General features: G+C 38.2%; 8 protein-coding genes across 10 annotated transcripts; 4 read left to right on the forward strand and 4 right to left on the reverse strand.

Annotated features, from left to right (window-relative positions):
- Positions 1–12,070: 12,070 nt before the first annotated feature.
- LOC137725043 (uncharacterized) lies at positions 12,071–15,838 on the reverse strand. The gene is made up of 4 exons (XM_068463651.1): positions 15,724–15,838; positions 12,906–13,137; positions 12,663–12,748; positions 12,071–12,537 (listed from the first exon to the last, which is right to left on the reverse strand). Exons 1-4 carry the CDS (start codon positions 15,836–15,838, stop codon positions 12,071–12,073), a joined length of 900 nt encoding a protein of 299 aa, XP_068319752.1.
- A 501-nt stretch (positions 15,839–16,339) lies between these two features.
- Positions 16,340–27,731, reverse strand: LOC137726850 (probable DNA helicase MCM9). Its single transcript, XM_068465807.1, has 20 exons — positions 27,480–27,731; positions 27,300–27,402; positions 27,104–27,203; positions 26,851–26,989; positions 26,380–26,446; positions 25,817–25,991; positions 24,007–24,106; positions 23,594–23,691; positions 23,390–23,455; positions 23,105–23,197; positions 22,425–22,541; positions 21,891–21,963; positions 20,790–20,856; positions 19,774–19,855; positions 19,318–19,439; positions 19,147–19,214; positions 18,247–18,356; positions 18,109–18,156; positions 17,872–18,024; positions 16,340–16,563 (listed from the first exon to the last, which is right to left on the reverse strand). Exons 1-20 carry the CDS (start codon positions 27,614–27,616, stop codon positions 16,487–16,489), a joined length of 1,995 nt encoding a protein of 664 aa, XP_068321908.1. The 5' UTR covers positions 27,617–27,731; the 3' UTR covers positions 16,340–16,486.
- Positions 27,732–35,168: 7,437 nt separating this feature from the next.
- Positions 35,169–38,044, forward strand: LOC137725559 (uncharacterized). Its single transcript, XM_068464285.1, has 6 exons — positions 35,169–35,514; positions 35,633–35,728; positions 36,960–37,000; positions 37,335–37,452; positions 37,558–37,638; positions 37,771–38,044. Exons 1-6 carry the CDS (start codon positions 35,311–35,313, stop codon positions 37,825–37,827), a joined length of 597 nt encoding a protein of 198 aa, XP_068320386.1. The 5' UTR covers positions 35,169–35,310; the 3' UTR covers positions 37,828–38,044.
- Positions 38,045–39,512: 1,468 nt separating this feature from the next.
- Positions 39,513–42,977, forward strand: LOC137727142 (uncharacterized protein At4g38062-like). 2 transcript variants are annotated; one of them, XM_068466080.1, is made up of 2 exons: positions 39,513–42,373; positions 42,724–42,977. In XM_068466080.1, the coding sequence occupies exon 1, from the start codon at positions 39,513–39,515 to the stop codon at positions 42,327–42,329; it is 2,817 nt and encodes a 938-aa protein (XP_068322181.1). In that variant the 3' UTR covers positions 42,330–42,373; positions 42,724–42,977. The 2 variants fall into 2 exon arrangements, with proteins under 2 accessions (XP_068322181.1, XP_068322182.1); XM_068466081.1 differs by having other exon boundaries at positions 42,729–42,740.
- A 942-nt stretch (positions 42,978–43,919) lies between these two features.
- Positions 43,920–46,372, reverse strand: LOC137726259 (uncharacterized). The gene is made up of 4 exons (XM_068465159.1): positions 46,216–46,372; positions 45,285–45,456; positions 45,037–45,153; positions 43,920–44,312 (listed from the first exon to the last, which is right to left on the reverse strand). The coding sequence occupies exons 1-4, from the start codon at positions 46,323–46,325 to the stop codon at positions 44,133–44,135; spliced, it is 579 nt and encodes a 192-aa protein (XP_068321260.1). The 5' UTR covers positions 46,326–46,372; the 3' UTR covers positions 43,920–44,132.
- An 11,027-nt stretch (positions 46,373–57,399) lies between these two features.
- On the forward strand, positions 57,400–59,840 carry LOC137725334 (uncharacterized). Its single transcript, XM_068463981.1, has one exon. The coding sequence runs from the start codon at positions 57,762–57,764 to the stop codon at positions 59,598–59,600; it is 1,839 nt and encodes a 612-aa protein (XP_068320082.1). The 5' UTR covers positions 57,400–57,761; the 3' UTR covers positions 59,601–59,840.
- Positions 59,841–64,230: 4,390 nt separating this feature from the next.
- On the forward strand, positions 64,231–68,222 carry LOC137726998 (beta carbonic anhydrase 5, chloroplastic-like). 2 transcript variants are annotated; one of them, XM_068465953.1, is made up of 10 exons: positions 64,231–64,519; positions 64,609–64,676; positions 65,210–65,264; positions 65,376–65,545; positions 65,627–65,675; positions 65,852–65,965; positions 66,105–66,158; positions 66,420–66,502; positions 66,632–66,737; positions 67,137–68,222. In XM_068465953.1, the coding sequence occupies exons 1-10, from the start codon at positions 64,448–64,450 to the stop codon at positions 67,338–67,340; spliced, it is 975 nt and encodes a 324-aa protein (XP_068322054.1). In that variant the 5' UTR covers positions 64,231–64,447; the 3' UTR covers positions 67,341–68,222. The 2 variants fall into 2 exon arrangements, with proteins under 2 accessions (XP_068322054.1, XP_068322053.1); XM_068465952.1 differs by lacking the exon at positions 65,210–65,264 and having other exon boundaries at positions 65,378–65,545.
- Positions 68,223–76,827: 8,605 nt separating this feature from the next.
- Positions 76,828–77,226, reverse strand: LOC137725044 (uncharacterized). Its single transcript, XM_068463652.1, has one exon. It carries the CDS (start codon positions 77,224–77,226, stop codon positions 76,828–76,830), a length of 399 nt encoding a protein of 132 aa, XP_068319753.1.
- Between the last annotated feature and the right edge of the window lie 29,490 nt (positions 77,227–106,716).

The raw sequence follows: 106,716 nt of genomic DNA on the forward strand, positions 1-106,716 counted from the left end.
GCAAGGCAACATCAAATTGTCCGGACAGGAGCTGACTGATGTAGAGAAGGTGTTAAGAGTGCCTAAGGAAGATAGACATTTGGGCAAGCTACGACCTTTGTTTCAAAAGTAAGGTTTCCAGCCCCTAGTGTCGGAGTGCCAGAGACGAGATAGTAAGTTGTATCCTTCATTTCGCCCCCTTTTTCTTTTACAAAGTTGCGTTCTTTACTTTGATTTTTCTTGTTCAGTGGAGAAAGTGAGCAAGAAATGGGGGACTAGCACCAAGAAAGGGAAAGCACCCATGTTAGTTCCCGTAAATGACATTTTGTTTCACGAGGGAGCTCGTAAACATCGGGTGAGGCCAACCCCTAGACCTAAGTCGCAAGAGGAGGTCCTCAAGATTATTGCCTCAAAGAGAGCTGAAGTTGAGGCTATTAGGTGTGCTGCTGCCATAGTTGCAAGGGAGGAGAGACGACTGTTGCCTCTTCTTCCTACCATCGATCCCATCTTTCCTCCAACCATAGAGTCTACTGACCAAGAAGGTGGCCCTAGCTTCAGCCGTAAGAGGAAGTATAAGGAAGATGTTGGCAGCATCCTTTGGAAAGATTTAAAGGTTGTCATGCAGCCAAGTAGTTTTAGGTATGTCAATAATTGCCTAGCAGGACGTCGATCCACTGTTGATGAGTTTGCTAGCCGCTAGATGAAAATGAATCAGATCGCAACCAGATGATAAGGCTATCTTCTTATGTAAGTGTTATTTTGTCATTTCTTTATTTTCTTCCCTCTTTTTCTTGGTAATGATGATCATCTTGTCATGTAGGTTATGACTGAGCATGACGACAGATTACAAGAGGTCGAGCGGTACAAGGCAAAGTTTAAAGAGAATTACCAGCTTGTGAATGATGCCAAAAAAACGAGCAAAGCTTTGGCTGAGGCCATCTGCCTCAAAGATCAACACTTTGAGAGTTTGAAAAGCCGAAATGGTGAGAACGTAAGGCTCAAGAAACAATTGGAGGGGACTAGGAAACAGTTGAAGACAACTATCCTCGAAGTTTCAAAGGTTAAAGGGGAGTTACATAGTGCCTTGGTTGAAGTTTCTGAGCTAAAGAGGAGTATCCCAACTGAGAGGGACGCTGCCGTGTAGGAGTTCTTAGGTTCCCAAGCCTTTCACGATGCTTTTAAACCTCATTGCATCCGGGCGGCTAATTTTGAGAAAAGGAAATTGATGGCCATCCTTGAGCGTTACGATAATGGAAGCATTATTCGAAAGTACCGTGATGAGATGGATGAGTAATGACAAAGAGGTGAAGCCTTCATCCTCGCAGTTGATCCTAGTAATGAGGATAACTCTAATAATGAGGCTAGTGTCGATGAGCAATCTCAGGAGAGTGAGGATGGTTCTGGAGATATCAAGGATGGTGGTAATGGCGATGCAGTTGAAACGCAGAGTGATACTGTCAGGGGTTCAGCCTCAGATGAGGATGACTCATAGTGCCCTCTTTTTCTGCATGTACTTTGAATGTCCCAGTTTGTTGTTTGTATAGCATGTACCATGTACTCTGGATGTACTAGTTTGTTGTTTGTATGGCATGTGCCATGTTATAAGGCTGAGGGTTTTTTGTTTGTGTATGTTTGCAACCTTGTATTGTGCGCTTTGATGTTAATTGCCAAGTATTTGTACTATCATTGATAAATGTTTGGCTATGTTTGAATAAATCCCTTGTTTGGATATAAGTTATGTTGATATATACTTAAACTTTATTTCATGCTGTAAGCATTCGTGTTGAAGCTTCAAACCTGAGCGTCTTAGTGATAGGGATGTAAGGGAGTTAGGACCAAGTTGTCTAAATTCACCTCTTTATTGGAGTGATGCCAAATGGCTTTCATTACATAGGATGTCAAATGACCGTAGCTCAACACTTGTACAGTGTGAGTTTACTTGTAATAGTACTTTAAGTGATCAGCATTCCATGGATGGTCAAGGGTCTTGCCATCGGAGTTCTTGAGCTTGTAGGAACCAAGGCGACTGATGCCAATAACTTTGAACGGTCCATCCCAATTTGGGCTGAGCATGCCTTCACTCGGGACTGTGTCGCAGAGTAGTCTTTTCTTCAATACCCAGTCCCCACTTTGAAAGAACGAGGTTTGACTTTTAAGTCATAGTAGTTGGAGATGCGCTGCTTGTAGGCGACATTCCTCAAGTGAGCCTGGTTTCTGTGTTCCTCAACTAGATCCAAGTTAAGGGTGAGTTATTTGTCATTTTCACTTTGCATGTAGTTCTGGACTCGGAACGTTGCTTGCTTAAGCTCAACTGGGACAACGGCCTCTGTACCAAAGGCAAGTGAGAATGGAGTTTCTCCTGTTGAAGTTTGATATGAAGTGCGGTATAACCAAATAACTTGGGGTACAAATTCTGGCCAACAGCCTTTAGCCTTGTCCAAGCTGGTTTTAAAGTGCGCTTGATTATTTTGTTGATGGCCTCAACTTGTCCGTTAGACTGGGGATGAGCTGGGGTGGCAAAACATAAGTTGATGTTAAACTTAGAACAAAACATCATGAATTTCTTGTTGTCGAACTGTTGCCCATTGTCCGTGACTATCGCATTAGGAATGCCAAATCTGCAAAGGATGTTCTTCTATACAAAGTCTTCTATTTTTGCCTCAGTAATAGTTGCCAAAGGTTCTACTTCGGCCCACTTTGTAAAATAGTCAACTGCAACGATTGCATAGTGGACTTGCCCTTCCTGACAGGCATTGGGCCGATCAAATCAAGTCCTCATTGGGCAAAAGGTCAAAGGCTGATCATAGGAGTAAGAAGCTCGGGAAATGAGTGATGAATAGTTGCGTATGGTTGACACTTATCATATGAGCGAGATATTCTGATGGCATCGTGGTGAAGTGTTGGCCAGTAATATCCTTGACGAAAAGCCTTGTGTGCTAGGGATCGAGATCCAGCATAATCTCAGCAGACTCCTTCATGTATTTTTCGAAGGATAATTTCCGCTTCCGCATGTGTGAGGCATCGTAAGTATGGTAGGTTAAAACCTCGCTTGTAGAGTTGGTCATTAATAATTAGGTAGCGGGTAGACTTGTATCGAATTTGCTTAGCTTGGACTTTATCATTTGGGAGGGTGCCATGAGCAAGGAATTTATAAATCGGGGTGATCCAGCTATCACCATGTTGCAAGTTGCACACTTCTGCAACTATGGAGCTTGGTGCTGCCAACAATTCGACATGAATTTTTCTCCCAATCTTGTCTTCCACTGCTGAGGCGAGGCGAGCCAAAGCGTCTGCATAACTGTTTGCTGCTCGAGGGACTAGGGTGATCTGGTAGTGGAAGTGCTTGAGCAAAAGCTGCGTTTGCGCAAGATACGCTGCCATGGAGTTATCCTTAGCGTCAAAGTTGTTCGTGACCTGGTTAACCACCATTTGAGAGTCATTGAAGATATTAATTTGTTTAATTCCAAGGTGTTTGGCCAAACGTAAGCCTGCTAAAAGGGCCTCATACTCGGCCTCATTGTTTGACGCCTTGAATTTGAAGCGAAAAGCATACTCCATTGCCACTTTGTCGAGGGTAGTTAGGACTAGTCCTGCTCCACAACCCTGTTGGTTGGATGAGCCATCAATATATAGAGTCCATACTGGGAGTGTTGGTTCTACCTTCCGGGTTTCTGAGGGTGATAAAGCCACTGCCTTAGGTGTAGGAGAAATGTCAACAGAATAAGTGAATTCGACGATGAAATCTACAACTGCTTGGCCCTTCTCAGCTGGCTTTGGGTGGTAGGAGATGTCAAACTCTTCCAATGCTATTGCCTATTTGATCATTCACCCCGAAGTGTCAAGACTCTGAAGTATTTGTCGAAATGGATGATTAGCAAGCACGATGATGAAGTATGCTTGGAAGTAGGGGCGAAGTTTTCGAGCAAACATGACTAATGCTAGAGCTAATTTCTCAGTGTTGAAGTATCGTGTCTCTGCATCTTGTAGAGCCTTGCTAGCATAGTAGACAGGTCGTTCAATACTATCATCCTTACGATGAGGACAGAACTAACTGCTAAAGCCTAGACAGACAGATAGACAATTAGAGTGTCGCCAACTTCAGGCTTGGAAAGCATAGAGGCTTTACTCATGCACTCCTTGAGGTTCTTAAATGCTTCGGCACATTCATCAGTCCACGTGATGTACCTCTTACTTCCCTTAAGTGCTTTGAAAAAATGACTGCATTTATCTGTGGCCTTAGAGATGAACCTGGTCAAGGCTGCCACATTGCCAGTAGGGTTCTGGATGTCTTTTGAGGTTGCTGGTTCTTTCATGTCCATGATTGATTTGATTTTCTCGGGGTTAGCTTCAATGCCTCGTTGGCTAATCATGAAGCCCAAGAATTTTCCAGAGCCCACGCCGAAAACGCATTTGTTGAGGTTCAACCTCATTCGATACTTCTTCAGGATAGAGAAGGTTTCAGACAAGTTGGCGATGTGTTAGTCAACATGTTTGCTTTTGATTAACATATCATCAACATAAACTTTCATGTTTTTCCCAATCTGTTCAGCGAACATTGAATTGACTAATCTTTGATAAGTCGCCCCTGCATTCTTTAGCCCAATGGCATGACTTTATAGCAATATAGTCCTCTGTCAGTAGTGAAGGCCGTGTGTTCTTGGTCCAAAGGGTTTATGAGGATTTGGTTGTACCCTGAGTAAGCATCCACGAAGCTCAAGAGTTCACACCCTGCTGCAGAGTCTATAAGTCTATCAATGAGAAGAAGGGGAAAACTATCTTTCAGGCATCCTTTGTTTAAGTCGATGTAGTCGACAAACATTCTCCACAAGATCTTTTGAAGTAAAAGACTTTCCTTGGTCGGATTTTTCTTAATAAGGACCACATTTGCTACCCACATTGGATAATTGACTTCATGGATGAAGCCTATGCTTTTGAGTTTTTCAACTTCTGTCTTCATTGCCTCGTATCGTTCAGCATCATAAAATATTCAATTCTGTCTCATCGGCTTGGTCTTGGGATTAATACTCAAGCGATGACAGATGATATCGGGAGAGATGTCTGGCATCTTCGTATGACCAGGCGAAGACTTCAGTGTTCTCTTGCAAAAAAAAGATCAATGCCAACCGAATGGGTGGTGACAAAGTGGTGACAATCTTCACTATGTGGTCCGAATAATCTTTTGAGATAGAGACATTTTCCAACTCTTCAGCAAGTTATGCTTGTTGGGTGAAAGAGTCATCTCAAAGATCGTCGGGTTGACTGTTACCACCGTGAAGATCCAAGTTGGCTTTGTCCGAGCTGGTCTTTATAACTTGGTCATGTATAGAAAGTGTTTATTTGGGTACATGCAAGTGTTGTTGCTTGACTGAAATGTTGTAACATGATCGTGCACTAAGTTGATCTCCTCTGATGTAACCGTTGCCATGGGAGGTTGGAAATTTCATCAACAACATAAGTATGAATATCATGGCCTTAAGATCATTGATGCCTGTACACCCAAAAATGACATTGTATGTCGTTGGGCAATCAACCACCAGGAAGTTAGTGGTGATAGTGGTTGTGTAAGGGCCTGTACCAATGGTGAAGGGTAAGTGTATGCTCCTGAAAGGTTTCATAATATCACCAAATAAGCTTATCAGAGGAGAAACCGAGTGATCGAGCAAGTGTTCAGCTACATTAAGTGTTCTAAAAGCTTTTGCAAACATGATATTGACCGACAACCCCGTGTCTACCAGGATTCGTCGTACATCAAAGTTGGCTATATGAACCTCCACGATCAGTGGGCCGTTGTGAGGATAGATGATACCTCTTTCTTCCTCAGGGTAGAAACATATTGGATCCCAGTTAGGCTTTTAATACTTGCCTCCCCTGATCTCTTCCACGTGAAACACTTGATGGCCAAGCCTCAAAGTTCATTCATTGTTTTTCATGGCCCTGTTGGAAGATTCAGATATGGGTGTGCCACCGCTTATGGAATATATCACATTCACTTGGCGTTGGTTGCGGTTATCCCTTGGAGGGTGAAGAATGAATTGATCAATTTTTCCTTCACGTGCCAAAGCTTCAATATGATCACGGAAGGTGATACATTTCTCGCCATCATGGTCATTATACTCGTGGTAACCACAAAACACGCCTGTGTTCTTCGTGGACTTGTAATCTGGCTCCTTCGGCCTTGGCTTCAGTATCAAGTGAGCTATACTGGGGTAAATGGATGTGCATGTGGCGTTCAAAGGTGTGTATGTCTCATACCTCGGGGTAGGACCCTTCTTGACATGTGTTTGACCCACTGCGTTGACTACCTGGAGACGGGCATTAACGTGGCAATATACTTAGTTATCGCGATAATGCCCCTTACTCTTTTTATTAAAATGAGATTGGTGATGATGGAAGTCTTTCCTCTTGCCATCAGAATGATACGCCTATTGACTTGGCGAGGTATTAGGTAGGGCAGAGGGAAGCGTCACTGCCGTTTAGAAGGTTAAGGTCTTCTCATTCGGTTGGATCTGGCTTTCACTCCCCATTTGCTGATAAGGGATGGCTGTAGGGAGTTTCCCTTGATATATCATTGCCTCAGCGAAGGCATGGTTGTAAGCTTGTGTCATCACCTCAGAGTAAGTCTTCCAAGTGTTAGCATTAATCATGTACTTGAAGAAATAGACACGTACACCTGCCGTGAAGGCTTTAAGGGCGGTCTTGTCATTTACCTCTGCGCAACAAGAATACTCATGGCTAAAGCGGCCGATATACTTTCGTAGTGACTCATCCGGCTTCTGGCGAATAGTGTACAAGTCATCTGCGGAATGCAAGTGATCTGTCTAGAAGATGTGTTGAAAGACAAACAATTTCCTCAGTTCCTCAAATGAGTCTACCGTCTCAGGTGGAAGACGGTAATACCAATTCAGAGCTCCGCCAGAGAGGGTAGAGGGGAAGAGAAGCGGTATGCCATGGTGGACTCAAAAAGGTTAAGGTGTTCAATCAGATCCTCCCTTCTAGTGTAGAGTTGTAAGCCAAGCTTCTGCTTTGTCTTTGCTTGGAGGAGGGTGTCGAGGATCCTCCTTATAAGAGGGTCAAGCCTAGGTTGGTTCCAGTCAGGTATTTCGGCCTGACGTTCGGCCTTCAACTTGTTTACTTCCTCAAGGAGTTGTAGGAAAAGAGGGTCCTGAGTGAAGTCAAGTACTGCTGGATCCTTCTTCCGTAAGTTTCCATCTCCTCTTGGAAATAGGAAAGCTTGATCAAGAGCATGAGATTTTTCTTTAGACTCACCGTACTAACTTCCAGGGCGAGCCTGTCGAAATACCCCTGAGTCCCCCGTACTTTCATATTCCTCTAGGACTTGTTGCTCATTCCCTAAATTGGCAGCTGGCTTGGGACATGAGAGGGGATCGAATCTTTCAGAAACCCTTGGGTCACTGACTTTCGAGCTTATGTGGATTGGGTTCTCTTGACGTTGCCTCAGGAAGTCCCGAAGGTCGCAATAAACGGCTTTCGATCCTTCCGCTGCTTCTGCAAAAATGTGTCTTCCTCCACTTCTCCTACTTCAGGTCGAAGCAGTTAAGTCAAGAGAGGTCTCATGTTGATCAACACCTTGATGAGTAACTCGCTTCCCATTAGGCATATCCATGTTGAAGGCAGGTGATCCCCCGTGTTGGGGGGAATCTAGGTGGTTGTTGACTTCCACGGGGGCGATGAGTTCGTGTGTTTGAGTATGCCTAACTTCATGGAACATCCCGAAGAGCTTCTCATATTGCTCTTGGAAGATCTCATTCTTTATCGCTATCTTGTTGTTCTGAGCCTTTAGCTTATCGACTTTAGCCTGAAAAGCAAACTTTTTTTATTCCTTATTTCGTTACTTCGCACTAAGTGCGAAGGGAGTGTCGTTCTGCATGTTGTGGCTCCCTTCGCTCCCCATGTTGGAGAGGGGTGCCTGATCGAAAAAAAGTGTAAGAATGGTGAAAAATAGCTTGACAAAGCTGGAAAGAGTAGGAATAAGTGTGATTCCCACAGACAGCGCCAAATGTTGATGCACAAAATCGACGAGGACTTTGGTATAACAGAAAGTGTCAAGTTTGTGACCTTCGCTAGATTGCTCTGGTCATTAGTGTGGATAAGTATGTAGATAAATAGAGACAAGGAAGCAAACAACACAAGATGTACGTGGTTCACCCAGATTGGCTACGTCCACGAAGTAGAGAAGTTCTCATTTGTTGTGAAGGGTTTACACAAATATATAGGTTCAAGCTCTCTTTTAATGAGTTCTAGTGAATAGTTTAGTACAAATGACATTAGGGATTATTGTGGGAGAATGATCCATTTTTATAGAAGAGAGTTTCTAGCTTTGTTTTAACATTGACACGTGTCGTGTTGTGATTGGCCTCTGATATCGACACGTGTTGCGCTGTGATTGGCATCTGATATCGACATGTGTCGCATTGTGATTGGCCTCCTGGTTGGAGGGAAACTCTTGTGGGCCCTTGACGGTTTACTGTTGACCGGTGCTTCGTAGTTTCGGGATAGGTCAAGTATGGTACAAACACAATGGATTTGTCTGACTTCAATAACTTTAACCTTCTAAAGCTCATGCGCACTGAAAAACTTGGGAGATATGTGTTTAGTCTTATCGCCCTTGATGAATCCTTCCTTCATTTGGGCAACACAAGCTGCATTATCTTCATGAATGACAGTTGGATTGTCTGTCTTCGAAGTTAAACCACATGAATTTCGGATGTGATGGACCATTGATCTTAACCAAGAATGTTCACGACTTGCTTCATGTAAAGCAAGTATTTCTGAATGATTTGAAGATGTAGCAACTAATGTTTGCTTGGCTGAGCGCCATGAGATTGTTGTATCTCCATTCATAAACACATATCCAGTTTGTGAACGGACTTTATGCGGATCAGAGAGAAAACCAGCATTTGCATATCCAACAAGGACCTGGTCATTTGTGGAGTTCTTTGAGTAGAAGAGACCCATGTATGTTGTCCCACGAAGGTATCGCAATACATCTTTGACACCTTTCCAATGGTGCATTGTTGGAGTAGAGCTATATCTTGCTAACAAGTTGACTGAAAAAACTATATCTGGTCTAGTACATTGTGCTAAATATAACAAAGCACCTATTGCACTCAGATATCGTACTTCTGGACTAAGGACCAGCTCATCATCTTCTTTTGGATGGAATAGATCCAAAAAACGAACGACCATTGGTGTGCTGAGTAGATAAGCCTTGTTCATACCAAATCGCTTCAGGATTTTTTCAATATAAGCTGATTGGTGGACCAAAATTCCACTAACACAATGCTCGATCTGCAGGCCGAGATAATATTTTGTTTTCCCAAGGTCATTCATTTCAAATTCGCTTTTCAGATATTCAGCAGTTTTATTGAGCTCTTCAAGAGTTCCTACTAGGCTTATATCATCAACATATACTGCCACTATAGCAAAACCAGAGTTGGATTTCTTAATAAACACACAAGGGCAAATGACATTGTTGATATACCCTTCTTTGATCAAATACTCACTGAGACGATTATACCACATTCGTCCAAATTGTTTCAGCCCATACAATGATCACCTTAATTTGATCGAGAGCATACCTCGTGGTTTGTTACTTGTTTTAGGCAACTTAAGTCCTTCTGGGACTTTCATATATATGTCAATATTTAATTCTCCATATAGATACACGGTGATGACATCCATAAGTTGCATGTTAAGTCTTTCTAAAATCACTAAACTTATTAAGTAACGGAACGTAATTGCATCCATTACAAGAGAGTATGTCTCCGCATAATCAATTCCAGGTCTTTGTGAAAAGCCTTGTGCAACGAGTCATGCTTTATATCATGCAATCTCGTTTTTCTCATTGCGTTTCCTTGGGAATACCCGTTTGTAACCCACAGGGTTTACACCAAACAGGGTTTGGACTACTGGTCAAAAACATTCCGCCTTTCCAAGGAATTTAATTCTGCCTGGATTGCATCTTTCCACTTAGGCCAATCCTGTCTCTGTTTGCATTCATCAACAAAGCGAGGCTCAATATCATCATTTAATATGATTTCAATAGCTACTGTGAATGCGAACATATCATCGATGATTATTTCATTCTGATCCCACATTTCATTTGTACATGCATATTTACTTTCATGTACCTCTGTTTCTTCAGGTACATATGTCTCATCAAAGACATTTTCTTTTTCTGAAAATACAGAATCATGAATTGTGGATATGTCATTCATTTTTTCTTCTTGAATGATCTCTTTTGGATTCAATTGTGCCCTCGTCTTTCTCTTTCGAGGGGCTGAATCTTTTGAACCTGGAGGTCTACCACCCTTCAGGCATGCACCAGATGAATCATTCCCTGCCACTTTATTTTGTCCAACAGAGACATCAATTCTTGCAGGTGCATTTGTAGCTGGTATATGTAATTTTGTCACTTTTATAGCATCATTAAATGAATCTGGCATTTGTGATTAGCAATACTTTGAAGATGAATGATCCTTTTCACTTCATTTTCACATTGAATGCTTCGAGGATCAAAATGAGACAAGGTGGGAACAATCCATGTCAGCTCTTTCCGTTCTTCTAGAACAGTCTTTTCTTTCCCTAACGACGGGAAGACTGTCTCATTAAAGTTACAATCGGCAAAACAAGCTGTAAACATATCACCTGTCAAGGGTTCTAAATATCTAATGATAGATGGTGAATCAAAACCCACATAAATTCCCATTCTACGCTAAGGTCTATTTTAGTGCATTGTGACGGTGCAATAGGTACATAAACAGCACAACAAAAAAACTAGTAAATGTGAAATGTTTTGCTGATGTTCAAACACGAGTTGTGCTGAGGAGTATTGGTGGTTGGCTATAGGTCTCAATCGAACCAATGATGCAACATGTAAGATGGCATGTCCCCATGCAGAGACTGGCAATTTGGATTTCATAAGTAGAATGCAAGCTATTAACTGAAGCCGCTTGATCAATGTTTTTGCTAAACCATTTTGAGTATAGACATGAGGAACGGGGTATTCATCATCGATGCCCAATGTCATGCAATAATCATCAAAGGTTTAAGACATAAATTCACCAGTGTTATCAAGTTGGTTTGACTTAATGGGGTAATCTGGGAATTGTGCTCGTAACTTAATTATCTAAGCAAGAAGTCTCGCAAAAGCTACATTCCGAGTAGATAAGAGACAAACATGTGACCATCAGGTAGATGCATCAACCAAAACTATAAAATATCGGAATGGTCCACATGATGGTTGAATAGGTCCACAAATATCTTTTTGAATTCTTTGCAGAAATGATGGGGATTCAGCATCAACCTTTAGTTGTGATGGTCTAATTACCAACTTCCCTTGAGAATAAGCCTTGTAAGGGTTATCATTTGAGATAGCAATGTGTCTGCTCACTAATGGATGTCCATTAGAGTTGGTAATGATCTTACGCATCATGGTAGATCCTAGATGACCCAGACAGTCATGCCAAAGCATGTAAACTTTTGAATCAATGAACTTCTGGTTCATGACAGTATGTGATTCAACTGTCTTTATGTATGTATAATACAATCCATTCGACAAACCATGCAACTTCTCCAATATACGCTTCTGGGTATCATTAGAGGTAATGCGCAGATACTCCACATTTTTTGCACTTTTCGTTTCAATGTGGTATCCATTTAAACGTATGTCTTTGAAACTCAACAAATTTCGAGTAAATCGAGCAGCGTACAACGCATTCTGTATGGACAATATTGTTCCATTTGGTAACATAATCTGAGATTTCCATGAGCCTTCAATTACATCTGAATGTCCTGATATTGTTGTTACCCTTACTTTTGTAAGCATTAATCTTGAGAAATACTTTCGATATCGAACTATTGTATGCGTTGTTGCCCAGTTTGCAAGACAAATATCTTCGTCATTTCTCATGTTTTGAGAATGACCATAGTTTTTATCCATGTTCTCTGAGTAAAAGAATCAGAGTTAAAAGCAAGTTATAACAAGAAATTTACATGTCACTTTTATTGAATCTGAAATGCTTTTAAACTACAAGTTCAGCATAATAAAAGTACATCAAACATCAATGATTCAATCGGACCGGTATACTTCATTTCCCTTCTCCATAGTAAAGTCTGAAACATCTAGGTGAGTTGTGTTCAGTTGTCCTGATAAGTCGCACACTGGATCAGGTATATCCATTGGTCTAGCCTGGTCGAGGAAATTAGTCTCGACACCTTTCTCCTTGAAGGAGGCTTGATACAGATCCACCAGATGTTTTGGGGTACGACAAGTACACGCCCAATGCCCATTGCCGCCACACCTATGGCAGGCTTTATTAGAGTTCCTGGGAGTATTGTTTATATGAGCTTTGCCTTTGTGGCGATTCACATTTTTGAAGATCAGGCCTGAATTATGCCTCGGAACCTGGTTGTGAAACTGAACTCCATGGTTCTTGCCCTTCCTATTCCACTGACCTCGCTTGTAGCCACGTCCTAGTTTATGATTATCACAACCAGAGGATGTGGCGTTCACTTCGAGGGAAGCAGCATTCACTTCTAGGAATGGTGCAGATCCAGTAGGTCAGGAATTATGGTTTTTCATCAGGAGCTCATTGTTTTATTCAACTACCAGGAGCACAGATATCAGCTGGTTATATTCAATGTAGCCTCGTGCTCTATACTGTTGCTGGAGGAGCACATTAGAGGTATGAAATATGCTGAAAGTTTTTTCCAGCATATCTTCCTCAGTAATGGTATCCCCACAAAGCTTCATCTGAGAGGTAATTCTGAACAACGCAGAATAGTACTCAGCCGCTGACTTGAAATCTTGGATCCTTAGGTGAGTCTACCCATAGCGAGCTCTTGGAAGAATCACCATTGTATGGTGATTGTATCTATTTCTTAAAGCCTTCTAGAGAGCTAACGGATCTTCAACCGTTACGTACTTGCTCTTTAGTGCCTCATCAAGATGGCGGCGAATAAAGATCATGGCCTTCACCCAATCTTGAGAGGATGAGTTGTTCTCTTCCCTGATGGTATCTCCAAGATTCCCTGCTTCTAGATGGATCTTGGTATCCAGTACCCAAGTAAGGTAATTCTTCCAGGTAATGTCCAGGGCAGCATAATCAAGTTTCGCCAAGTTCACCGTTTTCTTTGCTGAAAGAAAATGAGATGTGTAAGAACTTGCAATAATATGTATTCCTGGAGGAATATAATGTTAGAACTTCTTACAAAATTTTCATTTTGATCTTCAGGCCAAAATGATAAGCACTTGAAACTTCTGGCACGAGATTTTCAAGGTAAATGAGGAGGGCGATTGTACCGCACCATTCTCATTGAAATAATGTAACATAGAATGAGTGATTATTCCGCACCACTCAAGTAGCAGGAAAATTTAAATACGCAGAGCAGGATGGGCGATTATACCGCACCACCTAAAATTGCAATGAAATTAAACAGCAGACAAATTTAAATATGCAGGGTAGGGTAGGCGATTATACCGTTCCACCTAAAATTTGCAGTAAAATTAGATCTGCAGTCCAAGATAGGCGATGATACCGCACCATCTTGAATCGCAATAAGAATAAATTTGCAATTCAAGATGGGCGATTATACCGCACCATCTTGGATTGTAGTAAAATTAACATAAATAAATATTGGGTTAGTAATCAATCTCTACACCAAACAAAAAATCAAAGATATATGTAACTATTAGGTTAAGAAGCAGGCATGGAGCAAACAGTTCGTCGCGAGGGTATACCGCGCAGTTGAGGCAGAGGAAGAAGATGAACAGTAAAAACTTTCTTTCGTTCGGCGAAGAGAAATGAGAGAATGATTATATTTTAGAGACTCGTGCTGATAACGTGTTATAAATATGTAAAAGTTAAAGAGATAACCTTTACTAAGGACAGGAGCGAGACAGATGTAAAATATCACACTGTAATGATAACTCAAGTGAATGACAAATAAAAATGGGAGGAATGGATAATGTTATTGATCTTTTTTTTCTTTATGTTTTCTGTCTCTCGAAAGCATATGGAGCGCTCTATTTATAGAGCAGCTCCGATCAAACATATTAATTATACATTTGAAATTTACAACACAACTTTTGAATTTGCATCCCCAAAGTCAATTTCGATTTGCATGGGCATTGAAAAATTCTGCCAAAGTATTGTGGGCATTCACTACCCACCAACATTTTCAACACTATGAATATTGTAACCTTTTACACGTAGATGCATTATTGGATTTTTTTTATTTATTTTTATTTTCCTTATTTTCTATGAATAGAGTTGAGTAAATCAAATTAAAATAATAGGCATGATTTTAGAGGAAAAGAAAAATGTGTGTCTATTATTTTCCTCTTCTATAACAAGGATGTTAAACTCAATTGATAATGTTTTTCATTTGTTTATCTTAACAAATAATTTTTTTTTTTTAAATACATAGGGTATCCCACCACACATTGATGATATTAATCACCATCTCATGCAGCCTTAATACGGTGGGTGTAAAGTTTTATCCAAGCAAATTAAGAAGAAAATATGCAAAAGAGATGACATTGTAAGACCAAGTGACTAATATCGGTGTGGTGTTAGACCAAGACTCCAAAAAGCTTGCCCTGCATGCCTATGATCCTCAAGGGACAGATGTGTTAGGGTCATCAGACCATCTCTAAAGGAAATGTTAAATTATAAGAATCAAATTACAATTGATGGCTGATGTGACAACTTGAAGTTTTATGTCAAATTTTATACTTCCCAAACAAAATTGTCAAATGTTATTTTTATTTATTTAAATAGAGCTTTAAATTATTGTAATTATAATAAATGATGAAACAAAATTTGTATTGGTTGAAATGTTAATGAAATAAGGGATCCACCATTAAAATAAATTAAAAATAAATTGACATTAATATCAAATTTGACTTTTAATCACAAAGCCTTCAAGCCTAGTTAGTAAATAACACTTCTATTAAATAAACTTTTGATATCAAATATATACGGTGACATTTCACATGAGATTTTGATATCTCATTTGAAGACTCTCAACCACTTATCTCGAGAGAGGGATGACAATTGCTTGTGACCCAAGTAGTCTGTTAGAGAGCTTGGAAAGTAATTTCCGACTGGGGCTTAGGACATGATACTTATGGGCTTTCACGATTCTTTAACATGCTGGTTTAGTAGGCCCATTTAAGAAATGTGGTATGCTCACACCGTCAAGGGTATTTGTGCCATATTGAGCTATGATATGGTCTAGTCTAATTGGTCGTTGTTTATTTATGTCTTGACAAATGCCCTCACATTTCCTTCTGTTTGAGTAGGAGATGCTATACGGAGATAAAATAACTTCCTTTATATTGCATAACATCATGTCACTTAATTTAGCTCCGCCTCTGTCGAATTAAGTAACCCCAGATGGAAACTTCGTCGAGAATCATTTACAAAGTCACTTGTTCATGATTTAATACAGAAGCCCAACTTTCCCTTCAGCATGAAAAAACCTTCCACCGTTAACGTACTTCACTACAACTTATAAGCAGAGGTGCCTTGCATAAGCAAACAGAACACAAGGAAAAGTGTAGTTGTATAAGAACAAATGAATCGATTAAATTATCACATTTATCTTTACAATGCCAACATTTCACTCCTCTTCTCAACAGTTTAGCATGTAATGGATAATGTAAAGAGAGAGCATGTCAAATCTCCGGTCCAAAACAATAAAATCCGGCTAAAGTACCGGAATAAAGTCCCGAAAACAAGCAAGGAGAAGATGAAGCATGACTCGAAGGTGGTACATTGGTATAGAAACCCTGAAAATGTTCATCTGGTGCAATGACAAATGTTGATTTCATGAGAGAGCACCACATAACAGATGAACTACTCAATTAATCGTTGCGGTAAATCCAAGTATATTAGAGAAAAGCAGGGTAGAAGTTTCACATTTTGAAACGGTGCAAGTATCCAAGTACAGGTAATGGCTCAGAAACACTAACATAATAAAACCGTGGATTCCTAACGATAAATCTTCTCTACGACATTGAATATTACAGAGAATAAAAAGAAGAAGCTCAGTAAACTTCTATAAAGCATAATCTGCGATTGTGAAGATCGGAAACTTGAATGCCTTTTCAAGTTAAGAGTCTTATTCTACTTCACACACCCATTGCACAATGTACATTTGGCATATACAATCGAAATGAACATTAAAAACAGGGTAACAGTAGTTTACATGAACTTATGAATGAATGGACAACATCCGCACTAACAACTAGAACACTCACATCATCAAACTTAAGTGTAAACGCATAGCGAAGTTCATACAACCAAGAGACCAACATCGAAAATTTACCCATAACAATAGTATTACTTGTTAATGAATGTCATTTATAATGTAACCAGTATAAAAACTTTAAAAACTGCATAATTGTTCCATAGATAAGCAGACAACATATTAAATTGTCCTCTGTACAAAGGCTGTCGATACATCTCACCTGCAATAATCATTGCATGCTATTTGTGTCTGGGAGCTCGTCGAATGATCTTAGCTTCTCAAGGATCAGCCTTTCTTGCTTGGCGTCTATTTGATGTGTCAAGAGATGAACATTATCTTTGGGTAAATGCATAATAAAACTCTTAAATGTGCAAATAACTAATAGAGAATTTGATTTTTCATTCTTCTGAATGCACTTATAGAGCACATAAATCCAACAATATGATGACCTTAGGAAAAATTTACTGTATAATGCATACATAAGAATCTTAGGAAAAAATTAGTCACACAAACTCTAATCACGTCCATGTTGACTGCCAACTTTCCAGCTATTTTTAATTACTCTATACACCAAACCAGTAACAAATTCTATAATACAGCTTTCATACATTTGACTTTCATTGTACAGTTCAAAACCATTAAGAATCTATAAAATTGACTTCAAATGTTACTTTTACGAAATAGATCTCTGTTCAGATGAATCACCTGGAGGAAACGAACACTGACTAATGCCCAAACACACTAGTAGACAGATAATTAATGGTGAAGATAGTGAAAGTGATCTCCACAAAAAACAGGACTACATATATAATTTTTTGAGTCATACGCACCACTCTACTCAGTTCGCTTTTTCAGGGCATACCAAATAGAGGTATTCATCAATTCACCCCCTGAACTTGTGACCATTGGCCAATTTCCCCCCTCAACTTTAATTTTGGCCAATTCCTCCCCCCCCCCCCCCCCCCCAAAAAAAAACTCTCATAATTAGTCAATTTGCACCCTACTGTTAATTTGTTTAATTTTTCATCTATTCTTCCATTAAGTAGGAATCTGCATGACTGCCTTTGAAGGGCAAAAAAAGTCAATTTGCACCCTATTGTCTGTCATTTTCTGTTAAGTAGGTTTCCCTACACCTTACTAGAGGTAGACAAGGCCAATGGAGGAGGCGACGGGGTGTGGGCAACTGCAAACTGCAAAAGCAGCATATCAAATGGACTGGGCTGCAAACAGCGGAGGAGGGAGGCGTTGGCGGCAGTCACGGGCTCGTCTTGAAAAAAAAGGAAGAAGAAGAGAAAGTTCGAAGAAAAGGAAGAAGAAAGAAGGTGTAGGGAAAATGACTTTTTTTCCCTTTAAAGGCAGTCATGCATCACCTTAAGAATAGATGGAAAATTAAAAAAATTAACAGTAGGGTGCAAATTGACTAATTATGAGAGTTAAGGGGGGAAATTGGCCAAAATTCAAGTTGAGGGGGGAAATTGGCCAATCCTTACAAGTTCAGGGGGTAAATTGATGAATTATCTGCTTCACAACAGTTTAGCATGCATGTATAAGTAAATATGCAAGGGCATAACTTAAGAAAAGATAAATACATGCAGAAATGACTGGCAAGGATACATTCTAGATCGGGGTTTTCAGCGAAATTTGAATGCAGAGCATTTCCAACACTGTCTACTATGGCCGAGGTAGTCATGGATGATTCAATGCATAAAATGGCTGTTATGGCATCTAACCGTGTAACCTCATTTCTGAACATCAGTCTTGCGTGTGCTGCAATATAGGCCAAGTCAATATCTTGGGGAATGAAGCAGGAGATTCACTTAAGAGAATAGTTCCATAAAGAAAACAATGTACCTTGAGCTAGGCGTATCAAACTTTCAAGCATGCGCACAGTTGTCCTAGCTGAATCACAAAAGACAGTGCAATTAATTAGATAGAAGTATAGAACAACAAAAGACAGACTTAATAAAGGAAATTTACTTCAGGTGGAACCTGCATTGCCGGTTGCAGACCTTCTTTGCAGTTGATAATAGTTTGAGATCACCATCTCAGCCTCTTTTGTGAGGACTGGTCTGAAGTACCCTTTTACAAAGTGAATATATCTGCAAGATTTCCACCAAAACTTGAAACTCTCTCTCAAAAAAAATATGTATATAAAATTTGATCCAAGGATTGCACAAAAATTTACTTCAAACGAAAGCGTAACACAAGAGATTACATTTTCAGTTACCGTACACAATAAGGTCAATTTCGTCTAGCAAGTTGTAACCCACTTGTTTTCAAGTTTCAACCCAGTCTGTTGTCGTGATTACTTATTTAGAATGCATACTTGAAATTAGTATTTTAAAGAGTGGTAGCCAACTGAGCGTAAGTAGTTGAATTGGTCACACTTCCGATTCTTCTTCAAGCTATTGCCATTCTTTTCCCTTTAATTAATTCTCATGAAAGTGTGGACTCCTTACAGCTCACCACTACGAGAAGTTTCTACATTTTTTTTCATTGGTTTTTTTATACTAACTAGTAAAATCCCAAATCTGCTTTGCAGACTCAGATTTGAAACTTGTCCCCCCACCAAACCCAATAATCTTTGGAAGGTAGGTAGGGTACCTTGACGAATTGAGCCCCAGATGGCATGGGAGTAAACTACAGGTCTGACAACTCGACTAACCCCTCAATGGTAGTTTCTACTAGTTACTTGTACAAATAACAAACATACTAAACCAGAAAAATGATTTTCTGAAACATTGGCCAAGCCTAATCCAACCTCATTCCCCACCCTTGGGCACCACTTGGGCTTACCCAGAAAAACGAATTTATACATAGACAACTATTTGGGTACAAGAAAAATCAGGATTTTAGGTGACTTTTCTTCAACTAAAGAAAACATTTTACCTACGCAGCATCGAAAATGGCCAGATGTTTGCTAAATCTTCCTCATGGTTTCCTTTGTCTGGTTCTCCCTGCAGTTGGTAAATCAAGAAAGAGGGACAAGGTCATCATTAGATTCATCCAATTATCCACATGACAACAGGTGCAAGTTACATGAGTTTACGAGCTGATTACCTCAGAAAGAATGTGAGATGACACAACCCCATCCCATTCAGGATTCTTTGTATCCAAGAGTACAAGGACTATATCAAATCTGCTCAATAAGGGACCAGACAGTGCCGTATTGATTGACAGCGCTGACAAACGAAAAATAAAATTAAGGATCAGCTAAGTGACTAGTATTTTCAACCAAAAAACGTTACAGGCTAAAATTTAAGAATATCGATAATGATTACTGTCAAATATTCCCTAAGTGATTCAAAAAATAAAATGTTTCTAGCCTCCGCCCCCCCCCCCCCCCCAAACTTGGGCAATCAAGAAATAGAATCTCGAAAAATATATCTCTAACTAACAATATTGCTTGCACCTGATGTCTCGAGATCAATTTCCCTCTCCCACATTATTGATTGTATAAAAAAATAAAAATAAATAAAGTGAAAAAAAACAATATCTTCTGAATGTAAGCAATACATTGATCAGGATCATACTGTCCCTTGGGATTTGTTGCACCAAAAACGATTGTTTTAGTACTGAGAGTTGTCACAAGACCAGCCTAGAGAGAGGTACATCAATAGTCAGTTTTGGGAGGACACACAATAAAAAGTTATATAAAACACAAATTATAAATAAAAAAATCAATAATAGTAAAGGGAATTTTGTAAAGGATTTGGAACATGTACTTTACAGGGAAGAGAGGTAAGAATATAGAAATAGAACACATGAAAACAGCTAAGGCAATCCAATAACTGAGATCATAATAGCATCTATACTAAAGGGCGACCCCAAAACGGGAGCGGGGGTGGATGTCTATTGTACGCAGCCTTACCCTTGCTTTGCAAAGAGGTTGTTTCCACGACTCAAACCCGTGACCTTTCAATCACAAAGGAACAACCTTTCCATTGCACCAAGGCTCGCCCTCAATAGCATCTTTACTAGCAAATTTAAATAAATTTTACCCTAACTGCTTATCCTCTTCTACCATGATGTTTCTCAGAAATGCATTACACGCAGATAATTCATCAGACAAACAGATTTCCTCTTTTGAATTTTTGAAAAAAAAACACAGAAGATTCAAGAGCAACAGTGAAAAGGACCATGATAATGACAGAGAGGAACAGGCTTAGTGATGTCCTAAGAGTAAATGAAATTTGTACTTCATTGCCCTAGGTGGGAGCCAAATGTACAAGGCCAACCTCATGCTTAATCAAGTCTGCACCGAGACTGGGACCATCAGAAGCTCTAGGTCTACTGAGGCCTCACCTATATAAGTTAAAGTGACCTTAAAGATGGCTTGAAAGTAAACTTATGCGTAACCCAAGTGTGTATGTCCATGTTGCTAATCTTAACAAAAAGCATGTTGAGAACACTCTTAAATCTTGCCCGATTTTGACTTAATTACAAACTAAATGCGTCTTACACAGTTTCGAATTCCCCATAAGGACGACATACATTCCAACTATTTATAGAACATAATCTAGGATGTTTACCTTTGCAACACTTATAGTCTGCTGCTCCATTGCTTCATGTATGGTTGCCCTATCATGTTCTCTCATGCTGCCAAAGCAGAATTAACTTGATATCATATGCCAAGAAGCAAGGAAATAACATCTTCAAGATCAACCATTAAAGTTAAAGTTTGTATTAAGCAAATGTCTAGACTTTGTCAGAAAAAAAAAAACTAAAAATACTTGAAAAGAGAGATCATAATCCCCATTCCTATTAATTTTTTTTTTTTTTTTTTAAACCTGCATCCCGAGTACATAAAGAGTGTAGTACAAATGCATATGTCAATTCCCACTGAATTATCATTGAAGGGAATACAGGAGAAGGAACTAGGAATCTAAGATTAGAAATTTTCTATTTATCCATTGTGAAGTGACAGAGTTGCTTCCCTAACTAGGTTTTGTATTTAAATTAAAATATAAAAGAGAACTTCTCAGCAAAAGCATGATAAATATTTTTTATTTATAAGAAATGAAATTTTAATGCAAACGACAATAGAATTTCAAAAAGTGGACAAGATGTCCACTAGTAAAACAGAAAGCACAAGCCAAGTTCCATCCCCAGGATTTAAATTATGACAATATGCATCTTGGTTTGAAGAAAACCAAATACCCTCACCTTGAATTAGCATTAATTTCAACTGTTTCGCTCAATGAATCCTTATCAGTTCTACCCTTTCCATTATTGGCCTAGCCAGAATTTTTCTCCTTTTTTTTTACAAGATATTGACACCGCTTCCTCAACAACACCCAAGTGTATGATAATAAATCCAACAAAATGAATGGCTCAAATAGATAGAATTAACCTCTATCTAAGAATAAGTACATTTGAATATTGAAGTGGAGACACCTTATTCTATATGAATCATCATACATATTTGTCTGTCAAGCACACATAGCAATTATGATGGCCGGCGACTCAACATAGTGATATTATTATCAGCAATGAATTATTAATGACAAACAATCATGGCATGGTAACTTCATAACTGATAAGTTCATAATATATGAATCATGTATGCCAATTTGAATGCATGATCAAAACAACTAGAAGGAAATGTTCCACAAAGCCATCAAAGAACATGCCTGTCAAATTCATCTATACAACAAAGCCCTCCATCTGCCAAAACAAGGGCTCCAGCTTCCAGCATCCATTCCCCTAGATATTCCATAAACATTGTTAATCCTTTTACTCTAATCTTGGACCAAACAAAGAAAGCAAAGCAAAATAGTGCTTCTCAACATAATGATGTAAGTTAGAATATTCTTGTTTCTTCTCAAAAATAAAAGTAAAAGTAAATTCATGCTTAGAAGAGATCTAGAGGAGTCCAAAACAAATCTTTCTATTTTTATTTTATAAGAAAGATACTTTATCAAAAAAGAACTTAACAGTATAGGGGAAAAGTTGTCCAGTAGTATACCTAGTCATTTCAAATGAGGCAGCAAAACTAAGCAACAACGGAGATGGACAAACAAAAACTAGCCCCGAAATGACCTGACCCATTTAGAGGCCCTTAGTAATTTTTTTTTCTTGTTCACTATACCTTTAACCTATGTGAGCCACATGAACTTTTCTCTTTAGAATAAACAGCTATACAATTCAACTAGAGATATGCATACCTCCATCCTTGACTGCAGTGACCGTTAATCCAGCACTAGTGCTTCCTAATCCGGTTGTTATAACAGATCGGTTACTCAACTTTGCAGCAAACTTCAAGAACTGAGATTTTCCTGTACCTGAGAGTTTTAACTACTAATGGTTACATATAGTCCATGATCTAATTCAAAGTCTAAAGGTTGGTCATGATCCAAAGTATTCTGTAAATAGAACGGACTTCGGTAGGAAGTGTCTGCATGTTCAACATGCTTGCATGTGCTCTTGTGTGTGTATTATAGTCTATGTTGGCTGAGATTTTCTGAATTTTGGGATACTATCTTAACTATTTTCAAAAGTCTACTTAAAAACATCAATCAACTAAAAGTCTGCAATAGAGTCCCGTTCTCTTGGTCACCTGCCTTTGGATTTGATATCAGCCGGGAGAATAAATGGATGGGCTTTTATGTTTTAATCTTGATATCAAATCCTAAGGTAAGTGACAAGGCATTTTGTGGTCATCTAGTGACCAAGAGAACGTTTCTGTTGCAATACATAGCTCGACTTTAGAATACACTAATTGAAAAAGTACATGCTTGATATGTGTTGAACCAAAAATGTATTAAAAAATGGCTAGATGTAGGTGACAGTGTAATATTCAGGTCTGAAACCCGCTAAAATGATAAAGAAATATTAGAAAAATAACCTGGATCACCAACCAAAAGCAAATGAGACTCTCCTCGAACCTTCGTCCCAGAAACATCCACATGTTGCACACCTCCAATAAGTGTTAATGCCACTAGTTTGAACAAAGAAAATGTGAATAAAATTAGGAAAATAGAAAGAAATGGATCATAAACTTAAAGGTAGAATAAAGGAAAAGGACAACCAGCCAGATCAGTTTACTTTCTTTGACACACCTAAACCTCCAAATCAGTACTTCTGAATGCTATTAGTAAATAGATTGAACAAGATGTGGATGTCCACATACCTGCAAGCTTTACAGTAAAGAGTCCAAATACTTGTGGGCAAATACCTCGTAGAATGGCATTCCTCCCTGTTTAATTCTCAAAAGAAAAAAAATGAAAAGTTATACTGGAAAACTCACGTTCACATCATAATATTATATACAAAGAGAAGTTCATAAAATACACCCTCTTGTAAAATAGATATTTGTGAATCAATGACTTTTTACCTTTCAAAGGGGTATCCTTGAAGTCTGACCAGAACTGCTTAAATTTCACTATAGCATCATCAGGTATATCAATTTCCGACTTTAGCGCATTAGTTCTCCTAAATAAGTAACAAACAGATATAAGGAAGAAAAACCAATACTAAGTGTTTCTGTATCCACCAGATTATACTTTTAAACAGTGAAGCTGCCAAGGCAGTTAATTATCCGTAAATTTGAAAATCCACAATCTGAGCCATATGACTGTGTCATCTCTCTTTTGGAAGGGTGGGACTGTAATCGATAGAAGCAGTAGTGAGCATTTTTCGGTAACTGATATCCATTTCAATTACACAAACACACGATGGTTTCCAAATATTACATATAGTACTATCAGATCAATTGATGATATAAATTCAACAAATTATCAAATTTACCTAATATAATTAGCAATTAATATAGGATCGAGGTCACAGCGCACATCTTTTAAGTCTGGAGACCACTTTGCAGTTAATATCCCAGTAACAATAACACCATCTGTGTCAACAATTAATTAGTCATTTTCACCGCTGCACAAAATAATTAGGTAAAACAGACGTGTATTACACATATTCTACAGCAAGAAAAGAAAAATATGCATTTATGCATCGAAAGCAGGAGAATTAAGAATGATAATTGAGAAATAGATGCTATATAACAATGCACAAAAGAAAATTATGCAGGCACAATTTAACATGCAAACCACCATATATTCCAAGAGGTGGTCCAAATCGCCATAAAAGCAACTTTACTAATAGAAATGGTTATTAAGGTCAAGCATGAAGTTTGTGCCATCTTTGGTCAAGTTGACACAAAAACATACTGCTGCCCCAATTTTTATCTTCGAAGAAAAGGACTATAAATTATACAAAGTTTTGTTTGGTCTGACTGAATCAGTTTGGTAGGACTCAAGTGACAAGCAACCTAATGCAGAAATATTTTTGTTAATCGGTATTTAAGAAGTTCAAGGACCTCAGTCCACCCAGAGTCCAAAAGTCGTACTGAAATAATCATAGTATTTTATAAAGTTCAATTTACCTTAACAGTCTGAAGATTCATAGGTTTTTTCTCATGGAGTTTGCAAAATAGGTTATTTATAAGCCATCTTTCAGTCCAAGATTTTTTTTCTTCACAAACAAATAAAACTAACATTTATGTGAGAAGAAATAACAGAGTAAGGAGAAATACGCATAAGAAGCGTGAAAATTATTCCATAGGAAATATGTAAAGGTTTCATGTTCTAGATACCAAACTTATTTTCTTCTGGTTTTTCGAGTACAAAGTTAAGAATCCCCTTCACCCAACACACATATTTGAACTTTGTTTCATTACTCTAAAAGGCAGAGCAATAGCTTAAATGGATTACCCCGGAATTATTCAAACAGGCCAAGTGAAATGGTGCCACTCATTCCTTTATGTAAGCCTTGATGCTTTTGGTAGAGATAAGGAGGCAAGAGTGTTGCAGGGTTGCTGCAGGATGGCTGCTTTTGGGGCATTATAGATAAGTGGGTGGGGGTAGAAGATCTTTGGAGAGGGTGATATTTTCGTCCTTCTATGGGCTTCAGTTCATCTGAGCCCAGAGATTTAATATTGTCTTCTATTTTTCAAAACTGGAATGCTGGTTAACTTGGTCGTTGTAGTTTTTGGTTGTAACTCTTGTAGTTGTAATCAGTTTTCAGTTGTTCTTTGTATACAGATGGACTTCTTGTTCACTCTCTTAAATGTACTTTTGGTTACCTTATGAAATTTGCTATGTCAAAACAAAATGTCAGCCAAAAGATACATTAATCCTTGTAGTTCGCATTTAGGATGTAATGAAGCACTAAAAATGATCATTTTTTCATGTTTTTTTTCTAAGGGATCACCGGAAGAATTTGACACTGTTGTACATTAAGGTGGTCACTGTTGCATTAAAAACAGAAAATCAAACATGAAAAGGTGAATATAGCTTTGGATTTGAATTGCCCTAAATGCAAAATACAAGGGTATAATAGAATATTTTTAAACTAGAGGTCAAAATAAAAAATCCTAGCAAACACAAAGACAAAAGTGATACTTCTTTTCAATAATAAAACAGGAACAATTTTTAAGCTGAAATGAAGTTTCCAGTTCAAAATAAATTTGGAAACAGTGACATCAGAAGGTAAATTATTAAAAAACAGAAATGGAAAAATGAAAAACAAAAAAACAGATCACAGGATATGGTACCTCCAGCTTTAACGATATCAACAAGATCGTCCTTTAAAATGACAGGGATTGAACGAGGAATTGCCCCAACACCCAATACATGTGTACTCTCCTGGATTTTGATTTCCTGATAATCATGGCATGTAATAGAACCTTCCAAATGCGTGAACTTGTTGCCTTCACAGGGCTTAGACCTCTGTCATCAGAAAAACAGATCAGATGTCAAACTCTAAAAGCATACTTATTTCAAAGAGACTGACTCTTAAAATATTTCCAATCAATTAAGTGAGATAAAATACAAAGTCTCCTCAACAAATGCTAATCCAAACAGTGTCAAAGCCCACACTATACCACTTGAGCTAAAGCACAAGAATAAATACAGTAAGCTACAAGAATTCTATATCACGAAAATCAATTATCTAGATGACTGTTAATCTATTAAAAGTAAAATCTAATATCTTTCATATGTATTCGCATGACCTCATTTGATAGTTTCTAGTGCTAACTACTTCTTCAAAGTAGTCTCTGGACTTTCTTGATAATAAATATCAAATGACATTGTTAGACAATCTGAATTGGATTACCTGAGAAGGGCAATATGATGGTAGTTTTATGGAGTTTCTCGATTCCAGTTCGGGATAAACCAGGAATCTGCAGACAAACATAGTAATTCAACATAAAAAGGATTTTATACCAACATAAATAGGCATAATATGAACAGGTGTATGTGTTCTCATATATTTTCCCAGTAAATCAGGTAATAAAGAATTTCTTCTCGACATAAAAGAACCAATATACCACATGAATTCACAAAACAAGATTATAGTTATTACTCTATTTTATTCTGATATCATTTGGAAACAAAAAATGGTGAACAGATGCAAAATTTATAATTGACAATCCGTAGTGTATTTTTAAAAAGTTATAGTACAATAGCAATGCCTTATTAAGGCCCGAATTCCTTGTGCTAGTCAAGAATTCTTAAGCACAAAATCTCAAATATCATCCACAAGCACAGATGGCTAGTAAAAGTTTGGTGAAAAAAAAAAACTCACTCGTGCTTGCATTTCTGACACATATACTTCCTCTCTCCTTCATACATCTTGATTGCTCCAGACCGAATCACCGTCCCTTTAAGGGTGAGCAGAATCCCTCTATGCTTAACTCTCACACGGCCAATGCTCGGAAAGGTCTCTACTTTTACACACCCAAATATAGACATCAACCAACTATTTATGACAAAACTACGAATAATCAGTTGAAAGAAATGGCTACAAATAAATATAGTGATCTTAAATAGAAACAAACCAGGGCATTCGAGCGGCGAACCACTGATATCAATCCGGACATGAATGAATTCCTTCTTTATCCCTTTATCAAAACCATCCAAATCCCTCAATGTGACTTTCTACACACAATGCCACATAACCCACATCAAATTCCACCATCCAAACAAGCTTTGTTCAATAAATTAAGCTTTTAAACACAAAATTTACACACATACATGAGCCCAAAGAGCGGCCTCATCGAAAAAGCGCAAGTACTCAATGGGTTGAGAGAAAACGAGATGCGAAAGCGGAGGATCGGCATCCATAAGCTCTGCAAAACTAAGAAAGAAAGCACAGAGAATATAGAAGTTCAAAAATAATGGAAGTAAAATGGGTTTAATGGGGGAATGGGGTACCTGACGTAGAGAGGGTAATGAAGCTTGGGGTCTTGGGAAAGAGCGATGGCGCGAAGCTGGTCTGAGTGGTGGCGTATGAGAAAGGCCGCCAAGTCTTTGACGTGAGCGGGCTGTTCATCCGTTGCCGCCGAGTCCATGAGTAACACTGCAACTAGACTAGTGTTTAAACTATCGGCCACGAAATTGTACTGCGAACCAGAAAATTACACGGAAGATATGAAAGAAATTGCCGGATTTCAGACTCCCTCCAACTGCAAGCAACTAGCGAAGAAGACGAAGAATAAAAGGAGGAGCTGTGCCTATTTTTCCTTTTGAATCTCTTGCCTGAAACGGTGCCCGCCAAACACTGTCCCACCCACCCGACAGAACCCAATAGCACCCAACCGAAATTGGTCGGGTCAAGTTTTTTTAAGAAACGGTACAATCTCTATTAATTAATAAAACACTCATTGTCAACTAAAATTCTATGAAATTATCAGTTTAATTATCTAATTAAAACAGAACATAAATAAGAAATATGGGGCAGAAATGTAATTTCACACAACAAAATTTTGCGGTTTTTTTCAAAAACTCACCTACATGTAATCCTAACATATTTCTAATTAAAAAAATAAAAAATAAAAAAAAATAAAAAACTTCTCACCCACCACATTCTCTATTGTTGAAGATTGAGATAATCAGGAATGAGACTTCGGCTCTATAGGAAAGTATCTTTGTATTAAATTAGTTTCTTGTTTCATAAGTCAACTTGTAATTACCTAGTTTAGCACTTGGCTTGTATATATAGTTGGAGTTGTATACCTTTTCTGAATAAGAAAATATGAAAACTATTATTCAAACCCTATTGGTTTTTCTACATGGTACCAGAGAGATAATCTTGGGACCGAAGAAATTATTAAACCCTAGCCGCCCACCATGGCCGAGCACAACGATAAACTGAACCCATCTGGTTCAACGGAGGCAACCATTTATGATGTCAACCATGCTTATTACCTGCATCATTCTGATCAGCCGGGGATGATGCTTGTTTCTCAGCCGCTCACTCCAGACAACTACAACACCTGGAGCAGGGCGATGATTGGAGCATTGAAAGCCAAAAACAAGTTGAGTTTCGTTGATGGAACTTTCAAGAAACCAGAAAAGAAGGTCGCTGCAGCAGACTTGCATCAATGGGATCGATGCAACAGTTTAGTTAAAACATGGTTAGTAAACTCCATATCACCGGAAATTCAATCAAGTATTATTTACTGTGATCTTACGTATCAAGTTTGGGAGGACTTGAAAGAACGTTTCTCTCAAACGAACAATATGCAACTGTATCACATTGAGAGCGCGATTCATGACTGCACCCAAGGAACAATAACTGTGAGTTCTTATTTCACCAAACTCAAAGCATTATGGGACGAAAGAGATGCTGCTATCAGTCTACCAGATTGCGACTATGACACCTTGCAACATGTGTTGGCCTTTCAACAAAATCAAAAGGCCATTAAGTTTCTTATGGGACTTAATGAAACCTTCAGTGCAGTAAAGGATCAAATTCTCTTAATGGATCCACTTCCACCAGTCAATAAGGTGTACTCTCTTGTGCTACGACATGAGAAGCAGCATGACGCTACTGCAGGAAAATCATCAGTACATGAGGCTGCTGTGTTTGCGGCCCAAGGATCCAACTCCAGCAAGAAATATGCTGATGTGAAGTGTACTCGCTGCAACAAAAACAATCACACCACTGAAGCTTGCCGTGCCCATTTGAAATATGAATATTGTGGCTGGAAAGGCCATACGATAGATTATTGTCGAAAACTGAAAAGAGCGGATCCGGAGCAACAAAGAAGCCATCCTAAGCAGGAGAAATCCAGGGGTAACAATGTTTCAAGTAATCTTGATAGAAAGGAATTGTCAACTTCCTTCCCATTCACACCAGATCAGTGCAAGAAAATAATGACCATGCTCAATAACAACCAAGCCAAGGCGCACAATGTTGGTAAAAATCCCTCTCTAAATGATCTTTCAGGTAAAGTTTTTTCCTTCACTTCTCATGGTCAGAAATCATCGTGGATCGTGGATAGCGGTGCCACAGATCACATCATTACATCACATACTTTGTTAACCTCTTCTGTGCCTGTTAGGAATAAGACCGTGAAACAGCCCGATGGTACCTATGCTGCAGTAACACACATAGGGACCATGCAATTTTCCACAGATTTTGTCTTACACGATGTTCTTTGTGTCCCCACTTTCCAGCTCAATCTAATCTCCATTAGTCAGCTTGCCTATCAGTCCTTGTCTATCACGATTTTTCTAAGCCATTTTTGTGTGATTCAGGACCTTCGTTCGGGGAAGATGATTGGGACGGGGAGTGAACGAGAAGGCTTGTATTTTTTGGACGGCACCAACAGAAGACCTACCATATCCACCACTCATGCTGTTCAGAAAATATCACCACACCTTTGGCATCAACGCCTAGGTCACCTCTCTGACCAAGCCCTTCGCCATACTTCACTTTCTCCTCCTGCCCTTGGTTCTTGTATTTCCAATAATTGTCTTGTGTGTCCTCTCGCCAAACAAACGAGATCTCCATTTCCAATAAGTGAAATTTCAACTAGCATGCCTTTTGAACTATTACATATTGATATTTGGGGGGGTTTTCGCATTGCTTCCCTCACTGGAGCTCAATATTTTCTCACAATTGTTGATGATCACACTCGTTGTACTTGGATTTACTTAATGCAACACAAATCCGACACACGACACCATTTACTTAATTTCATCCACCTTGTTGAAAATCAGTTTTCTCATCGAGTGAAGACCATTAGAAGTGATAATGGCCCAGAATTTAAACTTGTTGATTTCTACTCCACCAAAGGCATCTTACATGAAACAACATGTGTGGCTACCCCCCAACAAAATGGGGTGGCCGAACGCAAACACCGTCACCTCCTCAACATTGCTAGGGCACTCCTCATTCAAGCTCACCTGCCTACCAATTTTTGGGGCGAAGCCATCCTCACCGCTGCCTACCTTATCAATCGTACACCCACTCAAGTCTTGCATGGTAAAACACCTTACGATCTTTTGTTTCACAAACCACCTAAATATTCACATTTGAAGGTTTTTGGCTGCCTTTGCTTTGCATCCACACATGCACATCATCCATCCAAATTTGATGTTCGGTCCACCCCATGCATATTTATTGGTTACCCATATGGCAAGAAAGGGTACAAGGTTTATGACCTCCACACACGGAAAATATTCATCTCCCGTGATGTGCTCTTTCGTGAACATACCTTCCCTTTTAACACACCTTCCGCATCACACTCTGACATGACTCATTCACCACTATACCCATCTCTCCCTAACATAGCTGATTTCTCTTACGATCCATCACCTGTTTCACTCACACCTCCCAACCTTGACTCATCACCTACTCATCCTACACCTTCCATTCTTCACGGCACCAATGTCCCCGACACTGTGCCTCCATCTGCCTTACCCATCGACACCTCCACCAACCTACCTCTCCCCACCTCTAACGACCCCTCGTCTCAGCCTGCCCCCACCTCTAGTCGCTCTTCCACCCGAGCCACTCGACCACCTCCCTACCTACAACAATTTCATGTTGGTGTCAAGTTACCTTCTCGCTCCAACCAATCATCGACCTCTCACGTTGAATCACACAAAGGTATTACTTCTCACTCTCTCTCTCTCACTTTCTATCTTATGATCGTTTGTCCCACCCTCACCATGCCTTTACTACCTCACTTTCCCTTGTCAAAGAACCTCAAACTTATTTGCAGGCTATTAAAGATCCTAAATGGTGCCAGGCCATGAGAGATGAGATTTCTGCCCTTGAGGCCAACCACACTTGGACTCTTCAATCCCTTCCTCCTGGGAAGAAACCCATTGGTTGCAAATGGGTTTACAAAATCAAGCTTAATCCAGATGGTTCTGTGGAACGCTACAAGGCCCGGCTGGTTGCCAAGGGATATACCCAAATCGAAGGTCTTGACTACAAGGAGACTTTTGCTCCTGTTGCTAAGATGGTCACCGTTCGTTTACTCCTTGGTGTTGCCGCTGCTCAAGGTTGGCATTTGTACCAACTCGATGTCAATAATGCCTTCCTCCATGGCGACTTACTTGAAGATGTTTACATGCGTCTTCCACTTGGCTACGGACGAAAGGGGGAGACACTTGTATGCAAGCTTCAGAAGTCCCTTTATGGACTTAAACAGGCTTCAAGGCAGTGGTTTCTGAAGCTTTCTTCTGCACTCAAGGCTGCAGGTTATCAACAATCCAACGCGGACTACTCTTTGTTCGTCCGATCCAAAGGCGCAAGTCTTACGGCTATTCTTGGGTATGTGGATGATGTGATATTGGCCGGTAATGATCTCTCATTCATTGAGAAGACAAAAGAGTTTTTGGCCAGCAAGTTCAAACTCAAAGATCTAGGAAAGTTAAAATACTTTCTAGGCATTGAAGTTGCGAGGTCATCTCAAGGTATATCTTTGTCACAACGAAAATATGCCTTGGAAATATTGGAAGATACTGGCTTTCTTGGAGCTAAACCAGCTCGATTTCCTATGGATCAGAACCTGGGACTCACGCAGACAGATGGTGAGCTGTTGAAAGATCCATCCATATATCGTAGACTCGTTGGTCGTCTCATTTATTTGACAATCACTCGGCCGGACCTGGTCTACTCCGTCCACATTTTAAGTCAATTTATGGACAAGCCTAGGCTGCCACATTTAGATGCAGCACATCAAGTTTTGAGGTACATAAAGGGGACGCCAGGACAAGGGATCATGCTCTACTCCACCAGATCCCTTCAACTGAAAGCATATTGCGACGCTGATTGGGCAAAATGCAAAGATACAAGAAGGTCAGTTTCAGGCTATTGTATCTTGCTTGGAGACTCACTTATATCTTGGAAAACAAAGAAGCAAACCACAGTGGCAAGATCTACAGCGGAGGCAGAATATAGAGCCATGGCATCCACATGTTGTGAGATAACTTGGCTATGATATGTGCTTAATGATCTACATGTTCATCATCTGAAACCTGTTACTTTGTTCTGTGATAATCAAGCTGCCCTCCACATTGCATCCAACCCTGTATTCCATGAGCGAACGAAACATATCGAACTTTATTGTCATTTGGTTCGAGAAAAGATACAAGAAGGTCTTATCAAAACTGCCCATGTCCGAACTCTACAACAACTGGCAGATTTGTTTACCAAAGCACTAAGTACCTCTCAGTTTGAAAATCTTCTTAGCAAGTTGAGTATAATTAACATATACTCCAACTTGAGGGGGAGTGTTGAAGATTGAGATAATCAGGAATGAGACTTCGGCTCTATAGGAAAGTATCTTTGTATTAAATTAGTTTCTTGTTTCATAAGTCAACTTGTAATTACCTAGTTTAGCACTTGGCTTGTATATATAGTTGGAGTTGTATACCTTTTCTGAATAAGAAAATACGAAAACTATTATTCAAACCCTATTGGTTTTTCTACATCTATCACTCTCTTCCTCTCTCCTTCTATTTCAAAAACAAAAATAAAAAGTTTTCTCATACACTTTATGCATGCCCATATGCTAGTATTCATTGAAGTAAATTGAAATATTTAGATAGTTGAGGACAAGGTGCATAGATGAGGCTCGATAAAAACTTTGCCGAGAATTTTGACCCGGTCGAATATATGGATTAAAATTTGACTACCCATTCAGTCTGTAAGTTGAAATTCAACCACCTATTCAATTTGTAGATTTGTTATTACTCCGATTGAAACACTCGACTTGAATATCAATAATTCTTAGACATACATGTATATAAAATCCAAATACAAAAATGTATTTGGGCCAATATGTAATATCTTAATCATATGAATAAATATTGTGGTTTCTTCTCTTAATCTCTCTCTTTATTCCCTCTTTTTAATATTTTGTTTCGAACACATTCTCGGACTATCTCTATAGTTATTTTGTTCTATTTTAAGAGAGAATCATATACCATGATAATATTCCTAGCTTGGATTGTGTAATATTCTATTTGTAAATTACCAAGTGCATGGTGCGGATTTTTTGCTCATGCTATTATTCGTTCTCTTTTATGCACGAAAACCTACACATTTTTCTTTCTACACAATATTAGGCTGCAATATGATACATTTATACATGAATTTAAAACATACATTGATGAATCATGATATGATAATGATACGTACGATTCCTAGCAAAAAACATTAAAAAGATTTTTATTTTTCATATATACTTTGACTAGCATATGCCCCACACTTTGTTTTTCATATATACTTTGTGTGTGAAAAATAATTTTTATTTTTATTTTAAAATGGGAAGGAGAAAGAGAGAAAAAGGAATGTGGATTAGAGAGAGAACTTTTCTTTTGGCCTTTTTTTTAATATTTTATTTTTCAAAATTAGAGGATGTTAGGATCATCATTGGATGAGGCTTTGAAAAAAAAAACTGTAAAATTTAGTTTGTGTGAATTTACTTTATTGCCCATGATTTTGTTTTGTTATAAAAGAAAAAAATAGTCTTTTTACCCTCTTTTAATTGACAAAGAGAATTTTATTAATGTAGTTTTAGATTTGGATTTACACCAAATCGTTTTTGCATTTCCTAGATACCAATTTAAGTAGGGCCAAATCCGTGGTACCACTTTTTCTTCATAACTTTTGGCACAATTTTTGTGGCGTCCACTCTGTAATGTATTTCAATGATTCAAACCGTCTATCTTGTAGATCTTCCCTCAAATATCGTATTTACAAAAAACACCCAAATCTAAAACCATGTGACCTTTAGATTATGGGTTTAGTTTCTTTGTAGAACCGTATTAAGCTATTTTCTTCTCTACAAATGAGTGTCATAATGACTTTAGATTCATGTTTTTCCCCATCTTTCCCCCATCCTTCCCATCTTTTTCTAGCCCTCCTTCCCTCTTTCCCATTGAGCTCCACTCTCTACATCTTCCCTCTTCCCTCTTATTTCCTTCATCCTTCGATTCCTTCCCCCATCCTTCCACTCAATTTTTTTTTTTTTTAATATCTGAACTTTTTCTCTTTAGGTCTTTGTTTTGGCTTCTCTTGAGTTTTGTTCTTTGAACTTTGTCAATTCCTGTGAGTTGATCTCAGATCTGGACCTTCATGGCCCTCTCGTGCTCCAATGCTACTTTACATCACGCGTCCTTAACCATCAGCCTCTGCTAGTCGACCTGTGTGCTTCTCCTAGGGTGTTGGGTGGCTGTTAAAGTGCTTTTATCACTATTTGGTAGGATTATGGGGGCGCTTGCTGCGGGGGTGGCTTACTCACCCTCATTTTCCGTTGATCCAATTGTTCCGTTGGTTCGTTTTCTTGGTGGTGGGCTTGCATGGAGGCGCACCTGGTAGCTGCTGGTTTTCATTCCAATATTACGGTTTTTTTGGTTGTTGCTCAGTTGGCCACGTTTGGGCCTATTTACTGAATTTTTTAATTTGTTGTTAGGCTTGTATATAGATTGTGGGTTGCCTTTTCCTTGTACTTGTCTTTTTAATTAAGGAAAGTAAATTAGTTTGAGAAAAGAAATAAAATATCAAACTTGTACTGAAAAAAAAAAACTTGTCGAACCTACCAACGCGTTGCGGTTGGATAGAGTTCCTTCCTTGGCTGTTAGGTGAAAGAAAAGAAATGATCCCGGCACAGGGAGAGAGGGAGAGAGAAAGGCATAGCCCATACCCAATTGCCATGGGACAAACCGAAACAGAAACAATGCATTCACATACGCAAATATGAGCTTCTACTAGTTCTCGGAGCTCAGAAAGCGCGATAAAATGTCCACAAACGATGGAGTCGACGGAGAAAGCAGCCTACGACGGAGAACATCTCCAGTTCCGAGTACAACCAGACTGAGAGTGAGACCCGACCCTTTCTTGATCTGCTGCAGATGCTTCAGCGTCCTCACAGCTCTCACCGCCATTCTCTGCATCGTCGTCAACGTCTTCTCAGCCATTCAATCTTTCACAGATGGATCTGATGTACTTTCTTTCTGTTCTATCTCTCTCTCTCTCTTTCTCTATATATGTACATATGAATTATGCATTAGTATGGAGTTAGTTATGAATTGGGTTGTGTGTGTGTGGTGGTGAATTGCAGGTTTTCGATGGGATATTTCGGTGTTACGCCGTCGTGGTTGGCATGATTGTGGTGGTGGCCGAGACGGAATGGGGATTCGTTATGAAGTTCTGGAAGGTTCGTTTTCACTTTGAAGCCCTAACTCGGTTTATGAAAATTAAATTTCAATTATTCGAGACCTAATCTGTTTAAGGCTTTGTTTGGTTACATTCAATTGTGGGGTTTAGAGGGAATTTTATTCGAAACCTAAACTATTTTTATGAAAATTAAGTAATTTTATTGAAATGCTGTATGCTTTTATTGTCTGAGTTTCTTTCCTGTAATTCTGGAAATCTTGGAATCTGGTATTTATCAGTTACATTGATGATGGCACTCTATCTGTAACCATACTTGTTTCAAGGAAAAAGTAAGGAGGAAATATTACTGGTTTTCGCCGATACACGCTTTGGCCTGAGTTTAGAGAACATTACAAGTTCCTAAAAATTTGTTTTTCCGGTCCTTGCTCTTTCATTTTCGTTGTTCTACAAGATTCAAACATAAGAAGACATCTCGATTAGGGATGTGCCCCTTGAACCTCAAATGTTGGTTATGAAAGGACTGATTCTTCTATTAAAAATAAAACCCTCCGAGGGAAAATACATAATGAATTTAGTCTACATCGAATAAAACTGATCTCTCAAATGGATCGTCACATATTTGCCATGGTGGGGGGCCCCTTTCTCTCCAACAACTGATAAAAGGGGGTGATGGAGGACCCAAGTAGCATATAAAAGAGCTACTTTGTAAGCTTTTACAATAAGATTAAGTAAGAGAAATTCTGAGTTTCCTGCTTGTGTGTGAGGCACAGCAACCTTGGAGTGATTCCAAGGCACCTACGGTGTGAGGCTGAAGGCTGGTGTGATGCCAGAAAATTTTCTAATTTCTCTATTGGAACCCTTTGGTGTGATGCCAAAGGCTGGAGTGAGTCTGGATCTATCCTGTACATCTATCCATTTTTACTGTCCTACATCAGGGGTGTTCTAAGATGCTATTATGATCCCCACACCAAAAATATCAAAACAATAAAAATGGAAAGGTCTAACAGCGTAAGTGCGTAACAAACTATCTTTTTGAAACTTTATGTTTTTCCAGCTATGCATATGAGCCGTCAACACAGGCACCTGATAATCTTTGCTGCTAACTACAGTCATGATGAATTTTGTCTCCATTTCTCGTATTCCTACTCTGTTCAGGCTAATTCAGCAATTCACTATTGAATTGTAAATCAAAGTTTATGGAAATATTGGTGCTAGCATGCCTAATTTTGCTTCCATGATCTAATTTTACTATTTGTGTTATCTGTTTGCAGATATTGGACTATTGGGCTGGTAGGGGTATGCTGCAAATCTTGTAAGTTTGCAGATGTAGTAAGAAATATCATGTTTCACTCTCATAAGAGTATTTTCTCTGCACCGTCAGATTTTGGAGCACGACTGAATTCGTCCCAATCTGAATATTGCCTAGCTTTGTAAGAGTATAATATTTGTAGTTATGACGGCAGAGAATAATGATGGATCAACATTCAAGTTAAGCTTGCTTTAGTTTCAGAATTTGGATAGCATGTGCCTGTATTCCTGTGAAGAAAATTTTTAATTTTTTTAATTTATTATTATTATTTTTTTATGGTTGTTGCATACTAACATAAATTTTACATGGTTTCTGATGTTGTGATTCTTTGTACCAGCGTCGCGGTCATGACAAGAGCTTTTCCTAACGAATCTAGTACAAAAAAGGGGCTAGTTATTCTACAGAACATAGCAAGCTATATGCTCCTTGCTTGTGGTGGGATCTATTTTATTTCGGTAGGTTTAAGTAGCAGAATCCTGTGATAATTTTGGAAATTTATGTGTAACTTAGGAGTCTATTGTACCTTTTCCCTTCCTCATTTTCAATATTTGAATTTTAAGGGAATCCTATGCATTGGCTTTCTCAAACGGGCTCGGCAGAAGACAGAAATTTCAAGGGAGCAAGCAGTAAAGGATCTTGAGGTAAGTTCTCATCATTTGTTTATCATGCTTGCTCTTCTATCTGGTTCTTACGTTGTGCTTGTCAACGTTATGTATGTTTATCCTATCGCGGAAGCTTCCTTACATTCATTCACCTGTTTGCAACAATCACAGGACTTGGAGCGGCGAAGGGAAGAACTTGAACAATTGCTTATTGAGGAAAGAGATTAGAAATAGATTGTACTGTTCGTAGGCAGAAAGTGACACGGGTGAATCTTGCTCATGTTTACATCTCTGATTCTGTTTGTGAGTTGCATTTGAATTAGTATATTCTTTGTTTGTTTAGTTTGAGTGAAAAGGCATGTTGGGTGCCTCTTGATTGTGTCCAGCAAGTATTTGCCAATGTAATGTACCGAAGAAAAGAAATGCTAGTCATTTGTGAAGACAAGGGACTCGGTCCATACGCAATCCATGAATTTTTATTTTTTTATTTTTTCAGTCATTGTAAAACGTCATATGCAAATGTTAATTATTTTGTTAATGAAGAAATAAAGTTCACAACAACAACAATAACAACAAAGCCTAATCTCACTAAGTAGAGTTAGCTATATAAATCCTAGAACGTCATTGCGTTCAGCTTTGTGCCATGTCTTCTATTAAATCCAAGTAATCCAAGTTTTTTATTAGAATCTCTTTTCAAGTCTTCGTAGGTTTCATGTACTCCTTTGGCCTAAGTTTCTGTCTTGTAATTACATATTCTAACCGAAGCGAGTGTAAGTCTTCGTTTCACAAATTCAAACCATCTTAACCGGAGCATCTGAAGAAATAAATTCCAATGAAAAAAAAAAATTACTTTTTCGAATATAATATGTCAAGATGTCAAAGAGGAAAGTAAAGGAATATCCTGAACGCTGTGTGGGAAAAGAAATAAAAAGCGAAATTTCCCATTTTGGCCCTGAAATCAAATTTTGAGACCATGCGAATCGAACAAAAGAGCTTTGCTTCCCGCTCAACTCAAAGATTTAAATCCCACAGGCACTGTGCCACACATACAATTCCAGTCTCCAGATTCGAAAGAGAAACCCAACCCCCTCATTCCTTCCAGGTATTTCTCCCTTTTTCTTTTAATTTCTTGCTTATTTTTTTATAAATCCACTTCCAAGGTCATACTTTTGCTGTTCTAGGATTTCTTCTTGCCCAAATCTTTCCCAAACCAAATTTGAATCTACAAAATCTCGAGTTTTGACTATCATTTAGTTCTAGATTCGTTACCTGGTTCTCCGATTCGGTGAAAATTCCTGCTACTCAGACAAGTGTATTGATAAGAAACCCTAATTTGGGTTTGCTCTGTTGCCCTATTTCTTGATTAGTGTTGCGAGAATCAGGTTCGTGTTTGTGTTCTTCATCTGGTTTGTCTATTTCCAGTAGATACTTGCAATTTTTTCGATCAGTTACATTCGGAAAATCTGATCGAATTTATGGCTGGATATGCCTGTTTCAAAACTGAATAAGGAGCCCCATTGCATTCACTGTTAGCAGCAGCAGATTCGACTTTCTATAAGTAGATAGCAATGGAGTCATAACCATACTATACCCACTTTTGGACACGAACTAGTGTATGTTTCGGTGTCAAAGGATGTCAACTCGCGAGCAGAACTTGCAAGGAAACAATGCCCATGAATCATATACTCATAAAACTAATCCCATATTCTGTGGATGTGGGATTGCCAAAAGGCACATAATACTCATGGAACTCCTAGTCTTAAATACTTCAAAACCCGTTTTTTCTTCTCATGATCTGTCTATGTGGTTGATTGTTTTCAGTTTTCTATATGAAAATGTTCACGTTAACATGTTTCTTCGTGCTTCAGATCTTTACTGCATTGGAGCCGCTCACAAGTTGAGGATCAAGGGAAATGGAGGACGTATACAAAGAACTAGATGAAGTTAAAACAGAGGTGGACAGGCTTAAGGTTGAAGTCCGGGTTAAGACGGAACTTTCTGATTTTCTGAAGAAAGCCAACAATGAGCAGTTGATCAAGTTTCAAGAAGCTAAGCGGGAGAATGAGAAACAAGCTCAAGAACTAAATGTTAGGCTTGAGGAAATTTCTCAATCAAGGCAGGCTTCTGAAACCCTCCAGTCTTGTTTGCTTGAAAAAGAATCGTCGCTTAGGCAATTGACTTCTTTGCATGAAAAACTCCGAGCTGATGGTGAGAAGAAACTGCAAAAAATGGAAGAGGAAAATAGAGAGTTAGTATCTGCCTTAGATGAAGCTACTGAGAGAAACAAAGAGTTGGAACAGAATTTTGGTGCCAGTACTAAAGAGATTGAGGGCCTTAAAAGACTCTTATCGACTACAGAGAGGAAGTGTTTCGAGGCAGAGCAGAAGGCTCGAGAAGCCAAAGAACTGAGACAGAGAGATGACATCATAATGGGGTTAGAGGAGGAAAATAGAAATACTCAAGATCAGTTGAAATGGAAGAAAGAACAGTTCAGACATCTTGAAGAAGCACATAGACGGCTCCAAGCTGAGTTCCAGTTGAATAAAGAGGAGTGGGAGAGGGACAAATCAGCACTGCTTGAAGAGATCTCTTTGCTGCAGACAAGCTTGGATTCCCAAACAAGAATTCTTGAAGGTGTTCAAAAACTTTTGGAGATGTGCAACCAAGCTTTAGCTCATGAAGAAAGCAGGAGGAAGTTTTTGGAAGTTGAAGTGTCTGAATTCAAATCACGTTATGAGAATGTATTTGCCCGGTGTGAAGAAGAAAGGTCAAAGTTCGATAGCTTGGCTGTTCAAAGGGATGAAGAGATTGCTAAGCTAAGAAACTCACTGTCAACAAAAGAAGCACTCTCCAAAGAAACGGAATTTAGAATTGTTCACCTTGAGCAAGAGAATCGGGAATTGAGAGAATCTGTAAAAGAACTGCAGGAAGCTCAAATCAGAAATTGTGCCCCAGCTGCTCTAACAAAGCTGCGCAACAAGCTTAGGGGCTTGGAGCAGGTACATAGCAACTGTTTGACAAATCTGAAAGCAAAAGAATCTGAATTGAGCCTCCAAATAGAGAAGATGAAAAGAGATGTAAACAGGCACAACTCTGAATTGAAGAGTAGAGAGAAGCAAATAGAGGAGCTTCAGATGGAGCTAGAAAGCTGCCTTTCATTGATTGACGTTTTAAATGAAGAGATTTCAGTAGTACTTGCGATCTTTAAATCAGAACTCTCAGAGGCTTACTCCAACAAATCTGATGCAAAAACTGAAACAGAGCTCTGTGACAGAATGGATGACGAGATCTCTCTACTTCAAACACAGTTGGAGATGAGGAACAGTGATTTACGAAATGCTCACCTTAAGCTAGGACAAGAACACGAGAAAGCAGAGATATTGATGAAGAGGGTAAGGTCCTTGGAACTAGCTGAGCAGCGTCAGGTTATCATGGAGGAAGAGATTCAACGACATAAAAAGATGCTTGAGGAATCATCTGTGCATCAACTTTACATGAAAGAACAGTTTGTGCAGATGGAAGCGGAGAAAGGAGAAGTTTCTTTGGCTTTAGAAAAGGCAAACCTTGAATTGGCTGAGAAAATTTGTGAAGCTAATCATTTAGAATTCGAATTACAGAATTGGAAGTCTAGTGCTGAAAGCTTGAAACTGTGCTGTCAAGAAAATCAAGAAAAATGTAGACAAATGGAGAATTCACTTCTTGCACAAGCTGAGAATGAAGAAACCCTTAAGCACGAGAAAGACATGCTTATCACCATTATCAAAGAGAAAATTAATAAAACTGAAGTTCTGCAGCAGAAGATTGTCCTTCTAGAAGCTACAGTTGCATCGAAGAACGAGGAAGTGGATTTTTTCACACAAAACACTGAGTACCTTATAAGCAATGCCAAGGAGAAGGATAGCTGCATAGAAAATCTCCAAAATGATATCATGAGGATGGAGCAGGAGGCCATGAGAAGAGAGGTGGAAGCAGCAATTCTTGCAAGCATAGATACAGAGAAATATGTTGGACTAGAGAAAGACAGGCTTTTCAAGGTTATGAATGAGAAAGGTGAGAACATAAAAGTTCTCCAAGTATTGGTGTCGTCATTAGAGCAAGACTTGACAAGTGCATTTATATCGTCCTTCTCAGAAGTTGTAGAAAATCTGGTTACAGTTGAAAAGCTTACTGAAGATTTGAAGAAGGCCAAGCATATGACAGAGCTAGAGATTGAAGAGAAGAACAAGATAATTGTTGATTTGGAGAAGGAAGTATCTGGTTTGCGGAAAAGTTTGACAAATCAGGAGGAAGCCTTGTTTACTGAAAAGCGACAAGGAGATGAACTTCAAGCATTATTGGAAGTCAACAAACTGGAAAATGGTAAACTGATGGGTGAACAGAGGAGGCTGGAAGGCATAGTCAAGCAGCTTGAGTTCGAAAAACGCGTTCTCTTTCAAGACACCACAAGTCTATCAAAAGATAGGGAGGAAGTTTTTGTTCACTTTGAAGAGATATGTGAACGTATGGGTGACTTCACTTGTGAGGATGTGGAGATGATGAATCTTTTGGATACAATGTTACAAAGGTGCAAGGAAGAGGTGAAACCAGCAACTAATTTGAAAGTGGATAATGAGCTCTATGCTTCTACCTATAAGAATGCAAACAATTCTACTTCGGCGTCAGCAAGAAAACTTGAAGCGTATAGTACTGGAAGATCACCACTGAAAGAAGTGAATCAGCGGCAGTTGTAACTAATACAAGAGATACAAGTTTTCACTGAAGAATATGACACAAGGTAATTCAAAACCCATGCCTTTTTTTTCAGATGTCATCATCTACTTCTTAATTTTCATGGAGTTATCGAAAAAGTTATTAGCTTATTATATACTGGTTAAGTGCTCCAATGTTGTGAAACACTTTGCAAATTTGCTGAACACGAAACTTCTGTATGCAATAGCGAATTGCTAGATGTAGGATGCATATTGTATAAAGGTATTATCCTCATCCGCTGATCATGCTGAGCGCGTAACAAAGTCGAATGCAATCAATTGTTGAGGGCATTGATAATTGTTATAGTCTATAGAGATTGATAATTGTTCAATATTTGTGGGAAAAATTTGACTGTAATGTTTTCCGTTTGCGTAGAGTAGCCAGAATCGAAGGAATGTACTCCGAATGGGAATGGGCTTGAGACATCGTCGAGCTATCGAGCTTGAAGCAGTTAGCAAATGGCAAGGCCAAACAAATATTTTGTAGTTTCTGCTGTGTTGTTGTATGAGTTACCACAAACCTCGTTTCTGGTCTTTCACTTTTCTTTTCTCTTTTCCAATTATTCTGTACTCTCCTTTTCCCTTCCACATTACGAAATGTGACTTGAAGTTCAGTTCCCAAATGCAATCAGTCCCATTAAAATCCTTGTGTTGATGTTGAAAATTTTAAATTTCATTTCGTTAAAAAAAAAAAAATGTTGAAAGTAGTAGTATTAGCAGCCAAATGTGAAAAAGTTGAGCACTTGTCATTTGATAATGAGAAATTTGTAGACATGGTCCTTTAATTAGAACTCAATTGGAGTAATGGTCCCTCAACTAAAAATCCATGATCATTGGTCTCTTAACTTATCAAAACATGCAGTTATGGTCATTTTTATCAATCCCGTCAAAATTTTGTTACAATGAGTCAATGTTGGAAGGATCATTACTTCAATTGGATTTAAATTGAGGGATTATTGCTCCAATTGGGTTAAAGTTACAGGACCATTTCTTCAATTGAGTTAAAGTTGAGAGATTATTACTACAATTTTTCTCGTTTAGTTTTTCATATTTGCCCTTTGATTCAACTTCACGCGTGTGGCATGTGACTCATTTTAAAGGATAATTAATTGTGTCCGAGAATTATATTTCATTGGAATATACCCAAAAACCTTGAAGCTGCTACTACAGAAACAACAGAACGATCAATTTGGGACATAAAGGCCTGGTTTGGTACTTAGGTGATTCTGAAAAAAACTGGTATAAAAAAAAGTCAGGAGCTGTTTTTATGTTTGGTAAACATTCAGTTTCAGTTTTTTTTCACAGTTTTGGGTGAAAAAAAGCCAAAAACAAGAAGCTGCAAAACCCAGCTTTGAAAAACCAGTTTTTTTTCACATCTGTTTTACATAAAAGTTTACCAAACACTATAATACTGTTTTTTTTTTCTTTTCAAAAGCACTTTTACAAAAAAGTTTACCAAACACTCTGCTGCTTTATTTCACATCTGCTTATTCTCACAGCACAGCAGAAGCAGTTTTTTTTCAAAGCACAACAATACCAAATCAGCCCAAAATCACTTGAGTACTCAAAACTCATATTTGGGAAAGAAAACTACTATTTGGTTGACTGATACTGCTTCCTGAACATTTATCTTGCAATATATGGGAGGAATCTAGCCGTCTAGGGCGTTTCTTGGTAATTGATACAACAAATTATCACCGTAACCGGCACGAGGTTGTCACATGATAATCCCTGATAGTACAGGGAACCCCATCAATATGTTTCAAGTTGTACATAATTCAACATCTATGAATTCTCCGCGTTCTTCTCAGACGAACTTGAACTTTTGGAGAACTTTGTGCGCCATTTCTGCTTGTTCTTCTCAGATGTATTCACATTTTCGGTGTATTTTGTAAGACCCTGCCTCAACGCTCCAATGTTTACCCCATTATCCACCAAAATGCTTGTTACGCCCATCTTTGAAACCTGCAAATACCATCACAAAGTTTTGATTAATGGGTGAGAGATTACGGTCTCGTATAAATTAGAAATATACGAACAATACCGGGGATAGTATAAAAATAAAATCTCTTGGCACGGAGACTTGATGCGACGCAACACTTCTGTCACACATTGTATAGATAACCAGTGGTTTCTGACAAGGAGAGGGAAGCAAAATTGGAGGGGGAAAAAGGGTGGGGCTATTTCCGCACCAAAAAAAAAGGTGAGTTGGTTCAACCCAGCTTTTATGCGTTGGAAAAGTTGCCTCTTATTAGATCTGTAAACTCCTTTTTCAGCTTTGCCAAAGTGTGCTGGAGAAAGTCACGTCACGCGTGGTGTTGACACTTAAAACTAATATCATCAATCGTAATCTTCTCTTGTATTCAGTCCACTTTAGCCAATACCAGGATTTCTTTTTCTACACATTTTGATACCAATATCCTCCGCCGGTATCAAAATTTAAAGCCCTCATAAGTTGTTGACACTAGCAAATAATTCACACAAAATTTCTCCACTATTTTTCAATCAAAATATTTTGGGCAAAGGTCATGGATTTGGAAACCATCAAGGGTCAATAGATGATTGATTCACATTTATTTCATAAAACTAAGAGACGATGGAGATGGTGAGAATTATAATAATTCAAAAGATGACTTCTTATTATCATTAAGAACAATTGCCACAGAAGAAATGGAAGGGATAATCTTACCGCTTGGATGTTCCTATTTTCGTCATCAAAGAAAAGCATTGAGTTGAAGGGGACCCCGGTCCTTGTATGAATTCGCTGAAAATGGTCTGTCTTGTGCGTCCAACTCGAAAAAATCTCCTGTACAAACAGCAAACCAGATTTACGAATAAAACTCAATCGACAGAGTTACAGTCGGCACACCCTTGGCAGCTCCCTTAATCCTAATTGAAACTGAAAAGATAAAAGGGCATTGTGCTCTGATGCGTCACCTGGGCTGCGAACATTGACTTGACACTCAATTTTTCGATAAAAGTCTTTGCTGTATCCGCAGTTGGTGACCTAGAAGCAATGGCAAGGCCAATTCCTTTTTCTTTCAGTGCATACAATATTCCTCTAGCATGGGGATACATCGATGGCATCTCACGTTTGGAGCGACATTCACTGTAAAAAGAACACAAATGTAAGTTGAAGCTGACAAACATAAAATTGTCAAGAACATGTTAAACTGTGACGTTACTTTAGAAGTAACTCAGTTCACAGATTATTTTCCCTTTCCTTTGTGTCCGTCCATGGCTACCTTGTAGGCTACAAATTTGAACCGCGTGTTCGTACGCCAACACGAAAGATAACACTTGATCGATACAAGACATGAAGCCGTGGAATGGAAGTCATTTTCCCATTTTTGCTTCACACACATCCTCGTTAATTTTTGTCTATTGATATTTTTCAATACATTCAATCCGACTGTCAGAAATTGAGAATTTTTGCCGATTGATATTTTTTTTCTGAGAATTTTTGCCGATTAATATTTTTCAATTCATTCAATCCGACAGTCAGAAATTGAGATTGTGCATGCAAAGTAAAAATGAGTGCGTAGATAGCACTATCCTGACTAATATTTTTCTCCTCGATTTTGATTTGAAAACTGATGATCTATGTTGTTCAGCAAATATCCACTTTCAAGAAAAATTAAAATTGTATAATACAAATATGCAGAATAACATCGACAACATCCCAAACCTCAAATCATCGTTTTGTTTCCAGTTCACAGGGAAAGCTGGATTATATATATTCATTAGTCGTCTGGGTTATCACAATTAATAGAAACTTTTCGCTGCTTCCTAGGAAAAGGAGAGAAAAACAAGATTTTCTCGGCAACCGAACAAGTTGTGGTCGGAAAGAGAGAGAGAAATGGCGTACCAATAGAAAGGCCAGAGAGTGTAATCAAGATCGAAGACAACCAATCGCGGAAGCACTTGGAACATTCCCAATATCTCTAAAGCATCTGCCTTCACCTTATCGTCACCCATTCTCTCTCTGATACAAAGTTTCCAACTTGCCTGCGTCCTTGGATGAATTAGGCAATATAAATAAAGAGAAATTATATAGAAGGCCAGGTTTTTATTTATTATTAATGGTCAAAAGGTTTTTGCTTTTTTTTTTTTTTTCCCTATCACACGTCATTTTTAATTCTCACATATCCTTTATTAATTTTTGTTCGTTGATATTTTTTAATTTATTCGATCCGATGGTCAAAAATTAGAAAAATGTGTGAGAAGTAAAGAGAAGGGTGTGAATATCACACCTATATTTTTATTTCATTTCACAGAGACAAAATTTATACACATACGTAGATGACATGATAGACGATATTTTCATTGGACCCAAAGTTATGAAACCCCTTTTTTTTTATTGGTCTGAAAAGTAAATTTCCTTAATTCAAAAGAAGGTTGTAGGCCAACACATAGGAAGGCAAAATAATTCAAATATATTGGGGGAAACAAATACATAAAAGCTCAACCCAATTAAATATGCAAAAACTAAAACCCACACCCCTAATCCCTGACTGTAGAAAGCCGCATTCGCCGCCGTCACTGCCACAAAAGTCTTGCCAGCAACTACTGAAGTAGCAACACTAGAGAAAACGACTGAGTAGTGAAATCGACCAAGACATCATAGCACAAAAGTACCATACCCGCAACCAAAAGCACACCGCATCCATATTTCTTCACCAAAGACACAGAACTAAGAGATAGTCATTAGATCCAAATCCCTACCAATCCCTGCAAATATATACAAACACAGTAACACATGAATAAAAGATGAGGCTAAGGGGGTATGTAAAATACCCTTACTTTGGCCAAAGCTGCAAAACACTTGGCCTGGGAGGAAATCCGACATGCTGGTTGGGGGTAGGGAAAGTGAGGGAGGGAAATAAATCTGGTAACCATATCCAGCCTAGAGTTCGAGGAGAGCAAAGGACATGGTGAGGATGGATTATGAGGAAGAGAGACGGGGAAAAGTGAGGGGAGATGGAGTTTTGTGTTTGGAAAGGAATGGCCATAGGAGAGGGAAGGGAGGAGAGAAGAGACATGAAGCCCAAAAGTGAGATAAACTCGCGGGAAAATTTGAGACAAAGCTCAAGGAAACTAAGATAAAACTCAGGGGAAGTTGAAAAGGAGAGAAGGGGAACATGAGGATGAGGGAAAAAGAAGAACAAGGTGATTGGACAGGGTAGCCACCGATACCCAAACCAAAGGTTAGGGTCGGCGACAAGAGTGTTTGTAGAGTGGGAAACCAGAGAGAGAAAACATGTTCTCATTTTATTTTCTTTTTTTATGAAATCCCTTCTTATAAACAACGATTTTGACGATGGTTGACTAATAACACGATGGCATCAACGAAGTGAAATAGGAGTGGCATTTTTCCATGTGTATTATTTGAAGAATACCAAATTTAAAAAGTCATTTGTTTTAGTAAGAAAGATCCACATTTGCAATGGCCTAAGCTATTTGCAACCTTAAAAATTTAAGTCCACTAGACCAAAATGTGTTACGATCTGTCCCTAATTTTTCGGTAATTTTGTCCTCACTAATGTGAAATTACCAAAATTCCCTAGAAGGACACACTTTGCCTTCTGTTGACTTTGTTTTCAAGGGCATTTTCATAAATTTATTCATTTCTGGAGAATTCTAATTGGTTCGTTTAGTGTGTTGTGGAACCCAAAGGGGGATCTTTACCCTTCCTTTTTCATCCCCTGACTTCTCTAGAGAACTATCTCTCACTCCCTATTTCTTTCAGTTTTCTACCTTGAGGACACCGAAACCACCACCTCAACTTCCTCCGACGAATCGACCTCCTATCTCATAAACTTGTTTTCAACCTTAGTTTCTTGAAAATCGAACTTGAGATGACGTTTCTTCGAGCTCAAAAATGGACTTGACTTGCACGGCGAGATTCCTTGAAATCTGGCCAAGGTAAGGCCTAAAACCACTTTCTTTGTGTTCGTATCATTGAGTAGATAAAATTTCATATATGGATCACATGATTTGGTTGAGAAACGACAAAGATATCGTGAATTGAAAATTTTGCAGAAAATTAGCCAATTTTTCTAGTATTTGGCAAGATTTTTGGCAACTCGGCTCGGCTCGGCTCGGGTCAACCATTAACTTTCATTCGATCAATGTTGATTGTTGATTATTTTTTCGGGTTTTGGTCCAAGATCCTTCCTAGGATATTTCGACGTGCTGATTCTGAATCGACATACCATTTTTTTCAAATCCAATTGTTTTAATAGAGTTGTGCTAATGCGTTCATTTACAAAATAAAGTGTGAGTAGTTTCAGGGTCCCTAGAGGACAAACCTAGCTTGAAGAAGACTTCATATACGATTAGTAAGTGGACTTCTATTTCAGAATGTTTTATTTATCTAAATTCTAAGTATATGCCTAGATAAAAATGAATTTCAGTTATATTTTACGAATTATACTGATTTCATGGTATGTCATCAGAGTTATGATTTATAATTTGCAAGTTAAACAGGTTTCGAAATTTTACTACCAGATTTATGATTTATGGATTATGATTATGACGATGATGATCTTATGAACGTTGGATTCTTTATTACTTATCTTATGGCATGCATACACCCATAAAGATTTAGAGTATTGCAGTACGTCCATGGTTGTAGGACACAACTTGTTGGGGGTACCACAATTGGACTCTTAGCTTGTCATTTGACACGCCCTGACACGCCCCAACCCCGATACCCATACATACCACGGTAGACATGTGCTGGTCGACACTCGAGGGTGATGAAGCCATTTATAATATGCATACAAATAAAATATACGCAATTAGAACGGTTAAACCATAGCAGGAATGTGTTCAGAGCATACAACTACTAAGAATATTATGGAAGGATTACTAAGAAAAGATACGAACAAGGGAATGATACCGATACTGAAGAGACTCGAGGATACCTATGATGTAGAATCCTGACTCTGGGATCATGTGTCTCGATCCTAACCCCTGAGGGGGCACAAAAACAGAAAATGTGAGTGGATAAAAGTTTATAATAATGATACTAATAATAGGAAAATATATTATTTCTGAACATAGTAACCCCTTGTTTTGAAAACATATATAATACTACGTATAGGTTTTATGAAAAACCCTAGCTCGCCATGAAAAACATTTATAAAATATATGTAAATCATATCCGCGTTGTACTCAACTAGGGGTATCATAGTCGCCCGAAGGCCAGTACCTATCCATCACCCGAAGGTGAAGCTATATAAAATAGCGTACATCCACACTGACACTAGCTGCGGCTAGTGAAGCTGTCCGACATCGCTTTCAACGGTGAAGCTGGGGGTATAATATATACAAATCATAACTCACTCCTCCATCACCTATGTCCTATAGCCATAAACATATACCCGTGGTGTGCGGATGTGCCGTATGATAACCCACTAGATAAGTACTAAAAACATGTCTCAAAAACTCATATTAAATCTCGGAGTTCAAATGCTCAAAGCATCATAAAATCATATAACCTCCTAGTTCAAACTATCATCATAACCATAATAAATCCACAGCTGTAAATCCACCACATTTTTAAATTCGTAATATAAATTATATTCGAAAACCATAGAATTCAAGATATGCAAATCTAATAATTCATACTCTTTAGTAAAATGTAATTTCGATAAATCATAACTATGGAAATCCGGAAAACATAATATAAAACATATTCAATGCATGAAATATGAAATGCATGCTAGGTTAATAATTTATAAAAATATGTAGTTATGAAGGGGTACACTCACTAGTTTTTTCATTGTCCGAAGCCACTCAAATGATCGAGGATGTAATCCTTTCCCACTAACGTGCCTAAACACAAATAGGGACCTTTTAGTAAAACTCTACTAAAACGTTATAATTTGGAAAACGGATGGTAGATTCGGCATGTTGAGGAACCTCGTGTTTTTCCTCCACGCGCTGCTGCATGTGGCGGTCGGCCGCCCCGACTCGCCGGAAAACCCACCAACTCCAAAAATTCCTAAATTTTACAAGAATGAAGATCTTGATGAGAGGAACAACTTCCATACCTGCAGCCAAGGCCAATTTGGCCGGGAAAAGCCCCAATTTCACTAAAATCTGATAGAGCTCTAGATTTGGGTGTGCTTTGATTTGTCCTCCATACTTGTTGCAACGCCTCAACCAATGCATGAACTTTGTTCCTGGGGTAGAGGGTAGCCTATTGGTGGTGGTAATTGGTTGAGTTAGCTTCATAATCGTCAAATTTCCACCATGGCACCCTCGGAACCGATGAGTTTTGTAACGACTCGTCCCCAAAAATTACAGTCTTTATAATTTTTAAATGTGAATTTACGGAAATACCCTTCAAGGTAAAGACGTTGACTTTTGTTGACCGTCTTGTCATGTCATGTAAGGTTTGTTTTCTTGGTGTATCCTCATAGTACTTGTCGCTATGAACACGTAGGTGCTAATGGAACGCAATTTGGAGTTATAACGAATAAGTTAATAACGAATAAAGTCAAGGGAAAAATTATAAATTTATTATTTTTTGGAATGCTCCAGATTTTTGGAGCAAAATCTGGAAAAGCCACGTGTGTGGCCCAATTGAATGAAAGAAGAAACGGACGGTTGAGAGAAGAGATAAATGAGAGAAAGAAGGGGTGGGACGCCTAATCAGAAAGAGGAGAGAGGAGAAAGTGACCAATGGGGGAGAGAAGAAAGAAGGGTAAATGAGAAAGTAGAGGAGCACCGAATCACCTTTGACCTGGTTCCTTCTTACTGACTCGACCCGATTTTTACACACCCTGACGCCAAATCGGCCGTTTTCTAGGTGAATTGACTGTCGCCACTACCTGCACACGACTCCACGATCTTTCTTCTTCAAGCCCAAACCCGATGTTTTTTAGTCTTGTCTTCGTGCGGATGGCACCTGCGGCATCGTGGGGGAAGATCGGCTGAAAACCGCCATTTCTAAAGGTAGACCCTTCGACCACTACCATCATTAGCGTTACCTTGAGCTCAGCAAAAATGCCCAATCAATGGTTGGAGCGTCAGAGTCGATTTGAGGATGAATCAAGAAACACCCTTTATAGGGTTTCTGACAGGTTTGGGTGAAATTGAGGCTTTTTTCGGCCAAATTGGCCTTAGTCACATGTATGAAAGTTATTCCTCTCACTGAGATCTTCATTTCTATGAAGTTCGAGAAATTTTAGAAATAGTTGATTTTTCCGGTGAGTCAGGGCGACCGACCGCAATGTACGGCAACACGTGGGCCGAGGCATCCCCTGACATTTCTAGGCTAAATTTGATTCTCCAATTCCATGTGTGAAGTCTGATTGATGAATTTCTGTCGTTTGAACTTGGTTCCATTAAGGTCCGCCACTTGATTATTATAGCAATCGACGATCCGACCGTTGGATCGTCACCAAACTTTGATACGTTATAGTATGTAATATTTGAGGATATTAGAAACTTACGAATCGGGAATCCAATGTACGGATCTTCTCAAATAGGATATGTAAGTTACGTGTTCTATTGATAAGAATTCTGATATGTGATTTGATAATTGTTCTAGGCGTTGATTGTTCGTGACGCCTCGATATCGTACTAGGGAGTTATAGCGCGGACCTTAGGTGAGTGGGTCTTTTTCCTTTTTATAGTATATATATATGTGTGTGTGTGTGTGTGTGTGTATAAATAAACTTTACAGTTTCCACAAACGTTTTTGATATATGGAATTATGCTTTGCTTGCCATGTCGTAGATAAGTTACATTTTAATATTGCATTGTTACACTTGTGATTTGTATTATGTGATGCTGCGGAGACTCAGGTAAGCTTCAGGTGAGTATTATGTGATTGAATGGGTTGTATTGCATTGGTATGCACACATTTCTTTAGAGCTCATCATGGCTGCACCCCGGTGTTAGTGCTCCCGATCGAGACTAAAGGCAGCTTTCACATGATTGTTCACCTCCCACACCGCATGCTCACCTTGGATCCAAGTATGGTGCCAACCTGTCGTACAGACCACAATAGGTGGTTCCGACTCGTAGGTGACCCGCGAATTATCGCACAACCTTCACGTGATCGTAGCACTTAAGCGTACATATTTATACATAGCCTGTTATACAGGTCACACCAGGTGACTCCGACTCATGTGCTAGCCTAGATTGATGAGCTACGGGTCCATTCGTATAGGTCACGTTAGGTGACTCCGATCAGTATACTATTTTATATTGGTTTCACACCTGACTTACATTTATTATTGCTGAGATATTATGACATGTCATACTTCAGTTTTCGCTGCTCTTAAGAATGGGTTTTTATACCTACGAAGTAGTATTATTTTTTGGAAATTATACGGGTTTTACGGCGAGGGGTTATAACGCTTTTAAAAAGGTTTTTATTTAAAACTTTATTTTTTTGGCCCACTCACCCTTGTTTTTCGCCCCTCCAGGTGTTAGTAGCACAGTTTTCGCACTAATGAGGATTATTGGAAAATCTTGGTGTAGGCGATTATCATCGATGGTATAATTCTCACCCTATTTTACTGTACTGTACTTATGCTCTGTCATCATGTGTGAAATGGGTACATACCTGCTCACCGTGCACTTTTGTACTTGGGCACTTTTAGGTTTAAATTTATTCACATCTTCCACATCAATACACTTTATGGATTCGTCACCTTCCAGGTGTCGGCTAACACAGATCGATTCGGAGTCCTAGTGGACATCCCGGGTTGGGGTGTGTTAGGTTCCGTTCTTCACGAATTCAAAGCTAAACCTAGTGAAATTTGATTGGAAATGAAAGATAGGAGGTCATGGAAGGTTTTCCAGGTGGTGGATGGCCGCGATTTGACGAAAAAACTGACGGAAACCATTGGAGAAGATAGTGGAACTGGGTTGGGTCGGGAAAAGGAAAACAGGTTGGTGATCCCGTGCTTCACCTCTTCCTCCTTTCCCCTCCATTCTTGCTCTCCCTATTGGTCACGCTCTCTTTCTCTTCTTTTTGATTGGGTGTCCCGCCCCTATTTATTTTCTCTCCTTTATCTCTTCTCCCAATCGTCTGTTTCTTCTTTCACTTAATCTAGGCCACACACGTGGCACATGGCTTTCCAAATTTTGCTCCAAAATCTGGAGCATTCCAGAAAATAATACATTTACAATTTTGCCCTCGACTTCCTTCATTAATAACTCCTTCGTTATAACTCCAAATTACATTCTGTTTGCGCTCACGCGCTCGTCTCGATGAGTACTACCTGAATACTCCAAGAAAATAGATTTTTTGTGATACGACAAGGTGGTCAACATAAGTCAACGTATTTGCCTCGAAGCACATTTTCGTAATTTCACGTATTAAAATTATAAAAATCATAATTTTTAGGGACGAGTTGTTACACGTCCCGATCCTGATGTTTGGGGGACATCAGAATGGCTACATGCTAGCTAACACTCAAGGGTGATGCAAGCCATTTAATGAATGCATATGCCGAAAACATATGAAACATGCATATAAATTTCACGCGTAACTACACAATGTAATATTCAAATACAAACCTTACCAAAATAATATAATAATATTCAAACGTCAAATAAATGATAGTGATAATGCATTACATGTTCAGAGCATAAATCTAATTCAGAATACAAGCGGAAAGTGCTATTACAATGATGTTAAAGCAGAGAGGATGATACGATGTCACTGGTAGGGGAATGCCTCGTAGCTCGGATCGTATGTCTCGTTCCTATGTCCTGAGGGGCTGCAAAACAAACATGAGTGGACCAAGTTGATATGTATGTAATATGGAAACAGTTATTTTCAATAACATACTAACCCCCAAAGTTTATGAACATATTTGATAGGTTTTTCGAAAACCCTAGCATGCCATAAAACCTTTCATAAAACATATATCCTATATAATGTGCTAACTAGTGATATCAAATCACCTGAAGGCTCTCCATCATGCGTTCGTAGGCAGGACATATGCCCGTAGGCAGAATATACGCCCATAGGCAGGATCGTCATGCGCTCGTAGGCAGAACATACGCCCGTAGACAAAACCATCGCCCGTAGATGGGACACACGCCCGTAGGTAGGATAATACACCAGTAGGCACGATAGTGACCACTAGATACGCACAAAAACATTGAATATAGTCTTTCCAACATAAGTACATATATCTCAAAACATCTTCATAGTATATAGTCATCCATCATATATACTACAAAGAGTGTAAAAACATGTTCATAAATAATATATAGTCATCCATCATATATACTACCTAGAACATAAATTCAATAAAGTATGGTATTCGAAAATATTCTCAGTTAAGCATGATAATCATAAAGTGTAAATCTAATTTACTCATAAAACAAATGTAACCATTAAATCATGCTTTTCATGTATGCATTTCTACTATTAAAACATGCATTTTAGAAGGGGTCCATTAACAGATACTCCGTTCGAAGAGCCGTGCGAAATAGGAAGAACGAAATTGCTGCTAATAATCGCACCTATATCATGCCGTGTGGTGGCCGGAGTTGGTCGGAGTTTGGTTTGAAAGCCACAGGGCTCGCCTGGGAAGTTTGCTGGGTTTTCTGGGCTTCCTAGAGGCAGAGGGAGAGAGCGACTCGCCATGGGGAGGGGGCGTGGTGGTGTCACCGTCACCGTTGTTTTCCTCAATTGGGGTGTGTGTGTAAATCGGGGAGAATGAGAGAGAGAGTGAATGAGCTGAGAGAGAGCTTGGGGGAGAGAAGAGAGAAGGAGATAGGAGGTAGAGGTGGTGCCATGTGGCAAGCATAGAGAGAGGGAGAGTTATAAAATAATAACAAAAAAAAATCTAAAAAGGGAAGGGGGATCCGGATAGGGTAGGAGGATAAGGGGCATAATGGTCATTTTATAGTTCCATTAAAATGACAATATACATAATTCGGGATGGGGTTTCACATCATTACCTTGAGATTACTCGGTAATGATATGTTTACACAATTATATTCTCAGCTAGTCATTGCCTCGAGATTACTAGGCAATGACATGATTATATTTGTAGCTTTCACTAGCTACGGCTAATGGATGATTATATTTCCATCTTTCAATAATTACGGTTAGTGGATGATATTGTATAACGTGTCATCGGTAAGTATCAACTCAATATATATGTACCTATCCACTCTCAGTGTATACATGTATAACAATTTTTAGTTTTATGATATGCTTAGCTTTTCAGAAATTATATGTAGTGTTATATGTGTTGGTATATTCAGAGGATGGAATTGTTTTAGAAACTTTTATTCAAAAAGTGTTTTCGACCCACATGCCAACGACCAAGTCTCCAAAGAATTTTTGTTTAAACTTCACTAGAGACGGACACGAGATCCAGTTTAGGAAAGAAATCCCTCCCTAGTACTACATCGCAAGTATTGAAATCCTTGATCTAAGAACTGGGGCAAGGTAAAAAATTGTCATTGATTTGTTTCTTGCAGGTTGTTTTAAATATGGTTCGAAATTCTTAAGTCCAATAAATATATTGTTAAGCATGGAGCCAAAGATTCTTCATGAGTTTAATATTTAATTCCTGGTATCAAAGTAAGGTGGTACTTCGGATATCGCGGTGAGAATACTTTATGGATGCTAAGTTTGAGAGGTAATGTTTCTTCGAATCAACATTATTGTGGGGTCTTTTGAGCTCTGTCTCGGGCCCACAAATTTACTCGTATTCTGCTCCGTTGCTTATTATTGAAAGCTTATGAGATAAAGAGTTTTCTTATCTTCTTTTGTAGGCCATAGCCGAGAGAGATAGAAGCCAAGACGACTATGTCCCTTTACATGCGTACGGTGCTCGTAATGACAATTCTGGTGCTTAGAGAAGCGCTCGGGTTGCTCCATCATGAAAATAAAAGTTGTCTTTTTCACTCATTTTCTTCCACGTTTGCATAAAGAGGACAACATACCCCTCTTCATCTTTTCTAGTATTTTCTTTCTCGCAAATTCATTCTTTTTGTTGTTTGCTTTCTGGATTAAACAAACATAAAACGAATAAACTTATCTTCTTTTCCTTTAATCTTTTCCTTCAATCGGCACGAAGTGCCTAACTAGGTAGAAAACACGGCCAAATAATCCGCGTTTCCCACACGGCGCCAAATTGTTAACACTCAAAATTGGGAGGTTAACTTAAAGGATGTAATCATTATTAGTTGTAGAATAGACACAAGGATATATAGTGGTTCACCCATAAATGAGGCTACATTTACTGTAGTGTATATCAAATGTTACATGAAATGGCTCCAAGAAGAGGTGATGTGACCTCTTTATATCCACCTAATGAATATCTAGACAATCAACAGGTCTTCATCCAATGGTAGTCTAATTGCAGAGCACTCTGGAGATGCGGTCTGCTGGTCTCAGTAGATCACCCTGGTTTAGTGGCCCGTGTTTGTTGGTCTCAGTAGAGCACCATGGTCTAGTGGTGTCAGTATAGAACCCTGGTTTGGTGGTCTCAATAGAGCACTATTGTCTGGTGGTCTTAGTAGAGCATTCTGGTCTAGTAGTCTCAGCAGAGCACCCTTGTCTGGTGGTCTCAGTAGAGCACCCCTGTCTGGTAAAAAAATATGCCATTAGAGAACTGATCACTTGAAATAAGTGGTCAATCACATGCCAAAGGGTCTCCCCCACCCAACAATGATCTAGTCTCCAGTCAAAGAGTATTCCCTCACAAGGATATTATGGAAAGAGTGGGACCAGATCATTCTAGAGAACCACATTAACAGGTGTCATGTTCAGATAGGTCAATTTCAAAAAGATGATGAGCTCATCCTCAAGAGAGAGAGAACACAAGTATCATACGAAATCAGCATCATTTCTACTTCAATTCTAGACATCCTTAATAAACAACTCTAATGAAAATCGGGATTCCAATTCTCCTCATTTCCTCATTATTTCAATGCTACCTGTTGTGATTACGGATTAGCATAAGAGTAAGGGATGCATTGTCGACTTTCCAAGGGGCGTGCTGGTGTTCCATGACCCGACCCATGTCACATCTACGAAGTCATCGTAGTCTAATTCCGCTGTGGACGAAGCGGTAGTCAAAAGTCACAAGTGTAGCAGTTCGTTGGTAAAATTAACCGAGTCCAAGTGCGCTCAAAACCCTCATCAACGTGTGACGTGTCACTCTCACTGCGTATTCAGATAAAACGCCACCCAGATTTATCAGATCAAACTTTTAGCTCGATCCCAAAATACCCCTACTGCAGCTCCCATTCTCCCACCCCAACCACCAACCAGTCCCCGTCATTTGAGTCAAAACCCAAGTCCTCTTTCGTCCACCCAAAAAACCCCCACCCTTCTTCATCTCTGTCCGAACTCCAACCCAGAACCACCAAAAGACAAAGAAGGGGAGTGAGACAGAGTGAGGAGAGTGAGAAATGGATTTCAATTTCAACTCCAACAGAGCGGAGGCGGAGCGGTGGCTGAGCACCGCCGTGAAGCTACTGTCGGCACATGACCTGCAAGGGACCAAGACCTTCGCGATCCGAGCCCGAGAGACCGACCCCAGGCTCGAGGCTACCGACCAGATAATCGCCGTCGCTGACACCCTCCTCGCCGCCGAATCCCAGATCAACAGCCAAAACCAGCAGCCCGACTGGTACGCTATTCTCCAACTCGCCCAGTACACTCAGAACCTCGAAATCGTCGCGACTCAGTACCGCCGACTCGCTCTCCTGCTGAACCCGCATCGGAATCGCTTCCCTTACGCCGATCACGCCTTCCGGCTGGTCTCCGAGGCCTGGAACGTCCTCTCTAACCCCAACAAGAAGGCCATCTACGACCACGAGTTGAGCATGTTCAACCGGTTCGACTCGCCCCCATCCGGGTCGACTCAGCTGTTCGAGAGGCAATTCTTGCAAATGCATCATGTTCAGCAACAGCCACCGCAGCCGCCGCCCCCGCAGCCACTTCTATTTCATCCCCAACCGTCGCAGCTACTACAATTCCAGCCTCAACCGCCACCACCGCCACAACCACAACCAGAAGTGCAGAGACCACAACCGCAATGGCATTTTCAACAAAAGCGACAGCCACCACCACCACCAGAACACCAACATCAGCAGCAGCAGCAGCAGAACCAGCAGTATCACCACGAACCTCCTCAGCAGCACCGGCAACAATATCAGGAACTTCCACATCTTCTGCTGCAGCAGCAGCAGCAGCAAGAAGTGAGAAAAAACCCTAAAAGTAAGGACGGAAGACCGTCGATGGAGGAGGAAAGGCCGATTCCGATTCCCATCAATGTGACCGAGCCAGCACCTCCGCCCTCTGAATCAACTCCTCCGCCTTCCAAGTCCACTCATGCGCCCTCCGAATCAACTGGCCCCGTTGCGTCAACTCCCTCTTCTGAGTCAGCTCCCCCTTCTGAGTTGACTCAGCCTCAAACAGTGCCCAAATCGGGGAGCTTCTGGACTTCATGTCCTTACTGTTATAACCTCTTCGAGTATCCAAGCCTTTACGAGGATTGCATGCTTCGGTGTCAGAATTGTAAGAGGGCATTCAATGCAATGGCGATAGCGTCACCGCCTCTGGTGGGGAAGGGCGGTGATGTGAACTTTTGCTGTTGGGGGTATTTCCCATTGGGGTTATTGGAGAATGATAAAGATACAGGCGGATCATCTGGGGAGTGGACACCATTTTCGACAATGTTTGCCTGCCCAATACAAGGGAAGAAGAATACCGGACGAGCCAAGATTGCTAATTCGGGGCCGAGGGTCTATTACGATGACGAAGAGGCGTTGCTTGATGTTTCGGATCCAAGTGAGGACTCTGATGATGATGAGTGGCAGAGGGTCAGGAGGAAGAAGAAGGCTGTAAGGGCAAGAGCTAAAGCTTCCGTTGCTAAGACTCCGGTGAGAGCTTCGGATAGAATAAGGAAGGGAAGTCAAAATGCCGGTGGGCAGGGTAAGGTTGTCACTGGTGGGGGTGGGGGTGTGGGTGGTGGTTCTGTGTCGAAGGCAGAGTCAAGTAAGAAGTCAACTTCTGGTGCAAGAAAAAGAAGTGCTGCTGCATTGGGGAAGTTGGATTTGAATGTGGAGTTTAGTAATAATGAGGTGGAAGAGCATGCAGCTCAGACAATGAGTGAAGGGAATGGGACAGCAAATGGGGAGGAGGATAATATTGAAGGAATCGGGTTTTTTGAAGGTCTTGACGAGTTTTTGAGTAGTCTGCCCATACTTAATGTTGTGGGAGATGACAAGGTTAAGGCTAATTAGGGAAGTAAGGGTAAGACTTCTGCTTTTTGTCATTGCTGCTTTAGCTGTTGTAATTGCTTTATGGATGCACGTTGTATTGAATGATGTAGAGCTTCTATGCCTTTTGTTTCATGGCTCTCACTGTTTGAATCTGTTATATAATCTGCAGCAATGTGAACTTAATTCAGGTTTTAGTTTTAGAAAATGTTAGTGTGATTTATGTAGATATTCTTGTGGTGGAAAGATTAATCTTCAAAGGTATGGTGATAATCTGATTTTTCCGCTGTGCTGAAATTATGAAATCTTGGTATTCTGTAACATAGACCCCCATAACATAGACTTTTTTTTTTCTCCCCCCCGTTGATCAGGGTTGAAGCTTGTTTATCTGTTATCTTATTGCTGATCCTATGACTAGGATTTTGTTAGGAAACCATTAACATTTTTTATGTTGGTGTCCTATGAGCAATTTCCCCTTCTTTTGGGATTAGAAAGGGAATGGAACATGTGCGTGTCCCTTGTGTCATTCACAGGGAACCCAAAACCTGTTTTTCCCAAATTGTTTGGGAATGACTATAAATAGTATAAAACGTAGCAGTTGGGAATGTAAGAAAGCAACACAAGTGGCAAGAACTGATGAAAAGGAGATGCTATTTTGAGTTGGGCAATGAACTGATGAAAAAGAAGATTATTTTTGTATATGGTGGGAGAATTGTCAGGTTGATGGGTTTAATATCTCAGACCATGACGGAGGTTGCCGTGTTTTTGGGGTTATTCAAAGAGGTCATGTTTATTGAGGTATCTGGCTAAACTGTTGGAGAGGAATAGTTGCAAAACATACAACATGGTAAAGCTTATTTGGGTCAAGAAGTTGATGCCTTTGTTGCTCTTCCTGGAGCATATGGAATATCTGTTGGAAATCATAGCACTGGCCCAACTTGGGCTCATAAAAAGCCAGTTGGTGCCAAGTTTAGATGGGTACTAAAATTGCATTCTTTCACTAATGACAATGGTATTATTGTCATTGAAGAAGGATTTATGAAGCCAGGTGCTCTGCATATAGTTGTCTCTGCTCCAACGGCCAAAAAGCTTCTGGTGAAGATGGAGCAATACACTCCTCATGAAAGATGGCAAATGGAGCAACATGGTAATCACCAAGCCTTGAAAACATAAGTTGAAACTGTATTGATGGTAGGTCTTTCATTTCTAAATTGATTCCTGATTGATTCATCACTGTTTGAGTTATGTGGAAGAATCTATTTATACAAGGCCATTTATCATTTACTTCCCTGTACCCTCTTGCTCTTTAAGTTTGGTGCAATATGCTGATCTGTAGTTGCTAGAGGACTCAAAAGATTGCATAAGGGTACTGTTGGGTTTGGTAGAGGAAAGGAGGCTAGGGTTTTGTGGGCCTTATAGGCTGTCTTGTGGATCATTTGGTTGTAGAGGAATTTGGAGGATTTTTGACATTTATAAGGAGGTAGTGGGTGGAGGTGCTTTGGAAGAGCAAGAGATTCCTATCTTCGGTTTCAACAGAATCTAGGGCTCTTTACGACCCACCATTATCTTAGATTGGAAGGCAACCTTAGGTTAATTTCTTGGTGTCCTTGGTGATGCTTTTTGTAGTCTCTTATATAGCGGATGGTTTTTTCCTTTTGCACTGTGGACCCTTGTTTACAGCTATCGTACTTTTTTAATGATCATTATTTTTGCTAATTAACAGTGAATTCATAGATGATGAAACAAAAGTGTAGGGGATCAGGGAGGATTCAGCCTTTTATTTTTTCGATTATGATCATCTATTTGTTATTCTTTTTTTTTCCTTAATTATTTGTTTAGTTTTGTTTATGAGTTTCTGATTATACAGATTGGGTGGTTTAACTTGTCATTTGCAATGCAATAAGGGTAATGCACATATTACATAGCATTAGTTAAAGTTGGTTGTGAATGCTGGATTGGTTTAATGTGAAGCAAATGCCTAGCGAACAAATCCAGATTCAAAGTACCATATGTATTGCGGTCTTGATGTGCTGTGGTGGTTCCCGTGAATCGCTTATTAGAGAGTATAGGATTTACTGTATTTTTCCAAGACTAGAATTAACGATTCAAAATTTGTTCGTGCCCCTCTGCTCTGAGGGAGGATATGTAATTACCTGTTTTAAGTGTTTTTTTTGTTTCGTTATTTATGACTCAGACAACAAAGCTGGGTACCTGCCTTTTGATGTTTGAAAGAAATATTCTTGGGTGTTTAGCAGCACTTTGAATCTGGATTCTTTTCGTGTCTTTTATTATTGTAACCGTGGAAAATTGATTTACTCTTTGGCAGCATGGTCCTCTCTTTGTTTGATAAGTGATAGCAATTATTTCCTGTTGTGCAACAATCTGTGGAACATGTTGGCTTGAGAATTGTTTCTTCTTTTTCGTCACTGTGACGTTCGAAGTTGTGGTTTAATTTTCTTTTTCGCTTTTCTTCTCTGCATTGGTTCTTGTTCTGTACAAAAGGAGTATGTCATGAAGTATAGTAAGCTCGGAAACAATCCTGTTAATGGTGTTATCTTCTCCGGCAATATTTGACATGTTTTGGAGTTTGTTTTTGTCTTTTCATTTCTAGTGGTTGGGCATCTGATTAAATGATCTTTTTCGTTGTCCAGTTGATCATGCAGTCGTTTAATGGACGTGGAGGGAGTATTGAGAAAAGCACTAGGATCCTCAATGCTCGGGTTCTAGTGCGCTAAATGTGTCTAGTGCATATTTTTGTCACTCTTGCTGTTGCAGGTGGGCAAAGATATGTCGAAATGTGATATTCTCGTGTAACTATAATTCTACATGTTACATTACTGCAAAGTCGGTGGACTTACGCCGGACTTGCGGTGACGGACTCAGTCCACCGGTGCCAGACTCAGCAGTATCGTCTACGTTTTTTAGTACACCGCGGCTTGAAAGCCTAGGGAGTAGGAAATAGGAACGGTGGTTCTTGTTATGCCTTGGGGATTGCAGGAGTTTAAACCAACTTAGCCAAGTGGAGAATGATGAAGGGTCCTATTTGTAGAGTTTCTTGGAGATGTTCTTACACAAGGCATCTTGCCAAATCCTGGGACATCGAAGGGAAGATAACCATGGACAAAGGGAGCCGTTATTGATACTTCAAACTAGTAATCATGAATTTGCGACGAGAGGGAAAAAAAGTTAACGAATGGTAAGTGCATGATGACATTTGAGGAGCATTACTGTGGAGTTAAAAAGATTCTAACCCAATACAAAGTGCCAAAAAATGCACTAGATAATAGAGTACCAAAGTACCAATTGAGGTGTTAATTAGCCCGGGGTAAGGGATATAGGAGGTGACAACCGACAAAGGTAACGGTGGAGGGAATGGTGATAAAAAGTAGGGATTCATTGAATAATACATTGTTTCTTTGTTAATTAAAATGCCAACTGACACAATTTGATTGGACAACAATTACAAAAAAAAAAGGGAAGTTGGTTACGTGGGAAAATGGAGACAGTCTTTCTTCTTCTTTGGAATCATGGTCCAGGAACAACAGAGCTATGGTGGTATTCTTCGTGTTCCATTTCATCTGAAATTAGATATTTTTTCTTAATTCAAAAATTTTGTTGCACAACATCCACAATCATGATAGTCTTCTCTCTTTCATCACTTGCTCAGAAAGTTGGGTAACCCTCAGAGGTTATCACAAACGCTTTCTCGAATTTTTAGGTGGTCCGGGACCACTGGGCCCATGAATTGATCTACCCTTGCATATTTGTACACACTTTGTGGGTGTGAACCTTTTTTATTTTTCTTTTTAAAATAGGAATGAAAGAGAGAACATGGAAGTGGACAGAGAATTTTTTACTTTTTGAAATTTACTTTACTATTTATAATTAAATTATTTTTCATCATCTTTTGATTGACGAAAATATTTTATAATAAACCCTAGTATATGCCCCACATTCTGTGTGTAAATAAATTTGTTTTAAAATGAGAAGGAGATCCTACTTAGTATTACGATAAATTGATATTTCTCTTCACTTATAAGTAGAGGGTTCGATTGTCGCCAAAGGTGAATTTAAACCATATTATTGTTAGCTTATTGTGAGGCTTAATCCACTCTCCTACCCCTTTAATAGAGAAAAAAAAGGAACATGAATTGGATTGAGCAGTTTTTTTTTTTTTTTAATTTTTTTGGTGAAGAGATAGAGCAGGTTTCATTTTTAAATCAGAGGATGGTTAGGATTTTTTAATTTTTAAAATTTTTGTCAAACGATAGATTAGATATTAGATTAGGGAGTTGATTGGGTTCAAACTCACACCGTGGTGCAAGGATAACACTCCACAATTGTGGTAGACCACTTGCATGTTAGGATTATCTTTAGGTGTGACTTAAAAGAAGTGTAAAATTTAGTTTGTGTGAATACTTTACTACCCATAATTTTATTATAAAAGATTAAATTATCTTTTCACCTATTTTAATTGATAAAAAAGAATTTTATTTTATTTTTTTGAAGGAAAAGCAAAAAAAAATAGAATTTTATTAATAGTCAGTTTAAATTCGAGATAAAATATTTGCAGACACCTGTCTTATATTAAAAAAGGGAAAAAAATAAAAGAAAATTAAACTGTCCAGCATCTTAATTCCGAAAGACAGTTGAGAGTTGAGGGTGTGTGCAGAGCATAAGCATATAGCTGTACTTTAAACTTGGGTTTCTCCGTCTTCTTTGGAGGTGGACAAATGTTTCTTGATCCGACCAACCAACTCACCCACACCCTTCCCTTCCCCACAATCTTTTAAACGCTCTCTTCTCTCAAAACTGAAACCCCATTTCCCATTTCAGCTCTCTCTCTCTCTCTCTCTCTCTCTCTCTCTTCCATGGCTGATCTTGCGCCAACCTCTGTTTTAAATGACTCAATTTCCAATTCCTCCTCCTCGGACACACGACAAGTAAACTTCTCTCTCTCTCTCTCTCTCTCTACCATTTCCTTAAGTTCTCTTGTTTCTTGATTGTGTTTTTTTTTGTCAATTTTCTGCAGATCTTTGGTTCTAATCCGAAATCAGGAAAAGTTCAGCCGACCCAATTGAGATTGTTGACTACTTCCGAGTAAGTTTCTGAAGGTGTCACCTTTCTGCTCATATTATTCTTCTGTTTGCTGCATATATGTCTCACGTTTCTTGGTTTTCTTTTGTATTTTATTTTTTTAATGTTCTGCTTTGTATTCTCTTTCCAATTATGCCCATTTGAGCTCCAAAATTTTCTTAATTTGATTGATTTCTGAAAGGAAATGTTAATGACGAAATAGGGTTTAGTTTGAGTATTCTATATTTGTGTATATTACCTTTAAGGCACAAACGACATTGAAATTCTTACGGTTCCCATGAAATTGTTGACTTTTGAATTTTATGTGAGAAAAAGAAATCCAGAATCCAGGCTAAATATACTGGTTCTAATGAGGGAGATTTGAATTTTGGTTGGGACGTTGTTAACCATTGTTTTGGTTTAATCAGTCGTTCATACCCCGGCTGCAAATTCATGGACTGCTCCTTTGTTAGTGAGATCAATTTGATGGGTTTACTTAGATCTTTGCGTGCCATCACAATGATTCTAATTTTCTCTATTTGATGGTTTGTATATAGGAGATGTTTACAATATAAGATTACGACTACATGCAACCATCGGATTGGTCCTAAGAGATAAGAATGTCTCTATTGTTTTTTAAATCGCCATCCGAGTAACCTGTTGAACTCAAAATCCCAAAGATAATTGGTTGGTGCTGAAATGCTTTCCTTTTGGCATATTTGCAGCAATTGTCCAGGTTTGACTGTAAAGGCTTCAAGAGAGTCCTTAGGGATCACTGAACAACATAAAAACAAAAACAATAAACTGGAGAGAGTAGCTGAAACTGATGATCGGAGCGAATTGTTTGAGGATATGAAACAACGGTTTCTCGACTTCAAAAAGCATAAATACATGTAAGTGGCCAAGGGCTCAGGCGTGAAGGTTGTTTAGTTTAAATTAATTCTATTTCCTAATTTGGCTTTCATTATGAATAGGGGAAACTTGGAACATTATCAAAATCTTGCAAAGGGTCAAGCGCCAAAGGTTGTATAGTATACGTGTAGTTTCCCTTTCATTTCCCTTTTCAAATTTAGTTATCAACACTCGATGTTCATAAGTATTCTTAATACTCGGACATGTCATTCATTTGCTGTTTGCCTCAATATGGTGTTGAGTGTCATGGAGAAGAATATGCATGTGTACTGATGTTTCTGGAACAGTTCATGGTCATCTCTTGTGCAGATTCTAGGGTATGCCCCTCGACCATTCTGGGATTTCAACCGGGAGAAGCATTTATAGTGCGCAACATTGCGAATTTGGTGCCCCCCCTTGAGGTATACATTACAAATCACAGTTGAATTATTTTGCTGCATTTCTGATTGTGGAAGGTCACAAAAAAGTGAACACTCTCGAATCAAATCAAATATTGTTATTCACTACCTTTGTTTTGTTATTTTTTTTCTGTTTTTGCAGAGTGGACCCTCAGAAACAAATGCTGCATTGGAATTTTCTGTGAATTTTCTGAAAGTAAGTATTCTGGGAATAAATTCTAAAAGAAAATCCCATTTGTTTCCTTGCTAGTCTAATTTGTTACAATCAAATCCCTATGTAAGTAATGACTTTAAAGCTATTGGTTACCCATCCTGGCTTATAGAGTGACAATTGGGAGGTACCAACTGTTGGTATTGTGAAAAGTTTGAATCTCCCAGATTGAGTGCGATTTTTAATAGAAAATGGAAGCAAGAAAAGCTTGACGAAAATAAATCCTTAACCATAGTTATATTGTAGATTGAAAACATATTGGTCGTTGGTCACAGCTGCTGTGGAGGCATTCGTGCTCTTATGGGCATGGATGATGAAGTTGATAAAAGGTTCAGTAAATTTCTTCTTCTGTACTTATCACGTTGTTGCAAGTGGTCTTTGTGTGCGGTTGCCTTTTATTTGTTTGTCCAAGAACAGTCAAGCTATAGTTTTCACTTTTCCAAAATTCTTTTATGCAGTAGCTTTATCCAAAATTGGGTTGTTGTTGGGAAGGATGCAAGGTCGTGGACAAAAGCTGCTGCCTCCAAACTCAGTTTTGACGAGCAGTGCAAACATTGTGAGAAGGTAACCTTTTTCTTTACTTATTATTTCCTTTTTTTTATTTTTTTATTTTTAAGTAACGTAATTCTATCCCAAGGAAGTTCTTGGTCTATGCAATTATTCCCGTTTGTATTTTTCTTCATTTCATTCGACCAAGCTAAAGGAAAGTCGATTTCGTGTATGTTGAAACTTGTATCAGCATTCTGTTTTATTGGTATATTGAATCTCCTGATTCATTTATTTTGGTCATTGTTGACCTCGTATCTATCCGGGAATTTAACCAAATTCTTTTGAGGTCCATGATTAGATTCTCCTATTGTGGCATACATTTGGGTTGCAATTAATGTGGGCTGTGTTATATTATGAAAGGATGCTCCAGATTCATAAAAAATGTTTCCCATATTGAATGATATCCTTGTGCAGGAATCAATCAACCGTTCATTGTTGAACCTGCTCACGTACCCATGGATAGAAGAAAAAGTGAAGAAAGGTGTTCTTGCTGTTCATGGTGGTTATTATGACTTTGTTGAATGTACATTTGAGAAATGGACGCTCGATTATAAGGAAGACAACTTGAAGGAGAAACATGGCAGAATTTCAGTTAAAAATCATTTGTTTTGGTGTTGATTTCATCTGTGGCCTTGTATGATCTAATTCATCAAATAAATTATTTAAAAAATATGTTGTTTGTATGGTGATTAAATTAAGACAATTCGAAAAATAATGTAAAATGATTTGGTTTGTATTAAAATATAATAAATAAAATAATGTTTATAATTTGTTGTGTTTTCCTCTGACAGAGTTGATGCTTTTGTTTTCAAGTTGATGCTCTCTTTTCTTTTCTTTTGGGACAGGAAACTGTCAAACTCTTTTGATCAGTAGTTTTATTAGAAGTTGCCCAAGAAACTCTGAATGAGGGGTGTTAAGCCTTTTATCATCTTGGTGTCGAGCTATTTTATAATTAACAGGAAGTTAAGAACACCAAGAAGAATCATTTCAAGTTGATCTAGGTGGCCAAGTCAATTTCACACTTGCTGTTCTTCAGTGCAGACTCCAGCCTTTCTCGGATTCTGAAAGCTCAGGTAACTCTTGCACTTAAAAATTCTTCACCTTTTCTATTTTTCTTCATTCCATTTCTACAAGCTATGTTCAAAGTAATTACTGTTTCCGTTTCTTGATGCAAGGAGAGAGAGAGAGAGAGAGAGAGAGAGAGAGATTAAATTGAATCAAGGTTTTGGTTTGTAGATTGAGGAAAGCAAGAGAGAAAGAGAAAAACTTGTGCAAGCTCTAATGTCTAAGGCTTTCATATGATTATGAGAATATGAAATTATGAGTAGAGAGTCATTAGAGTTGGTTTAATAGTTGAGGATAGGGTTTCCAATTATGACCGTTGCAAAACTTGGAAGCCAAGTAGCTCTCCATTGCCATACTATTTCACGTAATCTCTGTTCATAAACTTCATATATGAAGCCCACTTAGTATCTTCAAGTCATTTTACGCGCACACACAATGGAAAAAAGAAGAAGCAAAAGTTAGGGACGGGCTCTTGTGGTTATAGTTGAGAAAAAGGGCACAAGAAAGGGACCTTTGTTTTCGATTCAGCAGACCTTTTGAGAATATTTACTTTCTAGTAAGTTTGTGCCCACATATTCATTTTCTGTTTGCTTCTGATGTGTTGTCTTAAGTAATCTGTTTTGGAGTTTAATTTTGATGGCACATAATTCATGGTATGGTATGCTTTCAGTTTGCTTTAGGTACTGTTTGACCTGCATTTTCATTCATAGCATCAGCATGCTAAAATGTGTAATAAGAGTGCCTTGAACTTGGTTTTGGTGACTCTTAGAGATCGAGATAGCAGAGGTGACACCTTTGATTAAACGGTACGGTAATCCTGCACATTCCATTTAAAAATTTAAATGAAATATTGAGTTGAGTTCTTCCATATCAATTTACAAAATGAGGGAGAAAAAGAATATCGCAGGTTACCGTTAGACAAAAAGTTACACTCATACACAGAAATACGAATAAATTAAGAATAAAAATCCCAACAGAACTCACAAGCAGTAACAATAAACTCTATTTTATATACTAGTAATACTCAGATGTAGCAGTATGTGATCGAGAGAAACAAAGAACAAGACATAAAGATTGCAACGATACATATGTATGCATAAAACCTGTGATACATACAAAGTGAAACAAATTAGTTAAAAACTTAAAACCAATTTTTGGATTCAAGGAAGGGTGGTTTTGTGAGTCGGGGTTTGTGAAGGGAGTGTGTCCTTGGGGAGGGTTGGGATGGAGGAAAATGTGGGCTCAGGTAGCTCGGCTGGGAGATGGAGAAGAGATGGCATTTCGGGAAACTTTGGCAATTCCGGCTTTGGCAGAGTTGGGAAATTGGGTACTGCTGGCAGCTCAGGCTTTGGTAAAGTAGGGAAACTGGGAAGTGGTGGCAATTTGGGCTTTTGAAGTGGAGGTTCCTTGGGCAAGGCTGGAATATGGGGTATTTCAGCCAACTTGAGTCCTTCTGGCTTTGGAAAAGTGGGGACACGGGGTATTGGTGGCAGCTCGAGCTTTGGCAAGTGGGGTAGCTCAGGCTTTGGGAAATGCGGTAGATCAGGCTTTGGCAACTGCGGCAGCTCAGGCTTGCAAATGTGGCAGCTCAGGCTTAGGAAGTGGTGGGAGTTCAGGCTTCGGCAATGTTGGAAAATTCCAAATTGGCGGCAACTCAGGCTTTGGAAGTTCAGGCACTTGAGGCAAGGAAGTCTCCAGCAGAAAACGAGTGCCTGCAACCATCGTTTCTAAAAGGTTTGGTGACTTTGGTCAAGAAGGTATTGGCATTGTTAGTTTATCAACTTGTTCTGAACTGCAAATAACATATATATATATAGACACACATACAAGCTTTACTTATTTGGTGGCCAGACAGGGAAGAGGGAACTATATAACAATCTATTTGGTGGTTCTTGTGTCCAAAGGATCTTGTTTGCAGGCGAAAATTATATCAACTAGTTGAAATCACACCAAGAAAGGCGGAAGGAAACTATTATCTATTTGTTTTTTCCTTACATAGCTGACAGCACGTTTGTCCGTTGGAAATGTCTAATGTTTCAATTCAGTCTTTTGTGCTTTCAATTCGAACAATGTCAATATTCTTGCATTTCCTGAATTACGTTGACACCGTGCTTCCTCAAGTCAACGTGACGGTCATTTACTAGTATTTGAACTCAGTCAGAAGTTGAACTGCATTCTTCATATCGTTACATAACTTCCACAGGTATATCTGAACAAGTTGACAACTATATCTCTATAGATGGTTATAAGCTTAAGGTTCGTTTATCTAATCTCCGGGTTTAGTGAAGAGACAAAAAATGGATTCACTTTGGTTGGTTGTTGGCTGCAACAACATGATTAACTCCTAAATACCAAGGGCTAGTCCTAGTAGAAATATCTAACCTCCCTAATCATGTTGTCCTGTTTTCCTTGCTTGCTTAGCATCGCTAATGTAATGCCCTAGATGCTGAAGCTAGGAAATTTATCTAGGGCACTGAGACTACTACTCGACCGGATTGTTGCTTGGAAGCATTAGGCAATGGATCGAATTGTCCCCTTTAATGGCACCGGCCCTTTCTATTTCATTGTCTCTTTGATCAGGATGCTCGGAGACTGGTCCAGTTTAAAATCTCAAACAAGGAACCTCTCCCATTCAACTACTCATTTTGCTTTATGCAAGCTTATTCTTTTGTGTTGGCAAATTTAGGAAGGGTAACTGTCATTTGAACCCCCTAACACTCTAGTTATAATATTAAAAAAGGCTTATTCTTTTCAATGCCTCGTGAAACTCGAACTTAATCTCACTTTCCCCTCCTATAACAAAAATATCGCCACTTTTCACCGTGAAATTTAATATTCACTCTACTTTGGTAAGAATCCGTCTATTCCATCAAATTTTCAGATGGGTATTTTGGTCAAATTTTAATGGACATGTGAAACGAATACATACATATGCTTTGGTTGAAAAATGCGACTATGAGATAGAGACTTGGGGCAAAAGAGGAAGAGGAAGATCTAAGAAGATTTAAACAGAAACTTTAAGAAAAGACATGAAGTACTTGGAGCTAACGAAGGATTTAGTACAAAACTTAGCGCACTGGCGTTTTAGGATTTATACATCCGACCCCACTTAATGAAATAAAACTTTTTTGTTGTTGTTGTTGGTCAATGACGTATTAAATCGTGAAGGTCTTTGTCTGCGTTGTGCATTAATATTGCGTAGTACTTGTAGTAGTGGTACATGGTGACACAATGGCAGCAACTGGATGCAGAGTCATCATTACTCCTCTACCAGCAAATACAAGTGTAAATTCTCGAGTCATTTATTTATACTATATATGAACGTTGTCAAAATTGTTGTGTAAGTGCTGAGTTGGTTCTAGCTATGTGAGTGATGTATTGGTCGAAGCTATGTGTCAATGATGTGTCGAGTCGTAGCTATGCGTAAGTGATGTGCAGGGCTTAACTATGTCTTAGCCTTGTGTTGGCCGCAGCTAGGTTAGTGTTGTATTAGGTGCAATTGGGTGTCTATGTTTGGGTGTTGTGTTGCACATCTACGTGTGATACGTATGAGTATTGTCTTTATTGGTGTACTTAATATAATTGTGTTTGGGCCTGAAATCTTAAATTTGGATCGAGACGGAGTTAGCCGAGGAAGAAGCCCACAAGTTTCGGTACGATGGTGAAATATTCGGCCCAATAGTAAGGTGTTGATGACTCGATCGTGTCCCAGAGTTCTCAATTCAGAGATTAGGGATGGATTATGATTTGGCCAAGTCCTGGTTAAAGTGGGTTTCTGTGAAGATCAGGGCGGGTTTTGATAATATTTGGATTGAATTGTTTAGGTATAAAAATTAAAAAAAACTAATGAAAGGAGCTTCAATACTTTGAATTTTAGCCAAAAATCATGTAAAAACTTTATTTAATTGTTAATACAAAATCTAATATCAAGCCAGCCCAATAAGACTAGCCCAAAAAATATAATATATCGAGCTTCCGATTTTACCCTTGACGTTAAGTCTTGTCCGTTGGTCCGTTTCGCTTTAGATGGAGAGAGAGGTGGTTTATAGATTCAGATCTTTTCGTTAATTTCATCACAATTCCAACACACGTATCGACGACCCCAACAACTTTGGAAAATGCAATCGAAATCCCGATGCATGTGAACAGTAGATGCAGATCTCGCTTCGGAAATAAGCGAAGGATGGGGAGGTTGGGGGCTTTTCGTCCGTCTTCTCAAATCTCCAGAAAATCGCCGAAGAGATCTCTCGCAACGTAAGTGTTTCCAGCGTTTGATAAATGTATTTGAATATGCAACTTGGTTTGGTGTATTTTGGAAATTAGAGTTTATAATTTTGGGAAATGTTGATTAGTGGATGTAATTTTTGGTAGTGTTTGATAATTGCAGAGTTAATTAACTGTTTTAGATTGCGAATCTCAAGGTAGGTTTAGAGTTTGGTGCTGTAATCTGATTACATGTGTATGTTTTTGTTTGCTTGTGGCAGTTTAATTATAAACTATGCAGAGATTTATGTTTTTAGTCCAAACGGAAGAGTGTAGGTTTGCTGCATTTTGTGGTTTAGTTTGTGAAGTGGCGGTTTTTGGATGTAGGCAGCTGTGGTTGCTCAGACGGTAGTGGAAAGCCTTGTTGACATGCAGGCTGTTGAGGACTCAGAAGAATCTTCTAAGGACGAGGAACGGGATACTGAAAAGGAAAAGCCAAGACGGCACCAAGAGCCAAGATGAGCATGAAAAGCCAAGAAATGCTGCTCTTGATAAATTAGAGAAAGCTAGAAATCATGTTGGAGGTATATATATTTTCATTTCTCAGCATTTGTGATTAATGATTATTCACTTGATTTATTTGCACATATGAAGATTTTTATCTTTCAATATACTTTTGGTTTTCTTGAACTTGCGGGTTGTTGCTGAGTGAAGGTAAAAAATTTTGAGTTATCAGTCGTACTATTTTGTTGTAAGAAAAGTTGTTTGGTGCGGATTTGTAGCTCTTCTAAAATTGAATCATAATTATTTATGTCACTTTGCACTCTGCAATCATTTCCTATAGTAGGATGGTGACGGAGAAGGGATGGGGACCCAACCGATTACAAAATATGCTCACTTTGCACTATGTTCAGTTTAAGAAGTAGTCAGTGTTCAATTTAAGAAATAGTGATAGTACCCATGTTTAGTTCTAGAAACAGTCAGTGTTCAGTTTACGACATAATGATAGTACAAGTATTTAGTTTAAGAAATAGTCAGTGCTCACTTTAAGAAATAGTGATATTGTCACGTTTAGCCCTAAAAATAGTTAGTGTTCAGTTTACGAAATAGTGATAGTACCAGTGTTCAATTTAAGAAATAGTCAATGTTCCACTCTAGAAATAGTCTGTGTTCAATTTAAGAAATAATGATAGTACCAGTGTTCAATTTAAGAAATAGTGATAGTAACAATGTTCAATTTATGAAACAGTGATAGTACCAGTATTCAGTTTAAGAAATAATCAGTGCTCACTTTAAGAAATAGTAATAGTATCGTGTTTAGGTCTAGAAATAGTTAGTGGTCAGTTTACGAAATAGTGATAGTACCAGTGTTCAGTTTAAAAAATAGTCACAGCTCACTTTAAGAAATAGTGATAGTATCGTGTTTAGTTCTAGAAATAGTTAGTTGTCAGTTTACGAAATAGTGATAGTACCAGTGTTCAATTTAAGAAATAGTCAATGTTCCATTCTAGAAATAGTCTGTGTTCAATTTAAGAAAGAGTGATAGTACCAGTGTTCAATTTAAGAAATAATGATAGTAACAACATTCTATTGAATCAATTCAACACTCCACACACTGCCTTCCATGTGTCTCATGAATCCTTCTGGGATTTTCAGTCTTTCGAAGTTCAAATCAACAGAATAATCCCATATGCAGTTCATAAAGAAATCCATATCTAATCACAAATATAAATATAAACCACAACCCAGTCCATCAATTCATCCGTAAATGAACAAACAAAAAAAACCATAAAACTTTCAAAAACTTATAGGAAACTACCATCTAACAAATAGAATAACACGGGATTTAATTAAATAAATAATAAAGTCTGTAGCAAAGAGACAAAGATCTGATCGAACCTGGAACAAGCAGGCGGGATCCACTGTGAGATTCAGAGGATTGTTTCTCTCGCCAAATCACGGCAAATCGAGCGAGGTGGGAGACCGCGACGGCGAGTGAGGTGTTTAGAGCTGGGTGGGATTTAATCAAGTAACTGAAATATTTGGTCCTTCTTGTTCGCTTGAAATATTGTACAACTTTTTTAACGGGATCGGCTGACGGAATGAGGTTTCTGTTAGGGGCAAGGGCTGGATAGAAAAATATTCCGTTTTGGGCTTTTAATTCAGCTCATGTAGTTTTAATGTTTGTAGGACCTTATATATATTAGTTATGTCCTTATGATTAAATATAAAGTACTTTTAGTTAAATAATAATATAGGATGGTTTTTGGTTAAATTAAACTTCACTCAAGCCCTTTTCATTAAAGCTCCCTAAAAATTATGATTGGATAAAATTGAATTAACTACAGAAAGGGATTAGGTTCAGAGACCTAGTTCAGGTTAAAGAGGGCAAGACTCGATGATGATAGAGTTTCAGCAGAAAAAGGACTTGTCAGGATAATTTTAAGTGCATTCAGATATTGCTGAGGAATTTAGAATTCTACAACTTGGTAGACTTGCACATCAAGTAAATTATCCCTATAAATACAAGAGGGTTTCCAACGTAAAGAGGACCTTTAACTCCACACTCCGATCAACGCTCTACATGAATCCTATCTCTTTTTGAGAAACATTATACTAGTTGTTCTACTAACTTTTAGCACCAACACAGTTTGGTTAGATAGATTTGGGTTGACAGTCGACTATTGCCTGATTAGATGAAGTTTTCCAGAGGCAACCAGCAAAGGCGGCATGGTCGTTAGGCATCGACAGGGTTGTTGAATTAGTTCGGTTCAAGAATATTGACTGCTTGGTTAAGCGGCAAATATATCAAGTTCAACTGGTTAGCTAACTTGAGTCTCTGCAGGTGAAGAGTCTTTGGTTCTCTCACTAAAAGAGGTCACTTTGTTAGCCTTCTTGGCGAAGTGTGTTTTATGATTGGATACTCTCAAGTCACATTCAAAGTTCGGCATACTGATGGCCGAACACTCTCAAGGCACTCATTTTCTTTGAGTATCTTTCTCCCTATAGTTGATACGAGTTCCGCGAACTTATATTCTTACCAATATAGTTGAGGCTGCCAAACCTAATGCACAAGATCCAGAAGTTCGTAGTGAGTTGCATAATCTTGTCTTTAGGTTATAGAACCCAACGCCTTGAGCATTCCATCCTCGGCCAAGGTCGTTGGGTTCATGAGTCAGAAGTGCATTTCACCGCATTCACCATATACAAGACACTTGCCCAATTGAGTTCAGTAGTGAGTTGGCACGCCCGCATTAGCAATCAACTCCTGAAGAACGTAGTTAGCTCCTTAGTTGCTCAGCATGCGCACTACGTAGGTTGTGTAATTGAGCCAACAAATTGTGAAAATGATGCTTCTATTATTGGTAAAATTGAGATTAAATTGCCTATCACATATGCTTTATTGTTATAGTCACTCTTGTGAGTTTTGTAACTCATCAGGCTTTTTTCACCAATCTAGTATGCAGGGGTGGATCCATTCATGGATCTGGTTGGTTTCGGGACCACCCGCAAGTCCGAAGAAGCACTTGTGAACACCTCTGAGGATCATCAATTGGTTCGGGTAGTTGGTGGAAGTGAGAAGACCACCATGGCTATGTAGATGTTGTGCAACATAAATTTTGAACTAAAAAGAAAGATCTAATTTTAGACAAAGAGGAACATAGAGAAGATTGCCCATTTCCCACATGACCGACTCCTCATTATTTATTTATTTAATTGTTGTCCAATTAGGTTGTGCTACTGCCACCTAACATTTTAATTAATAAAGGGACGGTCTATTACTCAATCAATACTCACTTTTTATATCATAGCCGCTAGGCCCCAACTGGCCGCTCGACTAGCGCCTAGTGTACCTTAATTAGGATCACAATACTAGAATGGTGAATCTGTCACTGCTGATACAAACACATTTCCACAATGTAAATGTCAATGCAGTTGTCAGAGTATAGAGTTTACCTTTATTTAACTATTGTGAGACATAGTTCACCTATGAACTTTGTAAATTATGTTTCGATGAATATTTTATATTATTTATCTACGAGTTCCAACTAACTCTATATATTTGTTTTACCAGTGTCCTTTGTCACGGTCGATTAGGCGTATCTTGAAATTGGAGTGTGACATTAACGGTGAGGAATTGAAGCTAAGCACACAATATCGGCCATAATAAATTAGTATCAAATGGGTCAACCATAATAAATAGATATCAAACGCGTCATACATAAGAGTCGAATCTAAGACATTCACTTATAAGTGAAGAGTAATAATGTATTAAGTGGCAAAGGCAAATTAGAATTACATTATTGCTAGCCCATTGTCAGGCTAAGTCCACTTCTTTTCTCTTAGTGTAGATAATATCGATTGTGAGGCTAAGTCTATTCCATTTCTTTTAGTGTAGATAATATCGCTTGTTAAAAAAAAAAAAATGCTGTATAAAAGAATTCAATATATAAACAAAAGCCTTGACTCCTCGAACGTCAAATAGATGATAACCTAATAGCTAGCTATATTTTTAATATATATAACCAACCGCAACCGAAGCCAACAACTTAAGAGACCGACTCTATTTCACTGACGAGTGGACAAGAAGGTGAACTAATTAACAACTCACATATGGGTTATCATCATGTCAAGTTTTTCCTAACCATTTTTTACCAAATCAACAACACCGCAACCGTATATGCGTGTATATTTATATATATATATATACACACACACACATGCACAAACTCATCATCAATATTAACTCAATCGATCATATATACTCAATTACTCATTTGAATTACTTCCGAACCTTTTCGATCGATAAGTTTGAATCAATGGACACTTACAATCACTACTTCTTATCTGCTGTCTTGTTCATTGTCCTGTTTTCTTCAAGCATCCATGTCTCCGTAGCTGCTCGCAATCTTCTCCAGACGACGACTGCACCGTCTTTGCCTAAACCTGCTTCAACACTACCACCTTTCCCTCCCCTGCCAACATTCCCACAACCCACATTGCCAAACATACCAAACAACCTACCATCTCTACCTATGCCCACCGGCGGCGGCTCCACACAGACACAGCTGCCTCCACTTCCCAATTTCCCTACCACGTCATTCCCAAATATCCCTAAGGTTACACTGCCTCCGCTGCCAAACTTTCCCTCAGTACTCCCAACCAATATCCCTACTACAATTCCCTCTTTCCCATTTTTCTCTCCACCACCTGCAACCGGCAAACCGTAAATCATGCATATATGTTGGCACATGCAGACGCCGCAACTACGCTAGCTGACTAGCTAATGTTGGATTGGATCTTCATTTTCTCTTTCTATTAATATGCTTTTGTTTATGTACTGTATTGGATACGTATTTCTTTGATTATAATATGTACTGTATGCTTTGAGGCGCGTTATATATGTGCATTGCAGTTTTATTTGGTGTGTTGTTATACGTGCTAATGCTATGGAACCGTTGTTACATGTACATGTTTCAGTTAACTTCAGTTATGCTTTATATTTATAATGTGAAATCGAACCTATAACTTAATTTGTTTTCTTCAGATACTTCGCCATTTGCTAAAATTGAAAGTGGAAGTAACCTATATCGTATTCCTATGGACCCCATCTAAGCAGAAGTAACACTACTAAAAAAAAAAAAAAAAAAAAAAAAAAAAGAAAAAAAAAAAAAAAGAAAAAGAAAAAGGGACTTAGGAGACTAATAGATAGTTGGCCTAAAATAATACAACTCACACTAGCACTTCTTCTCACGTTGGTGCATAAATATTTGTAAAGTGAGTTGTAGAACGCTTTACTCGAAACTACCTTCATTAGGATATCAACCAATTGGTCTTCTGATTTCACAAATGGGAATCGAACAATCTGATCTTTCCGCTTCTCTTAGATGAAATATATGCCCACCTCAACATACTTAGTATGATCATGCTGATCTAGATTATGAGCAATGGTATCTGCAACTTTATTGTCGCAATTAGGAGTGGACACGAACCGGTCCGGGTACAAATCTAGAGGAACCAGACTGGATCCGTTTGGAAATGAAATGGGGTAGGGCGGGGTGGGGTGTCATATTTTAAAAAACTGAACCAAACCTGACCCCGTAGTTTAAAACGGGACTGTTCCTATCGGTCCAATTGTCTTCTTTTTTTTATTTTTTAATTTTTTTTTAAATTTTAATTATTATTTTGTAGTTTTTTTTTTTTTTTTTCATTTTTGTCTTTCATGAATTTCTTGTCAATTCATTTTTTTTCATTTTAAAAAAAATTATATATATATATATATGATCTGTATAGACTGATATAAAAGTTCAACGACAGCAATGCAGAAGGCTACAGAAAGATGCCTAAATGCATGAACTAGACTTCAAAGGATCAACCAAGGCAACAAGAAACTATAAAAATCATCGGATCCAAATGTTTTGTGATCAAACTCCAACCATTTTTGCCATTTGCAATTTAATTACAACTTTATTCACCAATCCAAGGTGTGTTCTGAGAAGGATGAATTTTAAAAAGAAATGCTCTATTAAAAGTTAATAAATTAAAACCCAGAAAACCCAATTAAATGATTAAAACCAAGAAAACTTTCAACCCAATAAAGCAAATTAGCAGGCTCGCGCCCTCTAGAGATTGCAGAGACTAAATTTAGTAAATTACCTTAATTTGGGGAGGAGAGGAGACGATGGTGGCTGATTTCAATTTGCAGAACGAATTGACGAGGACTTTATCCCAAAAATCCTGGAGATGACACGTGAACTTTATCTCAAAAAAGACAAGACTTTCTTTATTGAATGGGTAGAGCTCTCAAATACTCCCAGTGCAGCTCAGCATCCCTGAAGGTCCAAGCAGTTGACTACGACTGCTTAAGGCTCACCTCCTCGTGGTATGGAAAAGTCAAATGCATTAAAGATATGATTAATCATCAAATCCCATCTTTAATACATTCCTAATTGAAGAACAATTCAAACAACTAAGAAATCCTCATCACCATCAATCAAGGATACTTACCTCATCATCCTAATATATTATCTACTAATTAATATCTTGGGAATATTCTTTCCTCATCTATCCTACGGATGACACTCTTGGCCAATGGGAACCGCCATGTTTAAGGAAAAACCCTAACCCTATGGCAAGCCACCTCCCTATAAATACATCTATCTCCATTAAATTTTGAAAAGCTTTTACTATGCATACAAGCCCTAAACACTCATTATTTTCAGAAAAACTAACTTAGGCATCGAAGATCCATTGGCTAAACCCCTCTCCCTTTCGTGGGCATGTGAGGCTTTGGTCTTTGATCAAAGGTGTTGATTGTTTTGTAGGTACAAATTTGTCAAGACTGAAGATGGCAGATTTTTGCTACCACTGACACGAACTAAGGGAAAGAGAGACACGAACAAACAGAGTATTTAAGCAGCAACAATTCAAGTTGACAAAGATAGAGAAGGACTGAAGGAGAGGAGAGAGAGAGAGAAGGACAGAGTCGCGCAGCAGCAGCTCGATTTGGGACTTTGGTTAGGAGAGACTAGAGAAGAGAGTCAAGACTCATGAGTCTAAGAGACGGAGAGAGAGTGAGACTGAGGGAAAAGGCTCAAACGATGGAGATTTAATCTCACAAGATCCAATGGTTGAAATAGTTCGGTCCTGGGACCAGTTTAACTTGATTTTTGGACCCACCCTCTCCCTTTTTGTCTTCATAAATTTTGGATCTGCCCCTGAACTGCATGGACCCATTGAGAGCCTCGACCTGCAGATCTAAGATCCATTTGCCCACCCCTATCGCAATATAGATTTATCATAGCATCCAGAATCTTAAGTCTATGACAAACCTCCCTAACCCTAGCTAACCACAAAAATTTACGAAGTCCTTTATTAGATTCCTTTATACTCAGCTTCTGCAATTTTTGCACTAGATAGAACAATAACCACTTTAACCACTAAAATTAAACAGAATAACATGGAAAAATAAATGAAAACAAAGACGAACTTTTTATACTTGAATAAACCAAGAGGGACAATGATAAACAGATAATTGCTAGCTGTAATGTTTTCAATGGAGAAGTGTACAAATTATTGGTACTTTGTTGCTACAATTCTTAAATTTGATTAATACCTGCATCTGACATATGTGTAGTACTCTTTTACACCCACAACAGTATTTTGGAGTAGGATTCTCTCCCCTTTTATTCCCGTCCCCTTCCCTCCCCTTCTTTCACATATTGCTTTTTGTCTTATTGTCTCTATAAAAAAATCAATATAAAATGTTGATGTGGCTTAACCGTAAGGGGAGGGAAAGGGATGGAGATTAGGAGGGGAGAGAATCCTCCTGCCAATATTTTATAACATAAAAACCAAATATAATTAGATTGTTCCCTATTAAACTAACAACCTCCACTCATTTTTTTGGTGGGGGGTGGGGGGGTCCAAATTTACACCACTAGTTGTCAACCATTCGTGTATAAATTGACCAGAGTCTGGTCTTGCTTTCCTCAAATTAGGCTCGTTTAGTTTCCTTGTGAATTAGCTATCTGGAGCTCACTCCCTTTGGTTTTGGTTCCACATCACAAGTCTAAGATGCCATCTAATTAGTGCAAGTGGTTGTTTATCATAGCTATGTTTTTCACGTTATCAATTTCTTTAGCTTTGGGCAGTGACCCTGCCCTTCGAAAACTCTTAGCACCAATCGTTCCTTATGTGCCCAATGTTAACCTTTCTCCTCTACCACCCACACAACTTTTGTCTCCACCTATCACTTCACTTCCAAATTTCCCTCCGCTTCCCACTTTCCCTATCTTCCCTCCACCTTCATTTACCACTACCACCTCAACCACCCTTCAATTAAAATCATCAGTTGTGCTAGATGAGGATTCTGGAAAGTTAAACCTTAATTGTTGGTTTGGATTATGAAGGTCTATCTATTTTGGTTTCTATTTTATCTAGTTGTTTTCCTATGGTGTGTAGATTTTGGTTTGTGAAATTATTTTGTTCAATGACTGGCTTGACTCCTGCATCTTCTTTGGGAAGTTTGAAAAGGGTGGCTAGTACCTGTGTGTTTGCAGTTGTAATTAAAACTATTTCTTGTGGAGGGTGACTAGAAGAGAGTATGGTTTTGTCTTCTTTAACCCAATTTTCTTTGGTGATGAATTCTAGTTTCTTTTCAGACTGGTAATATTTTTCAACGAAATCGAAGAAAAATACTTCAAATCGGTGTTTTTTTTCATGAAATTGGTCCATTTATTGTAAATGTCCAATTTTTGTTCTTTTGTATATTTTTCCCTAAAGGTGTTTCTTTTGGGAATGTTTTCCATTGCTTCGATGTCAGCGTTGAGTTTCTTCCATCGAATTTTGAATGGTTTGTTTAGGACTAGAAGTTGATGGTTGACTTGGTTTGCTTCGAAATTAGATTCTCTTGGAGAGGTTTGTTTTCCTTGATTATGGGTGTTAGGTTGGTATTGTGGATGAGTAACCTGAGAGGTTGTTTCTACTGATTTTAATGTCATGTTGATTAAATCATTAATCAATTCTTGCTGGGTGACTACTGAGCTAGTTTGTACTGATTTTAATTTTTTATTGACCTGAAAATTGATTAGATCTTGATCTCGACCCACCATATCGGCTAATGTGGATCCAGAAGAAGAGTTTCTATATGGCTCTAAAGATTTGTGTCACTAAGCTAACTCGTGTAGGTGGACACTAGATTTTCTAGCTAGAGGGTTGAAGTTGATTTTAACTGTTCTGTCAAAGTATTGTTTTATGTTGTCAAGGTTGACTAAGCTATTTTGTATGCTTACTGGTTTGCTTTCATTGATCAAGCACCAATATGAAGGTAGACTGATATCTGACCATTTGATAGTTCTGGGTATTTTGATGTTGGCATTTCTTGATTGGTTTTTGTCAGGAGTGTGTGGTTTCTAGGACTTTTAACTAAGGTTTGGAAATTCATGTTTGTTCCTATAACTTTGTAGTAAACTCTAAAGATTAAGGCTAATGGTTGGACTCCTTCAAGAACTTGGTACCCTGAAGTTTTGATGTTTAATATGAGTGCTTTCAGCATGTGGGGATTTGAAAGACTTATCGTGAGATCTGGGAAACAATAAAAATGAATTGGTCCGTTGTAAAGACTTGACTCAATCATCCCAAGAATGCTCTCACGGAGGTTAGTGAATCTTGCATCTTGGAGGCATAATAAAATCGAGGTATTGAGGCCTCTTCTTGTTAAGGCCTTGACTGCTATTTGGACTAGACCTATGTGAATGTAATTGTAACCATCTTTTCTATGAGTTTTAATTTGTTTTGGTGTGAATAATTGACAAGTTTCATGTTCCTCACTAAGAGCATAAACTTTTTCAAATTTTTTGACGTGATGTTCACTTCTAAAAGAGGCTACTGACCATTTCTTTTTGTAAATGTTTTTACTAGAAACCTTGAGGATATTCCAATATCCAAAGTCGACACTGTCATGTATTTGAAATTCTAATTTTTGTTCTTCATTACTATGTCTGGAATTTTGCTTAAACTGGATCTGGAGCTAGTGTTGGCCATTGAATTAGATCTAAATAATCTACTCATAATGTTCAAAATGCAGGTTTTCAATATACAGAAATCTTACTGGCTTTACCTTCCTCGCGTATTTGCTAAACTCTCTCTTTGCTCATACGATCTGCTTATACCGATCCTATGGACTCATTGTTTGGAACACCCCTTACTGTTTGGGTTGAGAGTAAACAATCCTACTTAGAAGTTTAACAAATAAGATAAAATGTAAATGAAAATTAAAAGACGAACAAAATGTAGTGATTATAAAGATGATAACTCAATTACCACTCACTTGGCTCTGATACCAAATGGGGCGATACTAGTGATAATGATGAGGGTAATAATGAGGCAAATTTAGTGAATTGGAGATTTGATGTGGTGGATAGCCAGGATTAAATAAACTATGAAACCAACTATTATAAATGAATAAGAAAAACTGGATGAAGGAGTCATCTGTGTTTACCTTGAATTTGAGATATTCAATGAATTGACTGTGAGTAAGAATTTTATGCCATTCAAAATTAGTAGTTATGAAAATAATGAATTCAAAATAATGATGCAATTATAATTTGAAAATAAGTTTTATTGCAAGACTTACACTGGGACTTACATTTAATTTACTGACGATTGAATTAGCAAATAAGAAATTGATTGATGAAAAGGATATTGGTGCACGCAGGCATCCTTGACATTTTAGAATTTAAATTGTTTACAATTTGGTATTCTTTGAATATAGTGTGAACCCAAAGAAATTTTGACTGAGAAAAGATGTAGATGAAAACTTGATGTCTCATTCCTCTGATTCTTCTTCTTATAGACTTGGAAAAGAGACTTGGATGATTGACTGCTTTTACTATTGATGAATAGTGAACTTGTTGGAATAATTGCTGCTTTTACAGTGGACTGTGCAGATGATTGAATGATTGCATGCTTTGTCGGAATTATTGATATGAATATTGTCTGAACGCTTCACATGGTGACTTGGAAAGATGACTAAATTTTCACATGGCAATTGTCATAGTGTTCACATGTTGACTTGACATGATGACTGAATTTTCACATGGCCTTATGCAAAAGGGTCTTACGAATCCTGGTAGTCGACCCATTTGGCTGACTGTGTTTTTTGACTTATTAATTTGGCTGGTTACTGTGAGGACGCATATGAAGATTTGGAGTCTGAAGCTTCTTCTTCTTTAGTGTGGAGCATCGTTGCTTTTGCAAGTAATTGTTGTGCTAAATCTTGGAGCTGAGTGGCTTTATTCTTCTTTGAGCCTGATGATTTGGGAGACTTGACTGTTCCTTAAAGGGATAAGGATGAACTAATGTCCAATAATGATTGAGCTGAAATAGTTGGCATTACTGGCTATGCTGGGACGACTGGAGGATGAGTAATGGGAAATTCAGAGAGAACCATATTGATGACCCTCTGATGGTTGAATTTATTCCACCACTTGATTGATCTAACTCTGTTGACTTCACCGGTTTCAACTTCATAATTCCACTTCAAGATCCAGAAGACTTTGTATTTGGCCATGAATATTGGGAGAAGTGTTATTCTGTAGTTGAATATGCTTCTATCAAGTTTTTGTTGAAAATTGGTGGAAAGTACCTGCATAAGTTATTCTGGTAGGAGACTGGCTATTGGGCCATGGTTGACCACCATTTTGGGAACCATGCAGGAAAGTTCAACCTAAAACTCTTGTCAAAATTAATGAACCATGAATGACTGGAATCTTCTGACTGATGGAGAAAGATGTTAGTCCAAGCATCGATGTAATAAAAATAATTATAAGAGTTATAGGGTATTTAGACATATTGACTGTGAAGGGGTTTGCTTGGGATTTCCTAATCTGCTTTGGTTAAGAGCTGGCCAATGTAAAGAGAATGGTAAAAAATTTTGTTTTCATGGGTTTTACTATAAAGTGGCTTGATAGAGATGGACTTTGTTTCGTTGAGAATGGCTTGATAATATTTCAGTATTTTGTGTGATGATGTAGGGTGATAATGGAAATTAAGTGGAAATATGGTTTTGGCTAATTTTTCTAGTGCTTGTTCCTGATTGAGATTGAAAGGGATGTTAAAAAGATATTCACTGGGATTTTTCTTGACATACGGTGATGTTTTAGTATAACTGATTGGTTGAGATGATGATGATTGGTATGTACGGATTGAATAAGGATCATATTGATTGACTAATGCCGTTTGGTAATTGAGACGTGGTTACAGGTAATTTGGCCTAAAGTTTCGTATTGTGGAACCTAAGGGAGTGGAACGGTTGGTAATGGCTAAGGTCGATGAAGAATCTAGGCTTGATTCTTATTTTACTAGTGGTAGTGGTAGAGTGGCTAAAAGTCTTCTCTGATCAGGTTTTCTTGTTGTCATTCTTCCCCTACATAAATTATCTGGTTAGGAAATTAGGGATGCAATTTTGACTACATTTGATGTATTCGATTTCAAAATAAAAAAATACTTAATATAGCTTGCCGTCGTGCAAAAATCTATTTTGATGTAATATTTTGAACTTTTTTTTGTAAAACATGTTTTGCAAATTTGCAATCGACTTTGACTAAAAAATTTTGATTTAATAAATCATCTTAAAATTTACTAATACATAATACTATAGATAATATTTCTTTCTTAATAGTACTATAATTACTTTGTGCTGGATTCCATATTGCTGAATGGAAACGAACAATTTGTTTAGGAGATCCGAAAGAAATGGACTATTTGAGAAAACTCCCCCGTAACCAATTTTAGAGGCATCAGTTTCAACGATATTAAATGAATTAGGAGTTGGAATGCCAAGATAGGGCAACATCTAAACATGTGACTTGACCTTTTTGACAAAGGAAGTATGAGTATTAGACCATGATGATGGATTTTCTTTTAGACGGTCAAACAAAGGTTTGCATTGTTGCCTAGGATGTGGATAAAATTCTGCAACATAATTTAAAGATCCTAAAAATCTCTGTAATTGTGTTTTGTCAGTAGTTTCATATGGGAATCTATTGGCTAAATGGTTGATTGGTAGATATTGTATCCTAAAAACCTAATTTTGGTCTGGAATAACTTAAGTTTGGTTGCTGAGACAACTAATCCATTTGACTTAATTATCCTAGCAAACATATTTAAGTATTTCCAATGCTTATCTATCGGTTTGGAATAAATGAGAACATGGTCAATATAAACAATTGAGAAATGACTGTATTGATTAAATATTTCATTCATGATATTCTGAAATTTGCTGGGTTCGTTTTTAAGACTGAATGGCATTACATTCCATTCATAATGACCCAAAGGAGTGATAAATGTGGTTTTGTATTTTTCATCTTCATGGATTTGAATCTGCCAAAATCTAGACTTCATGTCGAATTTTGAGAAGATTATAGCTTGACTAAGTCTCTTAATTAAATCTCTTTTGTTAGGAATTGGATACCGTATCAATTCCAAGACTTCATTAAGAGGTTTGTAATTAATGACTAACCTACGAGTTCTTCTTTCTAATTAAGCTTTTTTTCTGGACATAAAAAGTTGGACAAGACCAGAGTGATTTACTTTTCATGATTATTCCTTTATTGAGAAGTTCTTGAATTTCTGTTTTGCAGAATTTCATGAATTCTTGGTTCATTTGAATTGGCCTGGCTTTTGTTCGTATTTTCTTTTCATCAAATTCCTTATTGTAAGGAAGTTTAACAATGTGTTGCTTTCTGTGCCAGAAAGTATTGTGAATGTCAGAACAAATTTCATTAACAAGTTTCTTTTGAAAGTTGTCAATGTTCTGTAACAAAGATTTGTTTGTGAATTGTTCTTCAATGCTTTTGTAATTAATTTCTTCTTTTAAGAAATTAATTTGTTGTGATTTTTTTGGTGACTAGATTGATGGTTTTTGAAATACTATCTTTTTGTAATTGTTTTAATTTTTTGAGATATGTTTTTGTGCAAAATTCAATTGTGATTTTTTGTCCTATCATTCTGGTAGTTATACGGTTATGTTGTACCTTAAAAGGATATAGGAGAGCTATGAAGGGGAGCCCTAGAATGACTAGGTCTAAAATGTTTTTTTTATTATTAAAACTAATAGGGTTTTAAAACAAACATTGTTTTGACAAACATGAGCTTTTGGAATTCATATTTAATTGCATTGGGGACTAGTTTGCTGCACTAAGGATTTTTGTTGATTTATGAAAACACTTAGTGGGAATTAAACCTTCTTGAATACAATTCAAGTCCACACTTGAGTCAATTAAGACAATTGTTTCTACATGAAAGTCTTCGATTATTATTTTTATTTTAGAATACCATTTCTGGATCCTAATTCTTTGTAGTAATCCTAAAACTAGGTTTTCTGTTGGATTTTCTATGGACTTAGATTCTGATTCTTGGTCGGAGGAAGAACTATTGTGTTCTTCATCATTATTGCTAAAGAATGCTTGTGTTTGAATACTACTAAGATGTGAGCGGATTTCTATGTTTTCTGATTTTAAGGACTTAATTTCTTGCTTAATTTTGTTGACTTCCCTTTGTAGGTCTTTGATCGTAATTTCCTTCTTAGCCTTATTAGACCTTTCTAGGGTTGTGATAAGACATATTTTTAGGGCTACCTGGGGTTGACTAGTACTGGCTTTTTCAGGAGAGACTTACTTCTTAAGTTTCTTTAAATAAAATGACTTTAATTCATGGTCATCTACTTTGCTAATTAACTCGCTAAGAAGATCTTCTTGTTTATTGAGGATTGAAATCTTTTTACAACAAGCATATGTGCATCCTATCTTAATGTCGGGGAATGAAATACTACTTGAGGAATTACTGTAAAAGGTTGAATTAAAATCTGAATCATCTTCAGATTGACTATGGTCTGTGTCTCTTAATTCTAAGACTTGGATTAGCTGGGTCTTCTCTTCCTTAGAGATTTTCAACTGATTGATTGTTTTCTTGACTCTACACTTGTTTGCATAATGACCGAATTTGCTAGCGGAGAGAGAGTTTAGCAAATACGTGGGGAAGGTAAAGCTAGTAAGATTTATGTATATTGAAAACCTGCATTTTGAACATTATGAGTAGGTTATTTAGATCTAATTCAATGGCTAACACTAGCTCCAGATCCAGTTTAAGTAGAATTCCATACATAGTAAATGAAGAACAAAAATTAGAATTTCAAACAGATGACAATATCGACTTTGGAGATTGGAATATCCCCAAGGTTTCTAGTAAAAACATTTACAAAAAGAAATGGTCAGTAGCCTCTTTTAGAAGTGAACATCACGTCAAAATAGTTGAAAAAACTTATGATCTTAGTAAATAACATAAAACTTGTCAATTATTCACACCAAAACAAATTAAAACTCATATAAAAGATGGTTACAACTACATTCACATAGGTGTAGTCCAAATAGCAGTTAAGCCCTTAACAAGAAGAGGCCTCAATACCTTTATTTTATTATGCCTTCAAGATGCAAGATTCACTAACTTCAATGGTAGCATTCTTGGGATGATTGAGTCAAGTCTTTATAACAGACCAATTCATTTTGATTGTTTCCCAAATCTCACGATAAGTCTTTCAGATCTCCACATGCTGAAAGCACTCACATTAAACATAAAAAATTCAGGGTACCAAGTTCTTGAAGGAGTCCAACTATTAGCCTTAATCTTTAGAGTTTACTACAAAGTTACAAGAACAAACATGAATTCCCAAGCCTTAGTTAAAAGTCCTAGAGACCACACAGTCCTGATACAAACCAATCAAGAAAATGCCAACCTCAAAATGCCCAAAACTATCAAATGGTTAGATATCAGTCTACCTTCAGATTGGTGCTTGATCAATGAAAGCAAACTAGTAAGCGTACAAGATAGCTTAGTTAATCTCGACAACATAGAACAATATTTTGACGGAACAATTAAAATCAACTTCAACCCTCCAGCATGAAAATCTAGCGTCCACCTACACAAGTTAGGCCAGTCACACAAATCTTTAGAGCCAGATATAAACTCTTTTTCTGGATCCACATCAGTCGATATGGTGGTTCGAGATCAAGTTCTAATCAATTCCTTGGTCAATAAAAATTTAAAATAAGTAGAAACTAGCTCAATAGTCACCCAGAAAGAATTCATTAATGATTTAATCAACATGAAATTAAAATACAATCCAGAAATGAAATAAAAAATGTTGTCAAAAGAGATGAAGAAGGAACACCTATTTTCGATGAACGTATCGAAAAATGAGTCCCAGATGCAGTTCACATTACTTTTCACTATCATAGAACTTTTCATTAGGACACTGTAGACATTAAAATTTCGGTGAAATAAATGTTGACCAATGCATTAAAATTTCAACGTTCATGCGTCACATAAATTTTACACGCAACATGTGACTCAACAAAAATCGGAAAAGTCATAAAAAAAAAAAGGACACATGTCAATACCTGGTAGAAATGATTTATTTCATCTGATTATTATATTCAAAATTAAGCCTTGAAAAATTCTATAAATTGAAGGCCAAATCTTCCATGTAAGGGAACCAATTCACATGTACATTTTTGTACTCCCAAATTGGAAGAGAATTCCCCAAATCCTTGAAATTATGAAACTCTAAAGCTTTCAAGCATCCAACTCCCAAATTCCCAAGAATCTCGGAGGATCAAGAAAACTCTCTTTGTTCTTCATTAGATCCTTGAAGAAATCCACACAACTGTTCATCAAGATCAAGCCCCAAAGGCCCTTGAAGATCCGTTCATCCTCATTCATCAAGATCAAGCCCAACGACCCTTGAAGAAATCCACAAAACTATTCATCAAGATCAAGCTCCGAAGGCCCTTGAAGATCCGTTCATCCTCGTTCATCCTAAGATCAAGTCCCAATGACCCTTTGGACTAACAACGTCAGCAAATCTACATCATTGTTCATCCCTAGACCAAGACCCAACAACCCTTTGGATCAACAGCTCATCCACAAATCTACATCTTAAGAAGATAGAATCAGAGGATCAAATTGTAAAAGAGATTCTAACCGTAAAATTAATACAAAACATTATTTTGTACGCGCATTCTTGTTTCATTCATCGTAGGAAAATTCGTGTTTACAATTTTGGCATGCCTAGTGGGACAATCTTTACCTCTCATCTTTTTCTCCGTTAAGGAATTTGAACACACCTCAAAATCAATGGCATCAAGCAAGGGCAAGCCGTTCTAGCAACCACCAAGGGAAGGATCCTTAGCACTTCTGCCATGAACGGACAATCCATTGGCTCCACAACCGTTCCTTAACATGCTGCTTCAAAGTCGGTGCCACTAAGGGAACATGGGGAGCATCAAAGGTTCGATCCCTCATCAACCTGATCTCGCTGGGGGCACCAAAGCATGCTGCTGAGGCACACAAAATAACATCCCAAAACGGCCAACAGGGTTTTTCTTCAGCACCCTGGATGTCTGAAGGAAAATCATGTCTATTGGTTGCACAAGTCTTGACCATCGGCATTACCTCCATTAAAGAACAACTGGCTTAAATAAGTGAAGCAATTGTAAGGCTCACAAGGACTGCGGAGGAGAAAGACTTGCAAATCACTGCACTCATCAACTGATTGGATGCGCAACATGACGAAAAATTTGACTGCGATCTACTAAAGAAAGAAGCAGACGAAGAAGAGGAGCAAAACACTGGTATGAGGCACTTTACAGGATGCATTGTTGTCCTCAAAGCCATATGCCAAAATTATTTATAGCTTACGGATGCCGACAAGGTACTAAGTACCAAAGTTTATGCAGTTTGATGGAAAGGGAAACCCAAAGTAACCCGTCGCCCATTTCGTCGAGACTTGCAACAACGTGTGGGACTGAAGGAGACTATCTCACAAAATTAGTTTGTTTGCTCTCTGAATGGGAATGCGTTTCATTAGTACACTGACCTAGAGCCTAAGTCCGTCAACAGCTGTGAACAGTTGGAATGGGAATTCCTCAACCTCTTCTACAAAACCTGTCGCATTATAAGCATGCTGGAGCTCACAAATACAAAGCAGTGGAAGGATGAGCTAGTCGTTGACTACATCAACCGATGGTGCACTCTAAGTCTTGAATGCAAAGACAGACACTTAGAGACCTCCTCGATCGAGATGTGTGTTCAAGGTATGCAGTGGGGATTACACTACATATTTCAAGACATCAGACTATGGACCTTCGAGAAGTTGACCACCCACACCCATGACATGGAGTTAAGCATCGCCCATCATGGGAAGAAAGAATCAATCGCCGACTACAAGAACGACAAAGTTTTTGGGGCAAAGGTGGATAAGGTTGTGTGGAAACCCACCAAGGAAGCAATGACGGTTAATATAGCTCCCGTTAAAATCTCTAGACGAGGCAAGGCGATTCAAACCGAAGCTTTTCGTGATCAAGAGATGCGTAGACGCACTTTGAAGGAGCTTGAGGAGAAGACTTATCCATTCCGTGACTCTGATGTGGTTTCCATGTTGAAAGACTTGCTTGACAAAAAAGTCATCTATTTACCTGAGTGCAGACAGCCGACAGAAATGAAACGTACTGATTGTCCAAGTACTGTAAATTCCACCGCTTCATCAGTCATCCGACGGAAAAGTGCTCCGTGCTGAAATATCTCATCATGAAGCTGGCTTAGAAAGGAATCATCAAGCTAGATCTTGACGATGTGGTGAAGTCAAACTATACCACCGTTACTTCTAGCTCTTTCAACTCAAAATCTTCAACCGCTGGGGGCATGCTCCAAAACCATGTCAGCACTCCAAAGAAACTGCACAAGAATCATATGTCTCCTTCACAAGTTCACCAATCAGAAAAGGGGCAAATCAGCTCTGTTAACCTCCAAAGCTACATGAAAGTGTTAAGGATGATGAAATTGCCACACGAAGATCGTCCGTTGCCATCATGATGCGCAATTTCTTCCTCGAAGACTTCTTCAATCACTCGGTCAAGACTCCTTGCTATGAAGATTGCAAGGAATGCCTCTCCAAGATCGTTTGACAAATTAACAAAGCTCCTTGTTCGCACGAGCCTAAAAGGCGACAATCAAAACGCTCCTTGCTTGCACAAGCTGAAACTGCAAACGGCACCAAAACGCTCATTGCCTGCACGAGTTGAAATTGTAAACGACACCAAAATGCTCCTTGCCTGCATGATCTGAAACTGTAAATGGCACCAAATCAACACCAAATGCTCTTGGCCCGCAAGAGCATAAACTGTGTACAACACAAAAAAAAAAGTATTTGAACTACGTTATGACTTGATCTCTTATTTGGAAGGGTACTTAGGCAGCTCAAACATTCAACTTTGAGTTCAGTCACATCAAAATTAAAAAAAAAAAGGTTTTATTAAGGGCTCGACTAATGAAAGTCAATTTCATTACAAAAAAAGAAAAAAAAATACAAGTTTTCTTTTTTACAGAAATTAAATTACAGCTTATTTAAAAAAAAATACAGGTTGTAAATATACATATATATATATATATATGTATATGTATATAAATCTGCAATTGCTTAGGCCCAGCACGGTGCACACCATCAACGAGTCAACCAGCAATAAGCCCAACTCCCGTGGCCCATCCTCACTCAACTCCAAGCTAGTCCAAATCCTCTCCCAAAGCTTCCTCGTCTCCAGCTGTCTCTCTCATTCTTTTCAGCTAACATCTCCACCTTAAACTCGTCTCTGCCACCAAAGGCTTCAAGATCAGACACCATGAATCGAAGCAGTTGCGATGGCGGTGCCAGTCTCCTTCGTCCTCACTCCACCCAAACCCCACCTGCTACACATGGTGCGTACACTCGGAGCAGGCTTACTGCCAACCCAGCCACATGTCTCTCCCTCGTCTCAGGTCTTCACCCGCGAGCTCACTAACCCCCTTCTCCAGCATCGGCTATCTTCGTTCGTGTGGCATGGCCCGTCCTTGTCCCGTAGTCTGCCTAGCGAGCTTTGGAGCTCACACCCAGCCACCTGCATCGTCCTTCAAGCCCACAGAGGAACCTAGGAGGTACATTTGACCCACTTGGACTTGCTGATAATCCTGAAGCTTTTGCTGAACTGAAAAAGAGAAGATTGGTGCTGTTGACGGCGACGAAGAAGCTTCGGATGAGCTGTCAATCCATCTTTCCCCTTACAGTGGTGTCTTCCTCCTTCGATCCTAAACCTCTCATCTTTCTTCTGTTTTAACTTTCATCGCATTGGATTGAGTTTTTTTACTTATTTCCACTCTAGGTTTAAAAATGGAAGAGAAGCTAAACGGCGCACTATAGAGACCAATTTGAGTGATCCTTGTTGGTGACTTCTCTAAGCTTCTGGTAGGACAAATTGTATTTTTTATAAAACTTGTTAGTTATCGGGGTGTTCTAACTTCTTTCTCATATCTTTCTCATATCGTTTGCCGGACGAATTCAATTTTCCCGTCGAAGTGGTTTCGTCGCCTAAAGACTCTAGAAAAAACTATAATGTTGACTAAGTTTTCCCGACCAACTTTTTTGTTCTGTTGGGTAAATACTCTTTGCCTAACGAATTACTGTTCATCAGGCAAACTTTAGTCGGACAAAAGGTAAATTATGCTACAGTGTATGTATATATATATATATATATATATATATATAAAAGAGAATTTACAAGTAATTATTAATATAATAGGATACCTAATTTCTATGAAATTATAAAAGGTAACAAAATATTGGCCTAAAATAATACAACTCACACTAACACTTTTTCTCTAGTTGGTGCATAGATATTGCTCCTAGTTAACTTGTAAAGTGAGTTGTAGAACGTTTTACTCGAAACTGCCTTCATTAGGATATATATATCAACCAATTGGTCTTCAGATTTCACAAATAGAAATTGAACAATTTAATCGTCCTGCTTCTCTTAAATGAAATATATGTCCACCTCAACATACTTAGTATGATCATACTGATTTAGATTATGAGCGATATTATCTGCAACTTAATTGTTGCAACTAGAAGTGGACACTGGCTTGGCCGGATCCAAATTTAGTGTAATCAAACTGGATTCGTTTGGCAATGAAATCGGGCAGGTGGGTCGTTATATTTATAAAAAAAAAAAAAAATTGTTGTTGTTGGTCAATGACGCAGAATTTTTTGAAAGTGTAATGCATATTTAAATGATTATGAAAGGTGGACTTAAGGAGACTCGTGAACCAATAAGCGAAATTAGTCTATGTGAGATCCCACATCGACCAACGAAGAGGGGGTGATGTGCCTTATATGTACATGCCCACCTCCATATAACAGGAGGCCTTTTGGGAGCTCATTGGCTTCAAGTTCCATCGGAACTCCGAAGTTAAGCGAGTTCGGGTAAGAGCAATCCCAAGATGGGTGACCCATTGGGAAGTTCTTAAGTGAGTTCCTAGAAACAAAACCGTGAAGGCGTGGCCAGGATCCAAAGTGAACTATATCATGCTACGGTGGAGCCGGGATTAGGATGTGACAGAATGGTATCAGAGCCATTTTGCCGTTCGGTACGGATGTGCCGACGAGGACGTCGGGTTCCCCTTAAGTGGGGTGGATTGTGAGATCCCACATCCACCAACGGAGAAAGGGTGATGTGCCTTATATGTACATGCCCACCTCCATATAGCACGAGACCTTTTGGGAGCTCACTGGCTTCGGGTTTCATCGGAACTCTGAAGTTAAGCGAGTTTCGGTGAAAGCAATTCCAGGATGGGTGACCCACTAGGAAGTTCTCGGTGACCCACTGGAAAGTTCTCGAGTGAGTTCCTAGAAACAAAACTGTGAGGGCATGGCCGGGGCGCAAAGTGGACAATATTGTGCTACGACGGAGTTGGAACTGGGATGTGACAGTCTAAACCTGTAGCAAGGAAGTTTAGGGTAATGTGTTGGACACAAACTATGCAATCATTACTCAACAAGTCTTTGTCTGCATTATACATTAATATTGGGTATGCACTTGTAGTAGTGGTACATGGTTACACAATGGCAGCAACTGCATACAGAGTCATCATTACTTGTCTACCAGCAACTGGAAGTGTAAATTCTCGAGTCATCTATTTATACTATATATGAACACTGTGAGTGATGTGTTGGTCGTAATTATGTATAAGTGATGTGTAGGGCAACTGTGTGTCTACGTTTGGGTTTTGTGTTGGGCATATCTACGCATGGTACATGTGAGTTTTGTGTTTATTGGTGTACTTAATATAAGTGTTTGGGCTTGTAATCCAAGATTTGGGTTGAAAGAAAGTTAGCCCAGGAAGAAGGCTGCAAGTCTCGGTCATATGGTGAAATATTTGGCCCCGTAGTAAAGTACTGATTGTTCAACCGAGTTCTAGAGGAATTAGGATTGTTCAAAGATCAGGAATAGATCAAGATTCGGTCAGGTCTTGTCTAAAGTGAGACTATGTGAAAATCATGATGGGTTTGATAAGATTTAGAAGAAATTGTTTAATGATCAATAAAGGATTAAATTCTGAGCCTAATTTAAGTTAAAGAGACCAAGACTTGATGATGATAGTTTTGGCATAAAGAGGGCTTGTCAGAATAATTTTAAGTGCATTCAAATATTGTCGAGGAAATAGAATTCTACAATTCGGCAAACTTGGGCATCAAGTAAATTATCTTATAAATACAAGAGAGTTTGCAATGTAGAGAAGACCTTCAACTTAACTCACAAATCAATGCTTTACGTGAACTCTCTCTTCTTTTGAGAAAAATAATACTAATTGCTTTACTAACTATCAGCATGAACACAATCTGGTTAGACAGATTTGTAAACCCATATACCACAAACTCTATCAAGTTACTAGAATCACAACCAAGCAAAATACAAAGCCTAAATCTACAAGAATATTGTAGCATACTAAGCTGAAGAACTTGTAACAAAGGAAGCCACGGATGCAGAAAAACAAGGCTTGCAAACTTTGATTCTTTTCCTCTCTGTCAGATTGTTATTTGCTCAAAACTAAGAATAGGACTTAGTACCACTATGAGCATTAATCTGTGAGAGCAGAGATCACCATATATATATATATATATATATTGATGGTGAATCTGACCTGCGTCAAAATCAGATTCTGTTGGAGAAGTTTGTTCTCCCTGATCTTGGGTTTGGGGCTGGTTAACCGGATGTGTAACCTGAGAGGTTGTTTCTACTTATTTTAGTTTGATGTTAATTAAATCATTAATTAACTCTTGTTGGGTAACAGACGAATTGGAGGCTGCGGCCTTTAATTTCCTATTGGCTATTGAATTGATTAATTCTTGATCTTGACCCATCCTATCGGTTGGTATGGATCTAGAAAAAGAATTTTTGCTAGGAGCAAATGATCTATGAGACTGGGTAGACTCATAGGATTTTCTTGCTAGACGATCAAAGTTGATTTTAACCGTTCCATAAAAATATTGTTCTATGTTGTCTAAATTAATTAGACTGTTTAAACCCCAACCACCTAACTTTGCTAAAACATCTCCGTATGTCAAAAAGAACCCAATGGAATACCTATTTTGCATCCCCTATCACATTGACAAGAAACAACCACCAGAAAAAATAGCCAAAACTATTTTTCCTCCAAACTCCCATCATTTACCAGAAGTATCTTATAAAACCCTCAAATTTTACCAAGCCATTCTCTCTGAGACCGAAAGCATTGCTATTAAGCCCATTTACAGTACCACCCATGAACGCAAAATACTCTACCATTCCCTTCACATTGGTAGATTTCTTACAGAACAAGAATGGGGAATCCCCCTCTATCAAACCAAACAACTTCATACTCAACATGTTGTCCTCCCAAACAACCATTATAATTATTTTGATAACATTCAAGCCTGGACTAATATATTTCTTCATCAAACGGTCGATTTTAGCCATTCATCTCGGAGACACAAAAAAATAGAGGTGTTAAGGCCTCTACTTGTTAAAGGTTTTACGGCTATCTGAACTAAGCCAATGTGGATATAATTATGACCATCTTTCCTATGGGATTTAATTTGTTCTGAAGAAAACAACTGACAAGTTTCATGTTCTTTGCTAAGAGCATATGCTTTTTCAACAGTTTTAACATGATGTTCACTTCTAAATGAGGTTACTGACCATTTTTTTTCTATAAATATTTTTACTTGAAACTTTAGGGATATTCCAATCAGAAAAATCAATACTATCATCAGTTTGAAAATCAAGTTTTTGTTCTTCATTAACAATATCTGGTATTCCACCTAAACTGGATCTAGAGTTAGTTCTGGCCATTGAATTAGATCTAAATAATCTACTCATGATCATTTTTATGAATCTCTAATTTTTCTTCAGTTGTATATTTATTTCTGAAAATATTCCTTCGTGGAACATTCTCTTCAGCTTCAATATCAACATTGAGCTTTTTTCTGTCTGGTTTAAAAGGTTTGTTAAAACTAAAAGTTGATGGTGAATTTGACCTGCATCAAAATCAGATTCTATTGGAGAAGTTTATTCTCCCTGATCTTGGGTTTGGGGCTGGTAAACTGGATGTGTAACCTGAGAGGTTTTTTTTACTGATTTTTGTTTGATGTTAATTAAATCATTAATTAACTCTTGTTGGGTGACAGACGAACTGGAGGCTACGACCTTTAATTTCCTATTGGCTATTGAATTGATTAATTCTTGATCTTGACCCATCCTATCGGTTGGTATGGATCCAGAAAAAGAATTTCTGCTAGGAGCAAATGATCTATGAGATTGGGTAGACTCATAGGATTTTCTTGCTGGACGATCAAAGTTGATTTTAACCGTTCCATCAAAATATTGTTCTATGTTGTCTAAATTAACTAGACTGTTTTGAATAGTTACTGGCTTACTTTCATTAATTAGACACCAATCTGAAGATGAATTAGTTAAACCAATCTGAATATCCAAGGGACCTTGTATTTGGCCATGAACAATGATAGAATAGTGATTCTGCCATCGAACCGGCTTTTGTCAAATCTTTGCTAGAAACCAGATGATAGAACCTGCATGCGTTCTTTGGGTAGTAAGCTGGTTGTTGGGCCATGAACTGACCATCAGTTGGGAAACCATGCTGGAAAACTTAGCCTGAAATTTCTGTCAAAGGTTACAAACCATGACTGGCTAAAATCAGCAGTTTGATGAAGAAATATATTAGTCCAGGCTTGAATGTAATCAAAATAATTATAATGGTTGTTCGGGAGGAGAACATATTGAGTATGAAGTTGTTTGGTTTGATAGAGAGGGATTCCCTATTCTTGTTCTGTAAGAAATCTACCAGTGTGAAGGGAATGGTAGAGTATTTTGCGTTCATGGGATATATATATATATATATATATATATATATATATATATATATATATATATATAACCCTTCTCATATCATAGTAAGGATTCCCTATTTCGAAACCATATAGAAAAATGCTTGTATTTTCTATCTCATATCAATTCTAACATAAGATTGAATCCTCCATCAACTGGAATCAGTCTACCAATTTTTATAAAGTTTTCTTATGCCAATGGGACTCAATCAACCAATCTGAAATATCCAGTCTCATGTTCATAATCTTACATTCTCCCACTTGAGCAAGAAACCAATTTCAAACACGGTTTTACCAATCATAAGAAGTGATCACATAACTTTTTTTAAGAAGTCATTATCATGACTAATGTTCCATTGCATTTCAAAATATAGAAACTAAGAACCATAAACCACATAACAAGATTGCAGTTTTAATTCAAAGCTCACTTGTACCCAATCTGCTAATATAACTCATCACCAAACTGATATATACAATTATTTAACAAAATTGCTCCCACTATTCAAAAGATCCATACATCACTATAAAGAGCAAAATGTCTATCATTTATTAAAAGAACAATTCATAACGATCTGCTTTAAACAGACAAACTGTTTTTCAAAGCAACGAATGAATCCATTCTTAAAATTCAATCTGTCACTCGAAACCATAAAAGTTCACAAATGAAGTTTTAAGCACAAATGCAAAGAAACTTATTAAAATATAAAACTAACTATCAAATTAGCTAGCTGAAAACAAAAAAGAAGAATTCAACCTTAGGAACATCAGACTTGCAGCAGCTGTTCCAAAACCTTTGATTATCACAGTAGCACTCTTGACTACTCCAACTAATCAAAACCTTCAAGCACTCCCATCCGAGCAACATGCAACTTAAATTCCCCAATAGGTAAAACTTTAGTCAATGGATCAGCAAGCATCAAAGTTGTACTTATATATTGCACTTCAGTCACTCCCTTTTTAACTTGTTCTTTGACTTTAAGAAATTTTACATCCATCAGCCTAGAAGCTGAAGTTCTTCTGTTATTTTTTTGGCAAAGAACACAACTGAGTTACTATCACAATACACTCTCATAGGTCTCTAAATTGAGTTTATGATCTTTAATTCGATCATAAAATTTTTCAACTAAGCTGCTTGCTTCATTCCTTCGGAACAAGCTACAAATTTAGCCTTCATAATTGAAGTAGCAATAATAGTCTATTTTTCACTTTTCCAAGAGACTGCCCCACCATTTAGCATAAATATGTAACCACCTATTGACTTTCTATCATCCACATCAGTAGCCAAATCCGAGTCCGTATACCCCTCAAGTTCCAAAGATTCATATTATCAAGTTCGAATCAATAAGCTTATTTATGTTATTCTAATCAAACTTATCAAATAGAGAGATTCAAACAAAATTAAATTTGGATTTCATGCTTCTTATTTGGGTTTCAGAATACATACCGTGAATTATGAATATCCATATCGTGCAACTAAAGCAAAATTGATATAAATTTATTACTTAATTCTCAGATCATCCAAACACGAAATCGAAGAAAAGAGAGAACAATTGAAAGTGTTCAATCCTAAAGCACCAAAAAACAAAAACAGATTTTGTCTAATTCTAACAGTCGTAAATTTTAAATAACCTTATTTAAATGCACAGTTTTGCGTAATCTTAGTTTTATTCCCAGAACGAGGACCTGTTTCGAAGCCTAACAACCGAAAAAACTTGTTGTTTTTATTTCTTTATTTTTATTAGATTCTTTTGATCTTGTTGATTGAATTTAAGAATTTAAATTTATGGCTCTGATACCACATCTAAATCTACAAGAATATTGCAGCATACTAACTTGAAGAACTCATAGCAGAGGAAGCCATGGATGCAGAAAAACAAGGCTTGCAAACCGTGATTCTTTTCCTCTCTGTCAAATTGCTATTTGCTCAAAACTAAGAAATACGACTTAGTACCAATATGAGCGTTAATTTGTGAGAGTACAAATCACCATATATATATATATATATATATATATAAAACCCTTCTCATATATCATAATAAGGATTCCATATGAGAATCCATATAGAAAGCTGCTTGTATCTCGTTGATTGAATTTAAGAATTTAAATTTATGGCTCTGATACCACATCTAAATCTACAAGAATATTGCAGCATACTAACTTGAAGAACTCGTAGCAGAGGAAGCCATGGATGCAGAAAAACAAGGCTTGCAAACTGCGATTCTTTTCCTCTCTATCAAATTGCTATTTGCTCAAAACTAAGAAATAAGACTTAGTACCAATATAAGCGTTAATTTGTGAGAGTACAATTCACCATATACATATATATATAACCTTTCTCATATCATAATAAGGATTCCATATGAGAATCCATATAGAAAATTGCTTGTATTTTCAATCTCATATCAATTCTAACCTAAGATTGAATCCTCCATCAACTGCAAGCAGTCTACCAATTCTTATAAGGTTTTCTTATGCCAATTGGACTCAATCCACCAGTCTGAAATATCCAATCTCATGTTCATAATCTTACAAGATTTGGGTTGATGGGCGACGGGCGACAATTGCATGGTTAGATGAAGTTTTCTAGAGGCAACTAGCAAAACGACATGCTGGTTAGACAACGTCGAAGTTGTAGAATCAGTTCGGCTGAGGAGTCTTGACTGCTAGGTTAAACAACGAGTTTATCAAGTTCGACAGGTTAACCATCTCAAGCCTCCATCAGTGAAAAGTCTTTCATTCTTTTGCCGAAATAGGTCACTTCATTAGCTTTTTGGCGAAGTGAAGTGTTTTTATGATTGGATACTCCCAAGTCACATTTAGGGTTGGACATAACGACGGCCAAATCACTTTTACAATAAAGACACCCATTTCTTTTGAGTATCTTTATCCTTATAGTTTGCTATCAGTTTGGTGATAAGTCATATATTTCATGCATTTATACCATCCATTTCTAGTCTCCTTGTGATGTTTTTGAGTTAAACTGGTTGCATTTTACCTTATTTTGTGTTAGTGTGCAGTTACTTGTACTTTAGGATCAATTTGAAGGCAAAACAAGTGAAAACATGCGATTTTTGGAGCTGACCCTTATTCAAACGTAGAGAGAAGTTTAGTGGTCTGTTTTGGAGCCCAAATAAGTTGTTACTTGTTTTGAAGTCCAAATAAAGAATCCAAGATGAATCTAGCTTGTTAGAAGAACAAGAGCAAAATGGGAAAGGAATTGGAATAGCCAACCTGATTTGGAGGAGCCAAATAAGGAATAACGTTCAAAACTTTGGCTTAATGGTTGGGATCACCTTACAATCAACTGCAGCCCCATTTAGCATATAAATACTAGGGTTTCAGATCACTTTTACATAAGGCCCCTTTGGGGACGTCCAGAGCTCTCTCTCTCTTCTCATTCTTTGGCCTTTCTTCCAGAAACAAAACCTTATTTCCATTCACCTTCCGCTGCCACCGAAGAAACCATGCAACCGCGCTGTTCTTAAAGAAGTTCAACATCAGAATTGCTTCAAGGGGGTTTTTTCTATGAACTTTAGTTTCACTCATGTTGTTCTTGATATTTATATATTCTGTAATCATGTTGTGTAATTAAGTTCATAGCTTGGGATTTTGATGTAGCCTTGCAAAACTATTCTATGTTATTAAGTTAAAGTATTCGATTCACCAAGTTGTGTTCTTGTTTCATTCATTGATTTTGTAGTTTAATTTGTTTGTTAATCTTAATGTTTGATCACCATTAGGGCTGCTTATGAATTATTTGATCAAGGTTATAGTACACATAATGCTTAATCTTGGTAGACATGTGAATGATTGAGGAAACTGCTATGCATACATCCTGCCATGTGATTTCTTTGGTTCCTTGAAGTTTTCTTGTTCTTAGTGGGTTCTTATTTGGTAATCTAAGTTGAACATCACAACTAGGTTGCAGATTAGGAGTACTTGATCACAACCACACATCAAATGGCTGATCATAAATGAGTAAAACGAACCCTAGTTACATGTTGGAGAGTTGAATGCGTTTTGACTTAATTTTCATGGAATTGGCTTGTAATGGTGAAATTGGTATCCCTAGTTCCATTCCCATCGTTTTTGAATCATTCTATTATTCATATGTAAATTCTCTTGCATTTTAAGTCAATTTACTTTTCCAATCAAAATCCAAACTCAATTTGTTAGTTTCATTTTAGTTAGGGTTCACATAAAGCTAGTAATTTGTAGAGGTCTAATCAGTCCCTATGGTTCGACACCCTTACTTGTACCATTATACTAACCATATTTTTGCACTAGGAAGGAACACAACATTTGGCGGACTTATTTTCTTACCACATCGTCGAGGCTGCTGAACCTAGTGCACAAGATCCAGAACTTTGTAGTGAGTTGCATAACTTTATCTTCAGGTTATATAATCAAAGGCTGAGAGTGTTCCGTCTTTGGCCAAAATCGCTTGGTTAGGAGTCAGAAGCGCATTTCACATCCATCACATTCAAGACACTCGCCTGGCTGAGCTAGGTAGCAAGTTGGCACGCCTGCATCAGCAATCAATCACCGAGTGACGTAGTTAGCTCTTTAGTCTCAGCATATGTGCTACGTAGCCTGTGTAATTTTTAAGGCCAACAAATTGTGAAAATGATGCATGTAGTGATGCTCTTATTAATCTTAAAACAGAGATCAAATTGACTTTCACATATGCTTTGATATTAGAGTCATTCTCATGAGTTTCGTAACTCATCGGGTTTTTGCGACCAATTTGATACCTACACCACTCCCCGATGTAGAGGTTACATGTAACATCCCACATCATCCAGGGGTGTGATCCTTAAATGTATATTCCCATCCCTACCTAGCACGAGGCTTTTTGGGAGCTCACTGGCTTCGAGTTCCGTAGGAACTCCGAAGTTAAGCGAGAAGGGGGCTAGAGCAATCCTATGATGGGTGACCCACTGAGAAGTTGCTCGTGAGTTCCCAAAAACAAAATCGTGAGGGAATGGTAAGCCCAAAGAGGACAATATCGTGCTACGGTGGTGGAGCGGGCTCGGGAAGTGGTTCCGCTCTAGGCCGGGATGTGACAATTTGGTATCAGAGCCTAACCGTGGCTGTGGTGTGCCGACGAGGACGTCAGGCCCCTAAAGGGGATGTATTGTGACATCCCACATCGCCCAGGGAAGTGATCCTTATATATATATATATATATATATATATATATATATATATATATATATATATATATATATATATTCTCATCCTCACCTAACACGAGGCCTTTTGGGAGCTCACTGGCTTCGGGTTCCGTAGGAACTTTGAAGTTAAGCGAGAAGGGGGCTAGAGTAATCCCATGATGGGTGACCCACTGGGAAGTTACTTGTGAATTCCCAAAAACAAAACCGTGAGGGAATGGTAAGCCCAAAGCGGACAATATCGTGCTACGGTGGTGGAGCGGGCCCGGGAAGTGATCTGCCCCGGGCCGGGATATGACAATATGGTATCAGAGCCTAACCCTGGTCGCGTGTGTGCCAACGAGGACGTCGGGCCCCTAAGGGTGGTGGATTGTAACATCCCACATCGTCCAGGGGTGTGATCCTTAAATGTATATTCCCATCCCTACCTAGCACGAGGCCTTTTGGGAGCTCACTGGCTTTGAGTCCCGTAGGAACTCTGAAGTTAAGCGAGAAGGAGGCTAGAGCAATCCCATGATGGGTGACCCACTGGGAAGTTGCTCGTGAGTTCCCAAAAACAAAACCGTGAGGGAATGGTAAGCCCAAAGCAGACAATATCGTGCTACGGTGGTGGAGCGGGCTCGGGAAGTGGTTCCGCCCCGGGCCGGGATGTGACATTACAGACAATACACTTGAGAGTATGGTTTCTATTAGACCTTAGCAATTTCTTACATGACCTGTTAACACAACATGTAAATGACGCAAAAATAACGGTTTCGGGTCAACACGATAAGTAATCGGGTTGTTATCGAGTCACACGATAAGAACTCGTTAATAACGGGCCCTTAATGGATTTACACGAGGGTGACACGCGAGTAAACTGTTTCGACACATTAAGAAAATGTTATTTTGATGATTTTAATTTTTTAAACTACTAAAAAAAACTTACTATAAAATACAATAGCCATAGTGTATGTGCATACAGTATATATCAAATATGTATTATTGCATTCTTATTCTATATAAATTTAAAAAATATTATGTGTTATTTATTTTTATAGTATACTATAGGTAAAGAGTGAGAATAAAAAAAATTATAAAACACATTATAAATAAAAATATCAAGTAATTTAAAAATACCAAACACATTAAAAAATTATAATAATTAATTTACAATTGCGAAAAAATGTGAAAAGATAGAAAAATGCTCGTGATTGCATCTTCTATGCTTCGAAGATGGTTACATCGCCGTTTGAATTTCTAGAACTATACAAACCCTCATGAATAATATTTTAAAGTGAGTGCAAAATAAATAAAATTCATAATCATTAATATACAAGTCTGAAAAATGTGAAAGTATAAATAAACACTTGTGATTGCATCCTCAACCTTGAAGTGCAACTCCCTTCATTTTGCATATCCTTGAAAATTTGGTATTTTTTTTAGTAATGCACTAATGTTTTTCATTAGGCTCCTATTTTGGAGTATGTAAGACTTGAAATACAAATGTATATATTTTTTTTCTTCATGTTTTCAAGTAATATTTATGTGACAATGTAGTATATATGTATATATTAATTTAGTATTATGTTTTCCATTTTTTTGGGTTCAAATTATGTTTTTTATTTTCATTATTTATTGATTTAAAATATATTTTATTTAACAGGTAACGGGTCAGGTCATATTACCTGATAATATTAACAGGTCAATTTTAGGTCAGGTCATATTACCTGTTTACTTTAACGGGTGTTACACAATATGACCCGTTAAGATATCAAGTATGTCACGAAAATGACACGAACACGAAAAACACGACACGACTGCTAGGTCCAGTTTCTATAACCCTTAATCTTTATTTAATTATTGTGAGGTTAGTTCACCTATGAACTTTGTAAAAAATGTTTCTAGTGAATATTTGATATATTTATCTATGAGCTAACTCTATATATTTGTTTTACCACTACGTTTTTCTGTCACAGCTGTTTATAGAGTATCTCAGGATCAGGGCGTGACATTAAGGGTAAAAAATAGAGCTAACCACACAATGTCGGTCATGATAAATTAGCACCAAATCGGTCAACCATAATAAGTATTGAACTCATCATCTATGAGAATCGAACTTAAGATATTCACGTAGAAGTGAAGAGTAATATTGTACAAAGTGACAAAAGAAACAACTAAGTTTTGAATTCAATATGCCATATAAAAGAATTCAATATGTAAACTCAAGCCTTGAGTCCTTGATTATCAAATAGATGCCCCATTGCGAGCTAAATTCGATAACCTAATAGCTATATTTTTAATGGCAGAAGAAATAATCTTGCGTTGCATGCAGTGTTTAAACTACAAGTGGCAACCCGCAACCGAAGCCAACAACTGAAGAGACCGACTCTATTTCATTGACGAGTGGACAAGAAGGTGAACCAATTAACAACTCAAATGTGCGTCGTCATGTCAACTTTTTCCTAACCATATTTGAGCAAATCAACAATAACACAACCATATATAAGTAAATACGTACACACAAACACACACACATATATATTGTTGAGAATCAATGTCAATTGTAGGTGAAGTAGGTGGATGTTGTAGGTGAAGTAAGTGTGTGAGGTTGGTGAAGTAAGTGGAGGTTGTAGGTGAAGTAGGTGGATGTTGTAGGTGAAGTAAGTGTGTGGTGTAGCTTTCATTTGGTTTGCTATAAATACCCAAGTCCTCAAGCATTGTACATCATCCAAAGAAAAACAAAGCCTAGAGCTAAATAAGAAAAGCTTTGCTAATTAGTTTGTTTTGTGAGCTTTCTTTATGAGTGTGCTCTATTTTTCTTCTTCTTGGGATCATTAGAGTTATCTTGGATACTCTTCTTATTCAACAATTGGTATCAGAGCCAAGTCGGTCAGGGATCGTTCTTGGTAGAGCATTGGTTGTAAAGTCTCTTGAAATTCCGAGTATGCTCTGTGGTTGCAGTTTTGACTGATCTTCCACATCAGAAAAAATTTCTTGAGATTATTGCTGGGGTTATCACAAACCTTGAGAGGGAGCTTCTTTGTGTCGAGAGTAGTGTATTACTCTGCACGGTAGTCACTCAAGCTTGTTCGGTGTAGTCAAAGTCTTGCCGATACGATGGGTGATCTTCAAGTTGTTGGAGGAATCAAGAAGCTCAACAACCAAAACTATAACACGTGGGCAACGTGTATAGAGTCTTACCTTCAAGGTCAAGACTTGTGGGAGGTTGTCGGTGGTAGTGAAGTTACACAACCGGCAGCGGAAGATGTTAACGGCGTCTTGCGGAAGTGGAAAATTAAAGCAGGCAAATCAATGTTTGCCTTAAAGACTACAATAGAAGAAGAAATGTTGGAGCACATTCGGGATGCTAAAACGCCAAAGGAAGCATGGGACACTTTTGTTACACTCTTTTCGAAGAGGAACGATACAAAATTGCAACTTCTCGAGAATGAGTTGCTATCGATGGTACAACGCGACATGACGATTGCCCAGTACTTTCACAAGGTGAAGTCGATATGCTGCGAAATTTCAGAATTAGATCCAACAGCTCCTATTGGGGAAACCAGGATGAAGAGAATAATTATCCATGGTTTGAGACCCGAATATCGAGGGTTCATTGCCGCTATACAAGGATGGCCGACACAACCATCGCTTGTTGAGTTTGAAAATTTGCTTGCAAGTCAAGAAGCTATGGCCAAGCAAATGGGAGGAGTCTCACTGAAGAGTGAAGAAGAAGCGCTCTACACCAACAAAAGCAAAGGCA

The sequence above is a fragment of the Pyrus communis genome, chromosome 2, assembly GCF_963583255.1.
Source record: "Pyrus communis chromosome 2, drPyrComm1.1, whole genome shotgun sequence".
Lineage (NCBI taxonomy): Eukaryota > Viridiplantae > Streptophyta > Magnoliopsida > Rosales > Rosaceae > Pyrus > Pyrus communis.

Coding starts and splice junctions, on each gene's coding strand:
- LOC137725043 (XM_068463651.1), bottom strand. CDS start 15,838: ATGAAATCAACATTTGTCATTGCACCAGATGAACATTTTCAGGGTTTC. Junction 13,138..15,723: donor GTTTTCGGGACTTTATTCCG/GTACTTTAGCCG, acceptor ATTTTCTTTCAG/CAAAGAAAACGGTGAACTTG. Junction 12,749..12,905: donor TACGTAACGGTTGAAGATCC/GTTAGCTCTCTA, acceptor TCTCAGATGAAG/CTTTGTGGGGATACCATTAC.
- LOC137726850 (XM_068465807.1), bottom strand. CDS start 27,616: ATGGACTCGGCGGCAACGGATGAACAGCCCGCTCACGTCAAAGACTTG. Junction 19,856..20,789: donor AGACTATAAGTGTTGCAAAG/GTAAACATCCTA, acceptor ACCTCTCTCTAG/GCTGGTCTTGTGACAACTCT. Junction 18,157..18,246: donor GTCTGCAACCGGCAATGCAG/GTTCCACCTGAA, acceptor TTTGTGATTCAG/CTAGGACAACTGTGCGCATG.
- LOC137725559 (XM_068464285.1), top strand. CDS start 35,311: ATGTCCACAAACGATGGAGTCGACGGAGAAAGCAGCCTACGACGGAGA. Junction 35,515..35,632: donor CTTTCACAGATGGATCTGAT/GTACTTTCTTTC, acceptor GGTGAATTGCAG/GTTTTCGATGGGATATTTCG. Junction 37,639..37,770: donor AAGCAGTAAAGGATCTTGAG/GTAAGTTCTCAT, acceptor CAACAATCACAG/GACTTGGAGCGGCGAAGGGA.
- LOC137727142 (XM_068466080.1), top strand. CDS start 39,513: ATGGAGGACGTATACAAAGAACTAGATGAAGTTAAAACAGAGGTGGAC.
- LOC137726259 (XM_068465159.1), bottom strand. CDS start 46,325: ATGGGTGACGATAAGGTGAAGGCAGATGCTTTAGAGATATTGGGAATG. Junction 45,457..46,215: donor ACTCTCTGGCCTTTCTATTG/GTACGCCATTTC, acceptor TTCTTTTTACAG/TGAATGTCGCTCCAAACGTG. Junction 45,154..45,284: donor AGTCAATGTTCGCAGCCCAG/GTGACGCATCAG, acceptor CTGTTTGTACAG/GAGATTTTTTCGAGTTGGAC.
- LOC137725334 (XM_068463981.1), top strand. CDS start 57,762: ATGGATTTCAATTTCAACTCCAACAGAGCGGAGGCGGAGCGGTGGCTG.
- LOC137726998 (XM_068465953.1), top strand. CDS start 64,448: ATGGCTGATCTTGCGCCAACCTCTGTTTTAAATGACTCAATTTCCAAT. Junction 64,677..65,209: donor AGATTGTTGACTACTTCCGA/GTAAGTTTCTGA, acceptor GTTTGTATATAG/GAGATGTTTACAATATAAGA. Junction 66,159..66,419: donor TTTCTGTGAATTTTCTGAAA/GTAAGTATTCTG, acceptor GTTATATTGTAG/ATTGAAAACATATTGGTCGT.
- LOC137725044 (XM_068463652.1), bottom strand. CDS start 77,226: ATGATTTACGGTTTGCCGGTTGCAGGTGGTGGAGAGAAAAATGGGAAA.